General features: G+C 41.2%; 2 protein-coding genes across 5 annotated transcripts; both read left to right on the forward strand.

Moving 5' to 3' along the window:
• The first annotated feature begins 955 nt into the window (after window positions 1–955).
• On the forward strand, window positions 956–75,928 carry col5a1 (procollagen, type V, alpha 1). 3 transcript variants are annotated; one of them, XM_049018872.1, is made up of 67 exons: window positions 956–1,342; window positions 16,539–16,703; window positions 22,187–22,400; window positions 23,438–23,600; window positions 34,928–35,059; window positions 36,182–36,295; window positions 36,400–36,711; window positions 36,854–37,073; window positions 37,107–37,435; window positions 37,647–37,703; window positions 39,524–39,565; window positions 40,219–40,281; window positions 40,417–40,491; window positions 44,972–45,064; window positions 45,622–45,678; window positions 45,975–46,028; window positions 46,350–46,403; window positions 46,876–46,929; window positions 47,202–47,255; window positions 48,074–48,127; window positions 48,507–48,551; window positions 49,362–49,415; window positions 49,940–49,984; window positions 51,047–51,100; window positions 51,331–51,375; window positions 52,351–52,404; window positions 53,334–53,378; window positions 53,479–53,532; window positions 53,661–53,705; window positions 53,997–54,050; window positions 54,422–54,529; window positions 54,905–54,958; window positions 55,326–55,379; window positions 55,867–55,911; window positions 56,553–56,606; window positions 56,697–56,741; window positions 56,850–56,903; window positions 56,990–57,043; window positions 57,187–57,240; window positions 57,675–57,782; window positions 57,884–57,973; window positions 58,308–58,361; window positions 58,444–58,551; window positions 58,779–58,886; window positions 59,929–59,982; window positions 60,077–60,130; window positions 60,226–60,333; window positions 60,465–60,518; window positions 60,621–60,728; window positions 61,723–61,776; window positions 62,748–62,855; window positions 63,152–63,205; window positions 63,333–63,386; window positions 63,466–63,519; window positions 63,614–63,667; window positions 63,795–63,902; window positions 64,024–64,077; window positions 64,165–64,218; window positions 64,526–64,633; window positions 64,721–64,774; window positions 65,423–65,458; window positions 65,619–65,672; window positions 65,852–66,113; window positions 66,344–66,456; window positions 67,998–68,066; window positions 72,678–72,911; window positions 73,352–75,928. In XM_049018872.1, the coding sequence occupies exons 1-67, from the start codon at window positions 1,228–1,230 to the stop codon at window positions 73,496–73,498; spliced, it is 5,955 nt and encodes a 1,984-aa protein (XP_048874829.1). In that variant the 5' UTR covers window positions 956–1,227; the 3' UTR covers window positions 73,499–75,928. The 3 variants fall into 3 exon arrangements, with proteins under 3 accessions (XP_048874829.1, XP_048874827.1, XP_048874828.1); XM_049018870.1 differs by having other exon boundaries at window positions 36,854–37,435; XM_049018871.1 differs by lacking the exon at window positions 67,998–68,066 and adding an exon at window positions 68,113–68,181 and having other exon boundaries at window positions 36,854–37,435.
• A 47,836-nt stretch (window positions 75,929–123,764) lies between these two features.
• On the forward strand, window positions 123,765–142,986 carry LOC125745741 (noelin-like). 2 transcript variants are annotated; one of them, XM_049018900.1, is made up of 6 exons: window positions 123,765–124,228; window positions 133,693–133,842; window positions 134,399–134,554; window positions 135,882–136,101; window positions 138,523–138,629; window positions 139,356–142,986. In XM_049018900.1, the coding sequence occupies exons 1-6, from the start codon at window positions 124,163–124,165 to the stop codon at window positions 140,028–140,030; spliced, it is 1,374 nt and encodes a 457-aa protein (XP_048874857.1). In that variant the 5' UTR covers window positions 123,765–124,162; the 3' UTR covers window positions 140,031–142,986. The 2 variants fall into 2 exon arrangements, with proteins under 2 accessions (XP_048874857.1, XP_048874856.1); XM_049018899.1 differs by lacking the exon at window positions 123,765–124,228 and adding an exon at window positions 130,592–132,023.
• The last annotated feature ends 1,193 nt before the right edge of the window (window positions 142,987–144,179 follow it).

Here is a 144,179-nt window from a genome sequence, read left to right on the forward strand (position 1 = left end):
AGGCCAGGCAGGAACAGGCAGAGTGGGTCAAGCTGATAGAAAGACAACAGTAACTGAAATAACCACTTGCTACAGACAAGGTATGCAGAACAGCATCTCTGAATGCACAACACGTCAAATCTTGAAGCAGATGGGCTACAGCAGGAGACAACCACATCGGGTGTGACTTCTGTCAGCCAAGGACAGGAAACTGAGGCTCACCAAAATTGGACAATGGGAGATTGGAGAAACGTTGCCTGGTCAGATGAGTTTTGATTTCTGCTGTAATATTCAGATGGTAGGTTCAGAATTTGGTGTAAACAACATGGATCCATCCTGCCTTGTTTAACAACTGAAGGTGGTGGTGGTGTCATGGTGGGGGGATGTTTCCTTGGTAGACTTTGACCCCTTAATACCAGCTGAGCACGGTTTGTAAAAATAAAAAAGAGTCAGATTTAGCAGCACTCAGTTTAAACAGCCATGGTCACGTCAAAAGTTCACCACCTGCTCTGGCCAGTGCTCTGCAGTTGGTGTCCATGTCAGAAGATGGGCTGACTTTGTCTTTTAATAGAAAGTTATTTATTTATATATTTACAATACTTTAGGCACCTATCTCCACTATGTTTCGTAAACGTTTTCTTTAAGATCTGAATGTAGATATAGATCACTCTGTATAGTTGCCGCACGATTGATTCTAGATTATTTAATTTATTTTTTTGAGCGAAATTTAAGTTAGACTAAAATTTAATGTAGTTTACCCAACGTAATATACGTGCAAACACATTGTTCGTGGACAGAGCAACAAGTCAGAGAGGTAAGATACAAAAACACACCATACGTGGGGGTAACTTTCACTGAACTACCCTCTTTGGCGACGTCCAATGGAAACGCACCCCTTTCGTGTCCGCATTTCTGATTTGCTGATCTTTCTTGTTCGTGTTATGAATGACAGTCCCTGCGAAAGTTTTCCCCCCTTTCTTTCATTATTTCCAAGATCTTTCAAAGTCTATGCAGACAGAGGGCATCACTTCTGATGGTAGATTCAGAGTAGTGTAGCTCGGAAGATCCGTAAGAAGGGGAAGAGTGTGGACGAGAAAGAGAGGGTGCCCTATGAACTAGCCCTCGGAGGAAACTTGGCTACGAACTTATGGCTGTATGAAAAAAATAACTCTGGGATCTTGTCTACGAGTTTCCTTCTGATCTAATATCCAACGTTGTGTTATTTCTATCAATACACATTTGTTGTGGATGTCAATGGTGATCATGGATACTCATATAAGATGGAAAATAAAACGGAGGATAAGGAACATGCACCTTGCCTTAGTAATAATTCTTTTTTTTGTAAGTTCACGAGCGAGTTCAGGTAAGTGCTTCTACAATCACGTAACACCTTTGAAGCAGACATGCCTGCAAACTTTTGCGTTTTGTGATGAATTGACAAAATATGGTTGGGTTTTTCAGTTTAGAGGAGCGTGATCCATGCCGTTTTATCTACATGCAACTATGATTTGCGTTCTAGCGGTCCCCTTTAAATACTTTAAATTCTTCTTGTCTTTGCTAACCAGATTTCCACGCCCTATTTCAGATTTAGGGTAAAACCTCCAGTATTTCTTTACGTTAGTCTATTATTATTATTATTATTATTATTATTATTATTATTATTATTATATTGCTCATGGTTGTTGAATGTGTAATATTTGCATATGCATGCACATAATTCAACATCAAAGGTAACGAATGAATTGTGCTGAGATTTTCAAAGGGTTTCAGTGTGAGTTTTGTTTCTTCAGTGAAATTGCTTTGCTTACATGCGTCTTTTCCCTTTACTATTTCCTGCGCCATCTATTGTATGCCATTATTCTCTGTGCACAGGAAACGAACCGCTATTGACGCTCCTGTCAAAAGAGATACGCGCTTCGTAGCCCACAGACATTCTGTTTTTGATTGTTATATTTAACCCGCATGGCATATAATTTTAATAGGATCAGCAAATTGTGAAACTATTCCAAACTTTGTTTAATAAATATATAGAAAGGTATTTCTAAGTGTCAGAAGGAAACATGTTCGAGGAATTCTCTGTAACAGTTAGATGGAGTTGCTGGAGTTGTTCGAACTTTTGCTCAGTGATGGGCGTAATGGGTTAATATTACCAGTTTTGTATTTCATTAGATGAATGAAATTGAAAATAGACAGATTTTGTATTCCGAATGGATATCCACACAAAATAGACTCGATTGCCATCAATTTAACAGTACAGTATTCGTCCCACTATACGACATATTTGAGTAACCCAACATAAGCATTTTAAGTTTATACATTCGGAACATTTCCAGATGACACTTAATCTTTTTGTGTCACGTGACAAAATATGGTATGAATTATTACTATAAACACCACGAGTTAAATGTCTAAAAAATCTAACCATATTATACGGTCTGCTACTTATACACCTTTAAAGTAGTGATAGATTCACTCATTCTATGAGTTCTGTTTTATTAATAATAACAGTTCAAAAAACGAGTATAACCCAATATTATTGTGTAGTGAAACTGCATTTTTTGTTGAGGGATAAATTTACAGTTTTGAGTCCATGAAATTGTCTTTAGTGTTTTGGTTCCATCCACGATTCAGGGTGGATTGGTTGGCTTCAAGAAGCATGGTCACCACAAGCAGATATCTCGATAAGTGTCTGGTGAAGTTTCTGTATAACATAATACAGGGTCTCATCCACAGCCCAATTCAGAACACGCACAGCACCCATCCCGCAATGTCTGTTTCCTAAGCTAGAATGAAAGGAACGGGGCCAGTGCTGATTATTACGGAACCAGATCCAGACATAAAATACCCATTGGGTTTCAAATATTGGCTGATTTAGTCTTCAAAACAAGGAGATAAAAATAGAATGCCGGTGTCCTGACCCATTAAGTCCTATTGCAAGAGAAAATGTTTGTGTTTCTTGAATGATGTTTTCCTGTGTCTAGCTCAGCATTGTACTGCCATGTAACCCTTTTAGACCAAACCTTCTTCTCAGACAAACAGCTAGGGCTAAATAATCAGTGTTTTTCAACCCAGAGAATATTGAGTCTCCTGCATTGCTCCGTCTATCTTCAAATAGGGCTATGATTGGTGCTGCCTGTAACCCCTTGGATGGCCATTTGATTTAAACAGCCTGTGGGGGAAATTGAGAAGAATACCTTGTCATCTGGGCTTTGGTCTGCAAACGCAATTAGTTACTTGCTTGGCTGTGTTGGTGGTCTGTTTTTCCTACAAGCAGCTGTTAAGCCCAACCTCTAGCAGCAAGACCCCCACATTGTCCATTTTTAGGGCAGGGGCTATAATGGCATTTTTGAGTCAGTTGAATATAAGAATGATTCAGGATATATGATATCAGTATAACACACACACACACACAATTGGAGAAGATTACTATAGTACAACACCAGCAAGAAGGATTTCAAAACCAGCTAAAAGAGAACTATTAGGAAAATTCCTTTATACTACACGGAGTGGAAGAATTTTACCATTTAACAACAACAAACAGCCACCCTGATGAAATTTTAGAGGGGAAAAACTTTATCCATTGCATTATGTTTCTTTTTTTTCCCATGGAAATGTTTGTCATTGCCTAAAACAAATGACTTTCAGTCTATGACTTGTGGCTGTCTGTCTATTGATGAACACATCTGTCACGGAGGAACACTGGTACTGTACTGTACTTATCCAATGATATGAATGACCTCCGTCAGAATAAGACTCAGAAACTCTTCCACCTACCTTCAATTATTAATTAAAACTGTCCTGGTGGGAATATATTGTAATATCTTTCTTGCTGCTATGACACATTGATGCCTATACAGTAAGTATAGATGATTTATGGGTAGGCTTTGATGATGTTATTGGCATGTATTTATTAATCACAAAAAAAACATTTTAATGGTATGCAAATCAGCCCCTGGTCATAAAATAACTGTGTAGCAAGAACAGAATTGTAAAGTTTTTAGTGTAATGTATCTTTAAATGTATTGTTGAATAAATACAGCTTTGTGGTCTCCAAAAGCTATACGTGATCCAGACCAGTTACCCAGATTTTGTAAGACATGTTATTTTTTTAATGAAGAGCAAATATAAAAGTATTGGTCCATCTCCATGGCGATATTTTTCAGTGTCCATGAACACATATGGATCCAATGAGTTCCAGATGTTTTTGTTCCACTCGTGGTAGGACAGCAACTGTGAAATGAAATACGGTTTCATTAAAAAAGAAAATACTCTAGTCTTATGTTGTACAGGAGATTGCTGAAAAATACTTCATGGGTGCTTTTGGTGATTTTGGTATACTCTGGAAGGATCCATGCTTCAAAAACACATTTGTCGGGGGAGAGGTGTGTGCGTGCGTATGTGTGTGTGTCTGTGTGTGTATAAATCTTTGATAGGCACTTTGACAGGCATAATAGCATAAAGAAAATTTAAACATTATTTTCTTTGGCTACCTAAGACTACTGCACAGTCTTGTACACACACACACACACACACACACACACACACGCACACACGCACGCATGCACACACACACATATATATATATATAAGTGCTGAGGGATACCCTTCTTTCCCTTATTTGAACCAATTAAAAATAAATAGCTTAAAACTTTAATATTTGTGCAAATGCAGACACACCCTTGCTACAATGTTTTTGTGTCATATAAAGTTTCCTTTAACTGAGCAGGGTAAGCAGAATTCACGTCTTTTGTTATTGCATTTTAAAGCAAAATGTATTAAACTGAACTGTAACAAACTAACGTACCAGTGCATGTCTTAATGACAACACAGGACCATGGAGCCATGACATCAGACCAGTTAAAGAAGAAAGTGGTGTGAAGTGTAACGTTTGCAGTGCATGTGAGGAAATGAAATGAACTCATACTTCAAAGGGCGGCAGTGCCTGTAATTTCAACTGAATTGAGCTGTTATCAAAGTACTACCTCAACAGCTGCCTAACGTAGGACTGCTCATTCATTCCAGACATTTTACCACATCAAGTCCAATCTATCTTTCATTGTTTGTCTGATTAAAAAAATGGACTTCTCGTCCAATTGTATTACACATCACCCCGCTAAAGACCCCCTTATGTATAAAGTTTAGCATACTGCTATGTTTAACAGAGACAGATGTTTGTGAGCCATAAGCGTAGCCTGTAATGACTCTGGTATTTCTAAGAGTACCACACTGTCCACACATGAAAAATCTATAACGTCATCATTATTTTGCTCTTCTGTGTAGTACACATTAACATAGCTGTAATTGAATGTGGCAAAAATCTGTGGTAATTGGCATGGAACTGTCATGGTGTCCCATCCGTAAGCTAAAGCACGGAGTGGGGAAGCAGGACAAAGACGACAGTCGGGGAGACGTGGGGTTTATTAAGAAGACACACCAGGCGAGGGAACAAACGGACATTAAACGCTAATGATCGGACTGGGGAAAACATACCTAACGCAGACTTAAATACATGGGACTAATGACAACGATCAGAAACAGCTGGTAAACACATGGAATCCACACGGGGTTAATGAGGGGGGTGTGGCACACGGAAGGAGCGGACGATCGGGCAGGACAATGTGATGCAGCTTGGATCATAGTATAGGCAGTGCTTTTAGGGAGAGGTTCATGGTATTGCAGACTTACCGTATGGATGGAATAATGTCCTTTTTCTTTAAATTCAGAACTGAAATTCAGCGTTTGCCGCACATAACCACATGGAACAATGATGTCAGATGCCTCAGTTATGTGCTTTCCATTTATTAGTAGAGAGTTGCAGAATTTTCCTGTGTGGACTGCCAGCTCTGCTTGAGGTCGTTTTATTTGGTGAACAACCTATGCATTAAAATAACTCCCTAATATCTGTGCTAAACAATTAAGTAACCTAGCATTTGCTACACTGATGACAGCTTCAAACATAATAACACATTTCTTGTTTTCAGCATTCGATCCTAAAATTTTCTTTCTCAAGCAGATCTAAGAAAGTGATGTTATGGCTTAAAATCATATTTAGTGCATGAAAATGCAAAGCCAATATCATGAAGATTCCCAGCAATATATACAACTAGTGCAAGTTTAATTCATAAAGCTTTACCAAAGTATTTTGTGGATTGTGTTTCATAACCTGACATTTTTCATGCTGTCTGACCAGAAGAATATTATTTATTTATGCTTCCTGGGATATATTCCCCCATCAGGCACTTAAGTCAAAAAAAGCACATAAAAAGTTATGCGCTTTGGAGTTAAGGCTGAGGCTCCTTCCCTCCCTCCTTTTAGCTGTGTGAAACTGAAAGTTTATGAAGCTGACGAAGGATTGACCGAGTAAGTGAGCGAGGAAGGTAGCGTGTACAAAAAGCAGTATCTGGACACACTTCATTTCTTGATAACTTACCATGCTCCGCCTGTAAGTATGTCATATGCTCCGCCTGTTAGTACGTCATATGCTCTGCCTGTAAGTACGTCATATGCTCCGCCTGTTAGTACGTCATATGCTCCGCCTGTAAGTACGTCATAAGCTCCGCCTGTAAGTACGTCATATGCTCCGCCTGTTAGTACGTCATATGCTCCGCCTGTAAGTACGTCACATGCTCTGCCTGTATGTCATTACCGAGGTAGAAGCTTTTATTCCACGTCATGCGTGGGTGTCACCAAAGGTGAATTTATCTTCTGGCAAGGGTACTCTCGACCAGACTTCCATACGCAATTTGACTGAAAATCAGTCCTTGATGACTTGTTCTCTAAGGTATTGGGATAGCACTTCATAATCTGGAATTCGGAGAAACTTCCAGGCCTTACACTACTGCATTGAATCTATGCTATAAGAGCAGCATAGCCATAGACCCTACGCTGTATCCTACACTGTAGCCCTGACATGCACCTCCCCAGAAATGTAGCAAACACTAACTTAAGTAGGGAAAATGCATAGAAATAAAAACTTTGTAGTGGCACGACATTTCAACTATGTGATTCAACAATTGAATGGCTGTATCCAAATTGAATGGCTGTATCCAATTTGAGGGGCTATTACTTCTAATGCTGCATTGGAAGGTTGACTGCGTCACAGGGTGCCATAATGCTGTCCTATTGCAAAGGCTCCTTCAAATGCGTCACAGCGGTGCCACAAGGCCGTACCATTTCAAAAAAGTTTAATTAATGCTATAGGTGGGTAGCTCTGTGATAACGACTAATGGCATTTTAAGATTATAATGATCACAAAGATTCTGAGCTGAAGGACAAGAGGATTTGAGAATCCACTCTGCAGTTTTCTGGAGTGTGTATTTGGTGATAGTCCAGGGATCGCTGTACTCCAAAAGCTGGAATCCAATAGAGGAGATGTCTAGAGGTGCATCATTTTGCATGCAGCATTTTACTAGCATGATCTGGGCCTGCTGTTCAATAGGTTCACTTCTTAAGTTCTTTTTTTTGTGATTCCCATGAGTAATAATTTGTTTCTCCTTGGATGGAAGAAATCTCCATTCCATGTAGCACTTTGTCCAAGTTTTGAGGAACACTGAGGGAATTTTCATAGAAAACCTCTGGAATCTCTGGAAGGCACTTTTTGCCTTCTTTAAAGCAGCATGAAATTGACACATTTCTTTAATTTTTGATGACTTTCCCAGATCTTTGTTGATCTTGTATTTCATGGCTACAATTAATGCCATTTATTCCTGGCTACACATTGCGGCCTAGTGACCTTGTTTGCTAATAATGCTGATATATGCCTGATACTGCACTTGCTTTGTCTACTGCATGATTACTACGTTGCTGCTACCTTTGCTGTCTTTGCAAATATTCTGGCCCTTAAGAGCGGAGGTGCATCAACATGGTCACTGGGCCCAGGGTGATTTGACGTGAGAGAGCGCCCTACCATTTTCTGCGATATTTTAGCTTTTTCTGCTGTTAGTCTGTTATGTGCATTACGAATTATTCTAATTATATTAAATTACTGTCGTATCACATAAAAAGAACAACATTTATCTTTGCCACCTGGACCCGAGTCAATAACTGCACAATAGTGAAGAGGGTTATGGGTTGAGCCCCTCTGAAGCTATACCTCAACATTATATAAGATTATTTTAACTTCAGAACACTGTCAAAATAGTTTATCCCTCATAAAAGTGATTGTCATTATTGACACACCATAGCACACAGTGTAAAACAAAATGTGTCCTTTGTATTTTACCCCATACGTGACATATCTGTGAGCAACTATTCATTTAGTACCCAGGGAACTTGCCCCCCCCCCGCCTTCGTCAAATGCAAGAGTAGTGTATAATTAACAATGTTAAAATATTTTTATTGTGATATCGTCATTTCATTTAATTACAATTACTGCATGGAAAGAGAAGTACTGACTTTATCTGAAAATGATGTACTGCTCTGGAAATGTGGTTATGGGAGACGGATGAATAAAAATATGTCATCTGATCCAGTGCTTGAAAAGCTTTTATATTTAAAAATTCCAGACCATTTTACAGGACAATGAATTTTATGTAGCAAAAGTTTTGTCTATAATGTAGCAGCAGAAGTTAGTCCAGTGAACCATGAACTGAATTAGATCCTGCTCCTCTGTGTTTCATAGATGGGAAATTCAAAGAAAGAAAAATGAATATACAGATTAGTACACAACAACAAAATGCAGCCATCTTTTATCTACATTCTTCAAATAAGACTTTCACATTGGCCTCATCAAGTGAAAATCTCCTGAAAATATTTTTGGATTTTTTTTTTTAATTTGGTGTGATGAACAAGTTCCAGTTCAACAGTAAAGATAAAATGAATGTTACGGTTAGGGCTAAAACATACTTATGGTTTTCATGATATAGTAGTTTTCCCATTCTCATTGGTATGGTAGCTTACCAGTTTATCTCTTTCTAATGTTGCCGTGTTAAATATTATTCAGTATTAACCATTAATTGTTACAATGTCAGAATAATTTGTGATTTAACTGGATAGAGACATGCATTTTTTGAGAGACGGAAATTAGTTTGAGTATTCAGTGCAACACAAGGTACATACCCAATATACTATGAAATAATATTTGCAGTTTTAGGTAACAATGATGTTAATATGTGAGATGTGTTAAGCATTAAATCTTGGTTATAAAAAAGGTTGATTTACTTCCAAATTTTTCTTGACCGTGGAAAAATGTGTACTAATGTTTTAAATCCATGGCTGGTACTTGAGGAAGGGAAGGCTTTAAGTAGATGGGGGCCTGACATCATGCTTTCAGCACCATGTTGGCTTTGACTTAGATGACTAGGGGCTCTCTACTAGACATTATGGCCGGTTTGAGGCTTCTGCACTGTAATCTGTGCTCTGCCGCAGGGCCCATGTGGTCGTTTTCATATTGCTGTACGTTTTGATGTTGGGCTGTGATTCAGCGCCCCTGCTAGTGGTAAAGAGCTCGCCGTTAACAGCTGGCAAAAGGCAGGGGGGAGGAAGCCTGTGTTGTGGTCTCGTGACAGACTGTGACTTTGTAATGTAGAGCAAAGAAAAAGAAAAAAGAGTAAAAGAATGAGTTAATAAATGAGTTTTTGGAGAATGAAAGGAGGTATGGTCATAAAATTGCTTCTGTTCAGTGTAATCCTATATAATAAGGAAGGCAGCATTTGTTTTGTAGGGAAACATAACCGTAAATAAACAGAAAACGGTTCTTGGAGTTGTGAAGCTCGCTAGCTGCAGATTATCTATTTGTTTGTCTGTCCATTTGTCCGTCTGTTTTAAATTTTTCTGCAAATAACAACACAGAACGGGGGGGGGGGGGGGGGGGGTGCATCTTTCATGCAGTTCTGAGGGGCCTGTGTAGTGTTTGTCTACTTTTTATTCTAATGAGGGAAAATGAGGCAGAACCTTTGCACAAAGGCAGTAATGTGTCTACACGATGGGTTGCTCCCTTGTAATAGAAATTGCATTAAGTTTGAAAACAAGAAGAAAGTGAGACAGCAAGGCTGTGTTTGAGGATGGGATCCCATTGAGGAAAGTCAGTTCTGTGTGATACACGTGAAAAGTACCTACGTAATATGGAGAGAGTAATGGGAAAAGACTGCTAGAGTTCAAAGTACACAAATGTTATAAACATATATTAGCATTATTTGTGATCCAAAAAGAACAGTGTTTGCATTTGTGCACATCAGAGGTGGAATATGTGACCCCGGTAGCGACCATGTTTGCCCAGCAGCCTGTGATCTGTTCAGCTCCGGCTTAATTCATGTTAAACTCTGGTTGCTCATGTACTTCAATTTGTTTTCTTACTGCCGGTTGATACAGTTGAAATTTACCAAACCTTGGCTTCCCTCACATAGAGGACTTCTTATAACTTTTTCCTGAGTTGTGGCAGCAGATTTCTGATTCATTCTAGTGGCAGGATTTGCTTTTCATCACAAAAAAAAACTATTTCTCAGTGTAGTGTCTCTGAGAACTGTAGCCCTGCCACAGTTCTGAAAGATTTCCAGACTCCTCCCAACATGTCACCAACCAGACTGCTCAAATCAGCAGTTTCCCAAATGGGGGACGACCTTGCCACCTTGCCGTTAAGGTATCATGGCATCCCAGTTACATCTCTGTGCACTTTTTAAAAAGCACAACTGTGCTTGTAATGATGCTGATGATAATGGTATTATAATTAGAGGTGTATCGATCCGATATCGATCGGTATCGGCACTGATCCATAGCTATTTAACGGATCTGCTATCGGTCATATGCGGCGATCCACTTATTTAGTTATCGGAAGTCTGTAAAAAGATAGCTCCTATTTCGCATTAAATCGATTTATAAAGTCAATCACACAAGAGCTCTTTATTATTTTAGTTTGTTGCGGCGTTCAAGGTGAACGTTAACTCACTCAGTGAGCGTGAGCGCGGTGACTCCAGTCCGCTTTGACGTCATGCGTATACCCTATGCAGCACGCGGAGCGTAAGAACATTAGGGTGATAATCTGTGAGTATTTTACGCTTTAAGCAGTTACTAATAGTAATTTGCAGTCTTTGTAAAAACAAATTTTTGAGAGGTGGAAGTAGCGTTTAGTGGAAAATCCCACATGATTGTTCGAGACAACGCGAGCAATACGAAAAATTCTATGGATGATTTGGGAGTCGCCAGCTTGGGCTGTTTCGCGCCCTCGGTAGAGCTGGTGATACGGGAGGGGTTGCGATCGCTGCGAAGTGTGACGATGTGGGAAAAACTTTGTGGGGCATTTTAAGCTCTCGCCACTTGCATATTCAAATTGAACTCTGCAAAATGCCTCAGAAACGTTTAAAACAAAACGTACAAACCAGGTGGAACAGCATGTTATATATGTTTGTAGTAGTCTAATTAAATATTTTTTGGCATATGTGTATTTAGGCTACTTGTTTAAAGACATTAATAATATCTGAAATATTAATATGTATCTATAATATATGTATTATATTAAAATATTAAAGTAAATAGAGCTCTTGCACTGGAATCTGTATCGGTATCAGCAGTTCTGCATCTGAATCAGACGGGAACTGAAAAAAATGTGGATAGGCCCATCATTAATTATTATTATTGTTCCACTCAAAGATTTTTATATTTTCCATGACAGCTTTAATACGTCTATTCTTATCTCTATCTCATTAAGATACCCCGGCCACAGGGATTTCTAAGTGATCACTGTTGTACTCTTCTCAGACTTATCTGAGCACAGCAATAACCGGGAAGCTTTGAGCAAACACGTCATACCGTTAAGCATATGCATACTTAAAGACAAACATGTCCAGTCATACATTCACATATTTTTATTAGTGGAGTAGGAGATGTTAAAATTTACGGATATACAGTGCTCACAGAAAGTCTTGGGGGGCTTATGGGGCTCAGTTCTGTAAAAATGTTGCAAATGTACTGGTTTCATAACATAAGTCTAAACATTCTAAATATATCTGCACAGACATGTTCTCTTAATTTAGTGTCAGAAAAGTTGCCATTGTGCTATTAATTGCAATTGTAGTCAGTTGCTTCCAAAAGGTTATTAAACACATATGTTTGGTCCATCCATCATTTTTTTGAAACCGCTTGTCCAATTCAGGGTCGCAGGGGGTCTGGAGCCTATCCCAGAGCCTATGGGTGCAGGACAGAGAACAACCCAGGATGGGGTGCCAATTCATTACAGGGCTCACTCACACATCATTCACTCATACAGGCAACCCTATGGGCAATTTGGCAGCTCCAATCAACCTCAGCATGTTTTTGGACTGTGGGGGGAAAGGAGTATCTGGAGAAACAGGGAGAACATGAAAACTCCACACACGGAACCCGGGTCCCAGAGGTGTGAGACAACAGTACCCCCCCCACCCCCATGTTTGGTGTTTTATGTTATTGCAAAGTTGTTACTAATTAAAAAGCATCCAATGAGACTTGTCAACTCACATTTTAACTCAAGAACAGCTCTTTTAGAGCTATAATATGGGTTTCAGTGTACTACTTAATTTTTTACTAATGTTTTATTTTTTTTAACTAAAGCAATGAATGAACACATGATTTTTGGTTTAAAACCAGTGCATTTGCAATATTTTCACTGAGTCTCAAGACTTTCTGTGAGCAATTTTTATGCCATGATATGATACCAAAATGTGTATTCTGTACACACATACTTCATTACTGCTGATAACTCTCCAGGAGCACCACACTTATAAGCAAATGTCCTTTCAAGGCAATAGCTTGTCATAGTCATTCTAAGCAGGGAACAGAGGGAACAGCTGTGGACGCAGCCCTGGTTTACATGAGGTTAGGCTGAGAAAGGGGCAACTGATCAATCATCAAGCAGTTAAAATCAAAGAAACTTGGCATTTACTACTGGGGATGTCAACACTGCGCCTTTCTGGGGTCCAGCTGTAAAAGAACAAGAGGAATGGTGAAATGAGGGGGCGGGGGGTGGGTAAGGGGGGCAGGGAATTAAGTCACGGGTTTTATTTCTGACCAGTGAGATTTTCTCTGAGGAACACTGATAAAATGTACATCTTGTCATAAAGTTACTGTGTGAATGGGGTGTGAAGTGAACCACCGCAGATGGAGGTTCCACAATGAAACAGACCTTACATTAAGATAGAGTAAAAAAATGCATGAAATGAATCAGGGGAGAAGCAGCGTAAACCAAGAGAAATGAGCCCAGCCACCTGACTCTCCCTGCTGAGGTCAGTTACTTTTGCACTGTTGTCTCATGCGCAGTGTCTGTCTTTCCGGTCCTAACACACATCTTTCAGCATGAGTTCACCAAAGTATGTCACATTCATTATATTCTTATAACCCAGACATATTTATTGCACATAAATATGATGTGGAAAAATCTTTGTTTGATTTACTGACGAGCTAGCATTCATCAGCATAGGGTGGTGGCATTAATGTAGAAGAATGCATTGGGACAGTTTGATGCAGTTTGAGTTATCATCTGAGTGTGGTCTGTGGAAGAATCACTGATCTGAATCACCAAAGAATGGTCACATACAGCCACCAGGACAAAATGTTCTCAGGGACATTCAGAATCCACAAACCACTGAAATTATCAGGCTCCGCATTCATTCTGAGGTAATTAGCCCATCCCTAAACTGCAACTGAAGTTCCTGTGTGAGATAAAGGGAATGTATACTTTTTGTTTCACTTTAGTGATGCTATATAATTACAAAATCTGCTTTACTGCCAGTATTTTCAGCCCTCAAAAGCTGCACTTAATGTCAGACATTGTGAGACAAATAACACCTATTGTCAAGATTAATTAAAATTTATAGCGGTGGAAGGCATTCTGGGCCGGCTGAAAAATACTTGTCTACTTGAATGACTGTTTGCAGAACTGTGCCCTCTATGTGAGGCATGGATAGGGAATAGAACTTCCCTGCAGCCCACAGCACCTTCTCCGGGGCCTTCCCTGCAGCCCGCAGCGCCTTCGCGGGGCCTTCCCTGCTGCCCGCAGCGCCTCCGCGGGGCCTTCCCTGCTGCCCACAGCGCCTTAGCGAGGCTTTCCCTGCTGCCCACAGCGCCTTAGCGAGGCCTTCCCTGCAGCCCGCAGCGCCTTCGCGGGGCCTTCCCTGCTGCCCGCAGCGCCTTAGCGAGGCTTTCCCTGCTGCCCACAGCGCCTTAGCGAGGCCTTCCCTGCAGCCCGCAGCGCCTCCGCGGGGCCTTCCCTGCTGCCCGCAGCGCCTCCGCGGGGCCTTCCCTGCTGCCCGCAGCGCCTCCGCGGGGCCTTCCCTGCTGCCCGCAGCGCCTCCGCGGGGCCTTCCCTGCTGCCCGCAGCGCCTCCGCGGGGCCTTCCCTGCTGCCCGCAGCGCCTTAGCGAGGCTTTCCCTGCTGCCCGCAGCGCCTCCGCGGGGCCTTCCCTGCTGCCCGCAGCGCCTCCGCGGGGCCTTCCCTGCTGCCCACAGCGCCTTTGCAAGGCTTTCCCTGCAGCCTCCAGAGATCATATGGCCCAAAACGGGATATTTGCCCCCACTCACGTTTCATGAGTAACACAGAAGACACCAATGAGTCTAGTTTAAGCCAGGCAGTTTGGCAAACTCAAGAGAACTGAGCAAGTTACCATTAGGTCTGGATTTTATTAAGAAACTGCTGTTATTTTCAGGCATTCAGAGTAATTCATCCAAAGATTTTGTTTCCTGTCTTTTTCCTCAGTATGTGTGCATCTCGTTGTTACAGCCAAAGTTTTGTTGTTACAGTTAGCTTGTACTTTGTGACTAATATGGGTAGTGGTTAAGCACACGATGTAGCTTGCGAGGCATTTCAGTAAAAATAAGGTTTATTTCTATATCACTGCTGTGTGATACATGTTGCATTCTTTCAAACTTTTCCCCCCAAACCAAAAGGCTACGCTTTTCCCAAATGTATATGAATTCCTTATTTTGTGATGATGGTGCCTGAAGTTCTGGAGATGGACAACAATCCAGTTTTGGCTGCTGCCATAAAGCCTGCCTGTTGTCTGATCAATGAGAGGACGCCTCCGCAAAGCATGTACTTGTTATTCTGCAGAGATTGTTTTCATATCCGGAGCAGGCCTCTGAGCGCCACACGTTGCTGCGACACCTTGACGCTAATTTCAAAGCGCTGCTGAAGTGACAGTCACTAATCTGCCAAGTATATAGTGAAGAACAGACCACGAGTAACTAGCCATAAAGAAGAGGCTTCTCATATTACAAGCATGCTTAGGGGTGACAATGCAATCTGCTGGCCATCTGACATTGGTATGACATCAGTAATGTCTGTATGGTGCATGGACCGTTCATGCTTACTGCGGTGGGAGCAACGAGGATTTTTCAAGACATGGAAAATCTAGGTAAACATCGCGGTCATATAGTTTGGACGCAGAGATGGACCTCAAGGGCACCTTGGCACAGGAATCGTGGCATGGAGAGTAATCAGAGAATCATATAAACCTGGTTTTGACATGCAATATGTATACTTTTCTTGACAGTAGTAACCAAAGTTGTTATCCATACCCATAGCTAAAATGGTGCATTAAAATATTCAAATTTTAAATTAAGGAAATTATAATTTTTTACCCTGTTCTAATGCTGAACACTGTACTTATTAGACAAGACAAGCAATGATTCATCAATAACGTACAACATCTCCATTTGTTTCCAAAATAGGAAGGCCTGATTGGTTGGACCCAGTAAGACAACAGCCTGCATTCTTTCCTTAAAGTCTAAATCCATATTAGGCTAATGATGGCTATACAGTTTGTGCCATTAAATGGAGATGTACAGAAATGTAAAATTTAATTTGGAATTCGTAAATCTTTTATTCTGACAAATGTAGTGCTAGCCATATTGAATAATGTTGAAACCTTCACAGAGTACGGATCATCCAGTTTAGAATAACATAATATAACTTTAGATTGGTAATCTGATAGCTTTGCTGTATTAGTCTGTATTGATATGTTGATTTGGTAGCTTGTATTACCTAATGTACTATTTTGTTACTAATTGCTTTCACATTATCATGAATGTCGATCCAGATGGGCGCTCAGTGAAAGAGACCCTGTGTCCAGTGCTTGGGGAATGTTTCTTTTTTATTTGCACGGTGTGGGGTCTTGCTTTGTGGACATCCGATCCCTCTTACCTGCATCTGTGACTATGGAAATGCCACAATGAGCTAGCTTTTCCCATTTTATTTATTTGTTTAATAAGAACTCAGATGTCCAGCCTGCAGACCCATGTTGCAGACTAATGCTGGGGAAAGCCGCTTGCATTAAGCTGATGTTAGACACTGATAGACAGGGAATGTCACAGTGTACAGAGAGGTTTTCCAAGGGGAGAAACCCGAGTCTCCCCTGGACCTTGTGCTGTAACTGCAAGAAAAGCTTCATGGTCTAAGGTTGGCTTTAGCATGAGGTTTCAAGTCAAAGATTTTTGTATGATCAGATTCAGACCTTAATATCTGTGTATTGAGTTTTGCTGCTTTTATTCATTGCTTATAGAAAGTTCACATCTAAATATAAAACAATTAATCATACACCTATGCCAAATTGCTTCCCACTTAATGTTTTTTTTCTTTTTCTTGTGTCTCCACTACAGAACCTGCAGATCTACTTAAGATATTAGACTTTCACAGTTTACCTGAAGGCGTAACAAAAGTAACAGGTCTTTGTGCACAAAGAAAGTCATCGTCAGGACCTGATGTAGCTTACAGAGTAGCCAAAGATGCTCAACTCAGCGCTCCTACCAAACAGCTCTATCCTGGTGAGTATTTCGTCGTACTGGAATAATACACAGTGAAGTGATTCATATCTAAAGAAGACCCCCAATGTGTCTCACTTCCCAAGACGACTGCCATTAATTGAAAGCCTTGACTTCAGTTCTCCTGCTGATTAACATGTTTCTCCACCCTATACACCAGCCCAGTCAGATAACAGTTTTAATTCTGACATTCTGGATCTGACAAAAATTATAGATCCTGTGCTTTATTCCTGGATTATTTGTAAAAATGCTACTGCATATTTTTTTCTAGAAAAATATATCAGATGCCAGCTACAAAGTCATATAATTAATTTGTTTAAAGTTTGTCTAGATTGCATGCCAGGATAACATGCACAAACATATGTTCTCTACGTAACACTGATAAAGATTTTAAATGAGTTACTTTTAAAAGTTATATGAAATATTTTACTTAAATAGTGTAGTTTTGCTATACTAATTGAAACACATAATGGAGTAACTCATTTTGGTAGTATAACGTTATCCATCAACTTCAATTAAAACGAGTTTTAGGAGGTATCTGGGAAATTCAACCTAAGCATTATTTAAAGTTTGAACTTTTAGCCTTTACCGCCTTGCTATTTGACAATGATATGCATAACCTCTAGATCAACCAAAAAATAACTCCGTCATTTATGGCAGTAACATCAGTGCTTCTGTGCCAGAACAGCTGTTCTGTCCCCCTCTGTAAAACGTGAGAATTCTCTTTCTGACTAAAAGCTTTACTTAAGTTAACTATTAGCCAAATCCCATCTCTTGAATGATTATACTTTGCCATCTTTAAAAGTTATGATGCTTAGAAAAGATCCTTTAGTGTAGCTTCAGCTCTCCAGCAGGCTGGGAATCCCCCCAAATCGCAGCCTTCCTTTTACATGAGTCATGCTTATTCTGTTGCTCACCCAGACTCCAAAAAAAAAAATGTAGATGAGAAGCAGACCAATGATTCCCCTTTTGGATACTGAGCAGACGTTTGCTTGCTGTGAATGACGTGTCAGTGGAGAGCAGAGGGGGTGTGGAAGCTCTGTAGGGGGCTTCAGCCGTGGTGCTGACGTGGCAGTTAATCTCCTGTTTCTCCTTTGGATGCTGCTCCATCAACTCATTCCTCCTTTTCTATGTTACTCTAATATTCGTAACAAAATGGTGCAATCTTGGCAGTATCCGTGTTTCTTTAAAAAAAATCATTCTTTTCATTCCTTCAAAATGCAAGCTTTAAGAACACAGCTAATAAAATCTCTTACAATGTATAAAAAATGCTGTATCGGTATATTTATTTTTTTCATTTGGTGTCAGTATTTCATCTATAATGTATACTTTACATGTGTTTATTAATCAGACACTTTTATCCAAAGCAGCATACAAGTAAGAAAGCAGGTCACCTGCAGTTAAGGTCAAATTGAGAGTTGGAACCAACAACCGTTTATGTATATACTGTGTAGAATCAGCATATGCATTGCTGACAAATTTTCAAAATGAATGAGCCAAGACATGGGCCTGCTGCATCTGACATGCATTATTGATCACATCATTTGATTTGACTTATTCACACTTATTTAAGCAGTACATCAGTCTTTCTTGCATGAAGACGACATGCTGTATGACCTGCATGGATCGTTGAAAGTATGAATCAACAATTATTACATGCACAGCTGCTTCCAATTCCCTCTGTCCTGGAACTCCACAGGTAGGCAGCTCTGCAAACTGGTGAGGACCTGCTAGACTTTTCTAGCAGATTGTATTTTGGATCTGCTTTAATAAAATGTATAGTTAATGTTTTCCAGAAGGCAGAAAGTGAGATCATTTATTGCAGTTTGGTATTTTCTTTTCTATGCCACTCAGTATTGATTCAGGCCAAGTCTCTGGTTTTAATTATTGCCACAACTCAACTGCTATGGTAGAAAATGGCTTCTTGTAATGTTCCCAGATTACAAAATTAGGGTTATTGTACTGTACTGTGACACCAAATAAGACAGAATTGATCATTGCATAGATCTGTTTGCTGTGAGCCTTTTCTTCTTCCTGTAAGACTGATTTCTTACATTTCCAAAATCATGTATGTCTAGTTATCCTGTTCTTTTAAGCACCACGCACTCTGCGTTGTAACAGTTGTAAGTACTAAAAGATTTCATTTGGATTTAGGGAGATTGAGTAAATAAAAAAATATTTTGTCATAAGTCAGAAGGCACACACATTTCCCACATTTGAAAAGCTTAAAAAATCACTACTGATTTTGTTATTTCAATAATCCGAAGATGTTTTCAGGTGTTTCAGGAATTAGACGTTACTTGAGTGGTTATTGTAACTGTAAGCTAAGATCATGGATTCTAGAATATTGACATGCTCGGCCACTAGGAGCCACTTAAGGTTCTTGTTCAGAGTCAAAACCGCAACCGGCTGTATTCTGCTGAGCTGGTTCTTTACAGTGGAGAGAAGCTCTCGCAGTGTGTGCTGGAGACTGTCCACTACATACCCCCCCAGCTGCCCTCCCAAAAACACACTTCATTGCTGTGCACATTCAGTCCTCTCCTGCACTGCTGGTTTTTGATTGCCCTTTGATTAGAACATAGCCCTCTCACATGTGTGTGTTGGGGCGGGTGGTGGGAGCGGGATGGGCGATGGACAGCAGGAGCACAGCCCTCATCCCAAGCTGTCAGAGCCTAGCTCTGTCTTCTCCACGCCGTGCAGAGTTGGCAAGAGTGGCTCGCCAATTACTGGCAAATTCAAGCCTATAAAAACACTGCATGGGGAAAAAGTGATACACTGTGTTCAAGACAGACAAAGCCTGTAATCATCATCATCGTCATCATCATTATTATTATTATTATTATTATTATTATTATTATTATTATTATTATGTGCTGTAACAAAACTGTCAGAATGTCACAGTAGATAAGTCTTTCATAGGTTTTAGCTCTTCCTTAATCTGGCTTCTCCCTAAAAATAGATCTGAGTCCTATTTCACTGATTTCACAGTCATCATCCCCGTCCGCCACCTTTTCCCCGTGGCTGACATGTCATCCATCATTCTCTTATCTTCCTTGTAAGTAGGATTCCCCCTTCCTTGGGGTCTGACTGAGTTCTCCAAGCCTCTGGCAGTTTTTCCGGAATGTTCCTTGTTCCATTACAAGAATATTTTAAATCTGAGATGACAGGTATGTTGTTATCACAGAACACTCATGAACGCTACCTGCTTGACTTAATGAAATGTTAGTAGAGGATGCTCTGTCTCGTAGCTGTATATGCAATCCTGCTCTTGTCCATTTGAAACCGTCTGCCTACTTGAGTGTAAAATGACCCAGCCACATGTTTTAGGTTGAAATGCCCATGGAGTGAAATTGGATACTCACTACCTTCCCTAACTAATTTTTCTGCAACAGTTTTATTGAAATTCTACTCTGTCTTTTAAAGAAAGCTTAAGTTATGTATAATGCAACTTTATATGTTCTTACAGTGGAGCTGTCTGTGAGCTAATAAAACAGGCAGCAACAGCACTTTTCCTGAAAGAAGTGCGATTAACACGTTCAGCTTTTCCCAGACTGTTAAAAAGAGGTGATGGTTGTGTTTTATCAGGGACACTGATAAAGATTTTGGGCCCCATGAAAGCGTATGATATTGGTCCCGTAACCCAGACCAATCCAATTATGCTCCAAAATGTTTCGGGTTCCCCTCAGTTACGGCACCCCCAGTGATTATCTCAAAGCCTTTGCAAAGACTGTAGGGATTTTCACACTGTATTCTACTCCAAGGGCATTAGCACACTTTGCCAGAGAACTGACTGTAAGCTGATTAACCGGCTTGGAATGTACATTTACATGAACAGCTGCCCATATTATTGTCTTAATGATGAATCATTAGGGATTTTCTCAGGTTGTCACTGAAAAAATAACTATTTAACTTTTTTTTTTGTTCCATTGACCTTGTAGCCCATTCCAGGTTTAACCTAAAAGTAGCTACCTTACCCACAGCCTGGCGGCCCAGCCCACAAGCCTGGAGTGTCCCCTGGACTGCATGCCAGTGTGTTTGATGTGTATTAACACGTGTGTGTGTGTGTATATGTATGTATGCATATGTGTGTGTATCAACATATAATCTACACACACACACATACACAGACATACACACGATTTGGCATTTTAATACAACCTGAAGAAACTTGTAACCCAGGCTGAATTCCACTTTAGCCATTGGAAAGGTATGTTCCACAACAAACCAGATTGGTTTATTATTTAAGCTTGGTGTGTGTTTGACAGTAATAGGAAGGAAAACACAGGGTGCTGGAAAGGGGTGGAGGCCATCCCATCCTCCAGAACCGCCCCTCCCCTGCTGTGCACACACTCCTCGATGCCCGCACAGAAACACAGAAAGGCCTGCAGTAGGCAAATCGCTCATGGAAGCTGGAAGATATCATGCAGGCTTTCTGGCACCCTGACCTCTTCTCCAGTCCTGTACAGAGTCGGGTGTTGCACTTAGCAGGCTGTTTTGACACTAAAGTACTTCCTCATTACGCTGTCCAGGAGTAGAGATGTCAGTGTTAAGTGACATTCTGATGAGCATACACCATCAGTGCCATAACGAGCTGCCGATTAACCGGCACTGAATGGAATTTCCAGGTCATCTGTTCTCCATATGTCTGTCGGGACATAATGGGAAACATTGAAAATGGCAGAAATGTGAAAGTGCCAGGGATTGCAGATGGATTAACTGAGGATGGGAGTGCTTTTTAAGGCAAGACCGTGACCTTTGCCCTGTTTTTTTCAGGGTTTACAATGCATCTGCCATGGAAAGTCTCTTGACTTTTACCTTTTGGCACGGTCTTGTACTTGAAATCTGAAACCAGACCTTATATTTTCCAATGTTGCGAAGAGTGTTACATCAATTTGTGTAATTTCTTCAACTATGCATCATAATTAAATGGCCAGTTTCTTTAAATTCTATAGTGCTGTAGTAAAATGCAAAGTGTGCATTCAGTCACACAGATGTGCTTATTGTGGAGGAATCTTTGCCTGTGAGACGTAGCGAGTGAAGCGAACCCCAAAGAGAAACAAACTGGGAACCGACACTTCAGCATCTCCCAGCTGGCGCTCTCCCAGCGTGTGCTGCCAGACCACCATAGCTAAATGGAAAAGCCATTGCCCACGTGCGCTTTGGCCAAAACAAACCCATGCTCCTTCTTTCCTTGCATCCTCACCACTAGCTGGCCGTGATCCAGTTCCACTCGGGGCAGAGTGAAATTACTCCTATAAACTCAGGTTGGCTGATAACCTTCTCTGTCTTCGGCTTCATGGTTCTGCTCCATCTTCTGCTTTTGTTACATCAGTCAGGCCTGGCTCCTCATTTCAGTAAAGACACAGGACTGTAACCCCAAGTGAAATGTTTTAAGGCCTTGAATATAACATTGTGTAATTTTCCCATTTTTGTTTTTTTTAACATTGTAATTTTCCTTTAATTCCCTGCATATTCCTCCCCGGCAGCCTCGGCTTTTCCAGAAGATTTCTCTATCCTGGCCACAGTAAGGCCAAATAAGGGCAGCCAGGCCTTTTTGATGTCCATCTACAACGAGCAGGGCATTCAGCAGCTGGGCATGGAAGTGGGTCGCTCACCGGTCTTCCTGTACGAGGATCACACAGGCAAGCCAAGTCCTGAAGACTACCCGCTTTTCAGCGGACTCAACTTAGCAGACGGGAAGTAAGTCCCGCTCAGTCGCTCACTCACATCATCTATTGCTTAGTGCCAGCAGCTTCATGCTCAGATAAATATAAATAGATAAATAGCAATAGTAGACTGGACTTTGAAATTCCAGGCAGAGACATAAAAAAAAGAAAGAAAAAACTGCGAAGTCCTTTGGTTCCATTTCCCCATGAAGCGGATGGAATGCACATTGATCGTTTTAACATTGCATCTATCCCAAGGCTCCAGAAACTGTAAAATAATCTTGAGAGAAATAAAGCTGAAACCCCTCATTCTTTATTGGCTTTGTTCTGTTCCAAATGATCACTGTATTGTTTTCCACTGGGTTAAACCAGGCAGTGACTGACAAAACGGTATATGGTAGGTAAGACACTGCCTGCGGGGAAAATACTAACGTTGTAAATCACATCTAAATCAGTTTCACACTACATCTGTGCATATCTGCTATGTGTCTTCTGTTCATTAGATGTCTTGGTGGATATACAGTGTTGTGAGAATCCAGATTTTCTTTCAGACTTATGACATACTTATTCAGAGGACACAGGACTGAATGCAGAATGTTTTTCTATGGGAAAAACCTTAAGCCCAACAATATCTTAACCCCTAACCCAGCCCTAACCATAACCATAAGTAATTAAACAAAATACAAGACTTTAGGCTTTTTCGTTTTTTGATCTCCCCTTGTGGTGACTGAAAAGGTGATTCCCACAACGTCAAAACAACACATTTTTATCACATTGTGGGGACATTTGCATACATCACACACACATACACACACGCACACACACATAGAGTCCACGGGAGGTGTGAGGTGACAGTGCTCTTCACCATGCATCTGCAGAGTGGATCATAGCAGATATTTTTGCTTTGGAAATTGGTTATCTTAGGTGATAATGTGGATTTCAAAGTTTTCAGTTTGATATTGTTTCTAGCAAACAATTTTTTGCACTAAACTGAAAAAAATAAATGGGCGTGATTCTCTAGTATCACATATGTTTTTCAAAACGTGAAGATGACCGGTGTCTGTCTTTCAGATGGCATCGCGTGGCTGTTAGTGTACACAAGCAGACTGTCTCCATGATTCTGGACTGTAACAAGAAGATAACGAGGTCCCTGAAAAGGAGCCCACATCCCATTATCGACACTAAAGGAATTGTGGTTTTTGGAACTCGGATCCTCGATGAGGACGTCTTTGAGGTATGTTTATTTTATTTGTACTCTTATAATTCTGTCTTATGAACAAGTTTGCTGTTTTGGTTTTTCATATTTCTTCAGAGGAGTTGATTATAGATTCAGAACAGTTTGGCTTTTTATGGAATTATATTAGCAACATCATTGCCGGCATTCCAGTTTTTTAGATTTGTCTCAATACCGTTTCCCCTTTTTCAAAACACTTAATACATTCAAAACATTTAATCCTTTAATACTTTTGCATTGCTTTGATACAAAATGCATTCAATCACCACATCATGAATTCATGAATACCTCTCTCAGTCAATGTTCAACACCAGCAAAATTATGTACAACTACAACAAATTTTTCAGACATTTACATACTCTGTTCAAAACAGTTAACTTTCAATCATTGTAGGTAGAAATATGTTTCATTTTGACAAATTAAACTAATAATTATACATATGCTTGAAATTAGATAGATAATTCGGAACTTAGCAAAGGTTTACTCATGTTTTACCTTGCAGCCGTATAACTGTCTATACAAAAATTGTCATATTTGCATTGCAATGTGTATGTATGTAGATAAAATGTTGATTTCGCATAAGAGATTTGTCCACTATTGGTGCTGTATATGTTTTTTAAATTTTGCAGTGGAACATCAAACCATGCATAAACAGAAGACATAAAGACACATAATATATGTATTTCAAGATGCTTCAGTTTGCGTTTTTTAGTTGATGGTACAATGAATGACACAGTAGTATTATGGGAGAGAGCGTATGCTATGGTTATGGCAGCATCAATCACTTCTGGGTGAAGTATGAAATGTTTGGGTGGTTGAAGTGCATTTTGCACCAATGGTTGCCTGGTGTGCTCAGGTGCGTTTTGTGAGTCATACTGTGTGAAGAGTTATGATAAAGTGGACATGATATTGAAATATGAAGTGTGAAAATTATTGGAAAAACTGTAAATGCTATTAATGAAACAGGAGCCACAATAAAATCAATTTTCTATGCTTAATGAACACAATGAATGAACCTTACAGGTTTCCCGCGGCCCTCAGAAGGCAATTATTCTCAAAAAGTTAATAATGGGCAACTTTTTTTTAGTATTTAGTGTTTGCTTTCCTTTACATTCCTATGTTAATAGACTTGATGTGGACATGCCTCGTGTGTTTGATGTGCTGCCAACTCTCACCTGCATCTGCACTGAGTAGCCATGCACACGCAGGCCACCTGCATCTGCACTGAGTAGCCATTCACATGCAGGCCACATGCATCTGCACTGAGTAGCCATTCACATGCAGGCCACATGCATCTGTACTGAGTAGCCATGCACACACAGGCCACCTGCATCTGCACTGAGTAGCCATTCACATGCAGGCCACATGCATCTGCACGGAGTAGCCATTCACATGCAGGCCACATGCATCTGCACTGAGTAGCCATGCACATGCAGGCCACCTGCATCTGTACTGAGTAGCCATGCATACGCAGGCCATCTGAACTGAGTAGCCATGCATACGCAGGCCATCTGCACTGAGTAGCCATGCATACGCAGGCCATCTGCACTGAGTAGCCATTCACATGCAGTCTACGTTGCATTACAGGATTTCTTTTGGTGCTGACAAGGATATCTTAGAGATTGAAGGCTTGATGTCTTCTGTGAGCAAAATGCTCCGTTTGTGAGCAAAATGTGCAACCAAGATCATTTCATATTTTTTGAAGTTTATCTTTGGCAGATAGGGATTAAACAGTATGCTTTGGGTATTGTGTTTCTTTTTTGCATAGGAACATTTCAGTTTTTTATTTATATAATGCCTTTTAACAGAGTATGCTTGACACACAGTATAAAAATGCATTTTTGATCAGTAGTCTCTATCACATTATGTGCTTCGAAACACAGATGGGATTGGATTGATGATTTTACTGTCACAGCAGAGTGTGATATCGTGGGAAATGGCAGAGCTGTTCTGGAAAATATAAACTCTTCCTTATGTTATTCCAGCACCAGCTGGAAATGATGGGAGGGCTATCATTGTTTTTCATAACTGAAAACAGGCCACATATTTTCCAAATTATGGAGGGGGAGGGGAGAAAACAGAACGAGAGGTTGAATAATTGATTGATTTATTGGGTAAATTCGAGGATTCAAGTCTTCAAAATTCCCAGAACAGAATAAAAAGATTGATTTCTCAACATCAGCTGAAACTGGTATTCTCCACAATCAAGACTGGGAATATTAGATATCACACCAACCAAGCCTGGAAAATTAATACTGAGAGGAAAGAGAATAGATCTCTTCAGGATGAGCTCCAGCAGAGCTAGAAACATCATGGCTTGGATGCCTGGGAGGTCTGGTGCCAAGGTTTGTTAAGTCATGGGATGTTCTGAAGAGTAATCCGTAACACAGAACAGTGAGAGGACATGAGAGGCTCTTCCGATTTCTTGTGCAGTAATTATCTTTCAGTTTTCTTTTGCTTTATCCTGTATGTGTCTTTGTGGTGGGTATTTTTGTTCTTGACAGTTTTTGACGTTGCTGTTCATTTTGCCAGAAATATACAATTGGGTATGGAGTAGAACAGCACCATTATCTAGTGAAACTCTGAGCATGCAGCTGATCACAAAATAGTCATGCAGCAGACTTTCTCAAGTCTCTAGCCAACTGCTCATCTTCTACACCATGCAAGACATGATTTTATATTTTATTAATTGATGTTCTTTTCACTTTAGAGCATGTTTTGTTTCTCTTGCGTTTAATGATTTTAGCTTAAGATAATCTTATACAAGAATTACCCACCTTGTCTTTTTTCTCTCTGAAAAAAAGTGAGTACTGTGTATGATGGTTCCAAGCTGTTCCTAGACCTGATTCAAGTTAAGTCAAAGTAAGGACAGAAGCAGAAAAAAAGGGAATTTTGAAAGAATTAGACAAGCATGTTGCAGTTGTACAGTTTTTGAAATCCAGAAGGAATGTGGTTATGGGAGAGGAGGTTTCTGCTTCATTTAAGGGGTTTTATGTTTTCAAGCTTTGCCACTCAGCAGAAGCTCTCCTCTCTAGAACTACCCATGTAAATGCAGAAATGGAAAAGTAAATTTGTCACTCATACACAGTGTAAGATGACCTTTGTACGCGCGTCTGCAAGGGCAATCCATAATATGGTTCCCGAAACCGATGTACCAACCTGCAGGGAGGAAATGGAAAAACAAGACCGTGTGCTTAGAGGGAAGCTCACGATTTATGTGTCTGTCGGGCTCTAACGATGGAATCAGCCGACGGAATCCAGCAGCTGCCGGGCCCCAGTGTTGGGGTGCACCTTTGAGCCCTCAGGCAGGAGGGAGCGAGCAGAAACAGAGGTGAACGGCATCTTGATCTGGGACCTGGAAAGTATGAGGTGCTCTTCCCATAGACATTGATGTCAGCTTTGGAAGGGCGACTATGTTTGGATGACATCATGGTGGAGATTTTTCAGAGAGAGTGTCTGATAGGCAGAGTGAAAGAATGGGAGGTCCCACAGAGTGCAATGAACAGGGGATTACTACGGGCAAGTATAAACAGTGCGCTTCTTTGCCAGCACAGGGAGCCAGGAAAAAGCTGTAAAACACAATATTGACTATGTTGTGGAAATCTCACCACTAAAAGAATTTTATTTAGAATGATCCTTATCATTAGTCCTTCTATATTCTCCCTTACTCGCCAATTTCCTTTCTCCCCACCTTTCCTCTGTTACTAATTAGCTACTCTTCATAGATACCAGTTCAGAGTGTGATACATTTATAAAAACCATTTCATTACAACTTAAAATGAATAGACTTGTAATGATGTTCATAATTAAAAAAAAGAATCTGCTGAATTTTTATGTGAAAGTTAATCTCTGCCTGGTGTGTAAACATACAGTCAACAACTGAAAGGTGTCAAGGGCACTGAGTAGGACCTTGTGCTGTTCTGGTTTCTCAGTGAGTCCTGGAACCTACCTGTGGCATGTAGGGTGACTGCAACTTAGAGGGCATATCGGCCAAAGAGGGTGGCATACATCTGTGCTGGTGAGCACCAAGCATTTCCTAAGAAAGGACCTTTATCTAAATCTCCTACAATCCCACTGCCTTTCCTCCCTCTGTCTGATTTCAGCACCATAAGTTTATGAGATCAAATTTGTATTATGTTAACCAGTATGTTATCTAATTAGTGAAACATCTGGAACTCATTTAAACATCCTTTAGCATGCTTTGTGTTGAGGGCCCTATCATGGAAAGATGTGACTAGACATCATGGAAAATAGGCTGTCCATTCCAAAAACAAAAAAATGTAAAAGGTATAAACAGTACAGCTTGAAGTTAGTGCCAGGGGCTAGGTAATCCTTCAGTATGGTTTGAAATGTGGGTTTCTATCATTTGGTCAATGTACAAATATCCAGTTTGCTGGATTAAGTTTTGGGGACTACAAGCACCATTGGAATGGAAATCATATGTCTTTCTTGAAGCATGACTTAACAAGGAAAAGGAAGATGGTGAAAACCTGCAAATTTACTTGTGCCACATGGTTGTAAGGTAAAAAATCCCACCTTCCGGTACCCCCGGAGAAGGATGAGGTTACTCCTGTATAAACAGAGACATTTCCTTAATTCATCACAGATGTCTTCTGTTCAGGTCTTAATTGTCATAGCAGGCCCCAAAGTGCTCCCTCAGCACTATTTTTATTATTTTATTTCATTTTATTTGTGGGTTCCATCAAAATGCCAAGTACAACATTCCCAGCATGCAGTTCGCTTATATGTCTACACTCTGTTCCATCAGCTAAAAAGCAGGAAAAAGAAGCTGGATCTGAATGGAGCCTTCCACGGGTATTGCTTGTGGTCTCATGGGGTTTGCCACTTGGGGGAGGAGAGGGGAGAGGGGTGGCTTTCATTGTTTCTTTTGGTGGCCTTGGAAGGAACACAAAGAATATTTATGGTCACTGTGCTAGTCAGTCTGTGCAGTGTGTTATTTGGTCACATGGCTGGGTTTGAAACACCACTGCTTTAGCTGCACCAGTGTTTTAGGTCTAACTGTGAGAATCTCTAAAAATATGCTTTTCATGATGGCTTGACATGGGCCTCTTGGACGCCACATCTCAGAGTCTTTAAACTCTGACGAATGAGAAACTACAGGCTAAAAATCTTTACATTACTTATATGAACTGTTTTCCCACTGACTTCACAATTGCAGTACAAAGTTGCAGTGGCAATCTTCTGCTTTCCCACTAATGGCTAAGTAGTATCATCGATAAGAATTGTTAAAATTTTTCTCAGATTTTCCACTCCAGCTTCCTTGCTGCTCTCTTTGACTGAAGTTGTCACACTAAAGCTTCTCCTGTAGCCGTGTACCACATGCTATATACCCTATGCTGTATCCTACACCTGATACACCCCTTTCCAGAAATGGGTCAGGCATAGGGTACAGTGTAAGATAAAAGCACAAGGTACAGCATAAGAAATGGCGTTGGGTACGGCATAGAGAATGACGTAGGGTATGGCATTGGGTACGGCGTTGGGTACGGCATAGAGTACGGCGTAGGGTATGCCATTGGGTACGGTGTTGGGTACGGCGTTGGGTACGGCATAGAGTATGGCGTAAGGTATGTCATTGGGTACGGTGTTGGGTATGGCGTTGGTAACAGCATATTGTATGACATTGGGTATGGCATAGGGTACAGTCTAGTGGACCCTTAGAGTATGGCATTGAGTATGGCATTGGGTATGGAGTAGGGTACAGTGTAGTGGACAAAATAGGGTATGGTGTAGAGTACGGCGTAGGGTATGGCATAGAGTGCGGCGTTGGGTACGGCATAGGGTACGGCATAGGTTACATCACAGGATATGGCTTTGGGTATGGCATAGGGTACAACACAGGGTACAACGTAAGGTACGGCATTGGGTACAGCGTAGGGTACAGGATTGGGTATGGTGTTGGATACGATGTTGGGTATGGCATTGGTAACAGCATATTGTATGGCGCTGGATATGGCGTAGGGTACAGCTTAGAGTACGGCATTGGGTACGGCATAGGGTATGGCATTGGGTACGGCGTAGAGTACGGCGTAGGTTATGGCGTTGAGTACAGTGTAATGCATGGCATAGAGTATGGTGCTGGGTACGCCGTAGGGTACAGCATAGAGTACACCGTTGGGTACGGCATAGGGTACACCGTCGGGTACGGCATAGGGTATGACTTTGGGTATGGTGTAGGGTATAAAATAGGGTACGGTGTAGGGTACGCCGTAGGGTACAGCATAGAGTACAGCATTGGGTACGGCGTTGGGTAGAGTGTAATGTACAACATAGGGTACAGAGATACCGACTGGGTAGATTCTGTGCAGAAATATAAATCTACTTTTAATTTAATTAATTATTTGTTTCAGCAAAAAGAGTGAAAGAACAACTGTAACTACCGAATCTTATTTTCAAGGCAAAACATTATATAGGTACCAAAGGGCCTCAACTCCTCTCTATTTATGCACCAGGTGAACTAAGTCTTTACTGTCTCTCCTGTTATGAGCTCACAAGTACAGGCTTGTTTCTTTGTAAAGCTCAATAGTCATTTGTTGGGACAAAGATCCTGTTGCCTTAGCTGAGGGGGCACAATGACAGGACTGAATGTTTTTGTTCTCTTTTGCCATCTCTCTGAGTGTGCCTCAGTGCAATAGTTTGTGGAGTGATGTAACATTTTGTCTGTGCAATTTGTTTGAGTTATGAAATTTAAATTTAACCTGAAAAAGATCTAGAGTAGAGATGTAATTAGAAATAGTTTACATTTAGAGTAAACTTGGGACTGCAGTAAGTCCTCCAGTTAAGAATGACCAACTTACAGAAAACTGCTAATTAAAAACGGACTGCCATAAAGCCTGTTATATTACAATTTGAGTTAAATGCAATGGTTCATGGTGTGGCATGGTGGTGCAGTGGGTAGCACTCTTTCCTCACACTGCTGAGACCAAAGTTTGAGTTTCTGCCATGGCTCCAACATGCTGGGGTTAATTGGAGTTGCCAAATTGCCCGTAGGTGTACATGTGCGAGTGAATGATGTGTGAGTGTGCCCTGTGATTGGTTGTTTCCACCCTTGCATCTGTAGGCTCTGGACCCCCCCATAACCCTGAATATGATAAGTGGTTACAGAGGATGGATAGGTGGATGGACTATGGTTCATAATAATGAAAACACATTCATGAAAACATTGCATGGCTTCAGCAGTTCATCAGCTCATGAACATATTATATCCAGAGTTGTTGGATGCCCAGAACACAACTACAGGACACCATTTACTCATGCCACACTCCAGCAGACACACTTGTGGTATAGATTATTATATTGTACATGTAGTAATCCAACTTTACCAGACCAGATGCGTAACTATTAATAATCCCGACTACATATCTGCGCTGGATATCACCGGCACGCCACGCGATATTCCGTTATAAGTGAGTCCACTATAATTGTACCGTTTACCCCTTTATATATATAAAGACAGACACTTAACTAGCTGATACTAAATAAGATCCATTTGTACCTGTTCCAACTTCCCTACAGATGTAATTTAAAAACAGCCTCAGGAACAAATTTTGTTTGTAACCTGGGTACTACCTGTAATCATGCAACAGAAATTGTATGAGAACCATGACGAGAAATAGGTTTGTTCAAACATAAACAGAAGGCTGTTTTTACACATGCAGTCTGCTATGGTCTCACTGTCTACTTTGTCTTATGGCAATTGCTCTTTCTTTGGTACTGAGAAAAACTGTTTCACTATAAAGAGAATCTTTAATTTAGAAAGTAATTTAAAGGATCATCCTAGCTATATTTGAGAACCCAACAAAAAGTTTGTTGATTTTATTTTGAAAGAGCTATTTAAAATGGCATTTGGGAAATGTGGGTTTGCCTTAAAATTGTGTATCATGGGGTATAGTCACAACTGAAGTAAATTCATCCATCAGAATGAAAAAACTCGTGGGAGCGTTTGGCCACTATGCTAATCATACTCCCATTCACGCTTCACCAAGAGCTGATAGTGGAGAAGTTGTTGTTGTGGAGATATGGTTTCTAAATGATATGCTGATGTCCTACATGGCCTCAAAATTGAATTGCAGTAGTCAACCATAATTTCAGAAGACAGGCTTTGTCTGTGATTGCAGATGATTGAGATGAAAAAGAGAAAGTGCTGGGTGCATCTGTTATATATTGTAATTAAAGGACCTTTTTCAGTTTACTGTTTCTGCCTGCATTCCAGGCCTTTCCACACAAACCCACAAATGCACAGTGATAAATTGCTTATCTCAAGCTCAATTTTGAATGAAAACAACACATTTATTTTCATATTTTGAAAGAGAGTAGTACAAATCCAAACTGGCTATCACAACCCATTCTGTGTTCACCAGAGTATCCATATTCCAGTATCTTACCCAATACCAGATCTAGGATCATTTCCCTTTTCCTTTACAGTAAAATCTGGGGAAGGTACCTACAATAAATTACGGAGGTGCTTAAGTTTAATGGAATCCATTGGTAATGGGTAATATTCCTAATTAGAAATGTTAGTCACCATGAATGTTAAAAGAAGAATTGTGTTTGTGTAAAGAATTAGTATCATTAGTATGGTTCAATGACAGCATTAATACTGTTCATTACTCCTCAGCCTGGCTTCTTACAAAATTAGTACCATTAGTATGGTGTAGTGATAGCCTTGATACTGCTCATTACTTCTCAGCCTGGCTTCTTAGTTTGACAGAATTAATACCATTAGTATGGTGCAGTGACAGCATTAATACTGCTCATTACTCCTCAGCCTGGCTTCTTAGTTTGACAGAATTAATACCATTAGTATGGTGCAGTGACAGCATTAATACTGCTCATTACTCCTCAGCCTGGCTTCTTAGTTTGACAAAATTAATACCATTAGTATGGTGCAGTGACAGCATTAATACTGCTCATTACTCCTCAGCCTGGCTTCTTGGTTTGACAGAATTAGTACCATTAGTATGGTGTAGTGATAGCCTTGATACTGCTCATTACTCCTCAGCCCGGCTTCTTGGTTTGACAGAATTAGTACCATTAGTATGGTGTAGTGATAGCCTTGATACTGCTCATTACTCCTCAGCCCGGCTTCTTGGTTTGACAGAATTAGAATCATTAGCTTGAGTTTTCCTAAAGGCGCTTGAAAACTTTTCATTTTCCTGTTGAACCGACAGAGACAGTTATTCTTGTGCTATCTTTTTCTTTGGGAAACAATACTTATCACTGAAAACAAGAGAACAGATTAGTCAAAATCAGGGACAAAAACAGGGATCATAGCAATAAATAATTGAACATTTGGTTGTTATTAATACCAAATCAGCTATAATTGAATATCCAACAGCATTTAAGAGAAACAAAAGACAATGTAGATGAAGATGAAGATTTTTTGTGCAGCTTGCTCTGCCACTACTTCAGTGTCCATTAACCTTAAGTTATTGGCAGCCAAATTCAGATTGCGATAAATGTGAGATAGCCTTGGGCTTTGGCACAAACAGGGAAGTGAGGTACTGGAATAAATAGCATGCTCAAGCACATACTGTCCAAATGTTTCGTATGACAGAACCTCTTTGGTGAGTGTTTAAGAAAAAAGGACTGGGCCTTAGTAAGTGCTGATGTTCTCATTTCCGTAGCAGTGTCTGTACTGCATGAACTATGATAAATGCATCCGAAAAAGCTGGGATACATTAGCATTAATAACTACAACCTACAGAGTTTGGCTACATTTAACTTACTCCTCCTGGAGGGTCACTGTCTTACTGCACATCTTTGGCTCCTGATTATCCTGCTATCTTACTGTGTCTTCTGTGTCCTCATGCTGCAGGAATGAGTCATTTACCATCTGGGTTTTAAAAAATGAGTATTAGAAATCCCCAAAGACTGAAAGGATGTATTTCTAGGTTCAACAACTAATATCCATCAGAATGAGTTGGGCAAATACTTTTAATGTGGCATTTGAACCTAATCTCTTCTCTTGAAGAATAAGCCATGAGCTATTATTATATCTGATTGTTAGTTTTGCAGTTTACTGTCATTACCATTTTAAACCACAACATTAGCCACATAATCACAGAATCAGGTTTCATATTTCTTTTTAAACTTGAAAACACAAAAAAGTCCATGAACATGCCTTTGCTTATTGAACATCTGATAGACCTATAATGTATATTTATTGCAAATATTTGTTTCAGAATTTTTCATTTTGATTGGAGAGTTTGAACAGATTAATTTTAAAACCCACTCAGAGCACAACTTTTCATTATCTTGTTTACCAGAAATACATAGATGTAGGAATAAATACAAAACAATTATACATGCTAGTTATGCTTACATTCTGTTGTCTGTTCTTTTTAGAAAATTTGTGATTGCACAGTTGTTTTATAGCTGCTGTGTAAAAAAAATACAGCTGTGTCCGTAGCTGTGTCCGTAGCTGTGTCCGTAGCTGGTTAAACCTGTACTGAGTCATCAGCTTCACTCTGGATTTCTCTATCAGAAGAGTTTACTGAATTTGTGGTCTGAGGTTAAGACATCATCACCCTGCCTACAGTACAGAGGTTTATATAATGCTACTTTGTTATAAAAGTGTCTTTTTCAAAAGCAACTTGACAATGTGTACAGTCGTGCATGGTCTTCATTTTAATAGGACAGGGTGTTTTTGATGAAGGAATTCAGATTAGGCACCTTGCTACAGAGTTTACCAAAGCAGCCCTTCTTGGGTCCCTTTGATATCATCTTCTCCTGTGTGCACTACCCTGACTACACTGCTGGCTCCCTGGCATTCGGTGCTGAGATCATGGGAGACTCCCCTGTGCGTGACTCAGAGCAGAGCACGTGCACCCCGCTCCCCATGTAGCCTGCAGGACCTGCAGCTGAAACACAGAAGCCTGCGAAGTTTCAGACCCAGCTTTCTCTTTTTCATACATTTGCCTGCTAGTTCATTCACTTGCGTAAATGAAGGTCAGTTCATTGGTCGGTTGCCATCAAATGTATGACATTAACCAAAAAATGATGCTGATTTTTATTATTGCTGTTGAAACATACATTGTATGTTTTGCTTTAACGTCATGGCAATGAGAAGGAGAAACGTAAACACGAGCAGGCACTAATACGCAAAGTCCCTTCTCCAGATTTTCTGTTTGTTTAGTTTTCGTCTTGCTTGTGTTTCTCTGTGGGCTATAGAGTCTCTGTCGAATGCTCAATATTCCATTGTTACAGTGTGAAAAAGTATCAGGAGAGCTACCTCCAAAAACGAGGACAGGGTATTTGTGTTCTGTTCCTGCTTAGAGATGTTTGTCTGCTCTTGTTCTTCCCAGGGAGATATCCAACAGTTGATGATTGTAGCAGACCACCGAGCTGCCTTTGACTACTGCGAGCATTACAGTCCTGACTGCGACATGGCCGTCCCAGATACGCCCCAGAACCAAGATCCCAACCCCGATAAGAAGGTGAGTGTCTCCTAAAAGCTTTGCCTTCATTGATACAATGTGACAGACTACTGCCTCTTTTCCCAGTACCCAGTTCAGTGGCAGGTTATGTTAGGTTCCAAAGTTTCATTCCGTGGCACTCCGCTGGGGATTTTTCGTCAGCCGGATAAATCCGAATAAATTGGGCGTTGAGAATGGAAGGGATTTGATAGAGAGCCACAGGCAGTGGGAAATGCTGACTTTCATTTCTGAGTGTGATGATGCATTGGAATCACTCAGATAAAATTCTGTTAAATCCTGCATCCCAAGGCCCTCTCGTAAGCGGGGCTGTGTGTTCGCATTCTGCGTCCTGCTATATCCTAATTAAGTCACGTCGCCTCGACTAGTCAGCAGCTTTGACATGAAACACACTCCCCGCAAAGCGCAGCTGCTTTCACCGTGCCCCACTTTTTTCCGCCCACCGCTGTCCCGAAGATGACCTCACCGCTCCTTTAATCCAGTCTAGACTAGTTTGGAGGAATCCAGGTCCAGGGTGAGCAGGATACATTTTTCACATTATGTTAGTCTTCAGTGAATTACAGTGCTATAACTCATCAGAGGGTTAATTATCAGACATGCATCAATTATCTGCTCGATTTATGTACAGATAAATGCACAGTTCTTCCCTTACAGAAGACCAATTTTACTATTAAGTCTTGCGAGGTGTTTTTTTTTCTACAGTTCAACTTCAAAGTAGTTTTGACTAGATTTGCAAGTATTTGAAAATGCTGCTTTTTTGATGCATGTTTGTGGCCTTTAGATGAACAGGAAATAATTAAAAGATAGGATTTATGGTTGGAAAATATTATTGTTAGTGTATGAGGGATTTAAAGTCTGTATTTTGGGGGGTTTATTCTCTTTAGGATGTTTTGAATTTTTACTGGGTTCTTAATGTCTTTTAATAAGTACATGCCCTGCAGAGGGTTGGCACCCCATCCTGGGTCATTCATTGCCTTGTGTCTGTAGCTTCTGGGATACACTCCGGGGCTCCACAACCCTGCATAGGTCAAGCGGGTACAGAAAATGGATAGATGGATGGATAGATGGATGGATCAACACGTGTTTGTGGATGGTGAACAAAAATTTTTATCCTTATCCTATCAGAACCCTGACGCCTATTACTATGAGTATCCTTATGAGTACTTCGAAAAGGAATCTGAGGAGGTGTCCTCCCTCAATCCAGACGTGGAGACAGTGACTGTAACAGAGGACAGCGAGGTATGCATGTTTTGGTTGCCTATAGTTCTATGTCTGCCATGTTTGCTCCTTGTTTTTTGTCTTTGTCGCGTTATTGTCTGAATGCATTTGTTTGCTTGTTTCAGGTAGAAGCTGCAGCTCCAGACAGCGGCCAGGAGGTACCAGGGGAGGCAACAGGAACCGAGGAGCACACCACAGATATCGGAGACTATGGCACAGAGGATTCATACAACTACTACGAGGAACATATGTCGACTCCCGAACCATCTAGGAGAATCATGATTAGCAGCAGTGTGGGTCACGGGATGGCTACTGATACTGAAGTGGACCTGGGACTCGGGAGCAGGATTAACTTGGGCTTTGGAGGAGAGCTAGAGAAGGAGGTCATCACAGATGATGGGCACACAACAGTCACCATCACCCATAACAGCACCCATGTTAGTACCAACCTTAGTTCATTTGCATGAAAGCAAAGAGTGGAAGTAATAAATAAATTGGCATTATGTTGTTGATGAACCTATGATATTTCTTAGTTGTGCCTGGGTAATATATTGTTATATCCTTTGCTCCCATCAACAGGTTGATAATTATGACTACTACAAGTATGACTATGGGGAGTACAATCCTGAAGGTGGCATTTCAACCAGCAGCAGTGGTGGCTCGGTCAGCACTGGAGGCAGTTCTGTCAGCATCGGAGGTGGTTCTGCTGAAGGTAGTTCTGTCAGCTTCGGAGGTGGTTCCACTGGTGGTTCAGTCAGCATCGGAGGTGGTTCCGCTGGTGGTTCAGTCAGCACCGGAGGTGGTTCCGCTGGTGGTTCAGTCAGCATCGGAGGTGGTTCCGCTGGTGGTTCAGTCAGCATCGGAGGTGGCTCCGCTGGTGGTTCAGTCAGCTTTGGAGGTGGTTCTGCTGGGGGTAGTTCTGTCAGTATCGGAGGTGGTTCCAGTGGTGGTTCTGTCAGTGTTGGAGGCGGCTCGTCAAGCGCCGGTGGTGGTTCTAGGAGAGCAGGGAGTGCTGCCAATGGCCAGGGGGGCACCGAGGATGAACATTATGAAGATTTCACGGAGGAAGCCATACCAACCGAGGATTTAAACAATGCCTACGATGACGTTGATGATTATACCTATGAGCTTCCTGCAGTCACTGATGAGCAACATGGCCAGGTAGGTTCCTCACCAGGTCACTTGAATGTAGAATGTTTTATTCATTCAGTAAAGAAGAACACAAGAACAAGTCTGTGAATGAGTTCTTTCAAAAAATGTCAAATGAAAAGCAGACTATTTTTCAAGGACAACAAATATAGGACAGTAAACATGCAGGGCTACATTGAAAATACTAAAGAGTGAGGTTTCATTTTTGTGTTTCCCATATCAGGTTGATGGAATGAGAGGAGAAAAGGGTCAAAAGGGAGAACCAGCCATCATTGAGCCGGTAAGTATCCATCCTAAAACACATGCAGAAACAAAGAGAGCCCAGACAGAGAGGCCATTGGCTCACACATACACAAACCTGCGGTGCTAAAATCTAAACATTTAAAATGTGGCTTCGTTAGAGGATTTTTCATGCCTAAACAGTCAGAAGTTTGAATAAACACAGCAAGGAGTAAACTATGGAATGGGTGACATCAAAAATACCTCAAAGGCTTTACATGGTTCACACAGAATTGGGTTATAAAGGAACCGCAATTTCTGTGTGAAAAACAAGCATCAGCCAGGCACATGTATAAATGATAACAATATCCGTAACTATGCGACATTTGCTCTGCTGGGGAATAAGCAAGTCAGAGCTGCACTGGGTTGACGTTTCTGCCTAAAAAGGACCACTGACCTCGGCAGCTATTTCCCACCTTCCATTAAAGACCAGTTGGTTCAAAAGAATCCAGTCAAATGACAGAGGAACAGCCCTCTGCAGTTGTTCATAGATGATCTGCTTGTGAGAAGGTTTGCTTATTGATGGCTGGTTCACATGCTAAAGCTAATGCGTGCTGATTTTACCTGGAATGGATTTTCTGTATAGTAGAATTTCAAATGTCTTATTGTTTCTTAACCACATGCTTCCTTTTGTAGTTACACATTCATAATGTCATCCTGCAAATATCCAGCTTAATACCCTTCCCATCATTTGTAGCTTTATAGTAAAAAAATCTAACAAATATATAAAAATAATCAATATTTTTATTTTTTTATTCACCTTTATTTAACCAGGCAAGACAGATTAAGAACATGTTTCTTATTTACAACTGTGGCCTGGAATATTCCCACTCAGAGACTTTATTTAAGAGACACTGAAGATGCCGCAGTAATATCTCAGTAGCATTTGAAAGAGCTTATGTTAGATAACACATAACATGCACACTTTTATGTGACAACATGTAGTTGGGTGGAGATGTACTGATCATACTGCTCTACTTGGAGCCGCTTATTTTTCCTGGAAATGCACCCCCTTGTTGTGCACACAAATTAATAGTAATAAAAATTATATGTATGTTTATGTATATGTACACATGCACTTTCGGTATCCAAGGCTAATGCATCTTAGTACTTCTTGTCTATTGTCCTATGATGCTAGCTGTGCTGCAAGATGGGAAAAGAGTCATAGCTATTCTCCAAACATTTCTAGTTAGCATTTCCAGTTAGCATTTCCAGTTAGCATTTCCAGTTAGCATTTCCAGTTAGCATTTCCAGTTAGCATTTCCAGTTAGCTATGCTGAATGGTCACAAATGTTTCAGGTTTTTTCCAAGATGATGCCAAATAGATAGAGGCTAAATAAAACCACAGGTAAAAGAGACTCAAAGGGGAGCAGAACTGTTGCTCGGAGGAGGAGTTAAGTGACAGATCAGCTGCCGCTTGCATAGTGTCTTGAGGAACCCCCCCAACATACTCTCAAGGGACTTCATCACTGGTGGCTAATTGTTTTCAAATGAGAAGTATAAATTGTACTATTGTACCTTTAGGTAAGTTACAGTAAGCTAACATTAATTGTTCTGTGTAACAATAAGGTAAAGAATATGGGTACATCGATTTGGATGACATGTGCTATGGGGTACTTACTGTAGCAGTTACTTTCCCTAATACACTTTGCACTTTTTTACTTTCACCTTTTATATCGTAAAAAAAGACTAGGCAGCTATGCAGAAATGTAAGTGTGGCTTCTCTTCTAGAACTGATGCGAATTCTTTGGTCATTTGTCATTTGCTGTCTTCGTCAAAAATGAAATACAAATGGGCCATTTCTTTTGCTTTTCTTTGCAGGGTATGCTAGTAGAGGGCCCCGCTGGTCCCGAAGGTCCCATAGTAAGTGCTCCTCTCAACAACTCCCCAGCTGTGACACCCACCCACCTGCTCCAGTTCTGCATATTGTTAGACACATTCATACTTCATTTATGCACTGACCATGGTTTGTCAAAACACTCTGATTGAACTTTATAAACAGTGACATATGGAATAGAATTATTTTTATCATCTAGTCTACATCATCGGCACTGAGGAAACTGTGGATGAAAGTTATGTGAGTGGCACTCTGCTGGGAATGTTTGGGGATGTCTGCATTTTCTGAATTATTTACTGCAAACTCTTGTCATCCAGTTGACCCAAGTGGTCCTTGGGACTCATAGTAAAGTAGAATGGGATGGTTCCACGCTTATTTATGCTGTAATAAATAGGTCTGTGATTATTCCCACAAAGAATGGCCTTTGAAAGTGAGATTAGCTTGCTTGCATGGAAATGTTGAGTATGATGAGAATTTGAGGGTCTTGTTGTTAACTGTCCAAAATCTGTTTGAGAGCTTACATTAATGTGAAGGTAGTAATCCTCAGTGTTACATTGGACATTCTATTTCTGCTTTGTGAAGACATTATCTATGTTCAAATTGGCTGTTTAACACCGAACCCTTGTGTCGCACATGTACGTGATCCATGTCATGCAACAGCAGTTGATGTGGTTTTCAGGGACTGCCAGGCTCCCCAGGATTACCTGGCCCCTCAGGCAGCCCCGGAGATCCCGGAGAGAGGGTAGGAGCTCTTTATTATTGTACTCTTATTAGAACACAAACAAAAGAGGATTGTTTATTAATTTGTTATATGACTTTAGGATATAAATTGTATCCTCTTCCTGTTGTTTCTGTATGTGCCGACTTTGTGCTATAGGGTCCTTCTGGCAGACCAGGCTTGCCAGGTGCTGACGGTCTTCCAGGCCCTCCAGGGACTGTCTTGATGCTGCCTGTAAGTAAATACATATCATGCCAATCAAGTATCATGCCAACACATTGCTCATGATCCAGCTGTACAAATTTTCCATGCCCTTATTTATTTTTTAAATTTATTTTCCACTGACATAACAGTGTTATGTACTCTAGCTTGCTTAGGAGTATGATTGGGTGCATGTATAGACACGCACAAACAATCACACAATTTTACAGTCTGTATACAACTTATACAGATGCCCCTATACTTACGAATGAGATACGTTCCGGACGGCTGTTCATGACTTGAAATGTTCGTAAGTCACTATTCAACATTATTTAAGGGTATAAGCAAGTTCAAATAACTAGGATGCCGGGACTACGCACGCTACACTACCATTCATTTCTATGAGAAAACCTTAACATGATGACCTGTGGCCTGTACTACGAAGCGGGGTTACTGGCTTATCGTGGTAACTTGTCGGATTTAAGGTAGTCTGGGCAAAATATAAGTGAACGGATGTTAAGTCCATTTAAACTGTGGTACCTTAAATCCAACAAGTTACCCCAATAAGCCAGTAACTCCGCTTCGTAGTACAGGCCACTGAACCCCCTACCCAGCCTTGACCTTAACCATAAGTAACCAAACAAAATAGCAGATTTTTGGCAAGTTTTTATTTTCTTTAGCACCACCTGGTGGATAATTTCCTTATGCATTTCAGCAATGTTTTTAAGGGCTTTTGCTTGCCAGATTCCTCATGCAGAAATATTGAAGGAATTGGATTCTCTGGGTAAATATGAAAAACTTGAATAGGAATTCTTCTTTTGTCCCGGGATTTTTTTTTTGTTTTGGCGTAAATAATTCTTCCTTTCTCGATGTGCCACAACGAAAGTGTTGACTGCGTAACACAAAAAAGCCCAGTGTGTAATATGAGGAAGCACTGGTCATCCACAAAATTAAACATTAGAACTTTTGGCTCATCTTCAAAAAGACTTCAGAAGTTGCTTCTGAAGATATCATTCATGAAATCAAAGTGGGAGCTTAGTGGTTTAAGAATGTGCTGAAGGATATCTCATTGCCTACTGCTATTAATGCATCAGGATCAATTAAGAAGAGCTCCAGGCTCACTGCTGTTTCGGCCAGTTATGGCCTTGACTCATTTCAGTAGTTCCTAAATCATTTAGTCTCTACAGCTTTTTTTAGCTATTCCAGGTAGGCAGTATTATTGCAGTATTATTGGCAGTATTGTCAGATAGGCTTCGACCTTCTGTAAAGTTTTGACAATATCATGCTTTGTATTGTTATAATGTTCAATTCCAGCAAAGAAAGTAAAGTCTGATAAAAAATTTCTGTGCCTCTGGGGTGACCATTAGCAAAATCACAGGACTTGAAGTCATTCCTATATGTCAGTAACTATGCTGAGATTTCAATGAAACGTTGCTCAGTAATTCTCATAACAGGTATCCAGGTTCAATAACAAAATAAATTTAGGCTTGGTTACCTCTATAGCAAAAAACGCTTTGCTTACCCTCTTTCTGCAGAGCTCACTGTGGTGATGTCATCTGTAAAAATGCCGTGAACGTCCCCTTTACATACCCTTCAGCAGTTTTAATGACCTCCACCCCAGAACTGTCACACATGTCATCAGTTCCCTATAATACCATTATTAAATTCTGTACTCCATTAACCTGCTTCTGGATAAGATGCTAAGTTTATGGACCAATCTTTATTAGATCTGACACCTCTATACAAAACAAAGCTCTTTCCTAAAGCTCCCTCAGCTTACAGCAGCACATTTGCTGAATGTATTCAGATAAAATTCCACCTCCTGTAAATTTCATGTGATAGCCATATGCATGTAGTTTTACTGGGAGGCTATAAGTGGGAAAACTGGGTTCTCCATAGACGATTTTTGTCAGTCTGCCATGTCATTCTTACTCAGGGCATGATGTGGCGCAGTGTCGAGTCGTACTGCGTGAAAAAGGCATAAACAGATGCCTGGCAGTTCCGTTTTTACAACTGAAATGGCCAGTGGCAATGTGTTACCATACTGAGCCAAGACAGAAACTGGAGAGAGGCCAGTCTGTTCAGTTTGTTCTGTTCCTCCTGAGAGAGAGAATGCTGGCAGGAGAAGGCCTGTAGATTGAGTCCTTCAATATGTTTCCATCTGCTTCCTCCTGCTAGAGGCTGGTTCTATCAGGAGAGCTAACCACTTCTTCTTGTGGTACCTCCTAAATATACGCAGCATTGGGACACACCTCTTAGTCATTGAAGTCAGGTGTTTCATTCAAACCCCTTGTGACAAGTGTATACAATGAATCATTGCAGTCAGGTTTTCAAATGTTTGTGAAAGAATGGGTTCTGAAGAGCTCAGTGAATTCAAACACGGTACTGTCAAAGGATTACACCTTTGCAATTTGTTAGTTCATGAAATTTCTTCCTAGCTAGATATTCCACGGTTAACTATAAGTGGTGTTATTGCAAATGGAAGCGCTTAGGAACAACAGAAGCTCAGCTACAAAGTGGCAGACCATGTAGAGTAACAGAGCGGGGTCCTGAGGTGGGTAGTGAGGAAAAGTCCAAACTCCCAATGGCATTAACTCCAGCACAAAAACTGTGATCCAGGAGCTTATGGAATGGGTTTCCATGGCTGAGCTACTGCATGCAAAACTCACATCACCACTTATAATGCCAAGTGTTGGATGGAGTGATGTAAAGCACGCCATCATGGGACACTGCAGCAGAGGAAATGTGTTCTGTGGAGTGACGAATCACACTTCTCTGTTTGGTAGTCCAGTGGATGAGTCTGGGTTTGGCAGGTGCCAGAAGAAAGTTACCTACCTGACTGCATTGTGCCAACTGTAAAGTTTGGTGATGGAAGGATAATGGTTTGTGGTTGTTTCTCAGGTGTTGGGTTACGCCCCTTAGTTCCAGTGAAGGGAACTCTTAATGCTTCATCATGCCAAGACATTTTGGACAAATTCTGTTCTTCTAGATATTTGGGAACAGCTTGGGGAAGGACCTTTTCTATTCCAGCATTAATGTGCCCCAGTGCACAAAGCAAGGTCCATAAAGACATGGTTGGGTGACTCTGGTGTGAAAGAACTTTACTGACCCGCACAGAGCCCTGACCTCAACCCCATTAGACTCCTTTGGGAGCAACTAGAACAGAATTTGCATACTTTGCCTTAACATCCAACATCAGTGCCTGACCTGACAAATACTTTTCTGGATGTATGGGCAAATATTCCCACAGACACACTCCAAAATCTCATAGAAAGCCTTCCTAGAAGAGTGGTAGCTGTTATGCTATGAAGTGGGGCCAACTCCATATTGATGCCTTTGCATTTAGAATGGGATGTCAGACAAGTTCCTTTAATGGCCAAGTGTCCCAATACTTTAGTCCATGTAGTGTATATAGGAGGTGTCGTTATGGCTCGTTGGGTGGCTCTGTGGCCCCGCCCCTAGGATTGTGAGCTCATTTCCCGATCTTAGCTCTCTGTGTTTGCATATTCTCACTTTGCTTCACTCCAGTTTTTCCCCACATTTCTGCAACATGGTCAGCTAGCCTTGCTAAATTTCCCATAACAAAGGATTATGGATGCCCTTCAATAGAGTGGCATTCAGGCTATTTCCTTGTCTGATATCCATCATACGTCTGCTGTTTTATAGAATCCAGGAAAGGTTAGAGTAATTGTTTTGATTTGATTCTGAATCTCCCATTTAAAGCTGAATATTCAAATAACCTGATATATACTCCCATTTTTGCCAGTATACTGTTGCCATGCTATGCCATAACATTTCACGCATTTCACCTGTGTCAGTATTTTCTAGCTTGATGGCTTGAAATGGTTCCAGGATGTAAAAAAACGAACTGCACTGTAGTAATGCTCGCTAGCCTCCAGGTGGTAGCAAAAGCCTAAAGGCGATCTTTTTGAAGTTCGAAAGAGAGCCTGAGGTGCTATCAGACATCGGTATATCTATTAATAATTTACTTAAAGGGCTTGTTTTAGAAAAAATAGGTTTTAAATCTGTTTATTTTATGTTTATACACGATTTAATTACATGTAATACTTTATTTTTTAATGAAACATAGTACAGAAATTAATATACATTTCTTCAATTATATCAGAGTATATATGAGCATGAACAAACGTTTGTTCTTGATTTATATATGATTTGTTTGCATATAAATAGTGATGTTTTTGACCTGTATTAAAACAGTGTGTGCATACAATATCCATTGATATATAATATCAGATTTTGATGCATGCAGTAAATGACCTGCTTAGGCCTCCTGCAATGTTAAACATTTAATCTGTAATTAATATCTAAATGATTTATTGTACTGTATTTTCCTCTTCAATAAGAACACAGATAGAATGTTACATCGAATGGATCTATAACAACATTAGGCTGCATTGGGGATCCCTGTGTAGCTTCACTCCTTCATTGAGAATTTGTTCCTTCATGTTCCTGGTATAATTAGTATGTTTTTCCCACTGACCTTCTCTGCCAGTTCCGGTTCAGTGCTGGAGGAGATTCTGGCCAGAAGGGACCTGCTGTGTCGGCACAGGAAGCCCAGATGCAGGCTATGATGCAGCAGGCCAGGGTGAGTGTGCGGCACACACACACATACACACACACACACACACATCGAGCTTCACACACTCACATACAGTACACACCTGTTTGTATACATATCTTTGTGGGGACTGTCTCTTCATTTCTGTGGGAAGAACTCCACTCCCAACAATGATAACCTTAACTCTTAGTCCTAACCTTAAACATGAGTAACTAAACAAAATGTTTAAACTTTTTTATGTTTTTTGATTGCAGTCACAGATTTTTATAAAAATGTTTTCCCTCGTGGTGACCTCAGCGTCAAAATAACAGGTTTAAAATAACAGGTTTTCATCACATCGTGGGGACATCTAGTCTCCACAGTGTAATATATACATAACCAACACGCACACACACGCACACACACACAGACAGATACACTCACATAGTCAGACACACAGAAAAACACACACACAGGGCATAATCCAGCTGTAGGTCCTTTTGAAATTATACAAATAGACAAAATATTCATGTAAATTCATCAGCGTCTGGTGCAGACGCATGTTGCCGTTGTGCTCAGTTGCGTCGCCTGACTCGCTTCCACAGCTGGCGATGAGAGGTCCCACTGGTCCCATGGGTCTGACTGGAAGGCCTGGTCCTTTGGTACGTGGCTCTCTGCTCACCCCTCTCTATCTCTCTGTGTAACTGGACTGTTATAGTCAGCCGTTTCCTCCACATTAAATGCTGCCAACCTGTAATGCTTGAGTTAATTACCCTGTTTATGTGTTTAGAAATGTTTCCTTAGAAACAAGAAGAAGTAGCTAGAGTGTAAGTGGTGCTACATGAAGCCACTTAAACTGTTTAGGGTTTGTTTTTTGGGGGTATTATTGGTGCTGCATGTAACTTGGTGATACTGACAATGAGGGTGGACAGTGACTGCAGCATGTTTCCTTTTGCAGGGCCCTCCAGGCGTAACTGGACTGAAAGGCGAGTTGGGAGACAGTGGCCCCCAGGTGCAGTACAGGCTTCTCAGTTAGCATTTGGACCCCTAGTGGTCAAGATGTGTAATGATCTGAAGTTTTGTTGGTACTATTTAAGTGTTGAAAAGTGAAGTAGAGGAGAATTCAACAGGACTATCTACAAAATGATTTAAAATGTCATCATTAGATTGCTTTTATTTTATTAGTGTCCATTGGAGTTTTTATCTAAGTCTTAATCAGCTAATCGCGACCTAAGAATACCATGTACTGTACAGTAAACACGGTAAAGCACAAAAGCAACGTGGATTTTGGCTTTAAGTCAGTGTTTTGCTTTTTTCTTGCTGTGTTTTTTAGGGACCGCGTGGCACTCCGGGGTCCTCTGGCCCACCCGGCAAGCCCGGCAGAAGGGTGAGTCACTGTTTGGGTTTGCATTATTGCATGGCGACGAGCCATATCTCAGGCTACAGGGAGAGCACATGGAGGAATGCCAGCAGGGAGGCAGGCCAGACGGCCTGCTAACATATCCTGCCAGAAGGGAGGTAGGCCGGATGGCCTGATAACACGTCCTGCCTGCCCCCTCAGAGACAGGGAACACCAAGCTCTACCTGCCTGTCTTATAATTTGGCAATGTTAAGCGTTTCCTGAGGACATGTATTACATTAGGTAAACTTTATTAAACCCATGAAGGGAAATTTCTTGTGTTACCAAAGCACATATAACAGGATCAGACAACACATACAACATATGATTACAAGACAACCAAATAGCAGCCAAAGTCTAAGGCCTGGATGGTACCGTACAAAGTCACGAGGTGAGGAGATATGACGCATACACATTATGTGAGATATGGCGCATTTAAGGACTGTCTCTCTTCTTCCAGGGCCGCGCTGGAGCAGATGGGGCCAGGGGGATGCCAGGACAGACCGGGGCAAAGGTAATGCGTGCAATCCATCTGCCATGAGCAATTAGTATAGGACATTAACCAGAGATGCTTTTCTTCACACCCACAGTGTTCAGACCTAATGGACAAAATGCTTGTATGGTTTGATGGACAGTGGTGTTTTGCTGGAATATTCATTTATGTTCCACGATAACGGTAAACTTGAGTTATCGGCTGTCTCTTTTTCGTATGGAGACTCAAGTGTGGAGTATTCTAATGTATTTTTATTATCATAATTCTGACCAAGACTTCTGTCTCTGGAACAGGGTGAGAGAGGGTTCGATGGATTGGCTGGCTTGCCTGGTGAAAAGGGCCACAGAGTAAGAATTTATTTCCTTTCCTTGTTTCTTTTTGAAATTTGTATTGTCTTTCGTGAAAGTCACACCCCATTCCGTGACATTTGAAGAAGCACAGATTATTCTATTCCTATAACAATACCTAATAAAAATGTTCATCTGAACTCTAACACCAGGCCTTTAATCTGAGAAGCTGTGTGCAGGCCGAGGTTACTGAGAGGCAGGAAAAATGGGCAATCTTTTATTGAGTCAATATCATGAATATTTTCCCTCTGTTAGCTGACGGCTACACTAAAATAATCAACAAAAGAGTGTGTGGCAATCGGTATGAGAAATTCTGTTAGCGAAGCTAGCTATCCTTTTCTTATTCATTATGTGTTTCCATTTTTTGTCATTCTCCAACAATTATTCATTTTCAAGATAAAGCCTATGCTCACCTTTGTGGTTTGTAGTCCAGTAGGAACGAAACTACAGAGCATTCAAGACTGAACGAGGCTGACGTGCTGCCTAAGATATGGGGACTGTCTTCTATAAAGACTTTGATAACTTTGATAGCGAAAACCCTACAGAACTTGAAATAACTGTCAGTCTTTCAAAGCTAAACAGTGGTCTGTTGTTTCTGCCCTCCTGATTGATGAGAAGGGGGTCCCCTCACAGCTGCAGTAATGAACATCATTCACCGCCTTGATTTTATAATGAGAGAGGAAACACAGATTGTTATTGAGATTTGTCTTGTCCACATAAACACTATTCCTCAATCCTGAATGAAGTGATGTTTGTTGTAGTGTGTGCAGTCTGATAGATGCGTAATGGCTGTTGCTGTGTCTGCATTTGCACTGTAGGGTGAATCAGGTCCACATGGCCCCCCCGGACCTTCAGGAGAGGATGGTGAAAGGGTTAGAGTCCCCTCTTAACTTTCTTCATGCATCATCGTCTTCCTCTATTTTCTCATCTTAACTTCCCCTGGCAATGCCTTTTGCTTTTTAAACTCTCTGTTCTTCTTAACAGCTCTTCTCCTAATTGCCTTCTTTTCTTTTCCTGTTATTCCATAATCCTCATTGCCTGTCATGATCGTACTACCTGCCCCCTGCCTTTCCCTACACTCAACACCATGATCAGTATCTTTAAGTGTTTCATTTAACTGCGATAATGATGCCAAATATTGTTATAAAACCATTACGATATAACATATCATATACAGTTTATTATTATAATGTATTCCATACGTGCAGTAAGCATTACTTTATAATAATTAGCGATTGCCACCTTTTGCAGGGCGATGATGGTGAGATCGGACCAAGAGGGCTTCCAGGTGAACCTGTGAGTTACTCAAAAAAGCTTCTTCTCCGATTTTTTTTATCTTTCACTCAACTTTAACTGGTTATTTCTGCCGTTGCATCTACTTAACAACTGCAGCCTTTGATCTTAAAGTAATTACACAGCATAATATGCTTTTTGTGCTTAAATATGTTGCTATTTAAATTCTAAGCATTTAAATTTTCACATTTCTGTAGCTTAGAATCTTTCTGGCCCAGAGAAAGTTGTTAAATCTGCATAAGAGAATATTCTTGAATGCCCTCGTTTATACCCATATCTTATGGATCATTGTCTTTGTGATGGTGATATAAATTTCACAAAAACACACTGGAAGGTTCATACATTTCAGGCCCAGTACTGCACTTATCAGTGTTAAATCCATTCTTTGATTTCTATCAGAGGCACCAGAAACATTCTTATAAGATTATATTCATGAATGCCTTTGACATGTTTTCTGATTGTTTATTCTTGATTGGAATTGTCTAGAAAGAGAAATGACAGAGGAAGCTTCCTAAGGAGAGGCTGCCCCTGTGGTCACATTGTAAAAAGGCATAAATTTACATTTGCAGTACCAGCAAATATCCATCTGAGGGCAGACTATGTTTTATTTATAATATAATAGGCAGACCTCTGTCCTGGTTTTTTATGAAATTAACATGAACAGTTTTTATGGCTGTTACTTCATCCTTGCAGCAGGATGGTGCTGTGGGTTGGATGTGGAGAAGGCAGGGAGGAGGGTATTGGTGCTCTGCTTAGAATAGGAAATTACAGCTACCCAGATGTTCAGCTCACATTTCTAAATGTACATTTCAGGGGCCTCGTGGGTTACTGGGACCAAAAGGACCTCAAGGACCTTCTGGATCTCCAGTAAGTATTTCTTTAATTCTAAATGCAGTTATTCCAATAAATAGACAATAACAGTGGATTCCTTTATCACATAAATATATACTGTTGGGGGGAAATGGCTAAACTGGGACGATTTTTGAAATTTTACTTTCTCACTTTAAAATCTACTATTTTTAAATACACATTGTAACATAAAAGGATTGTCGAAAGCTCAAGAACTGAGCTTAAGTTAATAGAGCACAGTGGTGTAAAGATACAGTGAATCAAACATAAGTTTCCTACTTTAACCTTTGTCCCACTTAACTAATATTCACCCTATAAAATAACACACACACACACACACACACGTGTATGTGTATATATATATATATATATAGTGTTATATTTCTATATTTTCTTTAACATCATAGTTGATGAAGTGAGAACTTCCTACTTGGAGTGTCAGTTATTACAAGGAATCAATTCCATTCCACAGAGGTACCTGAAACCTTGGGATATATGAAATACAATACCATAGTCTGCATTTTATTTGCTGTCTATTTCAGGGTGTATCTGGAATGGATGGTCATCCTGGACCCAAAGGAGGGATGGTAAGTGTGGCTTTAACAGAAAGTTTCGTTTAGCACAGCATGTGTAAACAGTCATGCACAGAGCATAGACTGGCGGCATCCTTAGCGTGCACAGCATGTACACACACAAATAGCAAGCAGAGCTGTGATTGAAAGTGTAGTCATAGTATACAATACGAAAAGGACTTACATTTTACTTTCTGTGCCATGCATCAAGGCTTAGTTGAGGATGGATGGATAGATGGATGAATGGATGAATGGATGGAAGGAAGGATGGATGGATGGATGGATGGATGGAAGGATATCTATATCAGGTCCATGCCTATGCTGATAATCGGCTTCGAGTTATAAGATCATCCTTTCATGCATTTTCTGTACTCACAAGGATTTTTATTTCTCATTGCACAAAAGGATTTTAAAAGTACGAAGAAATGTAATATCTGCCTCTGTAATGACATAAATAACATACACAGAAACATACATGCATATGAGCTTAATCAACTCAGTATTAAATGAGTACTAAACGATTTGACATTGCAATATACATGGCATCAGTAGTGGGAGAGTCTGCCGATGGCAGCTGGAGTTCTGCCTTGCTGACCCTTCGGGCTTCCTGAGTCTGGCTGAGCCGCCATGTATGTTACTCCCTCTTTTACCTGATGGCAGAACACTGCATAGGTGATGTCCAGGCTGGGTGGGGTCTGACGCAGTGTGGCAGGTCCTCCAGAGGCAGAGGTCACGGTGAATGCAGTTGCCTGTGCCAAGGAGTTTAAACTGAATAATTCTCCATTGATACATATGTGTCCATTTTGTAATAATAATATCATTATTAGTAATAACGCACAAATAGCAATTACATTTGCTCATCGGAATAATTACTAGTCCCACTGTTCTTAAGACCCATGTCAGGCAAACCAAAAATAAGTTCTGCTTATATCCGAGGCCACAGTGCAAGGCCTTTGAGGCCTGTCAACGGCTAATGTAATTTTGTAGACTCAGTGCGAATTGTTGAGAGATGAGCATGAGAAAGGGCCATGTTTATGTCTGACAAAGGTGAGTGTAATGGGATTATCTTGTTTCAAGGGTCCACAAGGAGAACCTGGACCCCCGGGACAGCAAGGAAACCCAGGAGCTCAGGTACGGTTATGTTTTTACAAGTTTAATCCAGAGCTGTCTCCTTGCCCCAGCAGGCGACTTATTTGATCAGAATGACCGCTTATCTCAGTGTGTATTTTACCCAGAGTGCACTGGGCAGCCAGTCTTACATCCCTTGGCAAGCAGAAAAAGCAGTAGAGCAGATAAGTGCTTCTGGATAAGTGCTTTCTGGCGCATTATATTTTACGGTTGGCCATGGTTTCCTTTTACAGGGTCTTCCAGGTCCTCAGGGAGCCATCGGTCCTCACGGAGAGAAGGTAGGCCAAGTCCTGCTAGATAAAATGATAAAAATATATGACTCATAATAACATGAACATTTTTGTTAATAACATACCAATTTAACTATAATTACAGGTTAATGCAGACTGTTGAATTTCAAGTTAATCACAAACGCTATGCTATTCTCTCACCCTAGGATGATATGTGGGTACTTACTGCTCATCTTTGGCATCACAGATTTTTATGAGATACTTTTCGTGTTTGTTTTGCCCCTGGAATAGTCATGGGGTACCTGACAATGGCAGTGCATGCCTGGCATAAAAAGCTGTATATAAAAGCTTAATTGTACCAGGTGAATACCAAGTTAATCATATTTTTTACCAAATGACCTGGGTACACAGTAAACAACCTTCCAGTCAAAATTCTAGAAATTGTGTTTTTATAGTAAGACTTTATACCTATGTCTTGGAATAGTCTGTGCATTGTGCTGTTGTTCTTTATAGACGTATTATCCTGGGCTCTTGTAAATATCACTATTTTATTATATTTTTTTGCTGTAAGATTATATAATGCATTTGCAGTCTCCTGCAAGTTGCTTCCCCCTTGGAAACCTGTCTTAGTGTAACCATTTGCTGTCTTTGATTGAGTTGTATACAGCTCTGCAATTAATTAAGAGACCACAGCAACATTTTTAGTTTCACATATTTCTTAATTTATGGGTGTGCTTCTGTGTAAAATATAATTTTTTTTTGCAAACTGCACTGTTTCTTCACTGTTGCTTCTGCCCTCTACCTGGCTAGTTTTTGGTCATTCTCAGTGTTTCCTGCTTGACTTTGTTCTCGTGTCTTACAAATTTTGAGCTGGGAAGCAATCTGCAGCTCAGTGTATCTTTCTGCCAGCAGAACCAGGATTAATTCAGAATTTAACAATGCAGATTCTTAAAAAATATGGAGAGGTCTCAATTTTTTCCAGAGCTGTATATGTTACTGATAGTGGTTTTCTGCTCTCCACAGGGTCCAACAGGGAAGCCAGGCCTTCCAGGGATGCCCGGCGCGGACGGGCCACCGGTGAGTTTCTGCCTTCAGCATGCACCCGATGTTCCTGGCGATTGGCAGGCGTGCCACGCTCCCCTGCACAGGCAAACGGCGTGGGATCGGAGGAGTACCAGTGCAGAGACACAGAACACGAACCTGCTGCGCTTCGATTTGCAGGAAGGCTTTGCTTCCTGTGGGACATTATGCTGCAGCTATGGAGCTGGCAGTGACGGTGACTCGCGTCCCAGTCCATGTCCTGCTCCTTCCACTTATGCCCGGGATGTCGACCTCTCCTAATTAAACGACTTTGACTCCTACCATTGATCATGCTCAAGTGAGCAGCACAGCTCAGGAGAGAGCATTGAAACAGATGGTGCTAACAAATAAGCAGCAGCCCAGGAGGAAACCAATTCCTTTTGAGGACCTCTTTCTCTTTCATGTCTTTTCCACACCTGGCTCTCTTCTTAGGGGCTGACAGACAAGTCGGCGAATCACTGATAATCCCCCCCCAGCCCCCGCAAGGAAGTCGTTATTGATAGTGTTTACTACCACACTGCCACATAGCAATGGCGAGTAATGAGCGAGCTATGCTCAACCACATGTCTCAGAGGAGTATAATTCATTTCCTTCACCCCTGAGACATCAAGGGGTCTCACTGTGCATATTAACCAGGGTTTAGTGACTTTCGGAGGAGTAGGGTTATTGTATCATAATTAATAAAGATCCCAGAACCACATTCTGCTAAAAATCTTTTGTTAGTCTTCTTAATGACTATTTAATGCTTTTGTGGCTGACTGTATTTAGAGTATTAGAGAAAGGATTTCTCAGTTTGAACCTTTAATCCTGAGAGATTGTGGCATTGTTTTCTAAAGCTATCCAGCTCTAACTGTCATCCTTTGTAAGATATTTATATGTAATGAACGTAATTGCATAACAAGAGCTCCTTGTTTAATAATTTATAGGGTCACCCTGGAAAAGAAGGACCTAATGGTGAAAAAGGACACATGGTAATTTAGTTACTATAAACCTTTTATTAGAATTTTCGATAATAAGAATGGCAACATGAAAAATGAGTCTTCATTTATGTTCCTTTATTTTTAACCCAAGGGTCCTGCTGGTCCTCAAGGTCCAATTGGGTATCCTGGATCAAGAGGAGTAAAGGTTAGTTTATTCTGCTGTGCCAGAGGTGAAACATACCTGATGAATTCCCTGAATGCTTCAGAAAGTATCATTGGGACAAAAAACTGCTACTTTTATAATACAATAACCTGAGTGTGATCTTCTTATAGGGAGCTGAGGGAGTCCGAGGCTTAAAAGGAACCAGAGGTGAAAAGGTAATGAATGAATCAGCATCATTTCTCATCAAACATTGGTATTTCTGACAGGGTGCTTATGTCTACAAGGTTCTAGATTACTTTATACACACTACAAGATAGAAAATCAAATGTCCCACGTGTGAGGAGCAGAGTGATAGATCTTATGTCTAATTTGCCTATTTTATTATCTCAGCCGATGTGAATATTTAAATACATTTATATTCCTGACATGCCACTTAAACCATGGAATTGATCTGAGATGTTTGGGTATTTTTCTTACAGTTTTTCTTATTGTTTCTTCTCTCCCAGGGTGAAGATGGATTCCCCGGACCTAAGGGGGACATGGGGATCAAGGGTGACAGAGTAAGAGCTTTCGTCTTTTTCTGTGTAATATAAATATCAGCATATGCACAACTTGAGTCATATGTAAATAATTGCTGTGAGAATTATTAAAGTCTGAAGGTATTGGATCCCATCTGCTTAACTGCAGTTACTAAACAATGTTATACTTCAGAATGGAGTCTCATTACATTGATTACATTTGCAGATTCTTGACCCATGTAGGAAGACAACTGACAGTTACGTCATAGGATACATTGAAAATATTTACTATTTCTTGATTGCTTATTCATTCAACAGCAATGTCTCTCATGAAATAAAGACCCTGCTTGGAGTTAGGGTCTTGATAGTCCAGGAAACGGACACATATCTCGACTGTAATGTAACATTCACAGGGAGAGCTGGGTCCTGCTGGGCCCAGAGGTGAGGATGGTCCGGAGGGCCCCAAAGGTCGGGGCGGTCTTCCTGGGGACGCGGGTCCAAATGGTCCAACTGGAGAAAAGGTTAGGTCGGCATGTTCGGCACATTTATCTCATTCCTTTTTGCAGATTTTCAGTTTATATTTATATTTCGTCTCCCCTTTATGCTTCGTATTTAGCTAAGGTATAAAGAAGAAATTTAAAACTGTTGTTTCAATGTATAATATCCACATTGTCGCCATATTGTTTCATTCAAGACAATGATCCCCTTACTATGACATTGATGAGCACTGAAAAATAGTTCAGAAATTATTGTTAACAGTGCACATAAGCTAACAGGAAATTTACTGAAATAAAATGTAATAAATAGCATGTGTAGTTTATCCATTGCAAATATTTTTTTCAATTACTTTATTGAAATATATTTTTAAGGTCTTTTGCTAATGTTAATATTCAAAGGGAAAGCTGGGTGTCCCCGGGTTGCCTGGTTACCCAGGACGACAAGGTCCGAAGGTGAGCAGTCTCTCTTAGTGCTGAATATGTCATTAAAGCGTCAAAGGTGGCTTTCTGTCTGTGAAAGGCCAGAGCCAGAATGTTATCAGATACTTACACTGAAATGCAGCAGTGTAGGCAGTGAGTATGCTATTGAAAGTCGCTGATTAAACATGGCAGTTTGGGCGTTTCTGCTGGTCCTCTTTTGACAGCTCAAACTTTGAAGCTAACAGTGTGTAGGCTTGGACCCTTGATCAAAGCCTGTTTCTGCATGCTGTGTGGTGTCTGTTGAGCTCCTACTACACTTTACTGTTCCCCAAGTACTTTATGCTACTTTGTCTTTGCAGGGTGTGTAATTAAATCTCTTCCTTGTTTATGACTATTTTAGGGTTCTCAAGGGTTCCAAGGATTTCCAGGGGCAAATGGCGAGAAAGGAACAAGGGTATGTTGAATAAGATAAGCTTGTAAGCTTTCAAAAGTTAAATAACTGAAATACAAAATACAAGACTTGAGAATTATTCTTATGTTGTGTTCAGTGTAGTTCCATAAGTTATAAGGTTTACCATACAGTTTTCAGCTTAGCATACTTGTTGATTTATTGCTATATTGTAGTTTCTTATATACTTATTTATGTATGTATTACCATGACAGTTATAGTTAGCTGTGACCTTGAATAGCTACAAAATAACTTCAGTTGTTGAGTATGGTTCTCTTTATCAATAGAATAGGTATCAATAGAAACATTATTATTTGTACTATGCCCAGTATTTTGTAACTAGTGTAGAGAGTTTAAGTAAATTTCTGAAGCTGTTCATTTCGATATCCTTCTGCATATAACATAACATGACATAACATGACATGACATAACATAACATATAACATAACATAAGAGAAAAATCATCTAAATGTCTTGTGTTATAATATGGCAGGGAACAGCAGGAAAACCAGGCCCCCGTGGACAGAGAGGACCAACAGTGAGTATTCCTATGGCAATATAGACATGTTTGCACTCATTGGCCTGTTTATTGGGTACCTGCTTGGCAAGGCAAACATCCGTCTCCACTAAGCAACAAATTATGTGGCTGCAGCTAAATGCATCCAGATATAGGAAGGTTTGGTTACTGCATTAGAATGGCTAAGATGAGGATCAAAGCAATTTTCAGTGTGCTATGATCGTCGGTGCGTGGTGTCGTCATTTCATCAACTCAGAAACAGCCACCTTCCTGGGATTTTAACACAGCACAGAGTCCAGAGTTTATAAGGAATGGTGATATCCAGTCAGCGAAAGTCATGCAGGACATGGCATTGTGTTAATAAGGGGGGAATTAGCCAGAATCACTAAAGCTAAGAGAAAGACTATAACAGCTCAGTGCAGCTGTGGTGAGCAGAAGGGCTGTTTAGTATGTATAACTCACCTGCCATTGAGGAGGCTCTAATAAAGAGGCCACTCAGCGTATGTGTAAAGGGGGACAATATTGTTATTATTGTTATTGAACATTGTTAAAATGAGGACACTTGACTAACATCAGGTTATAATTATTTCAGCAGTAACAGTAACAAGCAGGTAATGATTTTGATGTATATTCCATCTCTTACCCTTTTTCCTGCTTCCAAGGGCCCTCGAGGAGAAAGAGGTGCAAGGGGTCCGACAGGAAAGGCAGGGCCAAAGGTATCGTATTCTGAGCTATGACAGCAGTTCCGTAAGACATACTGATTAAAGACTGACTGCAATAAGACCTTCCCAATTCCCGACCCACAGGGTGCTTCAGGCAGCGATGGACCCCCAGGACCACCTGGAGAAAGGGTATGAGCTCTTACTTAAGATAATAGCAGTAAAGCACACTATATCAGGTCAAAATAGCCAGCAGCGCTATCAAACAATCATCCCCAATATCAATGTTTTCTTTTTCAGGGCCTTCCAGGACCTCAGGGTCCAACTGGATTCCCTGGACCTAAGGGCCCACCTGTAAGTTCAGAAGTATATAGCGAATTCCCTACTGCATTCTTTGTCGACATTTTCAAGCGTCTTTTCCCTTTTTGTTCCCCTTCAAGGGTCCATCTGGGAAAGATGGATTGCCAGGGCATCCTGGGCAGAGGGGTGAAACGGTCAGGGCCACATTCTACCAGACGTTGGCTGCTTATGCCTGAGCCTAGATGGCCTTACTTCTCTGTGATTTTGTTAGATCCCCGCCTGTGCCTCAGTACAGATATCCTTACTATTCCTTTGGATGCTTCTTTTCTTTCCACAGGGCTTCCAAGGCAAGACGGGACCCCCTGGTCCTCCTGGTGTGGTGGGACCTCAGGTCAGTTACATACATATGGTCCTAAATTGCCATGGATCTTAATAATGAGATTGAAAATGTATGCAGTTAAAACAAACAAACAAATACTGCCCCCCATGAAAAAAAGGGATAAAATACATTAGATGTATGACTTTATTTGTGAATAAAATTCAATAATATTAGTTCTTTAGTTTGCTGGGTAGCTAGTATGTTAATTTATTGCATGCATGAAGTGGACGGTCTACAGTACCTCGAATTCATTTCTGCATTGTTACTGGTATATTGCATGTACAATACATCTATTCTTTTATCACTAATAAAATCAGACATGGTAAACATACGTGAGAGACAAATGGCACATATTGAGTTGTTTGCATCAGCAAAATGATTAACCTTTTTGGACTAAATTCCATTTAAAAGGTTCAGTGTTTTGCATTTTCAAATTCCAAATGCAGGGTCCTACAGGAGAGACTGGGCCAATGGGAGAACGTGGCCATCCGGGACCTCCGGGCCCACCTGGGGAACAGGGCCTACCCGGAGCCGCTGGGAAAGAGGGGGCCAAGGTGAGCTGGTATCGTTTTGGTCGAGTCCTCTGGCAAGTCTGCCATGTTGTAAGGTGCTGTATTGGGGCGCCTCTCTTATGCCGGTTTCTTCGGCTCTGTAGGGTGATCCCGGCCCGGCGGGCCCTGCTGGTAAAGATGGTCCACCAGGCCTGCGAGGATTTCCAGGAGAGCGAGGCCATCCTGGTCCTGTCGTAAGTACATTTTTATTTTTATTTGTAAAGTTATTTGAAAGTTTATTTTAAATGCTACATTTAATTAAATTTAAAATTTAATTTATTTAAAAATACAATAAAAAAGTATATTGATTAGTGATTAGATGTGAATGAAAATAGGTCCTCATTTGTCTTTTTTAAAGGGAATTTAAAAAATTTCTTTTGGAAAGAAAGGTGACCTTCCAGATTTCGCCATTTTCTAGGTTCCTCGGTGTAATGCTCTACAGGACATATTTGTAACCTGTGAGGCTCCTTTGTGAGGCTGTGTATGGACCAAAGTGGTTTTAATTGCTCCTTTCCCCTCCCATTGCAGGGAGCTCCTGGATTGAAGGGCACCGAAGGCCCCTCCGGCCCACCTGGACCTGCTGTATGTACACACGGATGCTTCCGGTTTCCTGTGTCACACACGCTCTATGCATGTCCAGCTTGACAGTGCTTTTTTTGTGCAGGGTTCCCCAGGCGAACGAGGTCCTGCTGGCCCTGCTGGACCCACTGGCCTCCCAGGACGTCCAGGACCACAAGGCCCCCCAGGTCCAGCTGGAGAGAAAGGTGGACCTGTGGGTATTGGTTCTGCTTCAGTACAAAGTCAAAATCTCACTAGAATAGTGTAATGTCTAGAATATAAATACATTTTATGTCTTTTATAATGTCTATAATGTACACATTTTATTTTTAGACTTGGCTAACACTCCCCACGGCATCTTTATACTCTATCCAATATGTCCATCTAATTTACCTCACAGCAGGAGGGAGTCGTATCTGAGATGCCTGTTCTGTCTTACAGGGAGAGAAAGGTCCTCAAGGTCCAGCTGGGAGAGATGGCATCCAGGGTCCTGTGGGGCTGCCAGGCCCCGCTGGTCCTGTTGGGCCTCCGGGAGAAGACGGGGACAAGGTATCCTAAGAATGGCTGTGACTGAGTGGGCTGTGCATGGTAACCTGACTAAATGATAAATTACATCACTGTTCTCACTTCCCTAACTTAACGACATAAAAAACATGCCTATCGCCTGTATAAGTAATACATCTAACATAAATTTTATCTTCATTCTGAATACATACTATATATGAATGTGATTTATATCAGGTAAAATTAAAAATTATTCCGGAGACCCAGATATAATATTGCATCATTCTGTTTCTTAACTGCACTCCTGGGCAAAGAAATGGGCCAAACCCACCAACTGAAAAATATCTAGCTTCTGTGGTCTCACAGCAAACAGCCGGAAGATATTTTGGAAAACTTGTTAGTTTGAGTTTTATATCAAACATTTAAATTTTTTCATGATTTTATCCCTGCATACAAGGAGACTGCGTAAGTGAATTTCCCTGTTTCCAGCTTCTCCCACAGCAGTTCACTGCAGCAGCGAGCAGTGACGGGCCAGTGGCTTCACTGGTCTCGGGAGTGCAGTCTTTTAGTTCTTGCTCATTATCTGACCAATGATTTGTTTTTAAGACCTTTAAAAGCTTAATTTTCGGCAGTTTTTGGTCTGCTTCCTTTTCTGCCCAGGAGTGCAGGAATAGACCAGCGCATCACATAGTGTGATGCGGGGAGGTGGAGATGCTGTACTGGGCACCGGCCCTGGTTCCCTGTGGGAAATGTAATATAAAAGCATGCTATCTCCCGAATGACATATAAATACATTAGACCTTAAATGTAAGATTATGACTTGGTCATTAATAATATTCATTTTTATGTCCTTCTTCGCATAATATTACTTAGCAGTAGGATCACTTGCTAGCCGTCGTATTAAATCATGTACATAATTTATATTCATCGCAAATATTGTCATTTGTCCTGTAGACATCTTTGAAAATGAGTCATGATATTATTAAAAATTCATATTTTATGTTCCTCTAGCAGAATAATAAGCATAAAAAGTCAATCTGTTACTCCTGGAACTGGGTGAATAACCTGTACATTAAACTTCCACTAGGGGGAAATTGGTGAGCCTGGGCAAAAAGGAGGTAAAGGCGACAAAGGAGAACATGTGAGTGTGTTTCCTTTCATTGGAAATGTTGTGTTTCATTCATCGCTCAGTGCTGTTCAGGCTGACATGGGCCCGGTCTTGTTCTCACATTTAGGGTCCTCCTGGTCCCACTGGACCTCAAGGCCCCATAGGACAACCCGGACCTCCTGTAAGTTTTTATGATGATCACTGACTATCTGTTCGTACCTGCCTGCCATTGCTCCATTTCACTGCACCCTTCATGCTTGTCTGTTTGCTTTTCAGGGAGCTGATGGTGAGCCAGGCCCGCGAGGACAGCAGGGACTCTTTGGCCAGAAGGGAGATGAGGGACCCAGAGGATTCCCCGGGCCTCCAGGGCCGGTCGGCCTGCAGGTCAGTACATTCTTCAACTAGCAGTATGTTTTGGGTTAAATACACAATATTATATATTTTTTAAATATGTACGTTATTTGTGTGTGGAAGGAAATGCTTGCAATGAAAATTTTTTATCTGATTTCAAACAGGGCCTACCTGGCCCCCCAGGTGAAAAGGGTGAAACTGGAGATGTTGGTCAATTGGTAAGATTCACTTTGGTGTTTTTAGTCATAGTTGGATATAACCCTTTTGCCTTAAGTCTAAAATCCACCACAAAAATCTGATCTATGCACTTTCCCTGTTAGGGTCCACCAGGACCACCGGGCCCAAGAGGCCCTTCAGGACCCCCAGGAGCAGACGGATCCCAGGGACCCCCTGGTGGCATCGGCAACCCGGGACCTGTAGGAGAAAAAGTAAGTATGCGTCTAAAATTCATACTTTCCACACAAACCCCAAGCCAGCATTAATATCTGCAATTAAGCTGCAAGGGCTGGGTCTGTGGGAGCTTATGTGAGCTTGAGATTTGAAAGTCTGTATGCAGCTAGCATGCAAAGTCACTGTTAGAGAAAATATTCCTACCAGTGTGGCTATTATTTGCAGAGAAACTGTGGTTTAATTCTCCCTTTCCATTCTAAACCACTGAGAAGACATACCATCTGCACAGGTGAATAACTACTGGAGAATAACATTATATTAAGATTTTTTAATGCCACCATTTACTAATAATTGTTCTGTGTATAATCAGTAAATCATTAATCATTAAATGTTCAGTTGTTTAGCAAATCAGTAAAGTAAGATTAATACATTTTTCTCATTTGATACTCTGTACACTGGGTCATGAATCAATCAATGAATTAGACGACTAGCTGGTTTAAACAAGACATTTACACAAACCAAGAGTCAATATATTGTACCACCACGTTACGTACGTGTGTGTGTGTGTGTGTGTGTGTGTGGCAACTGTGTTGTCATTACAAATAGTATTTTTCTTACTGACTATTTAAAAAGACAAATTGAAAAGGATATCAAATGAGCGTGTCGTTAGCTTCACAGACGGTTAGACCTAAGTGCACTAAAAATGTGCTTAAAACATCTTTTTACGGCACCCCTGACAGAAACCAATTTATGTGACAGTGAAAAATGCAGGGTGCCAAATGCAGAGCTCGGGATAAATGCAGCAGCAAAAGATTTATGTTGCTGGGCCAAGTCCATAAAGGTGAAATTTTATTTCTGTGCAGGAACACCCTGAAACCTCTTATATCTTTTTATTTTTATTTTTGAAGGGACATGGATAACATTGAGTCTTTGTGATTGGATGTCCTGTGCTGTCGTATATGCTGAGTGAATGTGCTGAGTTAATTTATGCATACAAAACGTACAATCATATTCCCCCTGCCTTTTTCACAGGGGGAAGCTGGTGAAGCAGGAGAGCCTGGACTACCAGGGGATAATGGACCACCAGTACGACAACGTCTCAGAATGATCTTTTTATTTTTGGATTCTGACAAAGCAGGGCCAACGCTGTCTTCTGTTAGCATATAGCCCAAAAGAATTTTTACACCTAGAAACCAAGACTTCAAGGTGTAATACAGGGTTAGGGATTCAACCCAGACATGATTTCAAAAAAGCACACGGTGGCAGCACATCAAGGTCACATACATGAATGAATTAAGCATTTTTTTTTTGTTACATTCGCATCTCAGCAGCATTTGCTACTAGCTAAAAACTATTACCAGTTTAATATCTATCCACCTTCAAAAATGAAGAAAACATTCAAACTCTACACACGCAGCAGTGGTGTTACTTGGACTGTCAGCTTCGGAAGTGTGAGGCAACAGCACTAATCGCTGCGCCTGCCTATCACCCATCATAGTTTAACACATATAAAATTATGTGAGGAAGCTTAGTAACAATATGCGAGGAAGCTTACTGTAGTAACGATATTTGAGGAAACTTAGTAACATTATGTGAGGAAGTTTAGTAACATTATGTGAGGAAGCTTGGTAACGTGAGGAAGCTTAGTAACGATATTTGAGGAAGCTTAGTAACATTATGTGAGGAAGCTTAGTAATATTATTTGAGGAAGCTTAGCAACATTATGTGAGGAAGCTTAGTAACGAGAGTGATGTTTCACAGTGATCTCAGAAGGAGCCTGATTTATTTGGGGGTTTCCTTTACTGGAGTAGTAATGAATTAGGCCAACAAAAGCTGACCAAACAGGCATAAAAATTCCATTTTCAGCATACACATCTTGCAGAAGGCTTTCTGGGGTAAGAAACATGCTAAAATCATCTAGGCAAACCATTATGATTGGTTACTCCCCATCCTGAGATGTGCTCACGGTGTCATAGGCTTTGTGGTTCCACAATATGTTAATATCATTATCACTTTATAAACGGTACTTTTGAGGCCTGAGAATGAATCTGTCTTAGGGCCCTAGAGGTGAGCGAGGAGAAAAGGGTGAAGCTGGCCCTGCTGGTTCTCCTGGACCTCTAGGTCCTAAAGGTCCTCCTGGAGACGATGGTCCCAAAGGTAGCCCTGTAAGTACAAGGCCAATTATAAACAAAGTCATAGTAGTCAGATGATTTCTTGGCCCTAATTATGTGTATTGGTTTAATAATAAGATGATATCTACATATCTATGGACATGTATTGGTTTAATGAGAAGATGACATCTACATATATATTATACATATTATACATATTAATAAATTGTATTATAAATGTTGAACAAGTAGGAAAATGCTATCAACCAAACTAAAACCATTTTAGTTACATTGTCAAATTATTAATAGCAAAAATAGGAGAGATACAAGTGCATCATTTATTTTTTTAGGGTCCAACTGGTTTCCCTGGAGATCCTGGTCCCCCTGGAGAACCTGGTATTTCTGTGAGTTTGTATTCAATAAGACAAAACTGGCATTATTGCCAGACAATATTCATCTGTTAAATACAAACTATATACTGTGGTTATACTGTACATCTTTGTCACATTTCCTGTGACTTTTAAACCCCAGGGACAAGACGGCCCCGCTGGAGATAAAGGAGACGACGGGGAAGCTGGTCAGCCAGTAAGGATGCTTCAACGGTCTTGCCTGAGACCCAGTTTATGTATTTTTTAAAACTAAATATTATTTTCTTGTTTATTAGGGCTCTCCTGGGCCTACCGGTGAATCGGGACCTACTGGTCCACCTGGGAAGAGAGTAAGTCGTTTCGTAGTATCATTTTTACTCCTTCTTCTCCCCTGTGTCATTGAGGGCTTTGCAAACTAAACTGCACCTCGGCCTATCCTCACAGGGTCCTCCTGGGGCCATTGGACCTGAGGGAAGACAAGGCGAAAAAGGAGCCAAGGTAATGCAACCAGGCCCATCTGCAAACACCTTACTTCACTGGCATCTCCCATGCTATCATCATGTGTCCTAAAAGTATCAAAGCATTCTTTGCCTAAGTAGCAAAGTAATGTGATGTTTTTGCACAGGGTGAGTCTGGTTTGGAAGGCCCACCAGGCAAGACAGGCCCAGTAGGTCCACAAGGAGCTCCTGGAAAACCGGGATCTGAAGGTCTTCGGGGTAATCCTGGCCCAGTTGTAAGTATCCTTTTTATTGGTAACTGTCTGTGTAATGTGGTGAATATGCTTTCATGCTTTCATATATATTTATAATTTTTTCATACTAACCTTAAAAAAAACATTAATTGGTCTTTTCTAGGGAGAGCAAGGTCTTCCAGGCTCAACTGGACCAGCGGGACCACCTGGACCCATGGTACTGAGAATTACCCTAACTTAATTAAACTAATTTGTCATGGTTACATTAGCTGAAGCTACATTCTCTTTAATTGTATTTCCTTAGGGACCCCCTGGATTACCCGGTTTGAAAGGTGACTCTGGTGTTAAAGGTGAAAAGGTAGGGCAAGCTGATATTCCCAGCATTACAGTATGTAAATCATTCATTTAAAAAAATCCGAAACCGGGGCATTCACTGGAAGGTTGGCCACCCTAGCCTCACTGAATCCTCGACAGCACCTAGCTATCAGTGTCCTATCAGTCTAACTCGTCACAAAGGTGTAAAATATGTAAATATGTAAAATGGACATGTACATTTGTAAATGAACCCTTAACCAACTCCGTAAATGTAATTTGCAGCATTGAGTACATTCCTCAAAGGGTGTCGTAAAATTGTGCTCGTAATTTTATTTTATTTTATAATGTAGGGTCATCCCGGTCTGATTGGCCTGATCGGCCCTCCGGGGGAGCAGGGAGAGAAAGGCGACCGAGGCCTTCCAGGTCCTCAGGGGTCATCGGGTCTGAAAGGCGACACTGTATGTCATCCATTTATCACGAATGTATATTATGGAGTAAAACGGCATGTGCAGCTCTCTCTGTAACAGCTCTAACCTGCTCTTCAGGGTATCGCTGGTCCCTCAGGGCCTCTTGGCCCCATCGGACCCCCAGGATTACCGGTAAGTGTAATATATAGATGTGATATGTGTTATATGTACTTGTAGTCAGCTAGACCTGCCAGCCAATGTCTTTCTGCACTATTTCTATTTATAGGAAAAAATTAAGCACAATAAATGTCTCTCTAAACCTAGAAGAATAAATCATACTGACATGAGTTTTACTACAACCGAAATGCTGAGAGCTACAAGTCTTTGAGAAACTGGGAAGCATCCAAGCAATCCAAACCTTGTAGATCACTCTATCTGCAGCACATCTGACATAACATGACATTCATCCCTTCACAATATAAGATAAGGGTGGATGGAGCCAAAGCCATGAGATAAGATTAAGTTAATTGTTTTCTTCAACCATTGATTTTTCTTTTTGTTTATATATCAGGCCAGTTTTGTTGAATGTCTATCCTGTCATATCATCTTAATTTTTTTTAATGAAAGCATATCGCCTACTCACTGAAATTTAGAGAGGAGAGATGACAGGGCACTAAATTGATCAACAGGTGGAAAATTGGGAGTGAATAACCAATAGTAAAAGCAAACAAACGATTGCAGATGATCAAATGAATCTGGAAGTTTGCAACAGACTTGTCAATAAAAATTAATACTCAGTTTCAAAATGACATGATATACTATTATTTTTTTCTATTACAGGGTCCCCCAGGTCCAAAGGGTGCCAAGGGTTCGACTGTACGTACCACACTAAGCAAAGTGGTGATAAATCAAACATTAAGGAGAGCCAGCAGTTATTAGCTGTAATGTAGATGTCTTTAGTTAGTGTTTCAATGTTTTTTTCAAAGCATTTGCAAAGTTCCTATCTAAGGATCTGTTTGTTTTTTCCTCTGTTTAGGGTCAAACTGGTCCTAAAGGTGAAACCGGTACTCCTGGACTACCAGGCCCTCCTGTAAGTCAGTGTTAATGTGTGGAAATTTTTTTCTAGCATGAATTAGAAGTCAAAATCTGCTTCCATTAAGCTTCCCAGTATAGCCCCTGCATTGTGACTGAAACCTCATTAAAGGAGATTGTGATGTGTATCTTTCCCCATTCATTTTAAAATAAAAAAACTGCTATTCCTTCGTACAGGGCCCCCCTGGAGATGTCATCCACCCCCTGCCCATCCAGTCCAGCCCCAAGAGAAGCAGGAGGAATATTGACGGCAGCCAGCTGATGGATGACCCCAAAGCCGACGGATACAAAGACTATGATGACGGCATGGAGGAGATCTTCGGCTCTCTCAACTCACTCAAGCTGGAGATTGAGCAGATGAAGCACCCCCTGGGCACGCAGAATAATCCCGCCCGGACCTGTAAAGATCTGCAGTTGTGCCATCCTGATTTCCCTGATGGTGTGTTATAATCTTAACGTCACAATGCTTTGTGTTTCTTTTACAGCACAGTTTATTTCATTCACATTCAGCCACTGTACCCTGCGTGATGGTTAAGAGCTGCAAACAGCCTATGCCATAATTTTTCTTAATTTAGAAGTACCTTTATACCTGTTTGCTTGATGTTGTCAAATGTACTTTCACGTATGTGAATAACAGAAGTCACTGGATTTTGGGGTCTGTCATTTCAGGGCAATACTGGATTGACCCGAATCAGGGCTGTGCTCGTGATGCCTTCAAGGTTTATTGCAATTTCACAGCTGGTGGAGAAAGCTGCATCTACCCAGACAAGAAGTCTGAAGGAGTAAGTCATTGTGGCATATGCGGGGGGTGGGGGTCACTGATATGCATAGCGTAATGCATGGCTGTAATCTGAAGTGTGCGGGCACTGACACCACAGATACCCCAAGATGCATAGAACTTCACAGCGTGTCAGCATGAAGAAGCACATACGGCCTAAACTCTGCACTACAACACCAACATTCATCTATAACTCTGCTGGCTGGCTGATGGGGCCCATCACTGTTCGGTCACATCCGATTTCCATGTCACACTCGACTGACTGCAGAGTGTCTCCCTGCTCTTTGAAGGCAGACTGCTCTCATCCATTACACTCCCCTCCAGGCCCAGTGGTCTCTTTACTCAGTACAGGTCCATGGCGTCTGCATCACAGGTACTGGTCATCAGAGGAAAAGCACACAAAAGCTCACTGACTGCAAGCAGCAGCTCGGCCTTGTGGCAGTTCTGCGGCAGCCAGAGCAGATAAGCTGGAGGCTTTACCACAAGCTTCCTAGAATGAGGAAATAATGTACCCTACATTTCAGCATAGCAGAGTGTCCAGGCCTAAGGACAGAGCTCAGACTCAGGCCATGCAGTACTGCCGGCTCATGCAGAGGAGGCATGTCCACAATGAGCGGGACAAAGACTTCTGCTCTTAGCGGTCATCGTATCGATAGTCGTCCATCTATTTTCTAACCACAAGGTCAAGGAGACACACACAATCATATAATGCAGGCAGGTTAGAAATGCCCAGTAACCTAACTGAATGTCTTTGACTGTAATCATAATTTACAAACCAACTAAAAAGAAACATCAGCAGTGTATTAAAATCTATGGTTAATGACAAATTTAAATCTAAAGACAGAAATGAATCTGAAATAGTACATTCTGACAAATTACATGAAAGTATTTCCATTAAGTGTAGCACAGTCTCTTTATATTCTCCCTTTGCCTCAACATTGTTAGTATTGCTAAGCCACAGTTTCTGAATATGTGTTTTGAAGTGTACAAAATCTTTCAAGGAGACATTTAAATCATGAAGCATCATAGCAATTGGCTCTGACTCTGTATCTCAGTATTTTTGTTATATCTGACAGCAGAGAAGTAGCGCTCAAAATAACGAGAGCTAGATCTCAGCTGGTGGTATATTTATGGTCTTATGAAGCTGAAGCTCAATGGGGACTGACGAGTACTACCCTCATAATTCTTAAAGGACATGGCCCTTTTGGGGGTGGAGAACGAGCTGTACTTGGTGTTCGATCTGAGCGGGAAGAAACATGCTAGGCTGCATGGCGAGGACATATCATTTGTATTTGTCATGCCTCTGCTGGGCATTCAGATTTGGAAAATGAGGCCTAAGTTACTTCTTACAAAATCCCCAGGCTCCCTTTAAAGTGAGCTTGCGTCTCTATTGGATACGTAGCTCTTCTGGTATATTCATAGTCGGTGTCCCCTGCACGTGCCTCTCTGCTGTAAATGGTCTTACCCTTAAACTCCACAGCCCCTTGAGGATGTTACTGTTTTTAACCAGCATTCTTTCCCTTTCTGTCCCGCCCCATATGCCAGGCTAGACTCACTTCCTGGGCAAAGGAGGTTCCTGGGTCCTGGTTCAGTGAATTCAAACGCGGTAAACTGGTAAGCCCTTCCTTACCCTTTATTTAACAGCCTTTATATTTTACAGAGTAAAATGGCCCGTTGGCCCAAAGACACGCCAGGCACTTGGTATAGTCGGTACAAGCGAGGCTCCCTGGTAAGTCGCACGGCACGGCCGAGGGGCTGACCCAGGCCTTCAGCACTGCACGCCGCTGACGCCTGCGCTGCTCGTGCCAGAAAGATCTTTCCGCCGCTCGCCTGCAGTCAAACAGCAAAGCGGTGTCTTCCACTAAAATGAAAGTGGGAACAGAGCATTCAAATCCACATCGGCAGGGGAGACTTACAGAAACTCTGTTTACCCTTGGTTTTAAATGCATGCCGGGTGATCAGATCACAAGTGAACAATAGTGTAAACACCTGCCACGATGCATTGTGATCGGATCGATCAACCCACTTGCGAAGGTGGGATTCATTTGACCCCATGCCTTCTGTAGTGTAAATGCTAATGCATCTGGATGCGTCCCCAACAAGGACGTCACAATAACTGCATACAAGAGCAGTAAGGAAATCTGAACACAAGTGGTCGGCTGGACACCTTGGAGACAGAAGGTAGACACAGGTGTATGCTGCTATGTATCTCAGCTGGCTGCTTGTCATCCGATCACTCACGATGCATTTTAACACCAAGTTTAAACAGAGCCTCAGAAACCAGGATTTCTGTTCACATTTCTTTTCTATCCCCGAGTTCAGGCTTGACCTAAATTTATGTTTTCTAAGGCTTTTTTGTGTTTCAGTAAGCTGTCCATTTGAATGCGACTGCTTAACCACGATTCATCGGAGAAGACATTACCTGAAAGTGACTCAGTGCCTGTTTTATTACCGACTTTGCGAATTAACATTATCATTCACCTTTTACCTACATCAGTGGCCACAATTATGGATTCCAATTCTTTGAGATTGCAGAACTTTATTCTAGTTACTCCAATTACTTATTTAATCGTCCAGTGTGTGATATTTATAAACACTCCTTGATTGTTTATAAACATTACCACCAGTTATCGTGTAGTAGTTTGTGAAGTGTATTGCCAAAAATTCTAGGTGTTTCCACAATTCTGGCCACAAGTATAGATCATTCTTAGTGAATAGCCCTCTGGCTACAGTCTCCAGGAAAGGTGAATTAGAACATCAAGATGTGACAACCAAGCCATTTAAATGCAGTCAGGCCATGTGAAAATCGAGGCAATTGAATGGCATACTTTTATTCTGTTATCAAAGGCACTCAATCACTGAACAGGGGCTTTTGGGTTCTTAGTCACACTTGCGGCTGTACTGGAGAGGTAATGTGTCCTTTGACATGACGTTGGTCATGGGTTTGACTGATGGCAGGAAGCTCAGGCTTTGGGCCTTCCACCATTGCCTGTGCATCATGGCTGACTGGAGGGCACCACTGCTCTGAACCACTGTACAGACAAGGCAAATGGATGACAGGCACAAATGGATAATTCCAGTGTAACTTTAACCAGCACGGTCAATGCACTCAGGCCAAGCAGTTTATAGCATAATTTGACACGAGTTCTCCATTTGGGTGTCTGTCCATGGTATTTAGGTCTTGTATGACCTATCAGCAGAAGTGCATGCGCTTTTGTCCTAGTAAGTCCTGTTTTTCTCAAAGAAGAAAAGCCCGTGGAACAGAAGACACCAGACTGGTTGGTATAGATACTGATTTCCCTGATACAGATATAATAAAAAACGTTTTGACGCTCATGCAGATCACAAGTTCTTATATTCAGTATTCAATAAAAAGGTAGAGTATTAAAATAAATTTATCGGAAGTACATTTGGTTATCGTTTAAATGCTTTTACTTACCACTGTATGTCAATGCAGAGCAGCCACAAACGCCTAGGTTGCTCACAGAGTATTGGCAGGCGCCAGCTTTGTTTCTTTTTTTTCAATGCAGCAATATATTTTACAGAGCAATATATATTAACAATGTATATGTCAGGACGCGGGGTAGACGGGCAAGCAGGAAGCGGGGAAGGAATAGGCAGGTAGGCAGGATTACGGGAAACAAGGGTTTATTAAAGGGACAGGGCAGACGGTGACAAACTAACATCAATGACAAGTCTGGGGAAGACAGACTCAGACGCGGACTAAATACATAAGACAAGCCGAAAATAACAGGAAACAGCTGGGCATGATCGGGGAAGCACACATGGATAATCAGGGGGCGTGGCACACACAGGAATCGGACGAGCTGGGCGTGACAGAACCCCCCCCCCCCCAAAAGCGTGCTCGGAGTGGGATGCGACGGACGAGACGAGACTGGGGACACGGGACCTGGAACACAAGAACAAGACCATTACCGGGGCACAGGGAACAGAACCGAAACACAGAACAGGCACAGGAAAGACCTGACACAAAACAGGGAACGCCGACAGACAGACCAGAAAAGGAGGCGACACAGAGGAAACAGAGACAGGCAGAACAAAAGGGCCAGGAGGAAACATGGGCGGCACAGAGGGATGCGGAGCAGAGGCAGGAGGAACAAAGGGACGAGGAACAAACACAGAAGGAACAGAGACGGGAGGCCAGACGTGAAAGGCCGGGGAAGAACGGGGAGCCCGAGGAAGCCACAGCGGGCGACGCGCTGCAGCCCAAGGGGCTGCAGGCGACCGAGAGGCCGGAGCAGGAGGGGACCTCGGAGGGGCTGAGGAGACAGGCCGAGGAGATAGGTCAAGGGGATAAGGAGGGAGTCGGAGGGGCCACCAGGGGAGGCAAGGAGGAAGCCGGAGGGGACACTGGCAAAGGCAAGGAGGGAGAGGCAGCTGCAGCAGGCGACAGCGTAGCCACAGCTGGCAAAGGCGACGTCCACCAATGGTGCCTCGGGCGGTGCTGCTGGCGGAGGCGGCAGCTCCTTAGCCGGTGCTGCGGGCGGAGGTGGCGGCGCCTCAGGTGGTGCTGCGGGCGGACGCGACGGCGCCTCGGGCATTGCCGAGACCTCCAGCATGGGCAGTGCAGTTGCTGCAGAAGGGAGTTTGGGCGGTGCAGCAGCCGCAGCAGGGAGCTTGGGCAGTGCAGTAGCCACAGAAGGGAGTTTGGTTGGTGCAGCAGCCGCAGCAGGGAGCTCGGGCGGTGCAGCAGCCGCAGTAGGGAGCTCAGGCGGTGCAGCAGCCGCATTGGGTGGTGCAGGGAGCAGATCAGTGGCTGGAGGCAGTGCAGGGAATGGAGCAGGGAACGCCGACTCAAGACCAGTAAGGGGCACCGCTCTCCGTAACTGGAGCAGCTTCCTCAGGCCCTCTGCTAACCTCTCCACGTCGCCTTGAGGAGAACTGGGAGTGAACGTGGCAAAGTCGGACAGCTTCCGGGGAGACCAGAGTGGCCGGTTCTTCCATCACGCTCCAGTAAAGACAATGGAGGGTTAAGAATTGTTCAGCGAGCGTCTGGGTAGAACTAACCGCGGCTCGTTTGGGCTCTACCCTCACTGGATCGAACACCGCCGGGTTGAGGATCGGAAGGGGTTCCTGGGAAAACTCGGGGGGGGGGGAGAGAGAGAGACTGCCCCCAAAAAGATCGCCGACCCCTCTGTGGATCTCTCTCCTCCTCTCTCCTTCTTTCTCCCGGTCCGGAATTTCGATGGAGGCTGAGAGTCTCCGGAAAGGTCCGGGGGTAGAGTCCAGGGCACCTCTGGGAGTTCGGACAGCGGGCCATACGGCCAGCCACAGTCCCCAGCTACTTGCCTCATATTACTCTTCGCCACTCTGCTTCTCAGCCGCCATATGTCCTCACGTACCTTCACGGTAGGGTGCGTGTCCTCGGGCAGGGATTTCCCCTCGAGCCACTTCCTTATACGAACCGCGAATGCTCGCACCAATGGATCGCCCCTTACCTCTGATCGAGCCAGTACATTACCTTGGCATTATGACCGAGGAGTTCCGCCTCGGTCTGGCAAGGTGTCTTCTCTTGGAGACTTGTCATTCTGTCAGAATGCGGGATAGACGGGCAAGCAGGAAGCAGGGAAGGATGAGGCAGGTAGGCAGGATTACGGGAAACGAGGGTTTATTAAAGGGACAGGGCAGACGACGACAAACTAACATCAATGTCAAGTCTGGGGAAGACAGACTTTGATGATCAGGGGGCATGGCACACACAAGGATCGGACAAGCTGGCCGTGACAGTAAATATTTGTTTTCATTTTTCAAGCTGTAAAAAGTGATTGCATTGGAGACAAAAATTAAAGCCTAAATTTCACTGTAAAAATCTTCAAAAAGTAATGTATATATTCATGCGATCCTATTTTCATCCACTATACATTTTGGTTATTATTTTTTAAATGTGTTAGACAGTGATCTTGTTAATTTAAAAATAGCCATTTTTTCTCAAGCACGGTATTTCTCAGCACAATGACTTCAAAACTTTATATTAATGCTCTATTTAAAAAGAATGAAAACAATCATTCCATGTCTTTTTCCATAAAAATCGTCACTATGAATTAAATTCAGTAAAATTTAACCCCAACCAGAGAAAATATACCCCTAATATCTGTTGCCAAAGTCTGACTGACAGTTTGTTACAGGATAGGGAAGCCTTCGTGTGCCCAACCTTACAATCGTCCCTCTCTAGACTCTTTTTCTGCCATGTATATCGTTAAACAGCTATCCTATGCGGATGCGGAGGGCAACCCTATTGGGGTGGTCCAGATGACCTTCCTGCGGCTGCTGAGTGCCGCTGCCCGGCAGAACCTCACCTACAACTGCTACCAGTCAGTGGCCTGGCACGACTCGGAGCTTGACAGCTATGACAAGGCCATCCGCTTCCTGGGCTCGAACGACGAGGAGATGTCCCATGACAACAACCCCTACATCCGTGCCGTGGTGGACGGCTGTGCAGTGAGTATCCAAAACATAATGGTGCTTCCATTGGTAATGAACAATCCCAGTAAAAATCCATCAGTTATTGATCAAATCCAGTATAATGTATACTATACAGTTAAGAGTAGTTTTAATCTGCTAGTCTGTCTCAGTTATAATAATAATGGAATAAAATTAAAAAAAAAATAAAGAATGGTTTCCAGAGACCCAAAGGAGAATTTAATTTTGTGGTTTTCCTGCATCTCCAGTGTGGCAATTTTAAATTGGCTTTCAAACCGCTGTCTACAGTTTATTGGCAAAACAATTGAAGTGTAAAATATATGCTATAGTTCAATAGCCAGTAACCTGGATCAGATATTTTTTTATGCGTTCTCAAGAGCTCCATCCTCCAGAGCTCATTTGTTTCAAGGCTTGCAAGTAACCATCGGTCCCTCCTTCCCGTCTTTCTGTTTTTCCAGTTGAAAAAGGGTTATGAAAAGACTGTACTTGAGCTCAACACGCCAAAGGTGGAACAGGTGCCATTTGTTGACGTCATGTTCAGTGATTTTGGTGGAGCCTTACAGAAGTTTGGATTTGAAGTGGGTCCTGTCTGCTTCATCGGATGAGACACTGTTCCAGGAAATTCTATATATATAATTAAAACAAATTGACTAAAATAAAGTGAACAGCCCGACATCTCACATCTGTAAAACATTGTCTCCAAAAATAAACAAAAAAAAAACATCAAGACAAGGAAATAAATGTTCAATAAAAGAATAAAAACCGCAACCTTGCAACCTCAGTCTGCCTTCTCCATCACACACAGGTTTTGAAAGCTGTCAGTTGTTCGCTAACCACTTGATTCTCTATGCCCTGCCTTCCTTTCTCTGCCTGTGTCTCTGCCCGTGTCTCGGCAAACTCTGTGGTATCGATCAGGTTGCTCTGAAGCATTAAGAAAACTCCAAAGTGAGTGGGACCCTCACTAGTCTCTATCGTCAGGATTTCCTTCTGATTTCAGTTTCCATGCTTCATTTTATCCAAATGGCTGCCTGTTCTTTGCAATGGTGCTTACATATAAAATATTATATAGAAATATAATAAATTTTGTTTGGTATGTTTGTAAGTACGTTTTGTATATTTTTTTCCTGGAAATGTATATTGATCCTGGCTTGAAAACATGCGTTTGGGTACCTTTTACTAAGAGTGAGATAACAAGAAAACGGAAAATTAAAGGGACGGCTTTGGGTGTAAAAGCACAGAGTTTTTACATCCAAAGCTCACAAGTACACGGTGCTGCTGTCTGAGCACTAATGTGCCACTTAAATAGCCCCTTCTCCAGCACATCCATGTTTATCCTCTGAGAATATTCATAGGGCAAGATTGCATCAAATTTGTAATAAAAAGGGTTACTGGTGCTATTTTAATGTTTGTTTAAGGTGCTCAGTATTTACACTTTAATTCTGAAGTTAAATACTGCTGATCAGTCTCCTAAAAAGCTTTCAGATCTTATCCCCGTAATAATGGCATTTTTTGAATTTATAAAATCTTTGATTATGCCTAATAACAGTGTTTTTTCGTCCATCCATCCATCTTCTGACCGCTTTACCTTGAGCAGGGTCACAGGGGGACCTGAAGCCCATCCCAGGCAGCACAGGGCACAAAACAGGGGTACATCCTGGATGGGATGCCGGTAGAAAAGTGTATGTACTTTTTAATGAACCCTTTAATGAAAAGGTGTCTGAAATTGCAATATTGGACCATGGGGGGAAAAAAGCAGATCCGAAAACTGTCCTGAAAATGGTGCTAATTTATGTTACAGTTGTGGGCAATTGAGATATGTTTTCTGTATTGTGATTTTATATGTTATGAGTTTTTTTGTATATGGATCTCAGTGAGAACTGTGTATACAAAGATCTATCTACACACACAGGTGTCCAGCGTAGGCGAGTCTCATTACTTTCACTTGAAGTTTTAAAACACTGCTGGAAACTTCACATGTGAGTTTTCTGTTCTGTGACAATCGGCTAGAATTCCAAAGTAGCTGGCAGAAAAAGATGAAGTCAATTGCTTGTAAACAGAAATCCTTGCTTGACATAACTAATGATCTAAATAGCTGTGCTTCTTTGAGGAATTTGAAAACATAGATGGTGCTCTTTCCATCAGTTTACAAACAAGGGCTGCATGCAATCTTTCATTTTGCAGGTATCGGTTTCAGTGGCGTGTTTTGATTTTTCCTGGCTTAAAGTTGTACAAATAATAATAAATTACCGGGTATGTATATTACTTAAGACTGGGATTCCCAAATTACCTTGTAGACTAGTCAGACAAAATAACACCTCTTTTTTAAAAATAAAAAAATAAAATAGTAAATAAAAACTTGCCTGGGGCACGTAATTCTGTTTTATGATTTTTACATTTTTTCATTATTTTGGCCATCGCTGTAGTGGATTGACGTGAGTTTCACTTACAGCAAATCTTGTACCTTTGACCACTTAGTCTCTACTACATACATGCTTTACTGTTCATCATAAATTACTCTTTTTCTATTTGAATATATGTGACTTGAACCATTTCTATTAAAATATGTTTCTATTAAAACTATGGAATATGTGTATTTTCATGCAGTATGTCATGTTCATTGTTTTCCTGTCAGTAAATTTATTTTTGAAATCACCCGTGCTGCCATTTTTAAATCTGTTTCTTAGTTTTTATGGTCTAGTCAAACCTGTGTAAGCACAGAAGAAATTTTGCTGTTTGACAATAAATTCAAAGTTACTGTGCCCCTTCCACTTTACCGTGTTCCACTGTTTGTATGTTTATCAAAGCATTAAAATCTGTATGCATGAACTGTAAGTTTTTTTTTCTTTTCTTGTATTTTGGAATAACATAAAGGAACTATTTTAAAATATTCTAAATGTTTTCAGCTGCTATTTGAGCGAAAAGGCATGTTAATTGTGAAAAGTAGCGAGGAAGATATTGTAAGTTGAACCAAACAACCTTTTAATTTGTAGTATATTTATTGTATTATTTAAGAAAATAAATGTAAATTTACACGAGTAATATTACTGAAAGACCCCCTCTTTATCTGTGACATTTAGAAGCTATGCAGTTATCCAAGAGCGTAAGAGTCTTGACTGTAACATTAAGCCAGTGTGTTTTATTGATTATTGCATTGATCACAATTACCCTTTTTGTAAGTATAATCTGCATAGGACAAGTGGGTATGGAAAATGAATGAATGAATGAATGAATGAATATATTGTTTATTTTTAGCTCTGTGTAATTTTAAGAATTTGAACCTTTAAACTGATTAAACTAAAACTGATCACATTATACATCATACTACATTATTTTACAATTACTGCATGTCATGTAGCCTCATAATATAGAATAAGACAGAGGAAAGTGCTATACAGCCCCCGTTCGTCCAAAGGTTCATTAAACTTCTTTATCATCTACAACACATATGTGAAATTTATACACCCTTTAATTTTTTGTGAAGTTTACAGTCTGATATTGAAACATATTGCATCAGATTGCTTGGTGACAAAGGCAATCAACAATAGCCACTGTTAATAAGGTGTGAGGAATTTAGGCATTTAGGATGATGCAAGAGGCTAATTAGCCTCTAGCTGTTTTCAGTTGTAATGGCTGTGACTGGAGAATTAAGGGAGTTATGCCTATTAACTGTCATTGCTTGGTAATTTGTGGACTGTGACAAGTTTTGGAGCAAAGTTATTGAACACTACAGACCAAGAGATAACTAAGTTTCCATGGCGTTGAATAACATTTGGAGCACTGTCATCATTAAGTAGAGGCTACATGGAATCACCAGGATCTTGCCTGGCTCATATCCCAATGCCTGGATGAACGATCAGAAGACTGATCAGAGAGACCACCAAGAATCCAGTGGCCACACTGAAAGCTGCACCCTTTCATCAGACAATGTTAGGTTTGTTACAGCAATATGGGGAGCTTGTGCAAATCTGGGATCTATGGGTCACTGTTGATAAGAAAGACCTCTCCTCCAAAAAGGCCATATTGACGGTCCTGAAGACATACAAAAAAAAAAAACAACGCAACATAGTGCTTTTTGTTTTTAACTCAATGTGAAAAAATATGAATAACACAATGTCCTTATTGTAACTCTTGGTTGTGTCAGAATCAGTTATTTATGTGGAGGTTTCTCTTCAAAAGGTGCCAGAAGGAGTAGCTGAGAGGGTAGAAGTAAACTTGGATTATGCCAAAAACAGAGAAGTGTGGAATTGGCCAAGTCAATGTTCTGACCTCAGTCTGGATAAAAAACTGTGGAATGGGCCACCAATGATACACCTTAAATGTAACTAAAGCTTAAAACTATTGTAAAAATAATTGCAAAAATCATCGGAAATACAAGTATGAAAGGTTGAGTGGATACTTATGCAAAAAATCTAGCATTTCAAGCAAACAAGCTGCTGACTAGTGTTAACTCAAGTGTGCCTGCCCGTTATGTGCCTCCCCATGTGCGTTACGTATTCCTTTTTAACTCGGGTGTATGTGCTCGTTATGTGCGTTACGTTTTCCTTTTTAACTTGGGTGTATGTGCCTGTTATGTGCGTTACGTTTTCCTTTTTAACTCGGGTGTATGTGCTCGTTATGTGCGTTACGTTTTCCTTTTTAACTCGGGTGTATGTGCCCGTTATGTGCGTTACGTTTTCCTTTTTAACTCGGGTGTATGTGCCCGTTATGTGCATTACGTTTTCCTTTTTAACTCGGGTGTGTGTGCCCATTTTCCTTTTAACTTGGGTGTATGTGCCCGTTATGTGGGCTACATTTTTTTTTCTTTCAGAGAACTGCAGCATTTGTCTTTCAGTTGAAGGTTGTTTTAATCAAAAATAAAAGGTGGCAGAAAATATCATTTGTATTGATTTCAGGGGTGTTATAATTTTAAAATTGAATAGTGCTTGTTGATGCACTGTATGTTACCATGTGCAGGGATGAATTTCTTAGTAAAATAACATAAATCTACACATTTTAATTTCGCCTGAAGGTGGATGTACAGTTTTCGAATGTGGCACAGGGTGTTCAGAAATACCAGATGTTTCACAATAGTATGGAAAATGTACATTTTTTTATTCCCTCTGAAAGTGTTTCCAAACACCAACTGTTGTTGAATTTGCAGTTCAAAGAGTCAGAGTTTCAAAACGTTTTCTGTAAATGGTGCCAAGGAAAATGGAGATACTGAAAGCCACCTTTAGTAGTAATGCTGCTTGCTCAAATTGATAAAGGTTATTGTGTTTATTACACATTGACTTAACTACAGTGGGAGGCTGGTTGTCACCATAGAAAGGAGCATTGTCAGCATTCGGGATGACTGGTAATGAAAAGCTAGCCAGGAATTAGCTATTTTGCCTTCGACTGATCGATTTGTGCGGTTTGGGGATGTTTGCATTTTCTCCTCTCTTTTAATGTATTACAAGATCAAATTATTATTTAATATATTGCAAGAACCAATTAACTAAATTTGGACTAAATTGGGTATTGATAATTTACTGGAGGTTCAGTGTCTAGTGTGATTCTTGATCTTGACAGAATACTTTGCCTACCGAAGATGGACGCAGCAGAGATCCGCAGCTACAGCACCAAGTAAACCAGCTTACCACCTTGGTAACCCAGATCCTGGAAGGGCAAGCTTCCCAAACCAACCTGCTGGCTTCCCCTCCATGAACTGCTACATCGGTTCCTGTCACTCTCCCGGAGAAGTATGGCAGTAACCCAAATCGGCTCATTTTTGATGCAGTGCGGCCTTTTCACAGACGAACACCCCATTGCTCTCTAGATGACTCTGCATGAGTGCACTTCATCTTTTCCCTACTTACTGGAAGGGCACAGGATTTGGACACTGCACTGTGGACTGATTACTGTCCTCTGCTTGATTCTGCACATAAGTTTCAGCTCGTGTTTCTCAAATTGTTTGATCACCCAGCCTTAGGGTGAAAAATGGTATAAAGGGAGTAAGGAGGTCTGGTCCCACTGTCAGCAAGTCCTGAAAAACCTTACACAGCGGCAAAAGTCCTTCGCAGATCAACGACGACGTCCGGCTCCAACCTATCAGGTAGGTCAACATATATGGTTATCTGCCCATAACCTGAAGCTACCCACTTATTGTAAATTGTCCCCTTGGTATATTGGTCCCTTCACGGTGGTGTGTCCAACTTCCTACCATCTACATCTTCCGAGTGTGTATCATATATGCCTTTCTTTCCTTGTCTCACTTTTGAAACCTGTCCTGTGCATCCACCGAGGAACGTGACTATACTGCTTCCTCAGTCTCTGCAGGATGACTCCCGAGTCTTCAAAGTACACGCACTCCTGGACTTGTACCATCGTGGAAGGACGTTATAGTACCTGGTGGACTGGGAGGGCTTTGGGATAGAGGAACAATCATGGGTACCCGTGAGAGGTGACAGCTTTTCATTGTAACCACCTCTCTAAACCGGCTCCTTGCCCTTGTGGCTGACCACGGCTTCCAATGTGGCCTCCAGGAGATGGCCGTTGAGGGGGGGGAGGACTCTGTCATGCCCACCCAGGCAAAGCACACCCGCTGAAACGAATCCATGCCTGTCTGCCCCACGATAAAAGGTGAGAGTGACTTTGTGAACCTTGTGAAGAATTGTTGCCATTCTTATGAGCCATACTGAGCATTTCTCTTTTCTTGTCTGCTATCTCTTCTCCCCATGCTGCCTGCCTCGCCCGTACTGCCTGCCCTACTTTGCCCCCACTCGCTGGTTCTGGCAAAGTATTCTGTAACGTGGAATGCACACAGAAGAGACAGACCCCGAAATTCAGGAGACTGATCTATTTATTTTAAAGCCGGGTGCACCAAAAGCCCAAGGGACAAGGCAGGCAGATAGTCGGGTCAAAAGCTGGTGGTCGAAAGCCAGGTGACTCAGTCCTACCTGTATGAATAAAGACGAGATGTGGAGACGATGGGGCAGGAAGCAAAACAGAGGCAGATCAGGACGACAGGGCAGGGAAGGCAGGCAGGAATGGGCAAGCAGGCAGAGATGACTGGGGGAGCAAGGCAGGCACGACAGCAGGACACGGAGAGGCAGGCAGGGCAGGGGGGCAAGACACGAGACATGCTTAGTAAGTGTCATCGGGAATGGAAACAATACCTCGCAACTTTGGGAGCTTGTTGTGAGGTTAAGTAGCCTGGTCTGATTGCAATACTCAACTGCTCCTGTGCACCCAGCTCCTAGGGGCGTTTGCAATACAAACAGAGCCCTTGTGAGGAATGCTGTTGCCTCTCGTTGTATGATGGCGGGGCGCGTTCAAGCTGCATGGGTTCCATCTGTTCATCTGAGGTGGTGGACGGAACCGCAGCAGGTGACGAGCAAGGGTGTCGATTACGACGTTCACGGACGCTGTTATCTATTGCCATTGAGAGCCCAATGAAATCTTCAAAGGACAAAGGCATTCCGCGCCCCGTCAGTTGGGCAGGGCGATGAGTCTGCACATTTTGTAAAACCGATCCACCACCATTAACACGACGGTGTTACTTCTTGAGGAAGGAAAGTCCGTAATGAAATTGAGTGCCAGATGCGATCACGGACAGGATGGCACAGGCAAGGGATGCAGGAGGCTGGCCAGGGTTTGTTGGGTTGACTTCAGTTGTGAGCACACGGAGAACATACTTCTCCACAGCTGCCCTCCATCCACCCCAGCCACCAATATTTCCGGGCAATCAGGCGTTGAGTGGTGGAGATTCCTGGGTGACCTGAACATAAAGAGATATGAACCCAATCGAGCACTGCCGGACGTAAAGGACGAGGGACATACCACTGCCCAGCTGGGCATCCTTGGGGAGGTGTTGAACACTCATTGGCGAGACGGAGCACCCCCTCTGGTGACCAGGTGATAGGTGTGGCGAAACAGGTCTCTTCCTTGCAGCTGGCCTCAGGCAGGTCAAACTGGTGAGAAAGGGCATCCGCTTTCGCATTCTTCTTCCCTGGAAGGTAAGTGACGTGCAAAGAACATAGCCTATCGAGCTTGACGAGGGTTTAACCTTTTCGTCTTCTGCAAGTACTCCAGGTTTCGGTGATCGGTATAAACCTGAAAGAGGTGGCGAGCTCCCTCAAGCCACTGTCTCCATTCTTCCAAGGCCTGCTTGATAGCGACTCCCTAACTCCCAGTCCCCCACATCATAGTTATGTTCATCACTTTTTTCGACATAAAGGCACAACTGCGTCTACGATCTGTGATTGGGCTCCGATATATGAGGATGGCTCCTACTCTGGCTTCTGACACGTCGACCTCGATCTCGAAAGGGAGCACCGGGTTTTGGCTGCTGCAGAACTAGGGTGGCGCAGAAATCTTGCTTCATGTCTCGCACCCCCTCCTCGAGTGAACGAGAGGTAAGGGGAGCTGCCACCTGACTAAAATTATGGATGAACCGTCTGTAAAAGTTAGCAAAACCTAGGAGCCATTGTAGTTCCTTAACAGTACAAGGAAGGGACCATTGCTGAATGGCCGTCACCTTCTTCTCATCCATAGCCACCTCTCTGGGCCTGAGCACATATCCTAAGAAGTGCACCTGGGTTTGATGGTAGTCACATTTCTCACCTTTAGCATATAAGCAACAGTCACGCAGCCTTTGGAGCACTTAATGTACAAGGAACACATGTTGAAGGGTAGGTGAGTACACTAAGATGTCATCAATGTACACTACCAGGAAACGATAATCATCCCCTGGAAGACAGTGTATATGAATGCCTGGAAGATAAAAGGGCTATTAGTTAATCCATAAGGCATTACGTGATATTCAAACTGACCAGTAGAAGTGACAAAAAAGGTTTTCCACTCATCCCCTCTGTGTATTCTGATGAGGTTGTAGGCGCTCCTGAGGTCTAGCTTGGTGAAGAACGCAGAGTTCTGGAGCTGTTCCAATTCAGAAGGGATTAGTGGAAAGGGTTCTCTCCACTTCGCAGTAATGGAATTAAGGCCTCGATAATCAATGCAAGGATATAGACCCCCATCCTTCTTAATAAAGAAAAAACCTGCTGTTATTGGGGATGTGGATGGACGGATGATACCTTGTCTGAGTTGCTCCTGGACGTAGGTATCCATGGCACCCTCCTCCGCTATGGACAGGGGGTATACAATATGTAACCCTTGGGAGGAGGCACTCCCTCAACAAGGTCAATGGTGCAGTCACACTCTCTATGAGGTGGCAACTCAAAGGAAAGTGAATTACTGAAGACATCCATATAACCCGAATAGTCCAGAGGATTATGGGACAGGTCCTCAGGTTCAGGACTCTCAATGGATGAAGCCCAACACAGGATGGTTAGACAATGACTCCTGAAACCAATGACAATGACCAGATGGCAAGCTTACCCCTCTTCCAATCAATGGCCGGGTTATGTTGCTTTAACCACAGATGTCCGGGGATGAAGGGGTCCTTGGTTTCGGGAAGAACCAGGAAGTCCATACAAGGCAGGCGGATAGTCGGGTCGAAAGCTGGTGGTCGAAAGCCAGGTGAGTCAGTCCTACCTGTATGAATAAAGACGAGATGTGGAGACGATGGGGCAGGAAGCAGAACAGAGGCAGATCAGGATGACAGGGCAGGGACGATAGGGCAGGGAAGGCAGGAACGGGCAGGCAGGCAGAGATGACCGGAGAAGCAGGGCAGGCACAACGGCAGGCACGATGGCAGGACACGGAGAGGCAGGCAGGGCAGGGGGGCAAGACACGAGACATGCTTAGTAAGTGTCATCGGGAATGGCAACAATACTTCGCTACTTTGGGAGCTTATTGTGAGGTTAAGTAGGCTGGTCTGATTGCGATACTCGACTGCTCCTGTGCAGCCCCGTCCCTGGGGTCGTGACACTCAGGAGGAATCAGGATCAAAGGGGGAGCCCATCCTCTAGGGCCCGGCAGAAGAAATCAAGGATGGCAACATCTCAATTTACACAGACCAAATTTTAAGATTTGAGTCTCAATGTGGAGGGAAGGCAGGTGATGGCAGGCAGGTGCTGGTGCTGCTTTTGATGGCAGGATGAATAGTGGTACAACAGCAGGGCAGGCACTAGAGATGTCACAGTGAAATACTGATATAAATTGGCGGTTTGACACTAATTGATTACAGGTATTATATTTCCAAAGAAGCTGGATCATCAAAGCATGGCTTCCTTCATCAGAACATCGGATCATGTCTGCATAATCTATTGTATTTATCATGTAAGCAGCTATTATATACCCACATTTTAAGTGGAATATTTTCTCTTCTGGGTAGCTTTGCACCTTGGGATTCTAACCCTTCTCCTCATTTCGTGTGTGTCAGGGGCAGCCCCTGTGTCCCTTCCCTGTTTGGCCAGCAGGCATCGCTGGCCATCCTGTCCCTCTTATCAGTCTGTGTTTCCCTTGTTTCCTGTCAGCTGCATAGCTTAATGTGTTGAGCATGTGGCTACCTTCATGTGATTCCCACTGTGTTATGTTCGAATCCTGCCTCCTTTTTTTTTATTTTGTTCTCTAGCGTTTCATTGTATGAGTTCTCTAGTTCCTTTGTCTTGTGATTTGTATTTCATTTTGGTTTCATGTTTTGTGCTTGTTTGTACATGCCTGTTCCCCTAGTGTAGATTGTGTTTCCTCCTTTCTGTCAGTCTTAGGTTTTCCCCTCGCAGTTCCCTGAGTTGATTAGTTCCACCTGTTGCCCGTTCTTGTGCCTGCTCTCGTGTGCTTTCCTGATTGCTCATCGCCTTGCACCTTCCCCTATTGGTTAATTGTCTGTCTCTCTCCTGCTGTCTCGTTTATCCAGTTCAGTTTTAGTATTTAAGTCCCTGCCTGAGTTCCATCCCTTAGTGGTTCATTGTTTTGTGTTGGTTGTGCTCGCTCGCTCGCTCGCTCCCCCTATTATTATTATTATTATTATTATTATTATTATTATTATTATTATTATTATTATTATTATTATTATTATTATTATAATAATAATATATAGATTTAGTCTGTATTTATCCCCTTTTAGTTTTTTCAAGCTTTTTTTTTTGTTTGTTTCCTGTTTTGTTTAATAAATCCCCATTAGTCCTGTGAGCCACCAGTGCTTCACCCATTTCTGTTCCAACCTGCACTATGCCTCGTCCCCGCTCAAAACCCACCCGCATCCTTGACATTGTGTGCGTATTATGTATACCTTTTCCTTGTATACCTGAAAATTCTGGGCTTGCATGTCAGGTGCCTGGGAGAATTACTCAGGTTGTATGACAACTGGACAGTTTTCAAGTTATATACCTGTGCATGATATTTGAGTTGATAGACAGACCTACGCAGTGGCTGCTCAGACATGCAGTGTTCCCTTTATTTCTCATAGTGTAATTGTAATCTTTTGGGATACATCTGCGCTGAGAACACATTTTATCAATCACAGAAATGTGAGAACTCTTTTCCCTGAATTAAATTTAAATTATTTTTAAATTAACTGCATAAATATCTAGAAGACACCACAAGTAAGTGTTAGATCCACTGAAACCTCAAATGACCTAAAATATATTTTGTTAATAGACTTAGAGGACCAACATAAAAAACCTTTTCTCTTTTCAAAGGAATTGACTTTGTTTCCAGTTTCAGTGCAATAAAGTTACGTGGTAATGAAACAAAAATTATAATAAAATGGCAAATGTAAAAAAAAAATATCAAAGAATATCAAATTATACAAATTTCCTGCAAATTTTGGTTATTGGCCCAGCTGTAAGGTCAATAAATAGATAGCAACAAATTTTGAAGAGTTACTATTCAATGGATAATTTCACAAATGCCAGGGACATATACTCTATACAGCGCAGTGAATATCTGCACAGGGTGGCACAGACCGCTCTTCTACCCGACGATGCGTTCATCTCTGCCAGTTGGGCCTCTGGGTTCTCAGTACTGCCTGCCCTGGAGCAGCTGAAGGGGCTAAGCAGGTCTTAAATGATGGGAAGCAACTGGTATCACCGTCAATGAGGTCATGGTGCTAATAACAGTAATTGATCATTTTAGCTCCCCAGGGGGAAACTCTCTTTTCACCTCACCTCATCTTGCTCTCCATGGCCCACAAGACATGCTAAGATCCACAGACATGCTAAGACCAGCTCAGAACTGACTACCTTCCAATCACAGGCACAGAGGCTTAGTCCACTGAACCACATGCTGCCCATGTGGTCAAGCAATATACGCTAAGCCAAATCCAAATTGCAGAGCCAGCTAGAAGCATAGAGACATCACAAACAGATTCGAAACCAGAAAGCCAGACTGAGCGGGAATGACCACAAACCCAAGAAGGAATAAGAGAGCATTTCTTAGAATGAGCTTAAATAGCAGATGAATTGACTACATTCATTCATTCATTCATTCATGTGTGGATAATTATAGACTGGAACCATCTGGAAGTGGGTGAGGTTGTGGAGGATGACCACACCTGGGTTCTGGACTAGATAGGGAACCATCATGTTTCCCTTCTGCTTCACCCTTTACATCTTGAACTTTCAGTACAACACCAGCTCTTGCCATTTGCAAATTCTAAGATGAGTCCTGCATTTGCATTGGAGATGAGTCCAAGTACAGAGGACTAGTAGAGGACTTAGTCTTGTGGTTTATGGAAAACAACCAGCAGCTCCATCAAGAGACTGACCCTGAATACACTGGAAGCAGTAGCAGAAAAGATGTTGGTACTGTAAAACTGGACCACATCATGAACAACGCTGCTCATCCACTAAGTGGGGTGCTATCTTGGAGCACCAGTAGCCACCAGATCATTCCACCACAGTGCACTAAGAAGTGCTAATGGCGATCATGCTGCCTTTGGGCACCGTAACACCTCGCTCCCATGTGCCACTCCACACACCCAGTCAAAACACGCCATGGAAACAATCCATCTTTGCAACAGGAAATGTTTGGTGCTGTTTTTTAAATGCACATTTTAATTGCACATTACCATCTGATAACTTATTATTATTATTAAATTAAAGTCATTTTATTAAGTCTCATACATTTTTTGCCTGACCGTCCTTCTGTTCTTGCTGTTTTAGATATTAATTGCAATTGTAGTCACTGATACTGAACAGAAATGTTTTATGTTATTTCAAAGATGCTACTAATTACAAAGCACCCAATGATGCTTGTCAAAGAAGTTTTTCATTTCGGGACAGCTCTTTAAGAACTTTATTTTGGGTTTCAATTTACTACTACTTCAAATTAATGTTTGACTTTTATTTCTAGAGATTTCAAATGTGATATATATTTTTTTGTAAATGAATGAAGTAATGATTTGTGTTATAAAAGTTAGGAGGTCAGACGTGTTATCCCTTCCTGGGTGCCCCATAATGCATTGTGGGTATTGGAGCTGCAGAAATACTGAGGGCTTGACCTTGGTGTCCTCAAATTGTAGGTATGACCATGCATAAAACCAATGAACAAAACTTGTATTTATTACAGTACCAACAAGAGTTCATAATCTAGTTCATATAGGCTGCAATATAGAAATATTCTATTGTAAATAGGGATGTAATGTAATCATTCTATTGTGTCATACTTATCCACACAGTATTGACCTATTAATGTTTTATATGACGATAGATTTTATTTACACAAAAGAAAATAAATAGGCCATGTGGAATTATTCTATATTCCAGAAAGATATTTCATTTACACAAATCTATATCATTTATATAATCAGTTACCTACATTACTACATTGCTGCATTGTCTACCACAATATTCATGGGGTATTCAAATTTTATGTTGGTAGATCTCTAAAGATAAGATCAAGGGTTGAATCTTGTATGATGGGCAGCCAGCACCCCTTATGAGACCTCCACAGCGATCCGCAGACACCAAGCTGGGAGAGCGTGCTTCAATCCCCTAACAGTATATGAGACAGATGGTACACACCGTCAGATCCTGGCTACAAAGAACCTGCTGGAATCTAGCAGACCACTGCATGACCTGCAATGGGTCACACTCTCCGTGAATACGCCCACATCCTGCAAGTCAATGTTTGCCAATGCTTTGATGATAAAGACATAAAATGGAAGATTATTTTTTATTATGCATGTATTAAATCATTTGATTGAGAAATGTTTTTGCAACATTGCCACTAGGGAAATTGTTACCTCTTTCTTCTTTACCACCCCTAAAGTTTTTTTTTTTTCAAGTTTTATCCTTTCAGTAGCTCTTTAAATACATCTTTTTAGGCGTTATATACTGAAACTTCATGGACATTCATCATTGCTTTGTTGAATTTCATCTTAATGCTCAGGACTAGTGAATACAGGGGATAAGAACCAACCAGATGATGGGAACTGGGAAATTAACCGGGGATGGGAACCGACCACAAGATAGGAACTGGGAAATGAAGCAGGGGACGGGAACCAACCAGAATACAGAAGCAGGGGACCCAACCAGGAAATGGGAACTGACCACAAGGTGGGAACTGGGAAAAGAAGCAGGGGACGGAAATCGACCAGAACACATAAACTGGGAACCCAACCGGGAGTGGGAACTGTGAAAAGAAGCAGGGGACCAAACCATACACAAGCTGACTTTGCAGACAAATGAGGAAGCGACCTGCACTGCATTTTAACAAGAAGGAGCTGTAATAAGAATAAGGTAACATTCCTCCTCCACTTGCACAGGCAACTACAAATGCTCAGAAGAAGAATATCTGATGGGATGAATGAAATGAACATGATTGGCAGATTCAGATGCTGCAGGTTGAAGGTGACCAATTAGGTGGGCAGAGATTTGGGTGAGCGTTGCCCAATCCTGCCCACTTATGGATCTGGCCGTGCGGGGGTTGGGAACTGACCATATGATGGGGACCAGGAATCCACAGAGGAAAAGAGAATCAGGGAATTGGGGAAGGGACCTTTTGATTTGACCAGATTTACAATTTTATATGAAAATCAGATCCATGAATCATGTCTGCAAAACGTGAGAGCCACTGATGCATTAAGTGGATATAGGTGATCTACTATACCGTATATTATGCTTTAGGTGCAATGAAAAAGATTTATTGTACAAGAGAAGAACATCAAAGTACAAAATTGCTTGGGGAGCAAAAACATTCTGGGTCATTAAACAGAGGCTTTGCCTCATTCTTCAACCTAAGTCACTCTTACTGTACATCACCACGTCACTAACAAATAAAATATCCTCTTTAATTCTTACTTTGTCACTTTCCCTCCTCTTTATGTCATTTAAAAAGTTGACTTTGGATCATATAATTAGTGTATAATCTGATCTGGTAACAATCAAGTTATTAGGCCTTACAGTTAGCTGAAGAAAAACAGTCTACAGATTCAATAAGTGCTTGAGGTTTATATAAAAACTCTTATTACCCCAAAAATATTTACAGGTGCAGAATCGTTTTTGTCTCGTCTTGAATTCTTCTATTTGAATAAGTGTAACTTTTTAATCACACTGAGCTGGAAACTGTATTTGCACGTCTTTTTTTCACTTCGTGAAGACTGCCAACTAACAATTAACAAGTATTTAACAAGTGGCACAGATTCTGCCTTTTCTGCCTCTCTGAAACACTGCTTGAATAACCTGATCCCTGCATTTTAGATTTAAAAATATTGACTGTAGTCCATGAGGTTTTTTTTCCCACTGTTCTTTCTATACGTACGGTGTTCTCTGGTTGTTATATATCCTGCAAGCACCATATAAGACATATTTCATGTAAATATCAATTTGCATGGCCAATAAACCTTATTCTGAATGTGAAAATCCATTTTTTATTATTTCATTTGGGTTTAATAGTCATTAATTAGTAATATTAGATGCACCATAATGGAACCATAATTGCAAAGAAGTGGGGTGGGTGATTGTACAAACAACATAATTTTAATAAATATATGATAAATATTATTAAAACTTTGCCTGTCAACTGGGGAAGTGATGCAAAAAATCAATGGAAGTCTCCAACACAGCATGGATAGTGAGCTTTCCCTGCAAATTCTGCCTCACCATCTCGTTTGGCTCCGTGGAAGCTGGCTGTGAAATGGCTGCCATCAGGGTTACTGAGCCATCTGACAGGTCCACAGCAGTCGCAGTCATCCTCGCCTACAGGCGGCCAAAAAGATACCAGGGTAGTTTTCTGTGACTCTCTCACCCCTGAAACCTCTCCTGACAGGTTTAACAGTCCCCAGTGGTCTGCAATGCTAAGCAGAGTTTATTTTATTTTGTGAACCTGGATGTTAAAATTTCAGATATATTTCACCTGTACAACATTTCAGAGTTGACTAAGTGTGAAAAATATGTAGCACAATTGGGTAAAATATTTCTCCAAAGCAGGTGTCATTAATTTAGCACAAGTTGCATAGTTTCATTTGGAAAAAAATGGGAAACTGATGTATCTAAGTATGGCATCTATCGTCACTGGTTACAAATAATAAGTGCGTTCTTTTTGGCTGTGCAGAACTCGCCGATGCGTTTCCATCGCTGATTACAATTGGGTGGTCATATTTTTTTGTATGGTTGGCATTCTTGGTCTGACCTCCTACTTTTTGTACTGACCTGGACATATTTCTTTGAATGTCATACTGTTTGGGATGTGGAACCATTATACAGTGGGAGACAAACCTCATTTATCATGACAATGAAATAGTGCCCTGAGTGGAAAGCTGCAGGAATGTAACAGCAGTTTGATTGATTGAGCGACACCAACCTTAACCCAAAGCCATATATATATATATATATATATATATATATATATATATATATATATACTGTCTGTTGCTCCCCAAGGTTATCCAGGTTGGGCATGTTGTGTCAAAAAATCGAATATCCACAGAAGGTGGAGAGAACTCACAACTGGACCAAAGCATGTTTCAGAGGTGAAGAGTTTTGTTGACATGGAGTCTTATTACAACCTTGACAGTATGTGAAGGATTTTGGTGGTGTTGTTCAGCCTTTAAACACATTTTCCAAGGAATATGAATGGTTCTCCTGGGATGGTAATTGCTAGACTACTTTTGACAAACTCAAAAAGAGGCCGGTCTCCACTCCTGTTTTGTAGCACTCCAGAGACTGTGGTGAGTTGATACCTGACACTAATTACAGGAATTCCACTATAGCTATAGCACTTTTACAGACAAGGGAGGACAATACTAGGCACACAGCCTACAGTACAGTACAAATTAAACTTCATGCTAATGGAAACCAACAGGTCACATGCCCCACAAGGACTCTGCGTATGGACAGCGCAGCAAAACCCGTCTTAGTTCTGCTTTCTGTGTGGATCGTGTGGACAGTTTTACAAAGTAGATGCAGGCTTTAGCACTGCATTTCAAGGACACCTTTGAAGAGATGACAGCCCATAATAAGAGGAGGTACCGCCGGAATAGAGACTCAGAAAGGTATCAAGCACTGGTCTAATGAGATTAGCATAGGATTAGCCACTATGTAATGGGACAATGGCCAGAAAGCGCAGGTGCAAGGCGTGTCATATGCAGGTAGCTTAGTGAGGTCTTTGGGTATACCAGGAGCGTACCAGAAGGTACTGGGATAAAACCGTATGCTAGTTTCAATACTAGGTTGGAGATACTGTGTGTATGGAGTGTATAAAAAAACTGAGCTCATTTATCAACTTAAGGCAAACTTTTATGGAATTAGTTGCAACACCAATATTCTAAATCTCTAAACATGTATGAAAATTCTGTATAGCTAAGCATATGAAGGGCAAATATTGTTTTTGTCTGATACTATAATACCCCTGCCTAGGGCAATGTGATTGACTTTGAAAATGCCTGTGAGATTCACAAGAGTGGGCATGGGAATTTAATCAGCATAGGAGAATACAGAAATGGTCAGAAACTGGACCAGCATATGAGGGATGGCAAATGTGAATGAAAAGCAAAAACAAAGGACATTTCAGCAGCACAGAGAAAAGGGGGAAGCTCAAGCAGCATTTCTGTGGAAGTAAGAGAACTGAATAAGTCAGATGATGGGAATAGAGCTCAGTTTACTGGGGATGAGAGGCTCATAGCAGTTAAAACAAGGGACATGCTAAATGAATGAAAACAATATCCCAATCACCTGCTGTTCTGCTAAATTAAATGTAGTTGAAAGAATCCCAGAAATACATAGTACTGAATACACCTGACATATATGCAATTATTATAAAGGAAAACAAAGTATTATCCTGTTTGTGAAAAAGGGTACAGATTACCTTCAATGCAGAGTGTAGAGAGGTTTCTCTATTGTAATGAATCATGAGATAGACCATCACTAGCAGATCCTGGGTTGAAAATATTCAGAATATGCTCAAAGACGTTGCTGTCAAGGAGGATTCTGTCTGCAATGATACGGGCAAGTCCATGTTACCTTTAATCAGATACATTGCATTGCCTATCTGAACAAATTCTGACCTCTCCAAGGATACATGCAAAAATATGGGAAGCAGAGCGAAACATAAAGGAACTATGTGAAATATCAGAGCTTAGTTAATCATCACATCTCTAATGAATTCTGCGGAAGGCAGCAGTGAAGGTCAATGTGTCTGTTTAATGGTACGCTCTGCAGACTGACGTGGGAAGTAATTTAACAAATGGCAGTAAAATCACTATAAGATCAGCACTGCCATTAGTGATTCCTTTTCCCGGAACTGCGACCCCAGCAGTGAACTTCACAGAAGGATAACACAGAAGCATATTCACCACCGTTTCATTATCGTATAACACAGATGACAGTATCATTTGCTGAAATGATCATTATTGTTGTTTAATTTTGCTTTAATGAGGAAACCTGATTGACAATCAATGAAATCAGTAATCACCAACCAGTCATCAACCTTACCCAGAAAGAATTTCAAACCTTTTTATAACAAGTTGTGCTTCTGGATTAGTGACCTATGAATACATGTACCCAATCCTTTAGGCAGCATACATGATCGCCTAGAGCACTAGTGACTGAGCCAGCTGATTACTTGCTTGTGGTGTGTACTGTCAGACAGAAAGTAAAACGGGTTTGTTGTACCCCTAGCAGTGCTTGTACACTCTGTGGTGCCAAAGGACATTTATTTGGTGTGGGGCACCAACCTCTGTGGGAATCCCAAGAAGGACCAATGCCCCAAGAAGAACTCGTGATACAGTACATATGCATGATGTGAGGTGCCAGCTTCTGAGGTGTGACTTAGCTAGCTGATTTCATTTTGTCTAGGACAATGAGAGTCGCACTGGGGGGAGGGAAAAGGTGCCAAGGCCACTGTTAAATTAACCCAGCATGAGGAAAGAAAACGCTATAAGGTAAGTGGTAAGAAGAATACCTATATTTCAAAGGAAGAAGAGGAGTGACAGGCTAAGCACAAGGTAAACAAACTCTTGTGTTTCACTGGTACTTGATAATGGAGGTACAGTAGGCTGTGCACTACCTGCTTTCTCGCTCATATACCTGTGTCGCTACAGAGAAGTTCCATAGTGGTCAGAAATCAGCTGACACTCCAACCCCCACTGTATATCTGACCTGATCATATTAGTTATTGCTAGAAGTACTACGCCTTTGTAATGTTACGCATGTCTTCGCTGATCAAACCATTAGTCCTCACTTGGGTTGTCATGTTTAACTTAAAGACATAATGGCAATCGCCCTTTTCCCCCAGGTCCATGGCAATAACATTTGCGGGGGACGATCGATCTCGTGGTGCAAATATGCAAAACAAATCACATCCCTTATTGGTTAATAACATGAAACAGCATTTTACTAGATAATATATGAGACAGGTGCAAACTCTATTCCTCACATGAACCCCTTGACTGGCATGCTCCTTCTGCACAAAAATGAAGAACTTTTTACTGTAACTTATTTACAGTAACCTATGGTCACATGATTAGTTACAATAAACAAGAACAGTATTTACAAATCTGTAAATGTATGTAAATAATGTAGCTTGAGCCCTGCAAAAGTTAAAAACGACCTATATATACATTATACACACATTCCTACACTTCCTATACCACCTCCAAAGTTTTAATATTATGTTTAATTTAGATATGTAACATTTGTTTAGCGTACCACTGTTTTTTAGCAGTGTACTTGCACAGGTGCAGTTATCCATCTTTCATTTTGCTCCAACTGCTTATCCAATACAGGGCTGCAGGGAGCATGGAGCCTATTTTGGGAAGCGTGGGGCTCAAGCTGGGAAACAGCTGGAATGGGACGCCTGTCCATTGCAGGGCATTTTCCAGCATCATTACCTTTTGCTTTTTCCTATTTCGGGGCTGCCTCCATAGCTGGCATCTCGCTCCGACTGTGTATGTGTGCGCTTTGTATGTTGCGCCTGTGTTTTACAGATTTTCTCCAGCTACTCTGGGTTTTCTCCACAGGTATGCTAGTGGCTCTCCCACACCGTTCCCCTGCCTTGCGCTTCAGGATAGACTCTAGGCCCTCCTCTGAGCCCACACTGGAGAAATAGCTGCAGGGTAGCTATTTACAGCTGCAGTCTGTATCTAATAGCAAACTCTGCTTGATTCTCATTCCCTAATCTCAGCAAAGCAGCTATTCTAGTTCCTGATACACAGGGTCCCTTTACCTTCAGCCAGGCTCTCATGTGCTCCTCTGTTCCGGTGCCAGGCAGGCCGGTGAAAGTGGCTCTTTCAGAAGTGCCAGATGCAGGGCAAACATCAGCGTATGTCATTCATTGCCTAATTATGTTGCTGTACATTAACATTTATACTGTAGTAATCCCGCTGTTTGTCACCAGCATGCAGAGTTGCCCCCTAAAAGATGTCCTTCCTGTTTCATTCAAATGATTACAGGTACAAAAGAGACTGACCAATCAAAACCACTTATATATTAATATACAACTAATATATGCACACATACTAATATATCCATACTAATATACCAATATGTTGTAATATTGCATTAAAAGAATTGCAATGGCTTAAAGGAATATCTATGAACAGTATTATTGTATTTTTATGTTTACACATTAAAAAATAGAAAATAAGGTAATTAAATTGAACATTTGTGTGCATCACCCAAGCAAACCAAGAAACACCTGCAGTCCTTGCTTCACAAAAGCAGAGCCACATTATATTTACTGTAATAGCTAGTTGTAAACTGTAATAGCAAATTGTAATTGGCAAGCATAGATTGTAAGGTATGGTTCTGCAGCAACTCTCTCTTGCTCGAGCTCCCGCTGTGTTTTTATGAAAGTGTCCTCTAATTGAGTGAACAGACTGAACTACCCAGGGCTGACTGTGCAGTAAGGACCCGTATCACGTCCCAGGGAGACCCACTGTCAGTCCACATGACGGCCTTTCCCACTACAGGACACAGGCGGGGAAAACGCCGACACTAATGCTGACAAGTGGGCGTCTGTGTTTGCATCGTGTCCCTTTGTCTTCACTATGCTGACCACAGAGAGGAAAAGTACAAACCCCCAGGGGTCTGATACACACGGGCCACACAGTCTCTGTCACGCCAGCAAAAGATTCAGCTGTAGAAAGACTTCAGACATTCAGGGAATGATGTCCACACTCTATCTGCTATCTGTTACGACGGAGACTTGCAGAAGATGTTTCACGGATAAGAATAGTTCCAGTCCAACGGAAGCTAAATTTGCTGTGTCAGTCTGCTCTAGACTTGAAACCGATCAAAGCCGTAAGTGGGAATGCATCAGTGCAGTTACATTTCCTCTTCATGCCTCACTAGCCACATGCACCACAGGTACTTGGAGGAACTCAAAGCTCAGACATTGTTGATTTTGTAATGTTACGGTAAGAGCAGCATATGTCCAATGGTCTATTTTAAGCCCCTCTTAGATTAATTGCCATTGTTTCATCTCCTTTTTTACAGCATGTTTTGTAGCTGCTTTTTAATGTTCTGGTAATATAATAATATTGCTCTCTGTGGAGAGGACCGTGTGATTGGTCCACATAACACAAATAGAGTCAGAGAAATGTTTTATTTACCACCACATTGCTGAGAAACTCCTGTTCCCATCCCACTCACTGTATCCAACCTACACCCCGGGGAGAATGATCAGGCTCAAGATTATTTCCAGCAACAATTAACCGATAAAGTGAATTCAAAAGGTTCTTTTTTTTACTTCAAATTTATTCAGAAAGATTTTTCGTTATTCAGTCACAAACAAAAATAAAATAAATTGTTCTCTCTTCAGAGTCAATGGAAATAGTACAAAAAGAATTCTGGTTATTAAACCTATTTACAGAATAACAATAAGCTATTGGCCACTCTACGCAATCCTACTTTTTATTTTAATGTTCTGTACAATCGGCTAAAATTTCTTCACAATGACCACATACGCTTGTTATCCACTGAACCAGTTAAGTTTGTGATTCGATCACATCCTCTTTTAGAGGATGTTAGGCGTGTACTGCTTGTCATACTATAGTTAGGCCCATTAGTTCTCATCGGGGTTTGAGTCAGGTGATAAAGGGGGGCCAGGTCATTTGATCACCAATCTACGGAATACTTTGATGTTTGGGAAGGAGTATTGTCCTGCATGAATATCATAGCCTTTTTGAAAGCTGCTGACTTCTTGAACCGCTGATTGAAGAAGGTGTACTCTAAAAGTTAGTGGTAGTTCTGGGAGTTTTTACACCATCTGCAAGTCAGAAAGGTTATATGAGGTTCTACATCATTGATAATTGTAGCCCTTAGCACCACGCCTTCATGGTGCAGGCACTCCAATCAAAAGCGTTTATTATGTCTGTTACTAATCCAGTCATAGGCTCATTCATCTGCATCATCAACAGTCAATCTCATTTAATCTCTCCACACGATGCATAAAATCGTTCACAATTGCGCAAAACAAACCACGTCGTTTTCACAGCACCGAGCGAAAGTGAGCATGGTATAGGATGTGATTTTTTGTTTCAAGACAGTGTTGGTACAGTGATGTTAAAAAGCATCTATTTTTCCTTAAAATACATTTGAAGCTAATTTTTCTCATACTTTGCTAGTTAGTATTAGTGAAATTAGTGGCACGCAGTACAATAAATGCATATTGTAATATAGTATTAGCCTTCTAGCCTGCCAAGCTACATGTGACACATACTAATTGGTTATAAAATGCACTGTAATATGCTTTCTACCTTGGAGACCCATTTGAATGCTCACTGCCAGTCATGCAGCTTTTCATCTGTTTACAAATTTATATTCTGGCAATTGACAGTTACACAGAATTGGTTGCTCCATGATGCACAACTGCAGAAGCTGAAAGGTCAACCACACCATACCTGATTGGCTGAGCCACACAAATTCACAAGTTCATTTGAGATGAACTTTCTCAATATGTGCACTTGACTGTACTTGTGTTCTTGTGTACTCGTTTTACATCATCTTTGATTGCCGAAGACCAGTTCCAATACCAAGAACAGAAGTATAGAGGACAGTAAAAATCCCTGGATGTTGTTGTTCCCCCACCCCAAGTATAAAGGATACATCGGTTGCATCCTTGTCAAATGAGACCAATCCCATGATTCATTGTACTCCAAGCAGCAAGTTAGCAAGACCGATTTTGCCAAGACAAGTACGATTTTTGCGTTCTTGGTACTAAGAAACCCCCTCGTTGCAAAATCGCTTCAGTACCAGGAATATGATTTTGTCATAGTGCAGCTATAATATATAGTCCAGAGAAGACGCGCATCATTTGAACCTCTAGCTCTGGAGATGTGAGGCCACCATGTCAGAAAACCAATAAAGGAAATTCATGTTGATGTGATCTCAGTATGATAAAGCCAAAGATAATAATTACGATCAAATTCACAAATGAGATTCATTAGCTTTGTCATGGGTAGGTAATGAGCTGGTGATCAATGTCAGTAGTAACCCTAACCTACCTAAACTCCTCTCTGGCCAATGCTCTGTTTGCTGATGATGCTCTAGTACTTATGCTGCAAAAAATCTAAGTGACTAAATCTGCTTAGGGAACTCCTCTTGAACCAAGTGATCATTTATGAGACTATAAGGAAATATGTGATTTAAATATGTTTTTGCTGGAGTTGTTTCTTATTTCTTGCTTTTGTTTTCTCTAAAACTATATATAGATATAGCCTCACTGTGAAGTACATGCATGTCATTTTGTCCGATATGAATATATGAATATATTCTATTTTTTTTTTCATATTATTCACCTGCATAATAATAAATGATTTTATACCAAGGTATTGATATTATTTGCATATTCTCGAGGTTCACTGTCTTTCACTGAATAATGCCTATGAAAAAGAATATGTATTTTTAATAAAAGAATGTTTTCTCTTTGTAATTGTATAAATGTGCATTCAATATATGTCACTTGCATTTTCATTGCCAAAACATGTTTTTCCCAAAACCCCAAAACAACTTAATGTCATTTGTCATAACACATCAACAAATACTGCCATTACATTTTGTAAAATGATGTTATGCATATGAATTTAAAACTTATAATTCTGTGATTAATTGTACCTAATATTAAAACTTATAATAATAAATAAACTTATAAACGCGAACAATGGTGATTAATTGTATCTACAATTCTGTTGCAATACAAAAAAGGATGATACACTTTGTATATTGAGTATTAAAATGTATTCATTCCAAACATAAGTATCAAAATAAAGCCAAAAATGAATTGTACCTACATCAGAGTTGAATGGGTCAAATAGAACAAATTAGTAAAACAAAAATTGTGGATAGTTATTGATTTTGTGAATCTCAGTGAGTTATATTATATCTCTCTCTGGAAGGTCATGGTCCTGTGCTTGGCAAAGTAATAATCTCACCACTGAACCCTAACCTAAGCTACACCAGAAATAAAATCAATATAATGCACCTCCATGTTAATATGCTCTGCATATACTCAACGTAAGCAAAGTACACTCTAATCTTGTTCAACAATACACAAACAATTTTTTGCCTCACGTGTTGGAACTCAGTGTTTCTCTGTATACTTGTCTATGTTCCTGGGCTCATGCCTTGCAAATCAGGCTCCCTGGTATTAATAAGAGAAGAGTGTGGCGAGATTATATTTATTATTCTATATTTGATATACCTTTCACACCATTATTACTTTGCACACCTGTTTTGTTATTGTCCTGAAAATGTAGAAAATACAAAAAAGTAAAATTAGAAAAGCAATAAACGTAGTTAAAAAATGCATTTAAATGTTCATTATTTGTACCTGTGCATGTTTGAAATAATGAAATATTACTGCATGTTTTTCATTTGGATGATCCATCCATCCATCCATCTGTCCACTATCTGCCACTTATCTGCGCTCAGGTCGCGGGAGCAGCAGTCAAAGCAGAGATTCGCCGCTGATCGTCACTCGCTCCCTTCTTCCTTCACTTGTGAACAAGACCCTGAGAAACTTAAATTCCTCCGCTTGATGCAACAACTCATGCCCAAACAGGAGAGGGCAATCCTCCCTTCTCTGTTCAAGACCCATGAACTCAGCCTTGGAGGTGCTGATCCTCTCCCTGGCCACCTCACACTCAGCTGCAAACCACCCCGGCGCAAGCCACAAATCACAGCTGAATGTTGTCAATGGGACCACACCATTTGCAGAAACCAAAGACGCAAACTGGCCTCCGAACCAAATCCACTCCACCCCTTAGCTAAGCCTAGAAATTCTATCTATAAATGTTATTAACAGAACTGGTGACAAAGATCAGCCCTGCCAGAGTCCAACACCCACTGGAAACAAATCCGACTTACTGCTGCCAATGCTAACCATAGTCTCGCTCCACTTGTACAGGGACCTCATAATCTGCAGCAGTGGTTCCCGCACTCCATATCTTGGAAGAACCCCCCACAGGACTCCCTGAGGGACATGATCATATGGCTTTCCAGGATGGCTACCCACCTCTCTGGTCCCCTTTCTTAAAGATTGGGGCCACCACCCCAGTTTGCCAATCCAAAGCCTCTGTGTCCAACATCCACAAAATGCTAAAGAGGTCTGTCAGCCAAGATAACCCAACCAACAACATCATGTGATTTCAAGAATTCAGGATGGACCTCATCCACCCACGGAGCCTTAACGCTGGAGAGTTTTTTGATTGCTTCAGTGACCTCAACCCTAGAAATGGGCAAGTCCTCCTCTTCCAGCTCTACTTCCTCCAAGGAAGGTCATCAAAATATTCTTCCCACTGTCTGACTATATCCCCTTTGAGGTCAACAGTTCTCCATCCGTGCTTCAAACAGCATGGGTGAAGCTCTGCTTCCCCCTCTTGAGTGGCCTGTCGACCAAAACTCCTTCTCCATGGCCTTACTAAACTCCCCCTACACCAGAGGTTTTGCTTCAGCAACTGCCAAAGCCACTTTCTGCTTGGCCTGGCCAGCTACTACAGAAAATGGATCAATGGATGGATTCGGATGATTCAGTAATCTAATAACACTCCATTAGTGAGCTTATACTAATTTGAGGCATCTTTTGCTGTAGAGCCTAGTGTTCAAAAGAATCCTCAATCAGAAGATGTGACATGAATGCTTTCAGCCTCTTCAGTGTTGTAGTTGTATTCCAGCTTGATGACTGACTGAAAAGAGTTTCACTTGGTAATGGGTGACAGAAAGGCTGACCTGCGGATAACTGCATGCGCCAGATTATTGTGCAATACGGGGTAACATAAACCATATTTATTAGCATCAAGCAGTCATCCTATAAGAAATGCTGATAGCACATTTTTGTTATTGTCTAGACTCCAGCTAGCTGTAGACAGACGCAAGCTTCCCCGTAGTGTTACCTCAGTGTTACTGGCTCAATCGTTTCTCTTTGCTCCTTTTCGAAATCCCCCGGCCTTTAGCTCAGACTGTAGCACATTTAAGTCAGCTCTTCTTGCCAATTAATGTGTATCAGGACAATAGAGGAATAATCCCGTAGATTTCAGTCCCAGCACTTCCACGTCCTTTGAATGCCTTCTTCCCTCAAATGGCCACACAGATGTCGTATAATTATTATCTTTGATTTATCGAGGGATAAAACACATGGGCTTATCTGGATTTAAAGGATTTGATAACAGATAGAAGTAAAATTGGCTTAAATTGCCTTCGTCTCTTATTATAAGAAAAAAAAGAGGCACTTGGAGGAAAATATTGAGCAAAGTTTCTGATTTCATATAAAAGTATGAGAGGGTGACTGGATGACAAGAAGACAAAAAAGTAACACTTTAAGTTTCTTGACAGCTCAGTTTGCAGGAGTATAACTCCTGCTGAGCAAGATTTTTCTATGCAAGTGTTGAAGTACAATACTAATTACTAATACTGATTTCGTCCTGTGATGAGCTGGCACCCCATCCTGGGTTATTTCCTGCCTTGCACCTGTAGCTTATAGGACAGGTTCCAGAGCCCTGCGACCTTGCAAGCATAAGACAAGCGGATATCAAAGATGGATGGATGGACGGATGGATGGATGATACTGATTTCAGTGAAAAATCACCAAGTTGATTTGAATAAAAATTTCTGCATTGCTCCTCAAAATGCCCATGTACACTAGCTTTTAAAAACAGATTTTTCTATGTATTAGTGAAATGTCACAAAAAAATGAAACAATGATTAGGATTTGGTATCACATCAACAACAACTTTCCAGCATTAACTTTTATTGCTTTAGCTTTTATAGAATCTGATGAAAAATTAATCAGGTTTAAAGAAAAATGTTTCTTTAGCTAAAGAACTATATATTTTTTTGGCAAAAATTGTATTTAAGATTGCTAAGATTTGCTTTTGTTTGGGTGACACACGGACCCACATAGATCAGGGGCTTTATTATTGTTCAGCCAGTGATGGAGACCGATAAAGATAGCTGCTCCAGCTTTAGTACCTGGGGAAAAAAGAGAACAAAGATGAGGATGGATTTTGGGGAAGTGTTGCCAAGTCTGGACTGTTTGGCTCCAGACATCAGATTATCAGATAAAGTACACAAAAAAAAAACACTAAACAGACCTTAGAAGCAGGATTTTCTCAGGCTATTTTGTAATGTTATTCAGTGAGAAACCATTTGAAGGCAAATGATTTAGAGATCTCCATAATCATGTCATCAGCCTGTGCGCTGCCCACCCTTTTCCCTAAATTGCCTCTCCATCACATATTTAGGAGGTGCTGAGAAAACAGCTCTTCCTGATGCAACACGGTGGTAATGGACAAACACCAACCTGAGCTTTTTTTACCCACTGCCTGCCTTCACAGGTTGTAGCCAGGCTCAGCTGTGCTGCTTCATCTTCCTGTCAGTCTGCAGATGGGCCTGCTCTGCCAGCCCCAGCCATCACTCACAGGTCCTCTTTCATTATCCCTCTACACCACACTGTCAGCCCTTGAACCACTTCCCCTCCCAAGCAGGCGAAAACCTCGTTCCTCTAAAACAGGAAACGGAGCCGATAATAAACTGATGAGCTGTCTGTGGGGAGAGCAGTGGCAGAGCAAAGTCTGGGGCAGAACTTCAGTGTGTGCAAAGAAGGAGGCAAGAAAGGCCGAGCGAGCGAGCGGCAGCAGCGCAACTGTCATTGCGTTGTCTGGTCTGACTGCCCTGCTTGATTTAGCGTTGTGGGGCTGTCACCCTGTAATGTGAAATAACTGCTTTAAAGATCACAGCTGTTCGGCTATTATGTTTGTTTACCTAAATGAATGCAAATGAATGAAAAATAGGGAGCTTTAAGGAGAAAAAACTGGGTTCTTTCACAGGTTCCGATGAAAGATAGAATTGCGCGAATTTCCTCCTGTCAATCCATCCATCCACACTCCCACCCACTCCATCCATCCATCCATGAGGTCTTTAACGCTCCATAAAGAGTGTTTCCTCAGCAGGCAGTTAGAAACACACAAGGACGTCTGACAATAAACTATAACGGAGGGCAGCTGCCTCTCCGCAGCTGCACAGCTGACCTTTTATAGCTTTTCCTTTAGTTAGGGAGGCGGGAGCCGGCCGCGCGTAATTAGCGACAGGTGTGCAGGCAGCAGGCTACAGCTTTTGACAGATGAAGAAATGTGCAGCACTGACTTTCAATTATCCAGCCGCACTGTGCACTGTGTCTGCATGGGATCCATGATGGAGTTTTTGGCCATTAAAACTTTATTTTTCCTTTATTGTGATACTGAGGCAAATAATAAAAAGATTTAAAGAAAATTCTTATGAGTTGCAGTATTGATTTGTTACCGTATAAATGCTATAATGAGATTTTTATACAAATAAATTTTTAAGTTTAGAAAATTGCAATAATACTCATACTGTACAGAGCAAGGCAAAAATAAATGTGCCAAATGAATGAAAGGTGCGAGTTAAGTCAAGAAGTTTATAAAAATATTGATGAAGGAAAAAAGCTTGATGGCAATATCATTTCATGAAGCTGTTTTCCTTCAGAAATTACATGCAATTAAATAGCAGTTTATGAAAGGTTTGCGCTTTTAGCTTGGGTTTATTAGGAGATGTATCGTAACTGCCATAAAAAAAACTATTGTTTAATAAACTTTGCTTTGCTCAATAATCGACTTGAAATGATTTTGTCTGCATACCGGACCATTTGGGAAGTGGGTCATTTAACTGAACAATGGCCAAGGTCTCTCCGCTTGGCAACACCTCATCAATGCAAGGTTAAGCCTGAACCTGGGTTCAAAGCCTGTCGTGCTGCATCAGATATCTGCGTCAGAACAGAGTCAGCCTTGGGAACCTTTATGTAGGTCAGACACAGAGGATCCCCTGCCTCTCCTAGCATTGCAGTGATGTTTGCTGTCAGCTGGGGGCCGCAGAGCTTCTTACTTCACTAGATGAAGCAGGCAGCCAGCAGAGTGGAAAGGGGGGCAGGCTGACATGACCGAGGGGGAGGTATTTGCAGAGTGAGATCTGCGATTCAGTGTAATTATGTGCTATTGAGAGCTTCACCTCTGGTGAATATGGGGCGAATTTTTAAAACAAAAAGGATAATATGAACCAATGTTTCCATGTTGATTTACGCTGAAGCAGTTAGGAGGAAATGCAGTGCGACAAAGTGGGCTGTACATCAAATGATCAGCTTTTCCAAAAAGGAATTTGTATGTCTCTACATTTCTTCTTATGAGTAGATACTGCACATTTATGGGTAGAAGAACGAAATGAATTTTGCTTTCATATTTACTGTGACTGTGATGCAAAAATATGATGTTCATGAAATGCCTGGCTGATAGTCAAAATGTTACACTACTTTCCTAGAGCAAATATACTTTAAATGGCTTTTGTACAAAAAGGACTAGATTGGTTTAATGTTTATTATTTTTTATTGTTTTTCTTTGACAGGATTGTCATAAGCTAAGGCATACATAAAATGGAGGAAATTTCTAAGGTAAAGCACCTGCAGTGGATTGTGGGAGGTCTGACTGAAGCTGAAGCAGTCCTCCTCATCTCCCTCACGTACAGTACTGGGCATTTTCAAAGAAGATGCCGTTAAATTATAACAGTATAAAACAGTTGCTGTAGGACAGTAATGCGCCATATTCTGCGTGAAATGCATCAAGTAACTCAACAGATCAAGGGTCCATTCGTACGTCTTTTCTAATGGCTTAGCCAGTATTTCCCTACTGGAAACATGAGGTAGAAGGCTGGGGACACATGGGATGAGATGCCAGTCCCTCAATGGGTACAGATGCACAATCACACCGTGACCGCTTGTCTTTGGACTGCAGTACAAACCCTGAGGACACAGAGGGAACACACCTAAACTACACAAACACAGGACTGGAGGCCAGATTCACACTGCCAATCCGATGGATGTGAGTTTTCACCAGAAAATCTGCAAAATCTCCCAAAGTGTTTTAATCAGTTTCTAACATTGAAATATACATTTAATCCTGTGTCACTCAGAGCAAAACTGCAAGTGTAAATGTGACACATAAATGAATAAGGTGCATTAATAGCGTAGAGCTTCACAACGAGAAATTCTGTTTGAGTCACTTAACTGCATGTGTCATATGGGACAGTCAGGAGCGTGGATGATGCAGTGACTGTATGTTCCAAAGGAAGCCGCTGCCACCCTTTAGCTACGGAAGAAAGGTAATTTCTCGCTGAACAAATGTTATAAGAGGATATCACAAGTGAGCAAGCCAATCCACCCGTCGTCTCACTGCTTATCCTGGTGAGAATCATGGCGAAGTGTGAAGTGGTTCCCAGGCAGCACGGGGCACTAGGCTGGGGAAGACCCTGGTCAGGATGTCAGACTATTGCAGGGCACACGCATAGATATAAAATGCCAATTAACCCAATCCGCATGAAATGGAGAGAAAGAGGAAACATAAAACACAGAACTGAGGTGACATTCAAACCCACCAGTCCTGAAGGTGTGTGGCAATGGTGTTACCCAGTGAGTTACTGTGCAAAGCTGTTTTTCACAAGTAACACAAGAGAGCAAATCTGTAACAGATGTATTCAAAGAACAACCCACGACCGGGCTCTGACAACCCACGACCGGGCTCTGACAACCCACGACCGGGCTCCGACAACCCACGACAGGGCTCCGACCCGTCACAGGACACAGACCATTTATAGGCAATTTGGTACTTCTCACAACTTGCAAAAGATACTTGTTCTAGGCTTTAATGGAACCAGTTACGATGGGTGCTCTGGTATCATTGATTAATTAAAGGCCAGTCTATGCTTTGCAGAGTGCCCATAGGAATCGTTCTGCAGCATTGACGTAAATGAGCCAACAAGTATTCCCATCAGTGTGACAAAACACACGCAATCACACAAAAACACAAGTATTATTTTCTACTCGCAACATTGGAAAATTGCCACACTGGTTTTGATATAACAATAAACAACAACGCCTGGCATTGAAGAATATATTATAAATTTGAAATTTTTATTTTATGATTTATTCATGATTTATTTTATCTTTCATTATAATCTCACTGTAACATGCTCAGAATGCCCAAGAGCTTTTTAAAATGGTTACATGCTATTATGACTTTTAAAAAGAAATACAAAAATAATAGCTGCTTCTGCTATGTTAGTACATGTACTGACATTGCATTAATATTAGTGCATGTAAAGATCTTTATAAGACAAGCACAGGAAACCATAAATAAAGAAAACATATAGACAGTCACACACCCAGATTAGCAGGCACCCAAAACGCTGGAATAAATAGTGAGGCAGGATTCTGTTTATGTAACGGCAGTAAGCAGGCCAACCCCCATAGATACTATTAATGAGGAATGCAGAGTAGAAAAGTCCCAGCGAACCTTCAGCAAAGTGTCAAAATGTCACACGCCTGCCCAGGCCCGTGGTGCACGCTTATCACGAGCACACCACCTACATATCCGCTTCGAAGCTCGCATCACTTGTGCATGACGGGGGGGTTGAATCAGAAAACGTGAAGAGGAAAACTTGAATCTGCAATAGTAAGCGTTGGCTAGCTAGCTACAGCAGCACAGTGCAAATGCTTCTCATGCTGTAGAATGCTGCCCTTGTAATCGGGCTGTGGTTGGCCATTAATGAGACATTATTCGCTGGCTAATTAAAAGGGTTAGGAAAGAAATATCACTTTAATTGGGATTGACCTCATTTTGTCTTACGCTTTCACATTTTCTTCCTGGAATGATGTTCCTGTTTTATCAGGAATCATATCCAAATAATACTGCCCAGAGAAAGGGGCACTTTAAAGATTCAAGTAACTCTCATAATTACCCAGTGATGCAAATTAGGCATTTAGATTCACAGCACTGAACACATTAGAGGTCCGCTGGGGAATTCATCAGCGTTTGGATTTAATTACCAGTTTGATTATGAAGTGGACAATCATTAGCAAAGCTATGCCATAAATTCCCTCACTTTATTCACTAAATCAAATAAATCTAATGATATTAAGTAAGATAAACCATTCCTTGAGAAATGATTTGCAAAATGTGAAACTTGCTAATTTGTAGTAGCATCGGACTAGAGAAAGCTAATGCTGATACGACAGATTTTGTCACAGATGGCTATTCTTTGAGATATTTGAATCATTTGAGAACTGTGAGAAATGTATCTGCTCAAGCTAATGGTGTGAGAACCATTGAATTTGAAAGGCATGAAAATATGAACCAATGGAAAAAAGCATGCAGTTATTCAAAGAGAATATTAATGAAGATGGCATACTTTTCTCTGAGAAATGTGATGAGATGTTTACAGTGCATGTAGACGTGTCACTGTATCAACAACCTAGTGATCTTCAAATGATGGAATACTTCATCTGCAAACCACCATTTAAAAAGGTAAAATATAAACTGCAAAACCTGTATATTTATGAATGATTGATTAATTTATGGTTTATCAATGAACATGAAAAAAACTGAGCTAGAATGCATTCTGTATCACTGAAAAAAACACAAAATGATTTATCTAATTTATTAGTTTTTATTACATTCCCTCAATTTAAATGAACATTTTAAATACATAAAACCAAAATGACTAGTGTATTGAGATCATATTAGTGCCAGTTCATTTGCTTCATAATCAGCTAAAGCATATTTTATACAAGTGAGCTATTCTAAGTAAAGTTTATTTATATAGCACTTTTGACATACACCGGTCACAAAGTGCTTTACAAAACCAAGAGCAAGTAATAAAAAAAACACAGCAAAGAGATACAGATAAAAAAAGAATCATAAAATAATGACATGCGTAATAAAACAGTAAGAAAAATTAGATAAAACAAAAAAATAAAAGATAAATAATCATTGTTGTTCACAATAAATACTTTGATTGTAAATACCAGAGGTCTCCAACCTTATTTACAGTGCAAAAGGAAAAAAAAACAATAAAAAATCTGGGGAAAAACTGGAGGGTGGGGGGGCGGGGGGTGATGCCAGTGAAAGTTGTCAACCAGGCTGAGGAGGGTAAAATGAACTATCCAGTCCACTCTGCAGAGTGCCATGACGACGCGCCCCTCCTTGCCCGAGGTAGAGTCAATTACATTCATACACATGCAAAGAAACAAATTAAATACATCAAAATTCTAATAAGTGTTCCTACGCAGGATTCACTGTCTCCCAGAGGACGACTAGGAGTTAGTTGGTGACACTGCCCTACTGCCCTACTGCTCTACTGCACTACAGGGCATTGCATTTTGCCTGGCTGGGTTGACAAAGCAACCAGCAATCAAGAGCCACTTCTCATGACATTTTGCCTTCAACTCAGTTTTCTGTATTTACGGATTTTACAGCAGACATGAATTGGGCTAAAAGCAAAGGGAAGGAAGATTACAACAACAAACAAGCTGAGGCAGTGATTTTGGTAGGATTTATCACTGCATCACTGCATCATTAACCACTGAGCACTGCATCATTACTCACAACCCTGGAAGAAAGCTAGAGGGACTGACAGCATTAGGCATTCAGTTAACACCTAATTTAGCTGATAAAAGCATCACTGAGAAGTTATACATGGCTCCCGTGTGAGGAAAGCTTACATGTATAAACATTGGCAAGCTTATAAATGCCACCTGTGCATGATCTGTATAGCAGCATCCACTTAATCTCTGTGCATGATCTGTATAGCAGGATCCACTTAATCTCTGTGCATGATCTGTATAGCAGCATCCACTTAATCTCTGTGCATGATCTGTATAGCAGCATCCACTTAAACTCATTGTCGTCACGTACTTCAGCCGTTTTAACGTCCAGATTGATTCATCATTACTTTGATACTGTCAGGCATTTGCAAAATTCCTTCAGCCAGTCATCCATCCTCTAGCCACTTATCCCAGAGGGTCATAGGTGGGTGGGGCGGGTTCACAGGGCTAACGGATGCTAGTGAGACACACGCGCTCAAAAACATTCACATGCCACAGTCAGTTTATAGACAGGAGTTGGCCCAACTTCAGGGAAGCCAGGAGGGAACTTGTGCAACATGGGAATAACATGTGAACAGCACAGACTCAGAGCGGAGGCGGGATTCAGAGCGTAAAATCTGAGTGAGACAACGGTGCTACCCACTGAGCCAGCTGTCAACAAGGAATCCATTAGGAAACACAGGAATGAAAAAAGAGCATGCTGCTTTTAGTAATGCCCATTTAGGCGGGAGATATGCGTGCAAGCATGTAACAAAAAGTGAGGATGTGTGTGCATATCTGAGAGCATATAGCTGGGGATGGTGTGAGAGGTGTGATCCTGTTCCTCTCAGACAGTGAAACTGTATCCTGCAGCTCAGACTTTGTTTTATTATTGATCCAGAACCCAATTAAGAGGCAAGTAATGAAAACAGATGATTAGAGATTAACAGATATTGCTGCGATAACCAAGCACTACACCCAGGTGATCAGAGTAATCCCAGTGCTGCCCCCAGACCCCCTCCACCCTGTACTCCTTTGGCTTCATCAACTTCTTGATAAACATCGATTTATACTTCAAGCAGTGGGAAGAGAGCAACTGAATCAGTGTCTTTGGAAATTAGACCAGTAATGTACAGGGTGTTTGTTGTTGTGTTAGATAAAAGCTTACAGCAGCAGATATCCTAAAATAGTTAATATATAAGGAGATATAATTTTGTTTATTGAACGGATGCATTTATCCAAAGCAACATACGTTTTTGAAAAACCAGAATCAGCCCCTGTCGCAGTTGGGGGTTAAGAGCCTTCTTGGTCTGGGGTGCAACCATGAAATGACTTGGCCGACCACAGGACTTAAGCCAGTGACCATCTGATTACAGACACAGCATCGTGACCACTGAGCCACCAGTGGTGGATCTAAGGGGCGGCCATGCGTGGATCTAAGGGGCGGCCATGCGTGGATCTAGGGGGCGGCCATGCGTGGATCTAGGGGGCGGCCATGCGTGGATCTAAGGGGCGGCCATGCGTGGATCTAGGGGGCGGCCATGCGTGGATCTAGGGGGCGGCCATGCGTGGATCTAGGGGGCGGCCATGCGTGGATCTAGGGGGCGGCCATGCGTGGATCTAGGGGGCGGCCATGCGTGGATCTAGGGGGCGGCCATGCGTGGATCTAAGGGGCGGCCATGGGTGGATCTAGGGGGCGGCCATGGGTGGATCTAGGGGGCGGCCATGCGTGGATCTAGGGGGCGGCCATGCGTGGATCTAGGGGGCGGCCATGCGTGGATCTAGGGGGCGGCCATGCGTGGATCTAGGGGGCGGCCATGCGTGGATCTAGGGGGCGGCCATGCGTGGATCTAGGGGGCGGCCATGCGTGGATCTAGGGGGCGGCCATGCGTGGATCTAGGGGGCGGCCATGCGTGGATCTAAGGGGCGGCCATGCGTGGATCTAGGGGGCGGCCATGGGTGGATCTAGGGGGCGGCCATGCGTGGATCTAGGGGGCGGCCATGCGTGGATCTAGGGGGCGGCCATGCGTGGATCTAAGGGGCGGCCATGCGTGGATCTAGGGGGCGGCCATGCGTGGATCTAGGGGGCGGCCATGCGTGGATCTAGGGGGCGGCCATGCGTGGATCTAGGGGGCGGCCATGCGTGGATCTAGGGGGCGGCCATGCGTGGATCTAGGGGGCGGCCATGCGTGGATCTAAGGGGCGGCCATGGGTGGATCTAGGGGGCGGCCATGGGTGGATCTAGGGGGCGGCCATGCGTGGATCTAGGGGGCGGCCATGCGTGGATCTAGGGGGCGGCCATGCGTGGATCTAGGGGGCCCCCCACATGCCACCACTCAACAAAAAATAAGCATTTCATTCTGCATATCATATCTGTCCAACTGATCAATCAATCTATCATGGTATGTTGCCAAGTACAGTGTGAGATTGTTAATGGATAATGCTTCCAATCACCAAAATATACCGAAAAGACACCCTTGCCCCCCCCCCCCCCCACCAGTGTGGCAAATTATATGTACTGTAGGGGACTCCCTCACAATTTTCAAAATATACCGGAGAAACGGCGGGTTAAACCCATGCAGTTGGAAACAATGGCCAAATTCAATTTAATTAGAAAAAACACAGTATACCAGAGAGCCAGGCAGTAAGTTCCGGCACTCTGTCTCTCAAGCCTGCTTGTGGAGGCTATTTTAAAGTGAGCAGTGATCTAGGAAGCATAGCACCAGCTTGGTCTGCACACTTGTGGATGGATGTGGGCAGTGCTCTGTGGGCGGGGCTCTGCGGGCAGTGCTCTGTGGGCAGTGTTCTGTGGGCGGGGCTCTGCGGGTACGGCTCTGTGGGCGGGGCTCTGCAGGCAGTGCTCTGTGGGCGGGGCTCTGCGGATGGGGCTCTGCGGGCAGTGCTCTGGGGGCAGTGCTCTGTGGGCGGGGCTCTGCGGGCACTGCTCTGTGGGCTGTTCAGCATGCTGGTCCTGAAATATGAGAGGTGGTTGCTATTCCAGGTGCTGCACTGAGCACATGTCCACCTGACCCTGAGCTAGCGTATCCGTGTAGGTCCCACAGGGGCTGTCGTGGTTATCAAACCTGCTTTAAAAAAATTTTTCTATTGACTTATCGTGTTACAATTGTCATTTTTATCAGCGTAAAAAACCTACATTTTCCAACCCCTTTTCTTGGACAGGGTTGCAGGAGTGTCTGGGGACATCCTAGGGGGTATTTTCCATACGTTGCTTAAATCATCTGAGATCAGATGCCTCATCTTGGATGAGTTAATGCCGGTGAAACTCATCCGGGATAGGCCGGTTTTTCAAAGGCGGCTGTGTAGTAGCTTAGTCTAGCTGGATCCATTCATCTGAGATGATTGAGCGCACCTGCGCTGCTTCTATACTCATATATATTGAGTATAGAAAACATAATTAAGTCTTCGATAGGCTACAACAAAATGAGGAAGGGAAGGGCGCACCTTTACACACAAGCGGAGCAGGACCTCGTATTAGAAGGATATGAAGAATTTCCAGAACTAACATGCAGAAGGGGTCACACGGCAAAAGCAGCCCAAACCAGAAAAGGCGGCTGGCAAAAAGTTGCTGACAAATTAAACACGGAAGTAGTCTTCATTGTACTTACTGAATGCAGCGTTTCATTTCCATGTGTCAGATTAATTATTGTTTAATACAGTAAAATCCTGTCATAACGGATCTGACAAGACCCTCTTTGTATGAAATTCTCTACTTATAATTTGCGCACCGATATCAATTGGTCGCTCATCCATGAATGGCGAGGCCATGATTGAACGGATTTCCATGCATGGACACTGATTAAGTGTGTGAGGTAATCTTGGTTTACGTAGAACAAACCTGATCCGAGCAGGCTTGTGGGCTTGGATGTGCTGCTATCACAACACATCCAGCAAGAGATTCGAAAAACCGACAGATCCAAGATCATGGCAAATTGTCAACAGGTACTGTACATCCGGCTAAACGAGTAATGCACGTACGAAAAGTACCCTCCTAGGCTGCATCGGCAAAGACAACGAACACGGAGGGGGGGTGCTAGTTCATCCCTGACTTCACCATATAGGTGGCTCAGACTTGGTCATTCTTTTGTTTTATATTAACTGAAAATTACAGCAAATAATGTGCACAAAATATATGTGAGGCAATGTATTTATATTCTAGATCCTATATTTTTTTAATTCTTGGATGTACATGAATATAAATGAATATAAATTAGGCATACTGTATGCACCAAACAATTTTAGAATGGTGAAGCACTTTCACAGATAAAAGAATTAAACAAAATAATAATAATATTAATAAACCCTGAAGCAGATGCCACTTTTGAAATAGGCAGCATAGCAGTTACAGCAACTGCTCACTTTCAGGCGGCTGAGGAAGACGCTGTTTGGAAGCTGCGAGTCACTTCCTGTCAGAACACCATGTCCCTTATTTTGCCTCCAAGAAAATCAGGACCTCATGCGCCCTGTGTATGTTCTGAGCCAGAATACAAATACGTCTGCAAGACTGAACTACATTGTTAAATCTGAAACGCACTTTTGGCACTGTACTGTATATGTTGGACATTATAATACAATGATCAACAATATATGATAAAATTGCTCTTCATCCCAGGAATTTCGATGTATAACAAATGTTGGTTGCCAACATAAATGATACAGTCAGAATAAAGAGGATTAATGTAAGCTGTGACCCAAAAGATGACAGCATTACCAATTCTGCTCCAACTAAACTAAAAAGTAACAACATAACAGTTACTAACCAGCCCAAAACACTACTGATGCTTGCCAAATTTACTAAATGGGCTCTTTACTTAATATATGTTTTAATCAAAACATTTCTCAAAGTCTCTAAATTAAGTCCTTTCCAGGTTAGGAAAACATGTGTGCACACACCCACATACACACACATGGTCTTAGGAAAGTAAAGTAAGCATTCTGCATTCCTCAATGCAGAAAATTACATATAAATCTTATATCTACAGGATACTTGGGAAGGCTCATTAAGCTAGTCTTGCTTCACACCATTTTTCTGTTAAAAAAAATGCATAATTAGCTGTACCATTTATGTGATAGATTATTGCTCATATGTGATCACTTATAATACATTTATATATGATTTATTAAGATTTTCATCCTCACGACTCACATGAACATGAATAATGGATGTGCCGAATGGTAAGAAACACAGCCAATTAAAGATCATGTGTCACTAACTGCCATCTCAGTTTCCCACCCACACGTACCATGACATTGTGGTGTTCTTCACTGAATCTCCTTATTTTTGACTTCCAAAAGCAGAACGCCAAAAACATCAGGCTGAAGGAGGTCTGCTGTCTTCACTGGTCATCTGTTATTAAGCGGCAAACCAGGAAATGTTCCATCCAGTCGTTACTGGTTTGGTATGGCACCTGTTTCTAAGCTTGCCAAAATGCAGAAACTTTTCCATGGGAAATTAAAATAGATGCCAGGATCAGGTGAAGTGAAAATTATTTTGTGACCGGTTGAGTATTATACCTCAAAACTCTCTATAGAAACTGCATATACCAAAATGCGATACCTAGATTTGGGATAGAAAACAGAAATTGGTAAGTGTTCAGGGTCCAGTGATTCATTTTTTGGAAGCAGGGACTAAGAGTGGGCCAATGCAGACAACTATGTCAGTAAATTGGATCTCGCCAACCTGTCGATCCATTTTCTAGACACTGTAGCAGGCTGACTGTCTGGGTCTGGTACAAGATCAGTTAGCTCAGGACCAGATGGCCCAGAGTGGGAGGCAGAAGGCGAGAGCAAGCCAAAAAAACACAGGAGCCTGAAGGAGGCTCAGAGTGAGGTGTTTCCTCCAGGGCTCTGCTTACTGATTGCTGAGGTGAAAATTCTCATAATCCCTACAGCAGATGGCTGCCTACAGTCGGATAGAGAGGGTACTGCCCCATTCTAGTCTGAGCCAAGTCAAACGCATCCTCATTATGACCACTGGGTCAATAAAAAACCCTGGAAAGGATTCCATTATTCAGGTACAACGAGCTCACATGAAGGCTGATTATTAACTATTCCTCTGATACCGCAGTTACACGAAACCGCTAATCAGGGAAACCTCAAGGTACTTTGCCATAATAAAGACCTCTGACCTTTTGATTGGTTAACAGTAGCACATGTAAATTACTGTAGTAATGGTATAGAACCCAGACGTAACACTGTGCTTCTTGTTGATGCTTCTCTTCTTCGTTGCCCCCTTGGCTTTTTTCTTCTACTCACACTCCACCTTTATGTTTCTTCTGTTAGTTTGTATGTTTCTCTCATTGGAATAAGACATTCAGTTCAATGCAATGTTACATAGCTGTAGGAAGGACACCTTGATACCGCATCACCAAGCAATTTGAATTTGACGATGGAGAACAGTAATTTGACACTTCAACATATTGATAATAATTTTTCAAATAGGATTTAAACCACTTCAGCACTATTCCACACAATCCGACATCAAATTAAAATATATTTAATTGAGTAACATGGTCAACCGTGTCAAAGGCTGCACTGAAGTTCAAAAGCACAGTTGCACTGTCAGCATCAGTTGCTATTGTTATGTCATTTACAACTTCAGTTAAGGTGGTTTTGCTGCTGCGTCCCAGGCAGAAGCCCCACTGGAATCTGGCCAGTATTTTGTACATTTCCAAGTAGGCTCTGCTCAACTTCAGTCATATCTTCTCTAGAACTTTGCATAAAAATGATACATTAGAGACGGGTCTGTAATTACTGAGTTCCTGTGGATCCAGACATTCATATGCCTCATGTAACAATCAGCAGATCTGGTACTGTGATAATAAATTATCAATTGCATAACTCACATTTGTCATACAGCTGCTTAGTACATGCCTTCCATTAATTCAACCACTGTGCATCTTGTGTTTATAAATCAGATGGAGTCGGATTAAATAATGTTAATTCTGCCTCTGTTCCCATGGTTATTTTCTCACAGGAAAATTTTATTGCACTATGTTGTTTCACTACTTCAATGACACCAATAAAAACCAAGATACCAATATTAAGGAAACTAACATTTCCACGTACTGTTGGAAAATAGTGCCTGTAGAATTTCACACAGGACATAAAAAATGAAAGACAACAACCAGTGTTGAATGACTGGCTACATAATTTTGTTGGAGGAGGCAGGGCATCGATGGTCATGACTGCTAGCTGGATCATGTCGACCTATCAATCCATAGTGGAGACACTGCTGTGGGCTGGCTGTCTGTTAGCACAGGGACTGATGATTAAAACAGGTTTTGTTGACGTCTTCATCCCAGCACTTAAAATTACAGGAGATGTGCACAAGAGATCTCTCCTGCTTTATTTGATGTGTAAAATACCCAGATCCAGCACCATGTTAATGAAGCAGCAGGATATAGGATAAATAGGTCTAATAAAACAATGAATGCAAGTTATTTAAAGCATGTTCACATTTTAGCTTTAGCATTCCTTGCCAATTACAGATACAATCGAAGTATAATATTAATTGCTGTAGCATTCACTGACATGGTACCTCATACAGGGTGTACCCCAGCTTTGTGACCCTAATACTGCCATGGATGAGCCTAAGGGCCCAGTCCAGATAAGCATAAGGAGCTAGAAGATGAATGGATGGAGGGATGGATTTGTATACAAACCTTGACCGCATGCCACAAGCTAATGGCCAGTAATTTGATTAATAGGAGTTGCTTAGTTATAAGAGCTTTAATAATAATCCACTTTTCCCTTTAAAGTCAATGTAGCTAATTCCACACTGTAGTTGTTTTGTTAACTAGTTCTTGCTGCTAGCAAACAATCAGTCTCCATTAAATGAAATCCGACATCATTTAGACTACAGGATATGCTTCTAAGCACCATTCCGCAAAGGATGGAGACACCCTGTCCTTTGAAAGAGGGGGCATCCTGCATACATCTAAAACCATATTGTCAGTAGATCTCAATTACGTTGTTTCTCATTTGTTCCTGAATTTCCTTGGATCACAGCATAATATCTAACTTTTGAGGTTCCTTTCGTCTACTCCACTTTGTCAGGCAGGTGCTATTTACTGTAAGTGATTTCTTCATTGAGAACAGATGTGGCAGTAATCAGGCCTGGGTGTGGCTGGAGAAATTGAACTCAGTTTGATGATCTGTAATATTTTTGTGTGACAAACACAAAAAAAATTAGAAATCAGGAAGGAACTTTGTTGACCCATGTTGTCTGGAAATATGGCAAAGGAAGGCATTTCTGCACAATGAAAAAGATGCAAAGCAACAAAATGTTATATTCTAGTATCAAGCCTTTTACTGAAAAAGAATATCATCATTTTGATTAGTAACTGTAACATATATTTTTGTTATTTCTCAGTAACTGTACAATGTGATTACAATCACATTTAAAATTACATTTATTTTTTGTAATTTAATTACATAATTTAATTGTGTGTAATTAGTTACTCCCCAAACCTGGTTGTGTGTGAGGGCATATCCTACAATCCATGCTTGTCTCTGTCTTCCTGGGACAGGAAGCAGGCACATCACTACCCTCTCTTGGATGTGCAGTTATGGAACAATGATGGATGCAATAGCCACTAAGTTGCTCCAGCTGAGTTATCTTACAATCAAAGTAGCTTTACCTTTGCTCTTAATACAAATAAAATATATGTAATAGTGGGAAAAGAATCATGATGAATATAGAACCTGAGCCAAAGCAGAGTAGAGATTGGACATACTATTATTTTTAAACATTTTTATGTGATGAACAACAAATAGAGATGGAATTACTTGTTATTTTGATGAGGAGTATTAAGGGCGAAGCTTAAATAGTAAAGCCTCTTTCAAAGCACACAGCTGTACATAGGAAAGATTGTAGAGTGTCTGATAGTTTGGTGTTAGTTTCTGTAAAGTAAAATACACGTCCATTCATCCATCTACCCGAGTGTCTGTCATGCTGTCCTGAAGGAGACAGGATTTGCCCGTTAAGCCATCAAAAAAGGGTACACACGCTGCACTTAGCACTAGTCTGCTAAACGCAGACAAAAAGCATAGTAATTTGGACCAAATGAAATTAATTTAGTTAGTTGGATCAATTTTTGGGAGTTTTTTTCTTGTATTTTTTATCATTAGGTCAGATGTGTAAGATCCCAGACATTAAGTTTTGAAGGAGCTGCAGTTTGCCAGCCATGGTAGTGAGAAGTTTTAGTGAGATAAGCGAGTTAAAGTCACTTTCTAAAATATGACAAAAACAGTTGCATAACAAAGTGAGAGCCTGAATATAAAGTAGAACTTTCTGCCATTTTTTCTCGCCCCATTATTCTCCTGAATTGTTAAAGAAATGCTGAACTGGAGAAGCAAGTGGATTTACCCAAAGGATATCAATATTTGGTGATAAATGTAAGAAGGATATCAATATTTGGTGATAAATGTAAGATTTATTTAGCTAGTTTCTTATTGACATGGACATATATGTTCTTGGTTGAAGTTATTTCATTGGCATTTTGAATCCTTTAGCTGTATTATCCAATGAGAGTGAAGCGCTGCCCTTTGGTCAGTATCATTGTTAGGGTTGTAGGTGTTTCAATGTCTTTAATTAATACAGACACATTTTCTTAAACTAATTAAAACAACGTGTCTTTGATCAAGGCTGAAATACCAGTTCCCCAATTGGTTTTTAAATGGGTAACATTTCAAATGCAGTAACTGTAGTTTCTAGGCCAGCATTAATTCAGACAGTACCTCTCTTCAGTGTCGAGATCTGCTGGAGGTGGAAGGAAGCTATTTTACCTATAAGTAACTAGGTTATGACTGAAATAAAAGGATATTCTTTTAATACATAAATGTTTATAGTGGTTTATATTTTAAAAGACATTTTCAATGTATTACTTACAATAATGTTCCCTGTGCTTTTTGGTTTTTAAAATTGTTGATAGGTTTCACTGCAAGTCTTTCACTCACATCTCTCCTCTCTTCCCTGGCTAATGAAAATCTCGTGGGCTGTGTTACCGAGTAGTTGGAGGTGCACAAGGGAAACATACAGCGATCTTTGCAGGGCATCCCCATGACAACTGCATCCTTTCACTAGTTACATAATGCAAAGAGATGTGAGATGGATGAGTAATGAATCTATCTTCTGAAGTTCTCAGCTGTGTAAACTTGTTGTAAAAGGTAAGTATTCACACTTAATCCAAATATATTTAATAATGACCACTCCGGTCTGGTCCAGATACCTTGTATTTGTAGGCTAGCCAATTTCAGCAAATTTTGCTGAGGGACAATTAATGTGTATTATTTTGTCTTTACAAAACGTAACATTCATTTCAATTTCGTCATATTTGGTACAGACAGGTAACCAAACCTGCAACTGTGCAACTCTGAGAACTTTGAGTTTGATAACAAAAAAAAAAAAGTTTAACCAGATATACTAGTATTCAGGCTCATATTTCTGGATTTAGTATACAACCCAATTTCCAAAAAGGCTAGGACTCTGTGTAAAATGTAAATCAATAACAGAATGCAATCGTTTACAAATCCATATAAACCAGAATGAAACCTATAAACCTATATAAACCAGAATGAAACCTATAAACCTAAACCTATTTTAACTGAAAATAGAACAAAGACAACATATCACATGTTAAAACTGAGATATTTTGTTTTTTGACAAATATACGCTCAATTTGCATTTGATGCCAGCAACACGTTTCAAAAAATTTGGGACAGGAGTATATTTACCACTGTGTTGCATCACCTCTTCTTTTAACAACAGTCCTTAAATGTTTAGGAACTCAAGAGAGCAGTTGTTGGAGTTTTGAAAGTGAAATGTTGTCCCATTCTTGCCTGATATAAGATTTCAACTACTCAACAGTTCAGGGTCACCTTTGTTGTATTTTTTGTTTCATGATGCACCAAATGTTTTCAGTGGGTGACAGGTTTGGACTGCCGACAGGCCAGGCTAGCACCCAGACTCTCACTATGGAGACATGCTGTTGTAATACACACAGAAAGCGATTTGGCATTGTCTTGCTGAAATATATAAGGCCTTCTCTGAAAGTGGGGTTGTCTGGATAGCAGCATATGTTGCCCCAAAACCTGTATATATCATTCAGCATTACCTTCCCGAATGTTTTAAACTGTCCACTGATAACATGCTCTTCTCTTTAGCCTGCAGATTGTGGTGTACATGATTTCCAAAAACGATCTGAAATTTTGATTCCTCAGACTACTGGACAGTTTTCATTTTGCTCTGTCCATTGAGCCTGGGCCCAGAGAAGGTGGTGGCATTTCTGTTATGTTTGGATATGAATTCTTCTTTGCATGGTAGAGTTTCATCTTGAATTTGTAGATGCAGCAACAAACAAAACACACAATGGTTTTTGGAAATTTTTTAGACCATGCAGTGATTGTCATTACAGAATTGTGTACGTTTTTAATGCAGTGCTGCATGAGAATCCAAAGATCACGGCTATCAGTACCTTACACATACAAACTCCACACACTCAGGGAGAGCATGCAAACCTTACACTCACAAAACAGGGACACGAAATGGACCCACCACAGGGAAGGTGTGAAGCTGGTATGCTGCCCACTAAGATGCCATATCACCCCTTATTTGACAGTGTATTAAGAGCGCATTTAAAAATGAAGATGGTTTCAGAAAAAAATATTTCCATTTAGAAGGATGTTGACAATGAGGGTGTGTTTTTATAATTTACATTTTTTATATAGTGGAGACACAAAGAGTGACTATTGCTAAAGTACAGAAAAAAGAGTAGATCCTGTTTATTCAAATTCAGTTCAGTTCAATTAGTAGTTCCATTAGTCAGTCCGTTCTCCACGCTGGCCAGTGTAGGGTGGCAAAAGTCCATTTAATTGTTAATTTTAGGAATAACCTCTAATAATCTGTCCATCCATCCATTCATCCATCTCCAGTCATTGCCCAGGAAGTTTCCACTCTTGGCCCCCAACCAGGTCGATACCTGACTCCCCAGCTGCTGCCAGACCAGGCTAGCCTGACTCTGGCAATCCCCAGTCAAAGGACCCTCTGGGTCTAAATCCCACTCCGTGGGTCCCCGCCTCAATACAACATCTGCACCGACCATGTCAAAAAGGGCCAAAAAGAGTAGCTAGCCAAGTTGCGGTTTCCAGGACAGGGAGAAGGGGACACACTTTTCAGGCCAGTCGCCCAGACCCTTATCTGCCCAGTGACACCTGTCCTGCTGTTACCCTGAGGAGAGGAACTGCAGTGCCCTCCTGCTCCTGCTCTGCTGTTCTCTCAGTGCCTTCTTCCTTCTGTCCTGTAGTCCATTCAGTTCCATCCAACCTTGCTAGAGCCTTGGCAACCTCCAGTTCCACTGGCCCTCTGAGGCCCTCAGGTCCTGTGATCCATATGGGCTCCATCTCGCTGGTGATGGGGCCCAGGAGGATTCACATCCCAGAGTCGTCGTCCAGCTTCCCTGGGTTCAGAAGACTTCCCAAACACCCCCCATTTCCATTCATTATGCACCAGTCCCTGTCACACTACCCTGTTCTGCCTTTGGTTTTTCCTGGTCTGTGTCCCCAGTGACTTCCTCTTCTGTTTCCATCACTGTCTCTGTTGCTCCTCAGCTTGTCTCATCTTGATGTTGCTTGTTTTGTATTCTCTGTCTCTACCTCTTCTGCTTCATGGTCCCAGTTGAGGTCTGATGATTGTCCCTGGTGTCTGGTCATGTCCTTAGTCTGGTCTGTGTTGTCTGTGTGGGTCTGTCTCTCCTGTTGTCCTTTTGGTCCTTGGTCTAATCCCTGCTTGTTCGGTGCCCCTCATCATGCTGTTAGTCCTGCCCTGTCTTGCCCTATTCCATCTGTTACCTGCCCCATGTGTCCACCCTGTCGTATTGTCCCTTTGGTCCCCTCCCCCGTTTGTCCTTCCTGCCTGGAAGGCAAGCTTTGGGGGGATACTATCACGTCCACCTGACCCTCCTGTCTCCTCCCTCATGTAGGCCACACCTGATGCTTGTTGCCCATTATTAGTCTCTATATAAGAACCTGTTTGTCCCATTGTCATTACTCTGGTCATTGGCATTGTATCCTGCTGTTGCCTGTGCTTTCCCCTCCACCACTCCTCCCTGATCTGGTTTATTTACTGTTTTATGTTCTATGAGTTTGTGCAATTACTTCAATAATAAAGTTTCTTGTCTTATGCTGAGATTTCTCTGCATTCTGTGACATGTGTGCTGTGTATGACGCCCCAGAAGAATATGGTTCTGTATGCAAATGTCATGCCTATTATTATTTATTCCTCTTCTTCTGAGCAGAATACCACACATGTCCAACAGGTCCTCCAGGAACTTCCTGACAACCACTTCTTTGTGAAGGGCAAGAATTCTGAGTTCAGTCAAAGTTCTCTCCGTTTCCTCAGATGCCTCATCCAGCCAGAGGTGGTTGGTATGGATGAGAATAAAGTCAAGGCAGTACTGTACATGAGTGGTTTCGACCGAGAACAGTGAGCGAGCTACAGTGCATAGGATTTGCGAACTTCTATTGCCGATTCAGTGCAACGGTTGCTCCTCTAACCTCCCTTATTCGCAGAGGAAGCAAAGCCCTACGACGGAATCCTGAAGCAGAAGCCACATTTCACAAAATAAAATTATTGTTTTTGTTGTTATGTAGAGTCCTTTTCCTGCACCATTCAGATCCAGAACTGACTGTTGAGGTGGAGGTCGATGCCTGGGATGCAGGAGTCAACAACACGACGTGGTTGTTGTCACTCATGGTGTACTTCTCAAATAAGCTCTCTATCGCTGAGGGGAACTACAATGTAGGTAATCGAGAACTACTGGCTATTAATGGCCCTTGAAGAAAGGCAACACAGGTGAAAAGGGAGCAAAATATCCATTCACTGTATTTGCTGACCACCAAACTGTGTAATATCTCCAGAACGCTAAGAAACTGAATTCCCATCAGGCACGCTGGTACTTTTATTTTACCAGGTTTGATTTTAAGGTGGCAAATCTTCCTGGGTCAAAAAATGTCAAAGCAGATGCTTTGTCTCGAAAATGTATGTGCACCAATTTCTCAGGAGCAGGCAGCTCCAAATTTACTCTCATCCTATTATGCGAGTCCCAAAGTCTGGAGTTTATAAAAATCCATCTAGGCCGTAAACAGACAGAAGTCCCAGGAGTTTCCTCCAGGGGAAGCGTACATACTCCCCCAGTCTAGAGCCGGTAGTATGCAGTGGGTTCATACCTCCTGGGGTACCGGGCATCATGGGTCGAAAACCACAGTTCGACTCATCTTGCGTCACCATTGGTGGAGGAGTATGTTGCCTCCTTCCTGGAAAGCTTGCAGCTGAAGTCTATGAACCAACCACCCTCTAGACCTTTGCAACAACTCCCCATTCTTTCCAGTCCTTGGTCACACCTTGCTCTGGACTACATCACAGACCCCCAGGCCCCCTCTGTCACCAGTCTCTATTTAGGGGGTCAACATGGAAGTAGTCAGGACCTACAAGCACCTGGGGCTACAGCTGGACGGTAAACTGGACTGGTCAGCGAACACTGAGGCGCTCTACAAGAAAGACCAAAGCTTGCTCTTTTTTCTGAGGAGGATGAGGTCTTTCAAAATCTGCAGAAAACTGCTGCTGATGTTCTACCAGTTAGTCATCGCTAGAGTCCTCTTCGATGCTGTGATCTGCTGGGGACACGATATCAGGTAGAGAGACACCAAGCGATTGGACAGGCTGGTGAGGAGTGCTGGCTCTGTGGTTGCCACAGAGCTGGACTCCATTACATCAGTGGCAGAGAGAAGGAGCCTTCAACTTCTGACCATCATGGGCCATGACAGCATAGTGTGCAGGCAGAGGTGTCTGTTTAGTGGCAGACTGTGGCTACTGTCCTGCTATATACATAACCCTAACCCTAACCCATATTTAACTATATATTCCCAGAAGAATATTATTCTCTGTGCAAATGACTTATGTGCTGTGTATGGTATACCATAAGAATATGACTCTGTGTAAATGACATGTGTGCTGTGTATGGTATCCCATAAGAATATGACTCTCTGTGTAAATGACGTATGTGCTGTGTATGGTATACCATAAGAATATGACTCTGTGTAAATGACGGGTGTGCTGTGTATGGTATACCATAAGAATATGACTCTGTGTAAATGACGTGTGTGCTGTGTATGGTATCCCATAAGAATATGACTCTCTGTGTAAATGACGGGTGTGCTGTGTATGGTATCCCATAAGAATATGGTTCTGTGTGTAAATGACGTGTCCGCTGTGTATCGTGCCCCATAAGAATGTGGTTCTCTGTGTAAATGACGTGTCCGCTGTGTATCGTGCCCCATAAGAATGTGGTTCTCTGTGTAAATGACGTGTCCGCTGTGTATCGTGCCCCATAAGAATGTGGTTCTCTGTGACTAGTTGCCAGACGTAGACTTTTAGTTGTAGAACTGCTGAAGGTTTGTCTATCAGTCAATCGTTAAAACCATTATTTCCTCCAGTTCTCTTGGGGTAAACAAAAGGATTAAATATCTTCATAATTAACTAGCTTATTGATCACATACAAATACGGGCTGAAAATAAACAAGTAAACACATTTATGTTAAAAACTGGCCATTAAATGCTACGAAGACTCAAATCTTTTTCATTCTAAGGTTTTATGCAAAATAAATAAAAATGCAAAATACTCAAAACAGTTGATAAGTAATTGCTGCCCTGGTCTGTGAACTCACTATCCACAATTTGCAAGACGATTTTCCAATGTCATTTAAAAAAGGTATTGTTGCAGAATCCAGTTACTGTATGTTCTACAAACACCATACAAAGTCTCCTGTGTGGTGCTGAAGAAGATTTAATTTTAGCTGAAAGCACATGGTGTGCATGTTTGCCCTTTAAAAGCACATGTCAACGGGAACGTCACACATCAAGTTTGCTTATTTTTTATTTCCCAGTTCACATATCATCTTTTCTGGCTGTTTGAAACAGCAGTTTTATCCGTACACAAGTCAGATGTTCACATTAGACAGCAGCTGACAGTGAGGGGCTTAGGGGCTCAGTGATGACATTACTGCACACTACTCAGGTTCTGCAGGTATAAACAAATGTTTCCTGTATTCTAGCTTTTAGAATATGTTTTTATTATGTTCCTTTGTGGTATGACTGAAATTCCCCAAGTTTTGGTGTACATCATCTTAGAAGTGTAGAATTATCCATAATGGGGATGCTAATTAAAACATTTCTACAGTGATTTGTGATTTCCTATGTTTGTAGAAAATGTCTCCACTTTCGTGTCTTTCTCACATGTATACACAATGCTTACCCATTATATTGCCACCCATTTAATGCAGCTCTTCTTGAATTTTGGAAAAAGTTCTTTCTTGGCTTTAAGTGTGAAACATAAGGCACAACCTCCGCAGAACCACCAAAAGATTCAAATGGTAAGCAGTAGGTGGAATATCCTTTTTAAATCCCATAGAAGGACAGCAAAGTAATAGCATTTGGTATCAAGTAAGGTTTTAATAATATGGGTAAAATTATTTTATTTGCGAAAGCATTCCTCTGCACACCCACACAATCTTCATCCCAGGCGCTTTCTCCCTCGCTCTCTTCCCTTCATATCTCTCTTTCGCTTTTGCTTAACTTGAATTTCCCACGCTGACCGATGTCATTTCCGTTTTCAGCACCCTGACTAGCTCCAGCTGTCCTAAATTCGTAACGCTTCGGCTGTGCGCTGCTTATTGCGAGGCAAAGTTTTTTCGTGAAAAAAAGCAAAGATAAAATATATGTGAACTGATTTATTTAGCGGATGAGCAGTTAGGAAAAGGACAAGAAGCGAAGCATAGACGTCGAGAAGCTGGGGTGCAATAAATATGCAAATCGACGGCTTGGTAAAGCAGATGTATCGCTCTGCTTTATTTTGGTGCTAAAAGGTAACAGAGAAATATCAAGAAGACGAGGGATCTGTGAAGACAACAGTACAGAGCGGCAAGAGTGATCGCGCTGCATGTGAAGGCGCTGCTCCATTCCTTGGAAGCGAGAAATGAAGCCTGCAAACAAGCTTCTGAGTCTCACCCTTCTCGTCTTGATGGGCACAGAACTCACCCAAGTAGGTTTTACATCGCCATCTTCTCTATTTAAATTGCATATTATATTTCATACCCCTGAAATGATAAACTTGCACAAGACAACTAAGGTTGCCGTGAGAAGTACATTCCTTTTTCTCCTGTCCATGCGTGGGATTTTGTATTACTAAGGCATGACTTGTACCCAGCGTGTGCAGATAATGACATGTGCCACTGACTGATACAAATGGTATCCACTAAAGCGCTTAGTCCGCTAAGAAATTAAGAAAAAAACTCAATTTAACATGTCGTCGAGATGCAGAGCTTTGGGGAGTTGTATTTTTATAATTACTCTTTATATTATAGAGGTCCCGTTAATTGTTTAATCCACGGCGCTAAGTGGGACAGCACTTAATGTATGATGTTTCTGTGATGCGAAACCATGTAAAGCAATTTCAATTTGAATTGTAACGCCGAAATATCAGAATACTGTCACCATGTGCTTGTTCTTGTATTGTAACTTGATAGGATGGCGATTGACGCTTAGTCTAACATTAAAGTGCAGTTCTCCCATTGTGTTTGAACTGCAGACTGAGATGCACCTGCCTTCTTTTGGTTTTGCGTGGAGTCACCAGGAGAGAAGTAACAACTATTCTCTGATTTTACATGGACTAATTCCAGTTTAGGCACTGAACACACCTTTTCACACCAAAGTAATCATTTACGTCGTACCAGCATAAATAGGTAGCCCATTTGGACTGCGCTTTTCAGATACTAAAATCGGCGATCCTGTTAATGGCTTTAAATGTGCTTTGTCGCTGGAGACAGATACACATTTTCTAAATGGATGCTGCATAATTAATAAATAACGAAAAGCCCCGTGCATGATTTCACGTGGCTACCTTGTGTGTCAAAATAACTTAGTGAAATGTACTGAAACACGATAACAATAGCTCTTCATGCCGGGCAATCTGTTTCAAAATAGATACGTTGTAGCTGTGAGTCACATGTTCGTACTTGATGTGTTAAGTATTGCATTAGGGAAGATAATGGTCCGTATCTGATTTGATCCATCTTTAATGAAGGAGAAACCATTACTGTTGACCTTTTATGTTGGTTATAAAAATAATAGGTGGAAGTTGAAATATGTGCAATAAGAAGGTGGAGAAATTTTACATTGAGATTGTACACAGGATTCCTGACATTCCCAAGCTTATACCGGCTAATAATTATTATTATTATTATTATTATTATTATTATCATTATTATTATCCTAACCTGTGACATCACTGTCTGAAACAGGAGCATCTTTGTCTCAGGCAGGGAGGCCCTGTAACAGATGGTGAAGTCCGCTCAGTACATTATTAAATCTAGTATTTCTCCCATTGCAGATGTTTGTATTCTTTTGTATTTATTCTATTTTAATTGGTACCTATTGCTGTATTTATTGTGTGTGTGTGTGTGTGTGTTGTATTTACTGTATGTTTTATTTAATCCTTAAGAATGTTCAATATAAAATTAATTTTTTTTTTTTTGCATGTTGTATTTATTGGTTGTATCTCTTCCCATCTGTTTTGTCCATGTCATGTACTGCCCTGTTCTTCCAAAATAACTATATTTTCATCTTCTGTATAACAAAACTGATACTTTGACTTTAAATAATAATAATCCGTATGAAGCTGTAGGTCAATCTAAGATCCACCTTTACATTTAAATAACCCTTCTAATTGCCGCAGTTCTCAAGTCCGACAACAGATCATTTTTATTTATGTACACATTTCACATGCATAAAATGTCCTAAATACTGTATCCTCATTGTAAACAGAACACTTTTAAATGGAATTGGCAGAAATTGGTGAGTTGTGTCCAATGATACTTTTAGCTTAAGTGTTTTACATTCTGCCTCAGACCTTACATGTCCTTCTTCACTGTTTGTGGATTGCAGCCTTGGATGACGATTGTGCTGAGAGTACAACATACAATTCAGCATTGAGCCCTTAAAGCACACTGTGAAATACCGTGGTTTCGGGGTTTAGAGTGTGTGGGCAGGGCTGTGCTTTGTTATTCATTTACTTGTTTACTCGTCTCTCACACACGGTTCTTGAACAGTTGCCATGTTAAAAAGTCAGAGTTAACGTTCTTCATAAAGTAACTTGTATGTATTTAACTAAGCTGCAGAGTATAACATAGATGTTTGCTACGTGTGTGTGTGTGTGTCGCATGCAGTGTGTGTCTGAATCAATCCAAGGTCCTTAGTAGTTTGATGTTTCATCAAGAGGATCCATACACATTTAACATAAAATCAACAAGATTAAGTTTGTCTGCCTGTTTATTACTTATTTGTTTGTTTCCCATAAACATCAACCATTTATTAGGTACCTGATTAAACTAAAGACACGAAAGTTCCTGATTTTATCTAGTGGTTTATTTCTTTTATAAATGAATGGACTGTGTAAGCTGATGGTTGTACATGTAACTAGAGTTGTTTTATTTTCTATTTTATTGTTGTTATGATTACTTTTACTGTTTTTGAAATATGAAAATTACAGTAGATTATTACAGTAGATTATTATTAGTATAACAATTAAAATAAGTACAATAGTATAGGATGTGATTGCTGGCTTTTTCATTAAAATTGAAATTCTTTAATTGTTTCGTCCTAGAATGTCTGTGCCAGTTACAGAGGTTAAGAGGACATGCACTGCATTGCAGAGCTTTGCTTTAATAAAAGTACGAGGAAAATCTAAAGTTTAGTCTCTAGCTTAAACTAAGCATTGTCACAAATTGCTGAATCATTAGACGTCTTTCTTAATGCAGCAACGTAAGTGTTTCCTAATTCAGTATAGAGAAGGAGATGTTCCAAAAAGCTCTTCTTATTGAGGTGTCAGACATGAAGGGAAGCTGTGGACTGGCATGCATACTGATGTGACTGGACACACGTGGATAGGTGTGGAGATAATGGTCAAGTTGCACATGGGGCACAGTCCAGCTGCTTGATCCTTTTTTAAGAAGCATGAGAAGTCCTCCTGGCAAACCTTTTATTATGCATAAATTCTGTGCTAACAGTCCAGGTTTTCAACGTCCTGCATTGCAAAGGAGAATTACAATTAAATGGCAGGTGGAGCCATCGAGGTAGAATGAATATTGCTGAAAGGTTTCCAGGGACTTGTTTGAAGTAATACATTTTTATTCCTTTTTGCTTTCAGTTATTATTTATTTATTTCAGGGACTATGTATCAGGTTTCATTTTATTTCAGGATGACACAGGGCTGTGTTCTGGAGTTTACTAAAGGCCGACTGCAGAATGAAGGCAGAACAGTGCTTACTGAGGGCTCTGATTAAGAAATGATGCAGAATTAAGTATTCGTCTTATTAATAAAGCTGTGAGCCAAAGGCACACTTTCTCAAGAAAAGTGAATAGTCTCACAGATATTCCCCCTGAAAGACAGATTTTTAAATATTTCTCTAAGCCTTTGGCTCTTTTGACACATGATCAATAGTCAAGGCAACAGTCCTGTTTGGTGCTTGACTGAGGGGTAAAAAAACTAATTGTGGCTTTAGGGATTAAAAAAAAATGTCTTGTATCTCCGTAACCCGTTAATGTTTCTTTTTTCACAATTTCACAATATTTCCCAAGCAAACTGCTGCGTTTTTGGTCACATATTCCTAAAATGCGACGGACCTGTATTTAATTATTCAGCTCTCATTCTACAAACGCAGTATTGTAGTCTATATGTATCCTTCTGAGATCTAGAGTAATTAGTGACCATTTTGTAACTGTCTTTCTTTACTGTCGCTTTATGGATTGCAGAACCTGGATAAGGAGGCAGGTAATAAGATACCATGTGACACTGAGTCAGCAGAGCTCTGCAAAGCTTCTGCAGGCATGCAGCCTAGTTTCATGGCAGCTTTTGCCTGGCATCCCCCAGTTGCCAGCCGGCTTTGTAATTAAGAAATCTTCAAACATTGGATGCATATAATAGGTTCATATGCAATAAAGGATGCGCAGCTCTGTGCTGATTGAACACTGCTGTTTAATTTGATCTGACAGAAACTGACAGATACTTGTATCGGTGCCAGATTCCACACCGATATTGTAGCAAAAAAGTCAAGACAGGAGCAGCAGCGTCAGTAAATGCCTGCACTGTATCGATCGTATGTTGCACTATACAAAAGATTGATGGTGTTAGCAAGGGAGACCAAGACAACAGTTATGCTATGGCATATATATGGCATGATATATTCAGTTCAATTTATTTTTATATAGCGCCTTTCACAACAGAGTTGTTCCAAGGTGCTTTATATATGTGGGTGTTGTGATACATATATATATATATATTCCAATTCTATATGTGTCCTTCATCTATCAGAGTTGGAATAAAATGAATACAGAAGCATTTGGAGTTTTCCTCAGCTTTACCTCCTAGACCAGCAGTAACATTCTTAGAGTCTAGGTTGGGGCTTTTTGAGAGAAAAGTAAATTATGTTTTTACGTAACACAATATAGCATAAATGCAGCAACAGTCAGTGTAGAATCTTCATGTTCTTTGCATAGGTTTCCCTCCTGTTTCTTCTTGCTGTCCAAAAACATGCTATATATATTAATTAGTTTATCTGAGCCCTTGTGAGCACCTGCCTGCTGTCCTAAAGCACAGTGTTACCTGGGGTGGGCTCTGGACTGTGTTACCTGGGGCAGGCTCTTGATTAGGATAGCTGTGGTAGGCTCTCGACTGTGTTACCTGGGGCAGGCTCTTGATTAGGATAGCTGTGGTAGGCTCTCGACTGTGTTACCTGGGGCAGGCTCTTGATTAGGATAGCTGTGGTAGGCTCTCGACTGTGTTGCCTGGGGCAGGCTCTTGAAAAGGATAGCTGGGGTAGGCTCTCGACTGTGTTACCTGGAATAGGTTCTCTCACACCCTGTGAGATGAGCAGTCACAGAAAAGCAAGGACAAAACCCACTGTGATCACTCTAGCTCCTTCTACTGGACTGTGAGTAGAGTGCTTGTATGCTACATTCTTGGAAATTGTACTGTATACATACCTACAGTATGCAGTATGCAGTGTGCTGCATACATGCAGGACTTTTCATATTGTGTTGCTTAATTGAAAAAGGCCTATATCTATAGATAATAGTATTTTTAGTCTTTTAATTTAGAAGCTCCTGAAGCCTGGATGCAACGAGCTACAAGGAGCACAACACAGTCCTGCATCTTCTGGATGTACAACATGCTGCCAGTCATCCACTTCATTTATAATACGTTTGAGTTGAGGGGCTTTGCGTATGTCAGGAGGAATAGACACTGTCTACAGTAATAATTAGCTGGGTCTTCTTGGAGTGTGGAGACATATTTACGCCTGGTCCACTTGAGAGAGACAGTTAGACTTTGTTAAAAAAAGCACTATTAGATGTCAGCTAAATTCCTTTGTCATGCTGCTTGAAAAGTAAATTATATTCTGTATTCTAAGATCAGTTGGAGGGGAACATAGGTGGAGGTTGTGGATTCCTTACAGCAGGAGTATGTCAACGTCCGTGGACATCAGGGGCTGTTGTTTCTGACATAAAATGGTATTTATTTATGTCTGACGAATATATAGTATCTAATATATTATTCCATTATTCTTTGTTATGCGTTATATTATTATTTTATGCTGCACAGTCAGTTGATTTCTCAGGAATTATACATTAAAAGGCAATCATACTTCTGTCTAAGAACTAATGACATCTCGGCAACAGCTCTCAAGTTAAACAAGACGGCACATGCTAGTTTTGAGAAGCAGATGGGTTCATGGTTCTGAATGGAAGTTCCTCTTCTTAAGTCTGATGGCAATCGAGAGATAGAGAGTAACTAAACTGCTGCCTTGTTTGTCTCAGTTACTGCTTTCGGGTTAAAATGTTCTGTCTTGGAATTACTGTATGTGATTTGTTTGTGTATCACGCAGTTGCAGACATCACTGTCCCTCGCTGCACAGTGAACTTTCTCCCGCCTGTTGTATCTCTTAATTAAAACATTATTACAAAAGCGCTGTTCATTGTTGTGTTGTACACACCTATTACAGATGGCACCATATCTGAGATGATGAAGCGACTGAAACCTTGCCATCTTGTTCTTTAATTCTGTTTCTGTTTTGGTCCACTGATCCCTCACCCACTTAGAAACATCCATTAAACCCTAATTTGATTGACTTTTGCGTATTACCTATAAAATTACCTACAGCACAGAAAATAACAAACTGGGCTGGGTGCAGTGATTGCTGGTTACAGAATCATAAAGAAATTGGACTTAAAACTGTGTTTGAAGGCTATACTGAACCTCCCTATAAAATTACCTGAATTGCTTCAGTGGAGTGTAAAGTTCTAAAAGACTTTTTCTTAGTCGTTATGAATAAAACATTTGCTAAGTACTTGGTCCTAGAAGTCCTTTCAAACATGTTCATATTGGGTAGTGACAGATTAAAGCCAGTGACTGGGAGAGTGATGCCCTCGTCGGGACCCTGTGTGAGGCCGTTAACCTCAGAGTCATGTCATCGTCGGGACCCTGTTAGGCCGTTAACCTCAGCAACTCCTGGGACACTCAACTTCTTGTCTCATCCTCACTTGTATGCAGATTTGGACAAAAGCGTATTCTCTATACATGCCATGTAAATTGCCTTGGCCTTTTGTGGCGAGAGGATGGACAATTCTTTACTTATTAAAACAGCTTCAACGCGTCTTCTGAAAAGTTCTAGGGATTTCAATACATCAGATGTGGAGCGATTGGGGACTCGAGTAGATACATATTTGGTGTAATACCACGATTATCTGCAAGATGGCGATCGAGTTCTAAAAACGCAGACAATGAGGGAAAGCTGAACAGCGCGTTTCGGGTGGATTACGTGATTGCTCATAACTAGAGTCTCAGCCTTCGGACAAAACTCCTTGTATTAACATTATTATAATATAGGACCGCAATGAATTTCCTTTTCAGCTTGAAAAGGTCAAAGGGGCTATTTTTTAACAATGCAGTTCATTTTAATAAACAATGAACCTGTATTGTGCATTATAAGTCTTTTATCGTTATTGTTGTTGGGGTTTTGGTGGGCTGGAAAAGATTGCCAGCCAGTGAACTGTTACTTCTTAAGTGTTTTTTGGACTGTGTTGGAAGAAGCAAAAAAAGACAACTGAAGATATCCGACAATTGATTGTTAACGGCACGGGATGGGCGTTTCACGCGCACCGCCACCCTGACATCACGATCAGCTTCGCTGTATGGGACCAGGGTACCTCCTCCACTCCGAGCAGACGGCATTTAAACTCTGGCACATTCTCATTTAGCGTGACAAGCAGAGGCGGATTAAAGGGGGTTAACGAAAAAAGAAAAGGCTTACAGGACAAGAATTAGCAGAGGACGCCACGTACCGGAGTCAGTGCTCAATGAATATCTCGCAGACATCCAACTCCTCGCGCATGCTGCGGAGAAGTCACAGACTTCATTGATTATTTTAAATAACCGCGTTAAGCTGTATTTGCCATTCGAATAGCAGCAAAAATCTATATTTCCGTTCGGTGGTTTGCCGACATGAGTAGGATGAGAAGGATGGAAGTTGGGATGGAGGCGCCGCAGCACGCTCTTGCCGGCAGGATGAGGCGCTCCGAAGGCTCTCCGCTGAGACGCGTAGAATGAAGGTGTCCGCGACACGCCAAGCGCAGACATGTCCGTGCCTTTGCTCAAGATTGGGGTTGTGCTTAGCACCATGGCTATGATCACAAACTGGATGTCCCAGACGCTGCCCTCCTTGGTGGGGTTAAACACCACCAAGCTGATGGCGGCACCAGGAGGGATCCCAGATCGTAGTATCGGAGTAAGTTTGACACCGGGTTAGGTATCTTTTATTAGAACTTCATTGCATGTAAATATGTCATTATTATTATTATTATTATTATTATTATTATTACTGCTGTGATTCGTAATGGTAGTACTACTGTTATATGGTTGATTTTATCTTGATATTTTTGTCATTATTTGTTGCGTTCATCAAGAACTTTCAGAGCCTTGCCGTAATAAAAATATTTCTTAAAAGTGTCCTCCACTGACAGTCACTATCAAGCCGAAATGCTTAATAAGTTTTAGAATAATTATGCATTTCTGCGCAGGGTTTACAGTACGTTTGCGCTCAGAACAGAAGCTCTAGCTGCAGTCCAAGTACCCAAATAGCCAATGAAGGGAAGGCTAAAAGATGCAATACTGGGGCTAGTAGTATTGCTGGATCACATTCCGAGTGTCTGTGTCTCTGTGTCTGTGTGTGAGATCACCTCACCTTCTTAGTGCTTTTGAGAAGAACCATAGAAGCATATGAAACTCTTCCAGTTGAAATAATTGGTGTAATTATCATAAACATTCACCCAATTGAGACTTTACCCAGTGCTGTTTTGCAAATTTACAAATAAATGCTATTGGTCATTATTACTTACATCAAAATCAGATTTTTTTTTGGGGCTGAATATATATTTTATCAATTATTGTTTGTTGACAAAACATCTGTCCACTAGAGAAGATCTATATTCTCATTGCTGTAGTGCTCACCCAGCTGTACACAAGCATTTAAATACTAAGTATCATCTATGGTATTAAAAGAACAATCCAGTGTAATTCTTTATTAGTACAGCATAAATGCAATGTAGTGCTAATAAAATAATGCACTTAGTGTTAAAGAAAATGAATTCTAACACATTCTAAAGTTTATTCTTATATATCAATTAAGATAAACTGAATTTAAAAAAATCATTTGTGATATAAACAGAAAAACAACCCATTCTTGCAGTCATATTTGTGTTATGTGGGTGGTTTATTAATGCATTACCTGGATGGTGGGATTTCTGTGTTAAGATATTGAATTAGTCTTGACCTAAATGGCAAATGAGAATCCCCAGGACACCGGCCTACAGATACCAGAGCATCCGTTTAATTAAGTATAAAAAAACTTCATAGCTTGCCTCTATTCCTCTTTCCTCTGATTGATCTTGAAATTGTTGCATCACTGGTCTTCTGTTTGAAATCAATGAGACATGATTTTTAAATTCAGTCTGGTGTAGCGTTGTAATTAGTTTTGCATCATACTCTTAATTCTAACATTCAATGCTGCTAATTAGAATACATTTTATTTAGAATATTTAATTCATATGTCTGCCTATTTCCGTTGTATTTCATTTGAAAATTTGAGTAAACATGTCAAAGTTCTAGACCTCAGGTGCCGTAATTCTAATGGGAAAGATTGTAATCATGGTATATTGTGGGAATTATACCCAGTTACATACTTCAGATTTGGATGAGCATTTTTGCACCACATAATTTTATTTGCTACATAAATCTTTAATGAAAAACCGAATAGTCTCAGAACACAGCCAGTGTTTTTTTCTCCTATTTTCCACCTTTTTACTGCTGGGATAATCGATAAGTTGATTGCGCTTGTCTCTTCATTTGTCTGTCTGTATCCACTCTTCTCGCTGTGCCTTCGTCCTGTCTGTGCTCAGGTCCTGCCGACTAACCCCGAGGAGTCGTGGCAGGTGTACAGCTCAGCTCAGGACAGCGAGGGCCGCTGTATCTGCACCGTGGTGGCCCCACAGCAGGCGATGTGCTCGCGAGACGCCAGGACCAAACAGCTGCGGCAGCTGCTGGAGAAAGTGAGCCCTGTCAGACGGAAACTCCCAGCCGCCCTTGCGCCTCCCAGCCCGCTGACGTGATCTAAAGCTCATTAGTGCTGCAGCCTGTAATCCGCCAGCCACATTCATCCCCTCAGAGCTGCTACCTCGTTCCTCTCTTAGTTCCTACATGAATTCCCTGACATGCTCACAAGCTTCCCACCCCCCACCCCCCACCCCCCCGAGGACCACAAGCCACTTTTCTGAGCTGCTTCTCTAAAAAAGAGGCTCTTAATCTAAAGATATTAGCATTGTTATTAACAGTCCATTAAACGGCTTCATGTCTCCATCATGATGTTCCGTTTCTCTTTGATATTATTTATAATATTATATTTTACATGTGATGTGTGACATGTTGTAGCCAATTGTCAGATGTTTGCCAGAATTGTGTTGTCATTATTCATAGTCATTGCACGTCATTAAAAACAAGGCACATCCCAAACATAATTACCTGTCCATGGAGAGCACACATTGGAGGTGGTGCTTATGGGAGTGGTAGACAGTGGTATTTATGACGTTCTGTTCTGGCCTGTTTCAGGTGCAGAACATGACACAATCCATCCAGGTTCTGGACAAGCGGACACAGAGGGATCTGCAGTATGTAGAGAAGATGGAGATCCAGTTGCGTGGCTTGGAGACCAAATTCCAGCAGGTAGAAGAGAGCCACCGGCAGAACATTGCCAAGCAATACAAGGTGTGCCTCGCCGTCCCAGACCTCAAATGGTGACAGTGCAATAAACATGGCCAAACAATCCTGACCCACCAGAAGTAACATTCTTGCTTACCAAATTTTGAAAAATTTTATTGATATGGAAATTATAATATTTTTAAGACTTTTTGAAAATGTTGCTTCATACTGCTGACTCTGGCCTTAGACTAGTGATTTATCAGGTCAAGGCTATGAGAGTGCGCCCAATATGCAGTGATCATTTTAACAAGCTCAGACTATGCTAATGCTAATTACTGAAGCGTGATACGTCATGGCTGGTGGGATACAAATGTTACGATAAATTCTGTAGTATGTGGCAACATAAAGCAACAATTGGAACTGGGAATCTAGAGGTTGCCTTTAAAAAGAAGGCATAAATAACATGCAAATTCTTTACTGGTTACTTATGAAGCTGTTTCATAATCGGTTGGATTGACTGTCTAATGTTAAGTGCATGATCATCGTTTTTTGTGCAGAAATGTGCAACCCACTGCAGGTCACTCTTCATGCTACAGCTAACTACGATGTATCATACAAAACCCCAATAAATCATATAGTATTTCTAAAATTTTAATTGGCCATGCATTCATTGTGGATTGTAATTATAAGGATCAGTAAAAGCCTTACTGTTCTTCTTGTTAATGGGGATGTTGCACATCTCAGCAGACCTCTGTGGTACTCTGCATGCTGTCGGCATTCCCCTGATCGCGGGTCGTGGCGTCTCACAAGTGGGAGCGTCCTGCATCCGGGGACTGTGCACATGTTCATTTGTTGTGAATCTACCTGTGTACTAGACAGGCTAGCAAGCTAGATTCCTGAACAGTATCTCATCTTCTTGCTTGCAGGGCTAACTTTACGAAATGTTATCAATGCTGCAGAGACGGAAGAGGCAGTTCTGTCCAATGTTACCCTGAACGGGCCCCTGACTTTTTCGCATCATGCCATTTATTTGAATTTAGCACCTTTTATCACTAAGGACACCTGATCACCAGTGCGCTCGTCCTGCATGTGACTGTGAAAGCATTCATTAAATAGCATTTTTACACATTTAAGTTTTGTTCTTTCTTCTGTTTTGTCTATGGTACTAAAACAACAATACAGACCACTTTGTGTGTGATATTAAAGCATGTAAACCCTAAGATGTTGCATTTTAAATATGAAAATAAAGTGCTTTCCCAATTGTATTTCGTACGACTTGTAAATTTGTCTCATTCTTCATTCACTGTAGGGAGGCAGTCAGGCCAGGGTCAGGCAGGTGTTGGGCAGGAATTTTCACGCATGACACTGAACCAAGCTTATTTTAACCTTTCAGGCAATAAAAGCGAAAATGGAGGAACTTAGGCCATTGATACCAGTGTTGGAGGAGTACAAGGCCGATGCAAAATTGGTATTACAGTTTAAGGAGGAAGTCCAGAATCTGACGTCAGTTCTAAACCAACTTCAGGAAGAAATGGGAGCCTATGACTACAAGGAGCTACAGAACAGAGTGTCAAATCTCGAGGACAGGCTCCGAGCATGCATGCAAAAATTAGGTAGGCTCAGAGAAGGCAGAACCTGCCACCCTCGTCATGCCCCAGAGTCCAACCTAAAGTGCCCCCACCCTCACACCCCAAGTGGCGGCTGCCTTTCCCGCCCTTTTGAGTACTGGCATTTGAAAGGCTTACAATATATCATCACATAGGACCTGTTTTCTTTAAATAATGTTCACCCCATAAAGCACTCAATGTTTTCAGTGTTTTTCAAAATTATTTTTGTAAACAGTGCTCTACTTGGCTGCACTAAACACATTATTGCTTGTCAAATGCTTTATCTCTTTATCTCAGGAAGGCATTCCTTACTTGTACTTCTTGTTTATGGAATTTTTAGTTATGTCCTATTGAATTTTTACATGTAACATATTCCTAGCAGTGATGCAATGTTATTATCAAAGTACATACAGTAAAACACCAATTCATTTTTAAAGCTGACATTAATTAATCTGACGACGCAAATAAGACATAAATGGAGCGTAATAAAAGTCCCCTTCCATGTTTTATACCAATGAAGCATTACCCTTATCCAGTTCATTTTGACCAATCAATATCCCCTGGTGAAAGACTTGTTATGTAGTTTAAAAATGGATGTATACTGAGCATGACTGACGTTCTTGTAACTTCTGTATAATGGGTGGGAGGAATCAGCAGTGAGTATAATTTGCACATGACATGATGTAGAGAAATCACACTACATCAGTGTTCCAGTTCCCATTCCAAACAATCCCCTCAGTTCTGATTGGCTCTTTTCTTTCAGCTGAGCTTATGGATTTTTTTTGTAGCCCTTAAGTCTGCTGGCTTTCTGGGAAATAAATTTTAGGGTTGTTGATGCTGTTGCAGTCCTATATGAGGAAATTGGTCTTCTCTGAGATCACAGAAAGGATCTAAGCGTGATCCTGCTTACCGGAGCGAAAGAGCAGAGAGTCGCAGTGAAAGTGTCCATTTCCTCTGCTATTTCACCACATGCCTAAATTACGGGAATAATTTCACTGGGTATTTTCAGTATATACACTGAAAGAAGAGTTACTTCCTATGAGACATTAAAATGCTTTCAGTGCAAAGAGGCTGACTAACAGAACAGTTAATACATCACAAGCAATGGCGTGGACAATACAAGAGATTTTTATAAATCGATAGGGATTGACATGTTATCGTTAAATTATAACATATTACAGTAACCTACCATATATAACACCATTTTTGAAGGACTACAAAGTATCATCAGAACAGCCAAAACAAGAGAAAAAAAATACCTCCTTAAAACAAAAATTCACAGGGGCTTTTCGTTGTAGAATAACCTAATGAGCCCGAGTTATTGTATAATAACAACAGGTATTTACTGTGGACCCATCAATAAGAAAACAAATAACCAAGCAACTAATTATCTGCTAGATAACAAAGTACAATACTGTATTAGAGCCTTCTTTTAAAGTTAGTATAATTAAACATCTTTGAAGTATTTTAAAGAACTCAAAATTTGAAAAGAAAATTAACAGCCTGTCCAGGGAAAATGATTGCAAGATGGACTGACGAAATTAAGACATAGACCTTTATTTGCTTTTCTTTATAATGAGGCACTCAAGAAAAAGGATGAAAACACGCCAGTAAAGGGGAAATAGTCAGAGAATTGCTGATTTAATTTACACTTCCCGACTCTAGTATATAATCGCATTTTATAAGCACTGTACTGATCCCTGAAGAATAGTCTGTGGGGTTCTATTTGCTGAGCATGTGACAGTCCGCAGAGCATTGTGGATGTAATTGAATTCCCTGCTCCAGGCATATGGAGATTAGGGAGCAATTCATGTCGGAACTGGGGATTGTCCGTATTGGCGAGACGAACACAGGAAATGGTTCACAGAAGGGCAATACAGCAGGACAGCAGAGATGAATAAATGAGAGGAATCGCACATCATTAGCAGAGCAGAAAGCACACAGAAATCCATGCCATTTTCTGCATGAAAAGGCTGCATTTTCAGGGCACGCATGCAATTACACGTTGTTATTATGTGTTACATTTTGGCTGGAGGTGAACTATATGCGAGTATAGATTCAGCAGGCAGTCACCGGAAATGTCGGGAAGATGTGTGGTGCTCCAAAACACTGCAGCTACAGTACATACAGACATTAATGTCTGCTAAAAGCATGCATAGGGACACAGCTAATAGTGCGATGAAGAGCGGATGTGCGAGGGCAGGAGGGGATGGGGGGAGAATTCAGGGCCAGGACACTCTCAACCGAAACCCAGAGAGCACTGTAATGTACATACACACAACACTGCATTATACTCAAAGTGCAATCTTTCATACATATATACGTTTATTGAAATTTTTTACTGAAATGGTGCAACACTGTGCATGTTTTGTTTGTTTGTTTGTTTCAAGAAGGGGGGGATGTATAACTATGTGTTCACCCTTTCAGCTTGTGGGAAGTTAACAGGAATAAGCGAACCTATTACAATTAAAACATCTGGATCGAGGTTCGGCTCCTGGATGACCGATCCCATGGCACCTGAAGGAGATACCAGGGTAAATGTGGACTGCAAACCATTTGGTCACAAACATATTGAAAAGTGCACATGCAATGTCAATCACTAGTTACAAATGTTTAAACTGAGCCTGTGTTTTTTGCAGTCATGTATTGCAGATATTTTGTGCACAGGAGTCTATAAATATTTCACATCTTCATGCGCTACTGTTTTAAATTCAGCAGGAGCGACACAGCAGGATTGTTAGATCACTGAACTGGGTGTGCATTGTGTATATAAGTATGTACATGCAATGTGCATTTAAAAAGTGTGGGAAACATTCGGACAGGAATCTGTAGTGTCACCAGTTTCCATTTAATATTCAGCAAAAATCAAATACCTTTTTGGAGCTGTATCAAGTTGCAAGAAGATCTGATTTCACACTAACATTACAGTTTGTGCGACTTAGTCATAGATAGCCTGCTTTAACATTTGAGAATCTACTTTCAAAAAGGTTTTAGCTTAATTAGGGTTCAAGATTTATAAAAAGTAATAATTACATTTCCTTGAATTCAATTATCCTTATCTGAGAGCAGCAGACTGTCCAAGGTTTATATACAGAGTGACAGTGGGCTACGTGATAAAATAACAAGAGAAGGTCACCACACAAAGACTGAGTTCTTCTGCAAAGTCATTTAGTTTTTCTTATGATATAAAGTCAATTCAAAGCTGCCGAAAAGTTTTTGGGTGACTTGTTAAGCTGGTATTCCTTGTTTTTCTGCACTAGGTGTGGTACATGGATGGCTACCACAACAACCGCTTTGTGCGGGAATACAGGTCCTTTCAAGACTTTATGACAGGCGATAATTTCACTTCCCATCGCCTCCCTCATCCCTGGTCTGGTACAGGCCAGGTGGTCTACAATGGCTCCATCTACTTCAACAAGTTCCAAAGTCATATCATTATCAAGTTTGACTTCAAGACCTCCATGATGAGCAAGTCCCGCCCCCTGGAATATGCCGGTTTCAATAACATGTACCACTACGCGTGGGGCGGCCACTCAGATATCGACTTAATGGTGGACGAGGGAGGCTTGTGGGCTGTGTATGCGACCAATCAGAATGCTGGGAACATCGTCATCAGCAAGTTGAACCCCAACACGCTACAGATTATTAAAAGCTGGAGCACCGATCACCCAAAGAGGAGCGCTGGGGAGGCCTTCATGATCTGTGGGACACTGTACGTCACCAATGGATACGCCGGGGGGACCAAAGTCTACTATGCCTTCAACACAAACTCCTCCACCTATGAGTATATTGACATAGCTTTACAGAACAAATACTCCCACCTCTCAATGCTGGACTACAATCCCAGGGACAGGGCCCTGTATGCATGGAACAATGGGCATCAGGTACTCTATAACGTCACTCTGTACCACGTCATCCGCTCCGAGGAGCTGTAAGAGCAGATGTCAGATGCGGTGGCAGCTGACGCTTATAGTGGATGACTGCCATGATGAAGAAACCAAGAAAATATCTGTTTGCAAAAAAAAACAAAAAAAAAGATGTGTTAAAGGGACTGTCGCTAGAAGGTCGGATATACAATATACCATTTTTGAAAACAAATTCAACCACATGAGGAACTGGTGGTGAAATTGGTATCTGGCATTTGCTCAAAAGAAAACCTTGATAATGAATGGAAATCGGTATACAGATTAGCGGAGAACCATGTGAACTGTATAAGCAGAACCAAGGTTCATAGGACTGCTGAATCTGTACATCAGTACCGAATCCATTCATATCATTTATAACAATAAAACGAAGAAAAAAAGAAAATTATGATGGAAATGGCCCGTCTAAGATGCTTGTTTAGTGGTTGTAGTATGGATTTATGGATTTATGGATTTTTTCTTATTGCATGGGAAATTTATATCATCATAACTCTGTTGTTCTTAATATTTCTGCTGTATGATGCGGTTAAGCTGCAGGGGTTAGTTTCAGGGCCAGTGGGACTAACATATATGAACATGGTCATTCTGAGTTTTTTTATATAATACCGACATAACCATCTGCACAGGGAATTAATGATGCATCCTATCTATGTTCAGTCAGATTATGCAGAAAGGCCCTGTTTGGGTCATACATCCATTCAGCCTTCAGGAATGGGGACTTCACAAGACTTTTCTGTAGAATAGTAATCTACCTTTCCATATCTCCATAAAGATCTGCATCTCCATTTGTATTTGGAAATGTCTTGAGTGAAATGGAGTAATTCAGTTCAGGTTCTGAATGCACCTTTTCAAGTTATATTGAATTCAATCTATCTGCTGGAAATAGGCATTTTTTAATGCATAAATTATACACACTGATATTGAACTCCATATTCATCTAATCGGTTTTGTTAAATTTCAATACAAGCAATCGTATTGTTTTTGGATATGTGTGGACTATGTGTAGTCTTCACTGAGTAGTGGATTTTGTAATTTAACAATATCCTTTATTAATTATCCCATAATTTTCTGTTATGCATGTTATCTGCACTGGAAGAATTATACAAGGTATTACTGTCTGCCAAACATATTTATTCTTGGGAAGTACGTGTGACACATTATCCAAGGCTGACTCTAGCTTAAATTCCCTTACACACATAAGCTAAATCCCAATTTAAATTATTTAAATTTCTTTAAAATTTTGTTTAATACGTACACATGCTGCACCAAAGCAGTTCAGAAATTTAAACGCTTAATAAATATTAATAATGCAATTAACTTATTCAGGACCTTACTGGCCCTGCATGATCTAATGCCATTACAAATCAGAGCAGGCATGTTGAGCCTCTCAATAATTCATAGAAAATTAAACTATGGATTTAAGTATAATACTTCTGTTACACGAAAATAGCCTTGCATTTTTGTTCCCAAAATCAATATATTTGGCACATCATATTAAAAAACATCTTTCTTGGACATCCAGTAGATAGAAGAATAATTTTGCCAAAAGCGACAAGATTCAGGGACAGTAACTTTACGTTTTGCATTTACATCGGCAAGTTTATGTCATCCTTCATGAACATTGCCTTATTTCAAAAAGATTTACGGCAAAATTGTACTTGTTTGATGACATCTGTATTGTTCATTTTAAAGTGAAGGGGCATTCAGAGTTTCTCTCAAAACTGATCATTTGTCCATAGTAGGAACAATTATTCATTAATTTGTGCATCGGAACAGATTACAATGAAGATTTGTCTACTAGTCTGTCTGCAGCAGTATTGTGTACATTCTCTGTTAACGACATTTAATCTCATTGGGCATAATGACTGACCAATAACACAGTGTACATATATTCATCACACATATACACTGCATTTGGATATACATTGCATCAAACACCTTTTGAATAATTAAAGAATATGAAAATGTACTGTTATAACCAGGTGGTCTTAAACGTTTGTTTCAATATCCAGCATATCAGTCTAAGTAGCATCTAATACCTTTAATTTAATTGTCAGTCATACTGTAGATAATGTCTTATCGAGAGCATAACTGCCAAATGATGGGAATTATACTCGTTATGTACATTCCTTTAGTTCCAAGATACGGCTACTTAATACAACAAAGCTATTTTAGTTCTAAAATATGTAAATACCATAATGCTTCAGAAGGCACAAGAGTATGAAAACAGTAATGAAAGTATTTGCAATAATGTGCAAATATCCATGCATATTTTTTCACAGACTGTTATGCGTGTGATTTTTGTTATTTACTGCTTAGTCTTGGTTAGACATTGATCTTTATCTGTCAAGATGGAAGGGTTGCATTGTTCTGGTTTGGTAATTACCTAGAAATATCGAGACTTTCCTATCAAAGTACTATTAGTTCTGTAACTAACTGGTTTTAGACTTGATGGGCAGAAAAGTAGCCCAGCAATGTAAATAGTTCATACTTTACATTATATGTAAGCTGTTTTAATTACTGTGCATCATATCACAACTGGGTGACACAAATTATTCTTTCTATAATTTGAAAAATAATCAAGTGAATTTGAAAATATGGAAAAAGGTCCATGGCTCATGTTGACAAATGACTTTCAATGTAATTAAATGGGTTTCATGGACTCCAAAACAGTATTCTGTATTATTCCAGGCAGTTCAGCTTTCTCACGGATTTATTGGAGCAGATGTCATCCAAATTTACATATATCTCTACATTTTAAAACTATTTTTGCTTGGTATTAGTGTTGAAAAGTAGTGTTGTTAAATGTCTGTAATTATTAGAAATACAATAGAACATCCGGGTAGCATGGCTTAGAAAAATATAGATTTTTTTGTTTATTTAATATATGTTACTTTTATGTAGTTATTTTTATTGGTTTATTGCACTGAATTTGAGAAACAATAAACGTAAATATATGCACTATAAATGTGTCTGATACTATTTTCTCACTGAAAACTACTTGAACAAAAAGGGCTGAATCTTAATTGGTCTATATAAAGTACATCTGTGAAAGTAAGAGGGGCAGCGGTTCTGAGTGACCCTATACTGTTACATGGAAAATGAAATTCAATTTTTAGAAGGCACACAGGTATAAAAATTCAATTACAAGCCTGTGCACCTTTTAAAATTATTTACTGTGTGTTTGTGTGATTGCGTGTGTGTGTGTTTATATGAGTGTGTGTGACTGCTGCCTCGTGTCTCCTGTTTCCCGGCATAAGTACAAAAACACCATGTCCCTGTACTAGATAAGGAGTATGGAAGATGGACTGATGATATGAAGTTCTGCATAAAAACAACATTTGGCCTCCTATTTCCCCTATGATTCCTCTCCTGTATGTTTTTGTCCTTTTCAGAGAATCAGCCATATGAATTTGAACGGCTCTGGCATTGAATTGTGATCTGAGATGAATACAAACAGCTAGTTGTACGACTTGATATTGTCCCTCTGTAGTCCTCCATATATAAGCAACACCTGCAGTATTAGTTTCAATTTGCTCCCCTTCATAAATTCCTATATCACTGTGTCAGGGTCAGCATAGTGTATCATTTGGGAAATATTTATTCAACGTAAGAAATTCTGCTGGAAGAGCAGCTCAAGATCTCTCAGTGTGTCTTGCTGCCTGAAGATGTGGCCAATATCCATCCATCTATCTTCCAACTGCTTATCTCAGGCAAAATAGACCGCAAAGCTTGGGGAAATCTGGGACACCACATGGCACATATATACACACTCTGCGCACACACTACAGGCAGTTTAGGGACATGCAGTGTGACTCCACACACACAGAGCAGGTGGGAGTGAGATCCTCAGGTATGAGGTGACACCACCTACTGAGTCTCCCTGCCATCCGTCTGTAGTGTCCATGATTAAATTAGTTACTTTTGTCATGGTTCTTAAATGACAGCTCATTGTGACATAAATCATACATCATCATGTGTGGGTCTAACTTCACAGTGGCCTGTAACGGAAATTAATTTGGGGGGGGGTTCCCTTCAGTACATTTCAACAAAATGCAGGAGGGGGAGGTCTCTCTAGACTTCTGGGCCCCCTTATGTCTATCGGGCCCCAGCCAGATGTCTAGTTGACTTACGCCTTGATCCAGCCAGCCTGGTATACTA

This window comes from Brienomyrus brachyistius, chromosome 7 (assembly GCF_023856365.1).
Source record: "Brienomyrus brachyistius isolate T26 chromosome 7, BBRACH_0.4, whole genome shotgun sequence".
NCBI classification, from domain to species: Eukaryota; Metazoa; Chordata; class Actinopteri; order Osteoglossiformes; family Mormyridae; genus Brienomyrus; species Brienomyrus brachyistius.

What these genes read in the sequence shown, in the direction of transcription:
- col5a1 (XM_049018870.1), top strand. Translation starts at nt 1,228, where the DNA reads ATGTCAATGGTGATCATGGATACTCATATAAGATGGAAAATAAAACGG. An exon ending in ATCCCAACCCCGATAAGAAG is followed by an intron (nt 35,060 to 36,181) that starts GTGAGTGTCTCC and finishes TTATCCTATCAG; the next exon opens with AACCCTGACGCCTATTACTA. An exon ending in AACCAGCCATCATTGAGCCG is followed by an intron (nt 37,704 to 39,523) that starts GTAAGTATCCAT and finishes TTTTCTTTGCAG; the next exon opens with GGTATGCTAGTAGAGGGCCC.
- LOC125745741 (XM_049018899.1), top strand. Translation starts at nt 131,874, where the DNA reads ATGTCCGTGCCTTTGCTCAAGATTGGGGTTGTGCTTAGCACCATGGCT. An exon ending in TGCGGCAGCTGCTGGAGAAA is followed by an intron (nt 133,843 to 134,398) that starts GTGAGCCCTGTC and finishes GGCCTGTTTCAG; the next exon opens with GTGCAGAACATGACACAATC. An exon ending in AGCATGCATGCAAAAATTAG is followed by an intron (nt 136,102 to 138,522) that starts GTAGGCTCAGAG and finishes TCACCCTTTCAG; the next exon opens with CTTGTGGGAAGTTAACAGGA.